General features: G+C 55.2%; 2 protein-coding genes and 3 long non-coding RNA genes across 11 annotated transcripts; 2 read left to right on the top strand and 3 right to left on the bottom strand.

The window, feature by feature from the left end:
* The first annotated feature begins 55944 nt into the window (after positions 1-55944).
* Positions 55945-73961, top strand: LOC125088016 (T-complex protein 1 subunit zeta-like). Its single transcript, XM_047708917.1, has 2 exons — positions 55945-55955; positions 72029-73961. Exon 2 carries the CDS (start codon positions 72054-72056, stop codon positions 73647-73649), a length of 1596 nt encoding a protein of 531 aa, XP_047564873.1. The 5' UTR covers positions 55945-55955; positions 72029-72053; the 3' UTR covers positions 73650-73961.
* A 7369-nt stretch (positions 73962-81330) lies between these two features.
* On the bottom strand, positions 81331-101660 carry LOC125087388 (uncharacterized). Its single transcript, XR_007123424.1, has 3 exons — positions 101481-101660; positions 88317-88326; positions 81331-81344 (listed from the first exon to the last, which is right to left on the bottom strand). It is a non-coding gene; the product is annotated as an uncharacterized LOC125087388 (long non-coding RNA).
* Positions 88748-92354, bottom strand: LOC125087387 (uncharacterized). The gene is made up of 4 exons (XR_007123423.1): positions 92244-92354; positions 90406-91659; positions 89103-89725; positions 88748-88986 (listed from the first exon to the last, which is right to left on the bottom strand). It is a non-coding gene; the product is annotated as an uncharacterized LOC125087387 (long non-coding RNA).
* LOC125087386 (uncharacterized) lies at positions 95464-100448 on the bottom strand. Its single transcript, XR_007123422.1, has 4 exons — positions 99802-100448; positions 98808-98973; positions 95658-96847; positions 95464-95496 (listed from the first exon to the last, which is right to left on the bottom strand). It is a non-coding gene; the product is annotated as an uncharacterized LOC125087386 (long non-coding RNA).
* Positions 100459-134221, top strand: NLRP1 (NLR family pyrin domain containing 1). Of its 7 annotated transcripts, none has more exons than XM_047707627.1 (16): positions 100459-100585; positions 100872-101197; positions 101743-101895; positions 104557-104760; positions 114066-115692; positions 118665-118835; positions 122060-122230; positions 123408-123497; positions 124525-124613; positions 125160-125322; positions 126581-126804; positions 129988-130250; positions 130661-130786; positions 131826-131964; positions 133082-133126; positions 133562-134221. In XM_047707627.1, exons 2-16 carry the CDS (start codon positions 100915-100917, stop codon positions 133888-133890), a joined length of 4077 nt encoding a protein of 1358 aa, XP_047563583.1. In that variant the 5' UTR covers positions 100459-100585; positions 100872-100914; the 3' UTR covers positions 133891-134221. The 7 variants fall into 7 exon arrangements, 6 of the variants coding, with proteins under 6 accessions (XP_047563583.1, XP_047563588.1, XP_047563584.1 ...); XM_047707628.1 differs by having other exon boundaries at positions 100476-100562; positions 100874-101197; XR_007123420.1 differs by lacking the exon at positions 133562-134221 and adding an exon at positions 131210-131237 and having other exon boundaries at positions 100510-100774.
* Positions 134222-140631: the final 6410 nt, after the last annotated feature.

The raw sequence follows: 140631 nt of genomic DNA, 5'->3' as shown, positions 1-140631 counted from the left end.
GTGAGATGTCTAGAGAGAATGGGGAACAGAGGGTGGGTCCTGGGCTGAGTCCTTCAGCGGTGTAAAACATTGCCCCACGCCTCCCCTACACTGGCCCTAAGGCCACGTGTCCCCGGCCATAAGGGACACTGCTGAGGGCACCTGGCATAGGGAAAGGATTAGACACCACCCAGGCCTGTCCTCATGCCCCTGGCAGCCGAGTGGGGCACAAGACAGAGGTACAGGGAGGGGCCGGGGTCTAGGGCAGGCCGGCCACTGTACTGGAGGCACCGGAATGGGACAGAGATGGGACCTGGGGCTGCAGGCTTCCCCGGAGTGACGTGATGAGAGGAGAGGCCGGGTTCCTCCACGAGCTCCAGGTCACACTCAGAGCTCACGGCCACTTGCCGGAGCATCTGGGAAGGAGACACAGTAACAGGTGTCACCACCTGCCTGCAACCTTACCTTTCTGACAACTGCGTCATGCCCCTGCTGGGGACAGGCAGGAATCCAGTTCCTGGAAGGGAACACAGGGGAGCAGGGCTGGGAGGGGATGGACACTGAACCTGCCTGTGGGACCCACACAGCCCCGCTGTGCCAGGAAGTCTTGCCCGAGAGCCACTGGGCAGTGGTCAGGCAGCCTCCAGCTCGAATGAACCCGCAGCCTCCGTTCAGTGCACTAGTTCGGAGGCTCATCAATATTGCTTCCCCGGTTGGCTCTACATGTTCCGTCCTGCCTTTCTTCTCAAGAATATCCAAAGCCCCTTCCCGGTCCCCCATATTCTCTCAAGACTCGGGACGTGGACGGTGTCCATACCCAGCCATGGGTGTCCCCCGGTCTGTGGGCTGTAGCTCCACGATAAGCCAGGACGCCCGGCAGATTTGAGCTTCCCGGGACCCACTCACGGTTACCCTGTACCTGAGCCAATGGTCGAGGCCACACAGGGGAGTGCATAGTGCTGGGCAGGGGGACTGAGCCCCAAACCCAGCCCTCAAAGTGGGGAAAGATGTCCCCCCCACCACTGGACGGAGACCAGCAGAGGCCGAGTGAGGTGTTGCAGAGGAAGAATGGGGAGGAGGGGGGACCAAATGGCCAGCTCTGCCCAACAGAGGGATCCCAGCTCAGGGTCCTGTCGGAGCAGCGGGGCCCGAGTGGAGCTGAGGACTCCCCATCCTGGCGTGGTTTTGATGGAGCCCGTGAGCTCGCCTGCACCGTGTGGGACTGCCGCAGCCGTGGCCTCTGACACAGCCATCGGCTTGCCCAGGATGCCAGCAGGAGATGGAACTCCCAGGCCGGCCCATGCCACCTCTCTGAACAAGCCCAGACGAGCCACCAGCTCACCCTCACAGCCAGGAGGGCTGACCACTGCTGACGTCAAGGGCACACAGGCCTATGCTCCCCCAAAAGGAAGGGGACGTCACCACTCAGGCCGTCCCAGCGACGCTATAGGAAAAGGTTGGTGGAATGAATTACGGAGATGAAAGGAATGCCCAGCCCCACGCTCTGTGCTTTAATCACCAGCCTCTAATCCTGGGACATAAAATTACAAGCTCATTGATAACGATCAGTGATTTACCGGCGAAAGCCCAGCCCTAATTAAGAGCAGGAGAAGCTGACATTGCTTTTCGACTTCCCACCAAGGTCCAGCCAGGAAATTTCCTGGTTCTGCAGTGCAGATCACGGGAGCGGCACGCAGGGGGCCGACTGGCTGGTGCACACAGACGCGGCCGCATTAATATGCAGAGAAAGTTGCTTCCGAGTTCTCACGACTTGCTGGTAATTGGGGCATCCACGGCCGCTGGGGGAAGGGCTGAACTGGTACAGGAACATGGAGCTGCGCTGTCGGCCCATGTAGGGGACGGAGGCTTCCAGCACATTCTGGCTGAGCCCAGGATCGATTCTGGGGTCTCTGACCCCGGAGCCTCGCGGGGAGCTGAGCCGCGGGTAGGGGGAGGGCTGAGCCCAGCTGAGAGCTTGGGACACTTCGCGACAGGACAGAGGCCAGGACCCAGGCTCAGAGCTCCGAGCCTTGGCCTCACCCATGGTCACCTCCGGCCACTGGCCAGCATCCGGCTTCCCAGGACCGACAGGCTCTGAAGCCACCCCCGTGTCTCACCCGTGAGGTCTCGTGTCTCAGAGTGTCAACAGAGCCCTGGGCAGGGGGTGTGGGCACAGCTTTCATTTCCTCCCCAAACCCAACCCTAAACGAACAAACGTCTCACGTGCAAAGCAGCAGACCCTGGCCTGAGGCAGCTGAGCGCCTGGACGTCACACGGTGGGGCTGTAACCGGACTGCATGCCACGCAAGGACCCTGTGAGGGCGACGGGTGCGCAGGTACGTGCGCGCCGCCCTCCCCCACAGCAGGTCTCACACATTAACACCGACGGCGGCACATCCATGATAATACTCGCGCCTGTCCGTTCCTGGTGAACAAAGAAGCAGAAACGCAGTTGCGAGAGGCAGAACCAAACCACGTGAGGGGACTGCGCTGGGGAAGGTTCTCAGACAAGAGCCTTGGACCCTCTCCCCGGGGGCGGCCCAGTCTGGGGCCTTAGTGGAGTTGGAGCTCAGGGGGCGGCCAGGCTGTGCTGGGGGTTAGCCGCCAGTGGGATGCCAGCGGGGGGAGTCTGTGTCCTCAGAGGGGGACCGAGCTGTCCCCTGCCTGGGGTGAAGGACTGAGGCCTCCCCATCCCTCCCACCGTCATCGCACCTGTCTGCCTCCCCATGTGCCCCCAAAAGAGCCTCCTGTGTGCGTCTCATTTCTTGTAGCCTCTGCTTCCCTCTGACTCCAGACACAAGAGGACTTTGTGCCTGACCTCGCAGGCCTTGCCTTTCCACACGCCAGACGCTCCCCTCATCCAAGGACAGCCGCTCCGTGGGGTGAGGGCCCCATGTTTAGACCTTTATGGCCTCACCTAACGCTGCTCCTGTCTGCGATCTCTACCTCCACCGACAGTCACGCTGGCGCTGAGGGCCTCCGCGTGGATTTGAGGGGGAGCCCACATGTGCACACAGCTCTCTCCCACTTGGCACCTGATGTAACGGACGCTCAGAGAGATTCTGGAACTTACTCAAGGGCACTGACAATTGCATGTGAAGCTTTTTAAACATTTTTCTATTATCTCTAAATCCTCGTGTTTGCCGCAGACTTGCCAGAGCCCTGGCCCTTCCCCGCACTCCGCTCCCGCACTGGCCATTCGGAGGGAGGATGGGAGTGTCCTACTCCTGGCACCAGAGGGCTCAGCACCCTGCCCAGGACACACGGCAGCTTCCTCGCTCCTCGGACGCTGACTTGAAATCATGCTCCTCACAGCGTCCCCGAGCCACCGCTGCCCACCACGCTTGCCTGCTGTGGGGACCCTCCACTGGGCTTCCCTCCCCTCCCAGCCTCTCCTCCCACCACAGCCGGCCACCCCCTGCCTGAGATCCCCTCCCAGCAAACCCCCTGCCCTCCAGACATTACCCAGCATCTGCTTCTGGAGAAACACAATCTACGGCAACATTTCTGCACAAAATTAGGAAATCATGAAAAACACAAGAATTCGTCAATAATGTCCAGCAAATATTTTGAGGGGCGGACTCCACGCCAGGTGCTCTGTTGGGCTTCGGAAATGAATGACGAGCAAGAAAGACCAAACATAAAAAGTCTCCTGTATGTTACGACGGGAAACAGCTCTCGTTGCGTTTCCCAAACCACAGCAGCCCCGCTCTCGGGAACTCCATGTGGTCCCTGCGTGTGTGGCACAGAGTTCAAATCCAAATTTCTTTTCCTCGTGAGGCGATTCTTCCATGTGTCTAGTCTTTAAAAACATGAGTTTTAATGGCCATGAAGTATTTCTTCATTTCCTGATCTGTCGCCCAATGACTTCCAGTGTCCCGTGATCTCAGGCTACACCGTGACAGACGAAGCAGGACCCAGGCGGCAGCAACGCTGTCCATTAGCATTTTAGAGAAATACGACGCCAGGACTCTGCGGCGGGGCGGGACCATCAGCCAGGTGGAGTGTTCTGGGTTGCAGACGCCGAGCCCAATCCAGGTGCTGGGGAAGCAGGTGAAGCAGGGGAGGGTTGAGGACGGGATGGAGCCCCCCAGGGGCTTCCCCGCGTCCCTACAGCCCCTAGCACCCAAGTCAGGGTTCCGCGTTCTTTCTCTGTCCCCACTCAGTCTCAGCTTTGCCACTGCACTGTCAGTCCCTTGGGGAGAAGCCGGTCTTATCCTCTAGCGTCCCCGTGAGGTCGAGGACAGGTGTAGACGTGTATTACTGGAGTGACGTCCCCTTCGTCCTTCCACAGGAATAACTCTGGGGACAAGGTTATGCCTCTTAAACTGGACTTTAGGTTACAGAAATGGCCTAAAGTCCACCGATTTGGGTACTGACGTGAGTAAAAGTCACCAAGGGAAGCTGGTGCGTGGGGTGGGCTGAGAGGGTCACGGAGTGGGAAGGGCTTGATCACTCTTTGGACCCGAGATCCGTCAATCCTCTCTGCTCTGCCAATAGGCCGTGGTCCGAAACTGCCCAGGCCGCGGCAGGCGTTTGGAGAGAGATGCTCCTGGGGTCGCCACCGGGAGATCTGGCCCCCAGGTGGTGGCCCCAGGGTGGTGGGTCAGGCAGGGGCAGGCTTTCCAGAGCCTGCCTTGAGGGGGTCCCGGGGAGGCATGGAGCCAGCCGTGAGCTAGCAAACCCAGAAGAGAGGAGATTCTCCCCGACGGAGCCCGGGAGCTGAAGGGGTTTGCCCCGACGGGGAAGCGGCGGTCCTGTGGGAGTGGGGGGATGTCCAGAGCCCACCCGGGCACCACTCTGTTCCTGGCGAGGACACAGTGTGCCAGGCACCTCCGTGCAAACGATCTCAGTCTGCTCACAACCATCCTGTGCAGCAAGCAGCGTGCTGGCTCCCGTCGCGCAGGTGTGCAAGCAGAGGTCAGGGAAGCTCAGTCAAGCAGCAAGATACCCAGGTGCCGCTGAGCCCAGAGTCCTCCAGGTCTGTCCCCAGGGGGAAGCACCATAGCAAGACCACCCCCACATTCTCCACCGCCCGCCCCAAGACGCCAACAGTGTTGATGTGGACGAACCCGGGTCAGCACGTGTGCCATAGACGCCTGTAAGCTGGGGTGCAAATCCCCTGGAAACTCTCAGCCCATCTGTCCAGCGAAGCCAGCTCCAAGCCCCAGGGCAGGCGGCCCCGGCAGGCAGAGCACGAGCCCAAACCCGCGTGAAGGGCGGACGGGCGGACGTGCCCCGGATGCCAGAGCCCCAGACCCACATGGCGGGCAGGAGGGTGGGGGGAGCCTGCGACGGGCCGGCCCCTCCCCCACACACTCTGCCCCCAGGACACCGGTCCTCAGAGACATACTCATCAGCGCCTTGAAGGATGCAAACACCGACAGTCTCAGAGCCCCGCTCTCCCTGGGCGACACTGAGCTAATATTTGTTTTAATAAATGGCTGAGCTGTTCGTCTTCTCATGCTGGGGATTTGTTCTCCTCTCAGGAGCTCCCTGGGATTCTAAGTTGGGGAGGCCGCCTTCTGGAGGGCAGCGTCTCCTCCGAGGCCCGTCGCACACAAGCATGTGCCCCATGACAAGGAAGTGGAAGCCGGAGGATGTGGGGGCGATGTTAGCTGGGGCCCCACTGTGCCCCAGGTTTCGTACATACCAGCTCCTTCGTGGGAGCCCTGAGAGGAAAGGGGTTGATTTTTTATTTCGTCCCATTTTACAGGGAAGAAAACTCCAACTCAGAGAAGTTAGGTGACTTTTCCGAGGCAACACAGCAGCTGAGGGACGTTAGTGGGATTTGAATATCTTCGTGCCCCTGATCGAAGTGCCTGCACAGGCAGGTCAGTGCCCCACCAGCAGTGCAGCCCAGCCAGTGGGGCAGAACGCTGTGCACCTCCCTGAAGGGACGGGGCGGGGAACCAGTTAGCAGAGAGCTCCACAGACCCGCAGCCCATCAGGAGTCTTTGTGTTGCAAGTCAAGAAAACCAACAATCCAGCCCAAACAATCTAAGGTTTATTCCCTCGTGACTTGGGAAGTCGAGACCAGGTTGGATTCTGTGGCTCAGCAACGTCCTCTCTGCCTGCTTCAGCATCAGCTTCCCTCATGAAGACAAAATGGCTGCAAATGCTCCAGATTTCCCTACTACATCCCGCCCTCTGGAGGGAGAGGGGTTCGCTCTCAGTCCATCTTACAGGCCAGTGACGACCTTCTTTCTCATAACCCCCTGAAAACTTCTCACACCTCGGTGGCCCTGTTTGGGTCCCATGTCTATCCTCGAGCTAATCCCTTTGGCCTGGGGAGGGCCTTGCTCTGAGCGACCTCAGGCTGGGCTAACCACAGGACACTGCAGCAAAGGGGGTGAGACTACGAGCTCGACTGGTTAAAAAAAAAATCAGGATCAACTCTTGGAACAGGATTGGGGTCAATGCCCTGAAAATGACACGCTCGACTGAAGTGGTCATTTTACCCATGGCGGGTGGGGGACCACCAGCTTCTTTCTGTTCGGAGTCAGACAAAGCATCAGGAGGCTGGAAAATATGGCTCTTACATGAAGTCTGCTGAGAGGGTCTGCTCAGTTGGCCAGGAGAGCGGCCTGTAGTGAGAGGCACGGTGAGGGTAGAAACGTGGAGATTTGCAGCCGGCAAATGGGGAGTTCACTTCCCCAGTGTGACAGAAGCAAGATCCCTTTAATGTCAGCTTGTGGAAGGGTTCAGCAGAAAGAGACAACAAGGGGCCAGATGCAGGGCTGTTTCTTCACGGAAGGGCAGTGAACCTTCCTATGAATGAATGATTCTTATAAACCTACCAGCTCTGTGAGAGCAGGGAATGAGGGTCTTATCTCTGAGTCCCTGAAGCCCAGCATAAGGCTGGCTGGACACTCATAAAATACATTGAGTTAGCAGAATCAATCAGTCAGAACTTCTGGATATGTATATCAAAACTTATATTCTTTTTTTTAAGATTTTATTTATTTATTTGACAGAGAGAAATCACAGCAAGAGAGAACACAAGCAGGGGGAGTGGGAGAGGGAGAAGCAGAGTCCCACCTGAGCAGGGAGCCCAATGTGGGGCTCGATCCCAGGACCCTGGAATCACGACCTGAGCCGAAGGCTGATGCTTAACGACCGAGCCACCCAGGTGCCCGTCAAAACTTATATTCTGATGAGAGCAAATACACTCTCTTCTCGGGCACACTTGAAACACCCACAAAAACGGACCATTTATTGAGTCATAGAGAAAGCATCAGCAAGTACTTAAAGCAAAAAATATTACTAACAACACTCTCTGATCACCATGGAATAAAATTAGGAATTAGAACACAATCAAGAAACAGACTTTTTCATCTAAAATTTTAAAACTCTCTTACAAGTTATAGATTCCTACATAAAAAGTTACCCCAAAAGTTACATGGCAGGTGCAAACAACAGGTGTTTAATACCTTACCACACATGTGTTCTCTACCTCTGCCTGCAGAGGGCCTAGAAGTGACACCACCATGTCAATAATGACATCCAGAAACCAGATTATGGCTTCTAAATACCATTCCCCATTCAATGGAGCCATAGCTCCTTCCTTACTTCTTTCCATTCTTTCTCTCCATTCTTTCTTCCTTCCTTCCTTTCTTTCTATTTTTTTTAGCCATCAGAGCTTTTATTTTTTAATTTTTTAAGATGCACAAGGTGAGGGCTCCTGGGTAGCTCAATCAGTTAAGTGTCCAACTCTCGCTTTTGGCTCAGGTCATGATCTCAGGGCCCTGGGATCAAGCCCTGCACTGGGCTCCTTGATCAGCTCAAAGTCTGCTTGTCCCTCTGCCTCTGCTCCCCCCCCCCACCCTGCACCCCTCACCTCACTTGCACTCTCTCTCAAATAAATAAAAACTTTACAAAAATAAGATGCAGTATGTGTTGACAGAACACACATATTCTTTGGGAGATATTTCCCCAAACCAAGGTAATTAACATGTCTCTCACCTCACATAGTTACTTTTTTGGTGAGACAGTAATTAAGACCTGCTCTCTTTTCAAATGTCAAGTATACAGAGCATCGTTATGAACTGCAGGCACCATGCTATGCACTGGAGCCGGGAACTCACCCATCTTACAACTGGAAATCCGTGCTCCCCGATCCACATCTCCCCGTCTCCCCACCCCCAGCCCCTGGCAACCACTGCCTTGCCCTCTTGCTCTGTAAGTGATTAAACAGGATTTGTCTTCTGTGTCTGGCTTCGTTCACTTCCCATAATGCTCTCCAGGGCTGGGCTGGAAAAGTACAAGATGGCCCTGGGACAGCTTGTGGTACTAGAAAATAAGGAAATGCACAACACTGATAGAGCATACCTAGGACGTAAGGGCTGATTGAAGAGGTTCCCTAGGGGCCAAATCTAAGACCATTTGAATAAGATAAATAATGACCGTAATGGACTGTGGTCTGTAGGACAAAATGCATGTCCATGAGCCAATACTCATACAAATAAAACACAAAGGAAGGAAAGAAAAGAAAGAATGATGTAATTCCAACCAATAAAAAGAGAGGAATGATGGAAATAGAAAAATCACCATTTGGCAAACACCACAGTAATAATTTTTCACTCAACAATGATCAACAGATGCCAAAATAGGATGAGAAGCAGGGATTTGCATAGTCTCAAAGTATCCTGGTTTTTATCATTGTTCCGTGGATGTGTACCATGTTCCCATTTGGGAAATCAGGCTGAAAGGTGCATGGAAATATTGTGTGCTTTTTTTTGTCGTTGGCAGTGTTTTATAAGTCAGGAATTGTTCCAAATGAAAAGTTTTCTAAAATTTAAAAAGAAACCTCCCCAAAAGAGATCAGAAATGGGGAATGTTCAAACTTAGGTTGTTTGCTACTCAGGGTTACAAATGAACGCTCCCAAAACTTGACTGAAATGCTCTAACCATGGGTTGCTGCCCCAATGGCCCCCCGGGGAAACCAGGTTTGGTCTGACCAGCAGGCATGGGCATGAGATGGACAGTCAGGGGCAGGAAAAATGTAGGATTTTGAAGAATTCCTGAAGATCTGAGGGCATGGCATTGGGTTCCCACCAACCCTGGGATGGAGACCGGGTTCCCCATTTTTATCAGTAAAGGACAGAGTGGCCCCAGGGGCCTGTAAAGTTGGCAGATCAGGTGGTGATGCTCTGTAACACAGGGAATCATCGGCGATGGCAGACGGGGAAAAGCCTGGCCCGGCTGTCTCTGTCGCCATGACCAGGAGCTGAGCAGGGCTGACCCAGGCAGGACTGCCCACTGCTGGAGAAGACCCTCACCCAGCTGTTGCGAGGTCCCTATGAGGAGTCACCGCTGGAAAACAGAGCGGGAGGCGGGAGCCTAGTAGGGGACAGGTCCTCAACCAAGAGGGAGAAGCCACATGTCCCAAGATTCAGAACGGGGGGAGTCCTGCAGGGCGGGCATGCAGAGAAGAGCACAAACCAGGAAGAAAGCAGCGCTGAAGAAAATCCTCCCCAGGCGGTCACTTCAGGCTCAAGAGAGAGGGGAGACACACCCATGCATGGACACATGTGCATACACACATGTGAGCACGCTACATGGGTGAACGCAGATCTGCGTGTGAGCACATGCACACACATGAGCACACATGTGTGCGTGTGACACGCACATGTGCGTGCACATGCATACACACATGTGGGGAGCGCACGTGGGTGCATCACGCACGAGCACATACATGTACACGTGCGCACGTGGACATACGAGCGCACGTGCAGGCACACACGTGTGAGGTCATGCACATGAGAGCGTGTGCACGCACACACACAGACACGCACCTGGAAAGTGCTGTGTGTGTGTCTCCTTCCCCGTCTCTCCCCGTCTCCTCCTCCCAGGTGTTCTTCTGACGCGTCTGCCGATGAGATATTTCAGGAACTGTAAAGCCGAGACTCTCCCTGACATCAGCCCCGGAACAGCCGTGGCCTCGCTCCAGACGGTCCACGAGGAGGGGGGCAGCCGAGGAGAATTAGTAAACCCACGAATGCCCGTCTCAGAGCCGATGCCCTCAGGCACGCAGGAAGCTCTCCAGCCCAGACTCCGGCTGCGAGGGCTGCGGGTGCCACCTGGGGCAGTGGATCTGGAAGGCAAGGGATCAGGGAGGACCCAGGAAAGGCAGCTGGCTTGGCTGAGGGTTCCTGTAGGATGAAGCTGAAGTCCAGAACCAAGGGACCAAGACCCTGACTCCTCACCCTGCCAGATGTCCCGGAGACCCCAGTCGTCAGCTTCCCCCAGATGACTAAGAACCAGGGACAGGAGCCATGACCTCCTGAGGGCCTTGCAGCAAGAAAGCCCATGAAAGAGAGGCAGGCGCACACAGAGACAGGAGAGACACAGACTGATAGAGACATACAGTGACAGAGAGACAGAGACAGAGAGGAGAGACACAGAGATAGAAAGAGACAATGAGGGGAGATATAGAGAGAGACAGAGAGGAGAGACACAGAGACAGACAGACACAGAGACATGGAGGAGAGACAAAGATAAAGAAGACACAGAGAGAAACAGAAAGGAGAGACACAGAAAGAGACAGCAGAGACAGAGGAGAGACAAAGAGACAGAGAGACAGAGAGAGGACGCAGGCAGAGTGAGAGTGACAGCTAGAGACTAAGGGGAGGCAGGGAGGGGCAGGGACAGATGACAAGAGAGAGAGGGGGCCGGAAGGGAAGGGGGCACAATGGGGACTTGGCCTCGTAGGGGGGAAAGCCAGGAGGAGGTGGACGCAGAGACAGGGACAAAGGCTGTGGGTGTGAAACGCAGGGGCGAGGAGGGGAGACAGACACTCTCTGCTGGGGGGTGAGCATGGCCTGACGGGCTGCAGCTTCTGTGGGTCCCGAGAGTCCTTGGAGCAGGAAGACAGAAGGTCGGAGACGTGGAGACACGGATGAGGGGAGGAGAGGCCGGGAAGGCGCCAGGAGAGCAGGAGGTGAGTGGAGATGGGGAGGGACTGGGCCCTGACTGAGCAGGGAGCCACGGCGGGGGTGGGGGGGGGCGGCACTTGGCTGCAGGGTCCCTGGGACCGAAGCTCCGGTCTGCAGGGAGCGCTTCTCAGCCTCCACAAAGGACAGGCGGTGCCTCCGGGGGACGTGGGGTCCCCCAGCCGGATCTGGGGGGTTCACGACCTGAGCTGCCCTCCCAGGGGCGGCAGACCAGGCGCCGCCTTCACTCCTGACTCCTGTCTTCAGCCCTCTCTTCCCCACACAGCTCTGTCTAGCACTTATTATTTTTAAGTGAAAATGTACTAAAATTAATTTTATTTTGAGAACTCTCTGAGAATGTCACAGCCCCTCTTGGGAACATCAGAGGTCCCCTAGGGGAGCCACAGAAGGAAACGGGAACCCGTCTGAGGCACCCGTGTGCCATCTGCCAGCTTCCGAGCCGCTGCTGCTGCTGGTGAGGGGCAGAGCCCCCGGGGGCAGGAAGGCACCCTGAGACAGGACAACATGTTGCCAGAGATGAGAGCCAGCCTGTGGCTACAGTGGCTTTGCCTGTGGCCAGGGCCCTGCAGCCCCCACGGTCAGGCAGAGCTGGTCCTCAAGGTCAAGCATGGTCACAAGGATCCCTAAAGGACATCTGGGGGGTTCAGTCAGTGAAGCCTCTGCCTTCAGCTGGGGTCCTGATCCTGGGGTCCTGGGGTCGAGTCCTGCATCGGACTCCCTGCTCAAAGGGGAATCTGCTTCTCCCTCTGCCTGCCACTCCCCCTGCTCATGCTCTCTCTCTCTCTCCCTTCTCTCTTTCAAATAAATAAATAAAAATCCTTTAAAAAATTTAAAAAATCCCGAGAGAAGTCCCATCCAGTCCAACCCCCACCGCCTCTCTGTCCATCAAGGCAGGTGCCCAGGCTTTGCCTCCAGGTCAGTTCACACGGCCACCGGGGAATGCCCCCCCACCAAGCCCCCACCCCACCTCTGCCACAGACCTCCCAGAACTTCCTTAGTCTTATGCCGTCAAATATACCCAACCCAGGCCCTGTCAGCCACAGAATTCAAGGAGGACCTAGTCCCTGTCTCTGCCCTAGGACCCTCCGCATGGTCCAGGCTGAACACAGGTTCAAGGGCAGACTGGCTGACACAGATCCACCGCAGGACGGACGGCCCCTCAGGCTCCCCATTCCATCCCCACAGCAACACCAGAGTCGGACGCCCGTCTCCCTTCCAGATCAGAAAGCAGAATCTCAAACCCAACCGTCTGTGACCCCCAGGACCCAAAGCATCCCTGACAAGAGGAGAAAGTCACAAGGGGGGCTGGTCATGAGTTCTCCTGAGGAGAAGCCTTTGTTTGGAAACACAGCTCCCTGTGTGCTCGGTTTTGAAAAGGAGGCCTGTGTGCACGCCCTGGCGAGTCTGCCGGGATGAAAACGCAGTGGGACAGCCCACGGTGGCCGCTCCCAGAGCACGAGGGCCCACAGGATGGAGCAGAGAGAGCGGGGGAAGGCGATGAAGCCTGGGGCCCAGCGGTTCGGGAATACCCGTGGAAATCGCTTCTATCCAGTGATAACCCGGGACCTCGTGCCCGGGGGTTCCCGCCACCCCATATCCCGTTATGCACTGTGCTGTCCTGAGAAAGAAACTTCCCTGGCCCCGAGCCTTTCGTGGGCTGCGGCTCCCACACAGCCCTGACCCTCTGGCACTCCGGGGGAGTGGAGAAATCGGGGACGTGAGGTGATCCCTGAGAGCCCAGAGAGCGGAGCAAAGGGATGGAACATTCAAGAACTCAACAAGGCAGGGCTGGAACCTACACCCAGAGGTCCTCAGCATACGGGGAGAGATGCTGAGTCTCCCAGGGCACGTGGGACGACCTTCTGGTCTCAGGATGGTAGCTCAGGCAGCAGACCACCCCCTACCCCAAAACCAGGGCAAGGATGGACAGGTTATGGAAGTAGCTGTGCGAGTGAGGGCACGGGGAGACTTTGGGAACGCGGCTCCTCTCTTGGTTTCCCTAGGAACCTAAAACTGCTCTTTCAAAAATTTTAATAGTAATAAATCACAAAATGAACCCAAGCACACTGTCCAGAGGCGCACTTGGAGACCGAGCAGGGGTTTCTGAGATCGGAGCTCTCCGAGGGCACAGACGGCTTTCTCCAAGAAGGAAAGATGCACACGGGATCTTCATCTCTGATTTGCAGAGGGAGCCAGACACTGGTATGTACGGGGCAGACAGAGAGACCACAGCGCAGGGGTGGGGGGCGGCGGGGGGAGGCAGTCTCCATCAGCACAGTGCATGTGAGGGCTTGGGTACCGATGGCAGAGCCCGGGGAAGGTCGGCGGGCCTCGGAAGACCAGCCACTGAGGCGCCTGCTAGGGGCACGACCGCTGCAGCCATCCACAGGGCTCGCTGTGCCCAGTCCTCTCCTCGCGCTCTCCGTGTGCACTGCACACGGACATCCCAGCGGTGAAAATAAGTACACGTCGAATCTCAGTCCACATGCCAAGGAACAAAACGGACCCAAGCTGACTCAAATCTTAAAGGACAAAGCAGGACTGAGAAGCAGCCACGGCTTCTAGAACCATCCTTCACTGCCCTTGGCAGAGGTGGACCCCATGCTGAACGTCCTTCAGGAGGATGAAGTGGTGGCCTGGGGTGACATGCGCCCTCCCTTCCCCGATGTCCTGCCATCTCCTCCCACCCCACGCAGAGCTCCCCAAATGAGCTCTTGGCATGACCTGGCATCTCCAGGTAGCCTGAGATGCAGAGTGAAATTGGGGAGCCAGGGGACCCCAGTTTCGACTCCTTGGAGGTCAAGATCTGTATCGAGGACAGAACGCACAATGTGGTTTGCTGAAGTGCTTGCTTGGGGACCGTGCCCAGCCTCTGCCTGAGCGAGGTCCCGACTCCTGCACTGGGGGTGGCATCACCGGCCACAAGGGAGGGGGGAAGGTAGCACCTCTGCTGACTTTGCTCAGTGGCCTCGAGCTCCCAGGCTGCCCCAGCAACACAAAGAAACCCGAGCGTTTTCTGCAGGCTCCCTAAACCACCGGCTTCCATCAATGCAAACGATGTTTCTAGCAGGAACTGATGGACACCTAAGGGGCTCTTTGAACAGAAAGTGTTTGCTCAGTCGAGGATTACTACAAGTATTGCTGCCGCCATGTGGGAGTCGGTAGCGTGTTTGGACATGGCCAAGGAGACCCCGTATCCCAAAAGATGGCATCTAGCACCCCCCCTCCCCAGTGCCGTGCCCAAGACCAATTGGATTGGAAACAAACAAGAGGAATGGAGTCTGGGCAGCTAGATGCGGTCCAGCTGTGTGTAGACACAGCAGGTGTGGTGGACGGGGAGAACAGGCGAGGCGTGAGTTGGGCATTTCAAGGAGCGTACGGCCAACGGACGTGAGACAGAAGTTACGGGGACAGGAGGGGCTCTGGTTGAGAGCGCACCCTCCGTGGGCATGAGTGGGTGTGAACAGGTGAGGGCCAGTGAGCGTGAAAGGGCTGAGTGGGCAGACACAGCAAACCCCACAGCGCCCCAGGGACTCCCCCACCTCCCAGCCACACCTTGCAAGCTTGGCAGGACCTGTGTGACTTGTGCTCCTTCTGTGCCAAACCTCGGAAAAGCCAGCGTCTGGCCCTCTCTCTGTCCCAGCACTCCCGTGGTCAGCACCCTTTGGGACGGAGCAACGCCCTCACTTCTGGTCCCTGAGTGACCACGTGAGCCCCAGCCCACCCCACGCCTGCCCTGCTAAGCGGGGCTGGACATGCAGCATGAATGAGAAATAAGTCTTCGCTTTGTCAAACCACTGAGACTTCTGAGTTAATTTTCCAGCAACTGTCCCAGCGAATACAGTGGCATGGATGTGAGCGGTGAAGGAGAGCAGGTAGTGGTTCGTTAATTTATTCCATTTATCCAACGGATTTTTACGAGGTGAGTCCTGGAGATATATCCGTGAACGAGGCAATTGAAACGCTGGTCCTGGGGAGCTTATAGTCCCGTGGGGGGAGAGACAAACAAGAAACCAAATTAACTGAATAAATAGTATTTGGAAGGTGATGAGTCCTAGCTGCGATGCAAGCTAACGACATAGGGTTAGGGTTCGGCACAACAGGAAGTGGGCCAACGGCGCACCTGACCCCTGTATGGGCTCGGGCACTGAGCTCTCTCCTGGCCCAGCCAGGACAGCCTCTCTGCCTGAGACCCTGAGGGACAGTGAAGGTGGCATCAGCGACCGTCAGCAAAGCATGCAACCCTGGCTTGTGAGAACGAGTCAGTTTCATGGAGTAACAAGGAGATGCCTGCCCCCCCCCCCCGGTCGATCATGAGCTGAGCAGGGATGGGGCACTATGGCCCCATATGCCTGACGCACCCCTGCCCGGCAAGCAATGGAAGTGCACTGACCTTGAACCCTTCCTTCCTCTGGACTCTCTTCTCCCTCCTGGGTTTGGGTCTCAGCATCTGGGGACCTTAGCCCCTGGGAGAAGGCAGTGACATGACTCAGTTGTCCCTTCCCTCTTCTGAAACCTGAGACTGGGGGATTCCGTTCCTCCCTCCTACACACCTCCCAACCTGGTAACCAGCTGTCGCATCCCCTCCCTGTGCCCACTCCCCTCCTGGAAACTTCCATGGTAAACAGAGAGAGTATCACCCTGCATTGCCTGGCTCAGTAGCAAAAGAGGAGGGTGGGAGCCGGAGCGGGCTTTCAGGACACACCACGCGTAGCCTGGGAGGAAGCTGCACTCAGGCAGTCTCCCAACGGTACAGAAATTAAGTACAATTCATTAAAACACAATATTTAGGTGTTGTTAGGAGCAGCTTTGAATAATTGAAGATGCATTTAATTCATAGTATTGCTCAGCTGTGAATACTGAGAGTGATACAATAGCGGTTTTTAAAGTGGAATAAATATTGATTAATACATTTTCAATATGGAAGTGTTATGCGACCAGGCACGTGGCTTAATTCCCTGTGCACAGAGCCTGGCTCATGCTCTTGGACTTTCAGTGACCGGGTCCATTTGAAGCTCCTCCGAGCTCCCTGGGGTTTTATACTCAGTCCAGCCATCGGTTTCCACCAGCCAACCCCAGACTCTGATCCCTCCCTTCCTTTCAAGGCAGATCCCAGAAGTTCCTAGAATCCATACTATTTCCACAGAATTTTCAAAATACCAGCTTCATAGCAATAGGATGGATAATCATATTGAACACAAAGGATGTATTAGAGTTTTAAAAATAAATATTCATGTTTTCCCGGGATGCTAACAGCTCTGTAAAATGACCACTCTGCCTTGGGATGCAGGATGATGGGTTGGTCCCAGGTCCAAGTCAACTGATCAGTAGCTCTGGGCTGTGCTCAATGAAGGGCAATTTTCTGGCAACCTAAGAAATCCCCATGTTGATAGGTGATACGGGTAAACGGACCTAAAGGAAAAGAAAAACAAGCCAGTGACCACGTGTGGCATAGTAATTAGGTGAAGAGGGATGAACAAGGTAAAATTTGCAAGAAGTCTCATGGAAAGAGTCCCGGGCTCAGAGTCAGGTGAGCCGTGAACTCGGCAGTAACCTTGAATGTGAGCTCGCACTTTGGCACTTTCACATACGTTAAATTAGTTGACATTTCTTTACCTCCTATCTCTGCTCTCCCTCCACAGCATTGCACACTGCAGTATAATTACATGGCGATGCATCGTAACACAAATTGAACCCTAAATTATACAATGTAACACAAATAGACATAACGACACATCATGATCTGTGTGCACCGATAGAATTTACAAAACATGTGTCTGTAAATTCCCTTTCATGATCACAGCACTCTTCAATGCCCAGCATCGTGTTCCAAGACTGCAAGCCTCCTTTGCGAAGGCACCCCTGTTCTTAGACTGGTGACTATACCTTCAGGACTATGGATGTACAGATGCAGATGGGGATATGGATACAGATAGAGACAGAGATGCACCTGGGGCTGTACATACCCGTAGATACAAATACAGTATACACAGTATCAAACTGCACAGATGCTCTATCCATGTCAAAGAAGAGTGGATCATTAGAGGTAAACAGAAGTTTCCAGCAGGCGCCCTAGGCAAGGTCTCTAAAGAGTAGCTTTAGCTCTTCCAGAAAATGCACATCCTCCCTCCCCTCCCATCCTTCTTCCTGCCTGGGAAGCAGTTTGGCAGCTGGATCTTGGACCATGAGAACAGCGTGTGGAAGGAAACCTCTCACTCAGGATGCTAAGACGGAAGCCTGGGACAGGTCGTGTTCCAGTGTCCATGCTGCTGCCATGCCAACCCCGACACAGCTCATATTTTTATGAAAAGTAGTTCATTCAGCTTTATTGGCTAAATCACATAATGGGTTTTCTGTTACATGCAGCTAATCTAATCGTAAGTGATGCAGGTTTTTGATGCCAGAAATGAGGTGCTCAAATAAAAGAACCCAAAGTATGCGAAGGTCTGAAGGTAGGAGGTGAAGAGGGTCTGTTATAAACTCAGATTCTGCAGGTTGGACAGCTGGTGACCCTGGTTATGAGAAGGAAAAATACTAGGTCAGCCTTTCACCTTCCAAAAGGAGGCCTCTTGTGATGTGAGACGAGAGTATGAAAGGAAACGAAGCAGAAAATTCCAGAAAGTTCGAATCAGCCAATTCTTTCTCATGGCTTTTATCAAAGCCCAACAAGATGGACATGAATTCAGCCCACAAGCAGGAATAAAGAGATATGTCTCGTTGCTAAGGAAAACTGCCAGTGGCAGACAAAGTCAACGGAGAATCCCATCATTTAGAGCTCTGCAAGGTGGAGAGAGCTGGCTGCTTTTTCTGTCTCCAACTGAAGCAGTTAGAAGCTATAATTGAATAATTGCAGGCTTCAAAAGAGAAGACTAATGACTCACCAACACAGCCGGTGGGCCTGCCAGCACAGGTGAGATGGAGAACATTGCCTCCCTCATCCCACCCCCGTCCATTCTTTCGAATGGCTTCTTCGAGAATCCTCCGGCTCTCAGTAGGGATGGTGGGGTACATCCTAGTAAATAGGCTTGCAAGCCAATCTTGATCAAGATCTCCAACCAAGGATGCGCTCCCATGACATCAACAAGAAACAGACCTTGAGGCTGCAAGCCTTGTTGGAAATTATAGCATTGGTAGATAGAGAAAGAAAGGAAGGGGAGGAAATATTTATATTTTAAAATAAAATATAATCATGGCCAGCTGTCAAGAGCTTATGACTCAAATTTCTAAAGCAATTTCTGCAGAAAATGGGCTCTAAAAGTCATCCAGCCTCCATGAACAAACCCTCCAGTATCCACCTCAGATGCCGCCGTAAAGACAGTGGACAAACGATGCTCCTGGCAGGGTCGTGAGACGATGCCCAGGTGCCCAGTTAAATACGCATTTCAGACAAACAACAGATGATGTTCTAGTATCTAGTGCAAGACTGGGGATATGCTTGTACTTAAAAATTACTATCAGAAATGCATATTTAACTAAATGCTCTGTATTTTTATTTGCGAAGTCTGGCAACCCTGTCCCAGAAAACAGAACGGAGGCACTGCCAGACTGGGTAAACAAATATTTTACCTTGCTCCCCAAATAAGGCATCTTCACCCTTCCCGCCCCTCCCTGCTGGAGGAATCATGTAGCCTGAATTTTGTAAGCACGTGTCATCGGGTTAGGCATCCAGGCAGGTTCTTGAAAGGGTTAAGACAGCACAAGCATCCTGAGTCCCAGGTGAACCTGAGAATCAGGTCGGTGCACCGGGGAGCAATGTGGTCCGGGGAGCTGCGCTCGTCCCAGACTCACGCACCCCTGCCCTCATCTATGTGAGGCACAAACAAGCAGGGGTTCTCTTGTTTTAGTCATTCGTGTGGGTTTTCTGTTGTGAGCAGCTAACGTGAGCTGACGGTCCCGTCCCTCCCCATTCATTTCAGACGCCGTTTTTATCGGAGACTAAATTCCCGTGTGTCGTCTCTCTCTGGGCTCTCTGTTCTGCTTCATTGGTTGATTTCTCTTTTTTTTCCCCAATGCCAACACCACGCTGTTTTGTTACTAATGCCCAATACTGTGTTTTGATATCTTATAGGAGGAGATAATGAACATCACAGACACCTTTTACAAATCTGTCTTGACCATGCTTGTCCATCAGCTCCTTCCTATGAATGTTAGAATTTGCTTAGAAAGTTCCACAATGGATATTGTTGGAAATTGCATTGGGATTATAGATAATTTCGAGGAAATTGGCTTCTTTACAACTGAGCGCTCCTGTCTGTGGAGACGGTATCAGCTCTCGGATGATTTAGGTTTTCTTTGGTGAAAACACAATCACCTTCAGTAAGGTCTTCCGTGTTTTTTAGGGTTTTCTCGTCTTTCCGGGTTTTTTGTTATTTTTTTCCTGAGATTTTCATTACATTCTCTAATGTATTATGGAAAACATATACGAAATCTATTCACTTTTTTTGCTGATCTCGTATTCCAACACCCTCCAAACTCTCTTACTCACTTTTTCCAGGCTGCTGGGTGTTTCTCATTAACGTATAGGTAAATAATCCTACGGTCTTGTCTCTTCCTCTCTGGCTTCTGTGCCTTGTACCTCTTTCCTTTGTCTCATTTCTGGAGAATGCAGATTGCTTGGACTCCATGACCTAGCAAGCTTTGTGAGGCGTCTACATCCGGGCCCCACCCCCAGGGACCGTGGGGCAAGTGCGCAGGGGGAACCAGGGGCGACGAGCACCTTGGGACTCCCACATGATCCTGAGGGCCAGGGGATGCGGCCCAGGGACAGCACTGAGCAGTGGCACCCTTGTCGCCTTCCTACCCCAGAAATATCGAGGGTCGTGTTTTGTAGGTCCCTCGTAAACACCCCTTATCAAATAAAGCAAGTCTTCTTCTACATCTACTTTGAGGAGCTTTCTTTTTTAAAAATAGGAATTGGGGTGGGGCGGAGTTTAAAAAGATAAAAATAAATAGGAATAGAAAGTGGAGTTTTATTTTGTATTTGTGATTTTTTTCTAACATCTTGGGCTAAAACATGAATTTGATTTCAAACCCTTTCATTCCTTTAAAAGTTTTTACAGCGACAAATTTCCCTCAGAATACCAGGCTGTCTGACTGCAGACGTTAGCTCTACGCATTTTTTTTTATTGATATCTAAAGAGATGTCTTCTTTAACCCGAGAGTACTGCAAAGTGTGCATGTGATTTTCTAAAACTTTCAAGTGAGACTCTGATTTCCTTTTATTGTAAATATCCCTTTCTGCTGCATTTTGCAAGTACGTTTCCCGACCCAACTTGGGTTCATTTTTAATCTGAAACATAATTACAAGTAATATGATTAAAAACAGAACTCTCCTCTCTGTTGGGCACAAAACTAACAGAATCAGAGTTTTTTTATTTTTCTATTCAAATTCCCTATTTTCACAATTATTTTTTATCTTTTTGTTGTTCCAGGTTATGGGTCAAGTATGGGGTTTTGCCAATCTTTCCTTGCATTTCTGTTTGGGTTTTCTACATGATGGCAACTTTGTATACTTCTTGTGTTTCCACTTGGGTTTGATTTAATATCAAATCTCTGGTGCCGGCACCCGAGGGCCCATAATTGTGGTCATTCTCAGACAGATGGTTCCTTTTGTTTATAAACGATATCGCAATTTGCCCTTTATAAGGCTTTCCACATTAAACTCTGTTCTGCTTGATATTAATATCACTATGCCAGCTTTATTTGCTAACATTTGCTTTTATCCTTCATCTCTTTATTTCCAATATTCCCTTGTCATTTTGTCTTAAGGATTTCTCATGTAAGCAACTTCTATCTGGATCTGAGGTTTCTTACTCATTCTGCGAGTCTCTTTTTATAAATCAATTGAACACATGGTTGTGGTTTACTTGGATGCAAACTCCTGTCAAACATTTCATGTTTTCCACACTTTCTCGATGTTCTTATGTTTCCCTTTCTAGAGTTAGTTGAATTGATAAAATCTGCTTTGTTTCAATTTTCTTCTAAGTTTGGAATTCACATATTTATGCATTCTCCCACTGGTTATTCTTAGCTTTTCATCACACTTACCTACACTTACGTTTTTGTATATAATAATAATAATTAATTACTTACCCCAAATTCACTGAGTTGCACGCATTAAGTCAGTACAGCTTTTCACATGCCAATCAAACCTCAATTTGTGGTTTTTAACAAACTTACAGTCTTCTAACAGTATCCTTAGCATTATGTGAAAGAAGAAAAAATAGGGAAAATTATACTTAACATTGGTCTTGGCAATGATTTCCTTTTTTTTAAGATTTAATTTATTTATTTGACAGACAGAGATCACAAGTAGGCAGAGAGGCACGCAGAGAGAGAGCGGGGAGAAGCAGGCTCCCTGCTGAGCAGAGAGCCCAATTTGGGGCTCGATCCCAGGACCCTGGGATCATGACCTGAGCTGAAGGCAGAGGCTTGACCCACTGAGCCCCCAGGCACCCCTTGGCAATGATTTCTTGAATAAAACACCAAAGCAAAGGCAACAAAAGCTAAAATAAACAAGCAGAATACAGTAAACTCAACACTTACGTGAAGAAAGCCATCCACACGCTGAAGAAGCAGCCTACCAGATGGGAGAAAACGTTTGCAAACCACATACCCAATAAGGAGTTAATACCCAAAATATATAAAGGTCCCATACAACTCAATAACACAAAAAAGCAAGTAATCCTATAGAAGTGGGCAAAAGATCTCAGCATTTTCCCATAGCAGACATACTCACGAGTATACAGAAATGGGTTCAACATCCCTCGTCACTGGGGAAATAATGAAATCAAAGCCACAGTGAGATGTCACCCCACACCTGTCGGGAAGGCTATCACCAAGAAGATAAGCAAGAATGAGTGTCGTTGAGTGTGTGGAAACTGGATCCTTGCACGCCCCTTGCGGGAAAGCCGCCTGGTGTAGCCACTGTGGAAAACAATATGGCGGTTCCTCCAAAATTTCAGAATAGAGCTCCCTATGACCTAAAAATCCCCTTCCTGGGCAGAGACCCAAAGGAAATGAGTACCATATCTCAGGGAGATGTCTGCACCTCCATGTTCAAGGCAGCATTACTGACAGCAGTCGAGGTACAGAAATGACCTGCACGTTCTTTGACAGATGAGTGGATAAACAAAGGATGACACACTCACACACACACGCACACACACACGAATATTATTCAGACATATAAGAAAAATGAGACCTAGCCTTTGTGACAAGATGGATGGAACTGGAGAACATTAGGCTAAGTGAATAAGCCAGAGAAAGATCCTGCATAGTATCAATTATCTAGGGAATTAAAAAAAAAAAAAAAAGCTGATTTCATCAGAACAGAGAGTTGAGTGGTGGTTGCAGAGACTGGGGGTTGGGGAAATGGGGAGACGGTGGACAAGGAATACAAAGGTTCGGTTATAAGAAGAGCGAATACAGAGTATCCAGCGTTCGGAATGGACATAGTGTCGTGTGCTTGGAAGTTACTAAGAGTGCATCTCCAGCGTTCCCAATGCCCACACGCCGGGCTGAACGTGTGGCCTCCTCTTGCTCTTGGTGACACCCCACACTGTCTGTGTTTATCAAACCGTCACTGCTTTGTGCCGCTCTCAGTCCATCAATATCCAATCCTGTGCCGGGACCAGCCCTCGTGGGTCCTAGGATGATTGCAAGACACCCTTCCACGGCAGCCATCAGGAAACTTGGAGAAATTAGAACTTATGGCTTATGAAGGACCCGGAAATCACACAGCACAGCAAGACCAGGGGTGGAGAGAGCATGGATGGCCGGGGGCTTTCACTGGGGTCCAGGGTGGGAGCCTAAGGTTTTGTGGGCTCACTCTATTGGTGACTTTGAAACCTAAGAGCAGCAATTCAAAGTGTGGGCAGAGAAAACACAAGTGGTCACTTACCAAAATCATTCAGGGTCTCCGAAATTAAAGAGCCCGGTGGGAAGGGGCTCTTGATCTGGTCGCAGGGCAGACACCCATTTTTATATTTTCAGAGAGAGAGCGAGCAGGGGTGGAACAGAAGGAGAGGGAGAAAATCCCAAGCAGAGTCCCCTTGATCTCACGACCACGAGATCATGACCTGAGCCGAAATCAAGGGTCGGGCACTCCACCGACTGAGCCCCCCAGGGGCTCCTGGCATGTGTTTATTGACAGAGCCAGCTTGGAAGCCAACACCTGGACAATCAAGACGTAAGTCAGGTGCTCACCTTACAAAAAAGAAAAAATAAAAAGACCTTCAGACTTTACCCTACTATCACTTTGTACACTTTAAATACAAACAATTATATTTGCCAATTATTCCGTAATAAAGTTGGGGGGATTAGCATTTTCGTGAGGGTTGAGTGTGCTGTGGCTACTACATGCACCCCTCCTCCCTGCCCACCTGTGGAGCTCTTCCGTCGTCCCGACCTGAATCTCGGTGCCTGTGAAATACCAACTCCCACATCCTCCTGGCCCCCAGCCCCCGACAGCTGCCATTGGCTCTCTGTCTCTGTGAATTTGGCCACACTGAGGACTTCATCCAAGAGGAATCACACGGTACCTGTCCTTTGGTGACGGTGGGGGGCATGTCACTCGGCATTGTGTCCTCGAGGCTCTCCCACACTAGCAGGTGTTAGAATTCCCTTCTTCCCGGGGCACATGTATGGATTTACCCCATCGTGTGTCCGTTCATCTGTCATGTGACACTCGGGCTGCTTCCAGCTTCCAGCTATCGTGGGCAGAGCTGCTGTGAACGAGGGCATCAGTGCTGACTGACCGCAGGGCTGCAGAATCTTCTCACCTCTTACTAACAATAGCCATGAACATCAGTGTTCAGAGTCCCGCTCTGCTTGCTTTTCCAACCTTTGTTTTCAGACGAAAGATCATCTGTTGTGTTTGGTGTCGCGGGTGGTGCTGGTTCCCTCAAACGTTGCTGGTTTCTGGTTTCTGGTTGTGTGCTCATCTCTGTTTGTGAACTTCCCCATGCACCAGGCAGGAGACGGTGTGTCAGCCTTCAAGAGCCCACACGGAGGAAGGAGCTGGCTGGTTCCCCAGCCTCCCTCGTGATGATGGGGAGATTGGGTCAGGGGAGGACGCTAACTGATATGGACATGGGGGCTGTCCGGATTTTCTGGGGTGCTGTGCACCACCCTAGCCCCTCCCCTGCCTCTCTGACTTTGAAACAAGACACAGGAGTACCACTGTCACCGGATAAAAGAACTGCATCCCCTTCGACCTCCCGTCAGGCGCCCGGAGGTGCTCCCTCCCTGGCTCACGGTCCCAAGGCTTGCCACACTGAGGACCCACCCCATCCTCCGTAGGGTCTCTCCTTCGGGAGTGTTGTGACTGCACAGCTGCCCTGCTCGGTCTCCTGAGAAGGGACTTCTCATAATTACTGCTGTCTCCTTCCTTGCCAGCATGGTTACGGGACCTTCTTAAAATAATTACTTCAGTCACTTCTCAGAATTGAGGGCAGGAGGAGGCGGCTGCCGGTATGCACTGTCTACCACCTTGAACTAGATATTTAGTTACTTTTTAAAGTGTCTTACTCTCAAATTGCCAGCACGATCAGCAGAGGCTCTTACTTGGGGAAAGAGGACAAAGGACAACTAGTTCTATTAAACAGATAGGAACTTTCAGTGGCTAAATATTTTTGACGAAAGCTTTGCAATTTTCTTCTTGTACTCTCCCTAAGGGATAGGTTTTCTTGAACCCAGAGAGTCTGTCAATAGCGGTTGGCCCAAAAATGTGAAATTCCTTTGAGTAATTTGGACTTATCTTAATCCTGCCCCCAAAGAAGCTAGCTCTGGTTTTCCTAAACCTATGCAGAAAGAAGGACGAATTCTTCTAGAATAGGAATTCCTGGTAGGTTTAGGAAACACACATTTGTGGGGATAATCCTAGATAATCCCACCTGCGAGAGAGGCTGAGGCCCTGGAGGGGAGTAGCGTAGGGGAGGAAAAACTTTTCCTCTACCCTCTTAGGTTAAATGCTCGGGGGCCTGCTAATTAAAACGACAAGAGGCAGATAAGCGAGAGGAAGAGTTACACAGCATTTATTTACCCATACGTTGCTCATATACACAGAAGTGCTCAACGATGGGTAATTCAAACAGGTGTTTAGAATTTGGGGTTCATATGCTTAACCTAGTGGGAGAAGGGAATAGAGAGAAGAGACTCTATGAGAAGTACAAATGGGTCTCTTTAGGGAAGACAAATGAGTTTTTTAGGAGAACAAAGGAGAGGCGAGAAAGCTTATGATAATGTTTGTCATACACCTGTGATTTTGAGCAGTTGGGTTATGGTGTGCCTTCATGTGCTTGAGATATGTTGAGTCTCTTGAATGTGGGTTCATAGTCTTAATAAAATTTGGAAATTTTTCAGCCATTCCTCCTTCTAGTGTTTTCTCCACCCGCCCCTCTCCTGGGGCTTTGATGATACATTATAAAGAACTTTGAGGTGGCTGCATAGCCCACAGTGGGGGGCTCTGCTCATTTTTAAAGTTTTCGTCTCTTTGCATGCCTCATTTTGCATACTTCCCACCACTCTGTCTTGGAGTTCTCAAATCTCTTCCTCCATGACACGTGGTCTACGTTACTGCCACTCAGGGGCTTTTACATCTGTGGCCACAGCGTCAACTCTGGAAGCTACGTGTCGGTCGTCTCCTTCCATCATCCCCCACATCCCTACCTGCTTTCCCGAGATGCGGAACGCTGTTACAGTGATTTGTTCAATGCCCCCATTGGATGATTCTAAGACCTGTTTCCATTCTGGGTCAATTTTGACCGTCGATGTCTGTCCTCATTATGGATCGTGTTTTCCTGATTCTCCATGTGGGGGATACCTTCGTATTAGCTACGAGATTTTGTAAATTCCCCCTTGTTGGGTGCTGGATATTTTGTGGTTCCCTGACATGTCCTTGAGCTATATTCTGGGGTGCAGCTAAGTTACTTGGAAGCAGTTCGGTCCTTCTGGAGTGTGCCTTCCAGGCTTGTCAGGCAGGGCCAGAGCAGTGTTCATCTCCCCCCTGCCCAAGGCAGAGCCTCCTGTGACCCAACTCGGTGCCTTGTGGACCTGAGCTCCCAGCCTGGCTGGTGGGAACAGGCACTATCCTCAGCCCCATGAAAGCATGGGGTGTTGTCACGTCTGATCTTTTGCACAGAGTGTCCCCAGCAGGCGCAGGGGTTCTCACTCAACAGTTGAGCTGGGTCCTCTGAGCTCTGTCTGTGTGGCAGATACCTCTCCAGTGTGTGGCAGATACGTCCCCAGATACCTCTCTACCTCTCTCCATGTCCAGCTCCTCAGCTCCAGATCCCTGCTGGGCTCTGCCTCAGTTTCCCTCTCTGTGCCACAACCTGGAGATCCGTGTTTCCAGCAGATGGATGGAATAAGGATAGCTAGGAGGTAGAGGCAGGGGTACGAGATGAGCTCCATGACACAGGATATGAAGCTAGGGAGGCAGTCAGAGGCCTGATAGCAAGGTGGGTACGAAGCTTGGCTTTAATCTAGAGGCCACGAGGAGCCAGCAAACAATCGTGAGTAGCAGTAGGCATCCTCCGATTTACCCAAATAGCAGTAGCATTAGGCAACATCCTTTTCTACATGCTTCCCACTTGCTTCGTGACTCCACACGACAACCCTGCACTTGGCTTATACGGAAAATGAGCCACAGGGAGATTAACGGGGCACAGGCCGTGCACACAGATGGTTGGAGCCTGGGGCCCACACCACCACTCGATACCGAGGCAGTGACAGCTCCAGGGAAGGGACAAGCCTGGAGCCAAGGCAGTGGTGCAGGGGTGCAGTGGTGTAGCGGTGCAGGGGTGCAGTGGTGGGGAAGGACAGTCACCATGCTGGAATTTGTAGGAGTGAGAGAAGGAGAGTTGGTGCCATTCACTCACTGAGACGGGGAAGGTGGGGACATGGGTAGGAGAAGGGGCCGGCTTTGTCCAGCGTGCTGGGCTGCATTCCCAGGGTCACGTGGACGGAGGCATCCAGGAGACCAGGGGACGAGCTAGAGATCGGGAAGCGTCCAGCCTGATTAGAGAATCATCTGTGTCCAGGAATGAGTAGCTACCACGGGACAGCCTGGACCACAGGAAGAGGTAGACAGTATGGCCAGCTCCATCTAAGGACCCAGGTGGGGATGGGGACACAGAACCAGGATTAGAGCCTCAGTCTCAGAACAAGCCATCCCTTCTGCCTTATCCCAATTACAGAAACATCCAAGAACAGCCCACAGTGTCCCCCTCGGGACAGCCCTTCACCGCTGAGCTGCATGTCAGCACGCCAGGAGGGAGACAGCATGGTGAGAGGTGGAGGCAGACGCAGACCCAGACAGACCTGGCTGCACCCACGCCCCCACATCCGTTACCTGCTGTGGGTGACCTCACAGAGGATGTTTAATGTCTCTTGCCTTCGTTTCCTTAAAATACTGCAGATAATAATGCCTACCTCCTAGAGTGAGGCTCCATGAAAAACGCATGGAAAGCACCAAGGAGATACTCAAAACATGATAGATCAGTCATTTCTTCTCCGGTCCCAAGGGAGAAGTGGCTTCTGTCTTCAGGGCACTCAGAATCATTCCGTCTCAGCATCTCGGGAGTCTAGACCTGGGCCAGCTCTTCCTGTGTCCCAACGGGCAGCAGAAAGGCTATGGACCATGTGGGTAGAGGTTGTCCTCAGTGGTGCGCTTGATGGGAGATGTTTCCATCAAACATCTCAGCGCATCCCAGTCCAGACACTGACGCGTGCTGGCTACGAGCTCTCAGGCAGGTCACCCAGCCAGCCTGGGACCAAGTTCCCCCATATGTAAATGGGAGTGATCACCCTACCTCACAGCCCTGTCCTGAGGATTGAATGAGATCCCAGATGCAAAACGTCCATGACAGGGTCTGGCACGAAACACGAGCTCCATGAATGTTAGTTCCTGGCACCTCCCGCTTTCTTTCAAAGTCAGGAGAATTCCTTCCCCATCTGGAAGCCCAAAGCCCTGCCCGTCTCCTCCTAATGAAATGCTCTCATTCTGCCTGTGACCTTTATTTCTGAGGAAATTCTGCCTTCCTTTTAGACAGGGAGCTGCCTTCAGGACAGACGCTATGTCTGAGCCTCCCGTCTTCCCCAACTGCCCAGCTCACGGGGGCACACAGTAGCAGAGCAGTGACATCAGAAGCCGTGAGTGAGGGAAATTAATCTGCAGATGGAATTATTACATTGTGTACCCAATCTTGCAAAACAATGAGGCACAACTTGTAAGAGTTTCAAACACTTTTTTCAGAAATTTAATTGGCAGTTAATTCTCCTGCAAAACACAATAACCTCTGTAAACTGAAGGCAGCAAGACAGAGCTCTGGGAACCTCGACAGGCTCTGCCTGAAACTGAAGAGGCTGTTTCTATGTCAGAAGCCTGAGGACGCAAGCTGCCACAATTGTCACCATCTCTGGTCATGAGCAGGCTTCGTTTACCCTGATTCTTCTTCTCTGTATGTCCCCATGAGAGGGCATGGCTCTCCCACCTGTGATTGCAGATGTGGGGGTAACCTGAGCTGAACCACTACCAATCTTTCTCTCACTGTGTTGCCTTGTGATCAGAGCTCAGTCCGTGACTGTAACTGGGACTCAGTTTGTGACCACGATCTGGGTTCAGTCTGTGATCATGATCGGGACTCAGTGTATGTCCATGATCCCGGCTCAGTCTGTGACCACGATCAGGGCACAGTCTGTGACCATGACCCAGGCTCAGTCTGTGATCACAATCAGGGCTCAGTCTGTGACCACGATCAGGGCTCAGTCTGTGACCATGAGCAGGGCTCAGTCTGCGACCATGATCCAGGCTCAGTCTGTGACCACAATCAGGGCTCACTTTGTGATAATGATCAGGGCTCAGTGTGTGTCCATGATCCAGGCTCAGCCTTCAACCGCAGCCACACCCCTACAGCTGCAGCTGAAACTAGAGATGGACCAGTGGGACAGCCATGACACAAAGACCTTAGGTGCCCACCACTCCACTCTATCAATAATTATTGAATTGAGTTAGATATATGCTGGTTGATTCCCCAGAGTCCCAAGATGAGGTGGGATGTGGGGATGACGGGGAGGAGTGAGAAAGAAGAAGTCGTCAGCCCTGATGGGGAAGGCCCAGAATTCAGGTACAGCAGAGTTAAATCTTCGCCCTGACCCATTTAAGCAACATCTTGGCCAGGAAGCTGGATTGATCACCTTCAGCCACAGGGTAACCCACTTAGAGCCCACAGAGCCCAGAGCGTGTGCCCGTAGGCCAGCGGCAATCACCGTCACCTGCTTGGGACCGCAGCTGAAGGGGTCAGCACTTGCCAGCCACTCCGATGGCTAATGGCGAGGACAGTGGCTATCTCACAGTGACTGGAGCTCCAGGACTCCAGCTTGGGACGTGCTGCCATGCCAGCAATGAGCTCATCCCATGAGCGTGAGCCGCTGTGGGGCTCTGGGTTGGTATATGTCCGTGGTTGCTTTTGTGGGCATTCATGACTTCCCTGCGTGCGTCCGTCCCTTGCTCAACCTCCCCTCCCTGCCACTGCCCGTGTCCCATCAGAAGGATGCCTTTGAAATGAGGGAGGAGACCTAACAAAACTAGATACAAAATGAATCAGATCTGACATGAGAGCGAGTGTGGAACGCAACCCGTCCACACGCAAGGCGCCTTCTGGAGAGGAGTGCCTAGTGCGCCGCTAGCGGTATTCATGAAGGACTCAGGCCAGGAGCAGCAACGCTGGAGAGTACTTTCAGAGTGAGGACCAGAGAGACAGAAAACACTTGTAAGGAGGGCGGGTCTGATACCTCCATGCACCGAGATTCTTGGAGGCTGATTTTCCTTGTTCTGACCCAATTATAAGAAGCTCCTAACAACGGTTCAGAGTGCTGGGTGGCCACGGTTGAGAGCAGAAGCTCTTTGCTTCTCAGTTCGTTCCATCATTTAATCATCCTGTGCTGTCCTCTGGAGCCTCGATGCTGTGCCTGGCCCTGTACTGGGCTTGAAGCAAGTCGGGCAAGACAACCATCTCTGCTGTTAGCCAACATTTGTTGAAAATTCACCACGTATGGCACCTTGCGCCAATGCCCCCAGAAGCATCGCCTTATTTAAGTTTGTATGACCTACAAGGTAGCTACTATTCATGTCCTCGATGTACAGATGAGGAAACCGAGTCATGAAGTAACGTGCTCAGAGTTAAGCCCGCAGGAAGTTCACGGCCCAAACAAGCCATTCAGATCGTCCGTCCCCGACATCTAAACCACAGGGAGAGTGACCATGAGATTCAAACACAAACTGAGGTTCACTTATCCCCTGGGCAGCGTCTACGCAGGATAACCCTGTTCTTCCACCAGCAGGTCCTTCTCTATGCCAAGCCTTCAGCATCTGCCACTTTGTGCCAGTAAATCCCCTGAGGCTTAAGTCGTGCGGAGCTGGCTTCTAGCCGTCAGAGGAGGGAGTCTGCAGGCACAGGTGGTAAGCAGTGAGGACAGGGTTCCCATGTGAAAGGGGGTGACATATGTCCTCTCCTAGAGCCTTGCCACTTCCCCATGGAGCCATGGGGTCAATGTTCCCTCCCCGCTGGACCTGGACGGACATCTGTGCATGAGAGGACAGACACCTTATGACCTCCGCGCCTAGATCACCAGTGTGCCACGTGGTCTGTCTTGCCTCTCTCTGGATGCTTCCTGTGGGGACACAGCCGCCATGCCGCATGCGATGTTGAACCACTTGGGGAAACCCAACAGAGGCACTCTGCATGCAGCTCAGGGGAGAGCCACTGTTATCCTCACTGTGCGTGACAGCACATCTGGGAGTTCCCAGCCCAACGCCATCGATGGCAGCTCTGCTCCCCCAACATTCAAGTCTGCCCAACGGGGGCCCCCGATCACAGAGCAGAGACTCACCACCCCCGCTGGGTCCTGTCCACATTCCCAACCTGCAGCATCTGGGGACCTAACGAGATGCCAGCTCAGTCCTACGGTGTTAGCGGCTGGAACTGATGCATGTTTGAGACCCAACTTCTAGGAACATGTCCCATCACATCAAGGCAGGGCTGCTCACTGCTCTGGGGACCCCAGCACTTTCCAGATGAGTCTGAAGGCACCCTGAGCCTAGGATCTAAAAAACCAGGCCCACGTGCTCCCCAGACAAGGGATCTGCAAGAAGGTTCAGACGTCCAGAGGAGAATACCTCCTGAGCACCGGAGGGGAATTGCAAGTTCCTCTGAAGGGTGAATCCTGCTTGTTATTCAGGGACGGATGCTTGGTATCTACGGAACATCAAACACACCAGCACGGCAGGCCATGGGCTGGGGAGGGACGGGGCAGGGGAGGCAAACAGGGTATGCAAAACCACAGCATCGGGAAGCTGCCCAGAGGGAAACAAAATGTCCTGAGCGGACAGAGAAGCTCATTAAAGTCGTTGTTAGAAGCTGAGGTCTGTTCCTGTCACGGCCGTGACCAGCGTCTCTCCAGAAAACTGAGCGGTGCTCATGCTGGGGACAAGGACAGTCTAGACGCTGTGTCTGCCGTGCATGTGTGTGCCTGTGGCCGTCCTTGTCTTGTGTGGTGACTCAGAGGACAGTCTCCTGAGCCCAAATCCTGCATGGCCTCCGGCAGGTTCCACACTCTCCCTATGCCTCTGCTCACCTGTAAGAGAAAGCACGGCGGGAGCAGCAGCCATCTTGCAGAGCTGCTGTGGGTTTAAGGCCCTATTAGCTCCGTCCCCAACCCCTCGGGAATTTCAGCTTCACCGTGAATTTACCATTGTAACCGAGAGGTTTTCCTGCCTGTGCGGGCCGTCTGCAGGCACCCATGTGGGCGCATTTCTGAACCTGAATGACTGTCACCTCCTTCCCCCACCTTCATGCCGTGGACACGCGGCAATTCCTCTCCGTTCACGGCCCCGAGCCCTTCCTGGATACAGAGAGCCAGGAACCACAGCAAGGCCACGGACGAGGCAGGAGAAGCAGTCAGGGATTAGCAACCTTGGAATCTCGGGGACTTCACAAAACACAGGAGGGTTTTCTGTTTCTGTGATAGCTGAGGCAAGCTAGCAGCTGTCCTCAGGGACTATCCTCCACGTGGGGACTCAGGGACACATGCTCCATCCTGGGGACGGGAGGGTCGTGCCGTCCGCAGACGGCTCACATCGCCTCTGCTCACACTCCTTCAGTCACAACCCGGGGGCCGTAAACAGAATCGCTGGTCTCGCCACAGAGAATCAACCCTGACTTTGTAGAGAAACGTTACTGTGGGGACAGAAGGAACGTGTAGAGCCTCTCCCCCCGCCCCACACTGCTGTTACTCACTGAGGACTGTTCTCAGCTGGTCCCCCGGCTCTGTCTTAACCAACCCTCCCTCCGCAAAGCCCCCAGCCCCGCCATCCCCACCAGCCCAGCTCCCCGACTGCCCCGCTCTGTAGAAACTGTTCAGTCTTCCCTGCATTTCTGGGGCAGAAACCAAGACATTGCACAGAAACAAGAAAAATCAGGGAATGACACACGTTGACAAAGAATCACAGGTAACGTGTTTCTCATCTTCACATGTCAGCTTTAACGTGCAGCCAGTCGGCGCGAGGTGGTGACTCGGAGAGCCAGACTCCCCGTGAGCCGTGAGCCGCTTGCTGGGATCCCTGAAGCCCCAAGGATTGTCCAGAACCTTCCTGTTATGCAGACGCCGGGGAGAGGCAGGTGTTATCATCCGGGTCATTGGCTTTTCTCCTCGGGACAATACCCGGCGAGGTCTGGCGGGGCCAGGGGGTAGGGGATCGGTGGCGGCAGCAGGTGAAGCCCCAGCGTCCGTCCCCAGCCCGAGCGGCGGGAGGAGTTCAGGGAGGATGGGGGCGAAAGAGGGATTCTCTCCCAATCGTCCAGGCATGAGCAGGTGCGATTCTCACTCCATTTTCCTGAATGAAGGGGAAAAAAAGTCAAACAGCAATGGTCTGGTGACAGGTGGCGAGCAGGATCCGTCGGGAAAATCTCTCCTGGAGTTGAAAGGAGAGACGGCCAAGATGCCTTGGCAGAGGGGCCCCGGCTCCCACCTGCCCGGACGCCAGTATTTGCTCACCTGTGAAGCTTCATCCAAGAGGTCAAGTCCAAATCGTGGTCTCACAACACCCGTCTGAGCCAGCGTGAGCGCCTCTCAGAAACCACAACGACGGGGGTGAAATGGGGTCTGAGCTCCGTCACCTTTCAGGCCCGCACGGGAGCAGGGGACAGGGACAAGGACGCAGGTCCCCATCGTGGCCCCTGCAGAGCCGGGAGGTGAGGGACGCCCCGGGCCGAGGAGGCTCACGGGAGGCCAGGTCTACTGTGCAGACACGAACCCACGTCACAAAGGCTACCAGGGGATGGACAGCCACCAACGGCCCTCCCGTGGAAGACACGGGGAAACGTCCCACGAACCCAAATGGAGCAACCTTCTCCCAAAGCACTGGCCGGCGCTCTTCCCACGTACGAGGTCACAAAAGATAAAGACAGACTCGGAACCGCCCCAGGCTGAAAGCAGACGAAATCAGTCAGGTCTACACGCAGGTGGGGTCCTGGGCCAGAAAGGAGGTCTCGGAGGAGAACCTGCCAAGGGTCCAACAAGGCCCATTGGTGAGTCAGAAACTAACACCAAATCAGTGTGAAATCTCTGGTCTCGGGGATCGTCCTCTGGTCATGTAGGGGTCGGCATCAGGGGAAGCTGGGGAAGGGCGTAGGGAATGCCCCATACTGTCCTTACAGCTCCTCTGGAAGTCTGAAGTTATTTCCCAGAAAAGCAAGAGTCAGACCACAACCTTCATGCACTGTTTTCCCCCCTGCCAGCAGCTCCCAGTCGCTGTGAGAATTACATCCAACACTATTTGTAAAGGGCCGGGTGAGGGGCTCAGCTCAGAGAGAGTGGTCGGTAATGCCGTCTGTGGCACCAGCACAGTCCTTCCGTGTGGCTCCTACACGGGGGAAGGGGGCAGCTTTCTCACTGAAAAGCTCCTTTTCCACAAGTGGGTTCAAGAGACTGTTATCAGGAATATGGATTTTACCAAAGGATTTCACTCCTATGTGGAACTGCAGAAACAAAACAAATGAGCAAAGGAAAAAGATTTTTAAAAAGAACAGAGAAAGATAAACCAAGAAACAGACTCTTCACTACAGAGAACACAGTGGCGGGGACCAGAGGGGAAGGGGTAGGGTAGGGGTGGGGGGGGGGAATAAGGGATGGGGATTAAGGAGAGCACCTGTCGTGAGGGAAAAAATAAATAAAATGAAATGGGAAGAAAAGAAAAATCAAAAGTTTAAAAAAAAGAATACAGATTTTTGCTTATTACTCTTGTGTTATGATCTATTTTATAACTTCCAAAGTGGCTCCTTTCTTCATGAAATGAATTTCTATTTTCAAAGGAAAACTTGCAATCACCACCAAAAACGAAAAGCCAGGGTCACTAACCATGAAGTAAGTGAAGCGGTAAAAATGGACACAGTGGAAGCGAGGTGCTCCCACCCCAGTGGCCCCAAGCTAGAGCCTCTTCCCTTCGTGTCCATGAGAGAAGTCACGATGGGTGGACGTGCATCAGCGTCCAACCAGGACTTTCCCCAGGATGTAACCAGAAGAGGAAAAGAGGTTTGAAAAGTGAATCATTTTCTCACAAAGTGATTCAATGTTACATCTGTGCATCCTTTAAAATCATCTCTGGGATCCCCTAAAAATCACGTACCACTTTGGGACAATGTTGCTTTTTGGAAACCCCATGGTGAGGTCTGAAGACCGTGGGGAATATGGACATCAGAAGCTTGCAGCAAGAAGGGCTGTTTCCACAGCGTCATTCCATTCATTCGGGATTTTTCTAAGGGGACGTATGTTAGTATCCATCAGCTTGTGCTGCGTAACAAGCAATCCCAAAACTCAGGGACTCAGAGCAGCAAGCATTTACTGTCAGGCTCACAGATGTGCCGACGGTGGGGCCGACTGTGGACACCCTGGGGCAGCTCTGACCCACACACCTCTCACTTCCAGGGCCAGCCGTGTACTCGGGGGCCCATTCCTCCCATGGTTGTGGCAGAAACACCAGCGGGGAGCTCCACCAAGGAAGTGGAGTTCAGATTGGGTCATACATCCTCACACCCTGTTAGCCTGAGCAAGTCATGGCCAGTTCTCCCATGGATGGGGCCATGGGGTATGCTCCTGGGAGGGGGGAATATTTGCTAAGTGAATATTCCTGAAAACCCCAGAGTCATCTGTATGTGAGCTACATATGTATTGATAGTTACTATGTTGCCTTTGCATATATTCGACTTAAGGAAAATCTCTAAGGAAGAGCAGTACAGGAAAAATTAATAACAAATTAACAACATTGCACCCTGGCAGCAGATCGAGGAGGCTGGGGTCAGGAGGGGAGAGAAACTCCTCCCACCCCCTGCTGCAAAGTCTAAATTCCCTACTATGTGCATTTGCCATTTCACAGGAGAATCGACCACCGCTTTGAGATCCATGGGGCCACAGGACATTTGCACACCTAGTATCTTATTTGGCTTTCACACTAGAGGTGGAGGGAAGCAGAAAAGGGATATGAGCCCACTCTGTGGATGAGAGGGAAACAGGTCCAGCCCATCAAGAGACTTGGCCCAGGCCAGAGGCTAAGAGAGGGCCAAGCCAGGGTTTGACACCAGACCCATCCCACATCTTCGACCCAAACGTCGACCTCATCGAGCAACCTGCTTCAGTCAGGGCCCACCAGCGCCATCCAGGAAGGGTCTTCCCCTTGGTCCCAACACACAACATGTAGGAGAGACTGTGCAGACAACCCCTGGGGGAGCCAATTGTCCAGCCTGGCTGTCTGACAGATGGGCAAAGAGAGGCCCAGAATTGCAAAGCAGGTGCCTCTGTTCCCCTGGATCTCAGATGGGACCCTCACGCTCACCTGGCAGGGTGCTTGGGAGATCAGAAGGGACCGTGTATATACAGAGTGTGCAGCTGAGAGAGCGTGAGACATGGTTCTGGGGACTCACTTGCCTGCAGGAGAGCTAGGAGACTAGCCCGGGCACGTGCACATGAGCTGCACTGCAGTGGTCCAGTTCTCCAGTTCTCGGAATGAACGCCCACTGCTCCCAGGAGGAGCCACGGGGCTTTGAGCCCCCGGGGCAGGCGGGGCCCAGGCCATTCTGCGGGAACGGGGCAGGGTGGGGAGCACACATGTTCATCCTTGCAGCAAACCCGTCCGAGAACAGGGTCCACGGCAGATGTCACCCCCGAGCTGGGACGGGGCCCCTGGGGGTCCCCCTGCAGCTTGGCACAGAAGCCCCTCCCTCACCGAAGCTCAGGCATGGGAGATGCCGCGCTCAGAGACTTCCCCTCCCCATGCCCCGCAGGCCCCTCATCATGAGTCCCCTCCCCACGCTGTCCCCAGATGACAGGCCCCCTCTACCGCCGTGACCCCATCCCCGTCCTCATCCCTCAGAAGGCAAGACGCCGGCCGATGGGGCGGGGGAGCCAGTGGAGGTGCCAGATGGCAGCGAGCAAGAAGACGTGAGCCCCCCGGGGTCCCCCTCCAGCCATTTCTCACTTTGCATCAGATGGAGATTTCTTGCACGGTGAACGACTCCTGTCGCCAGCGAGCTCTCGGAACAAATGGGTGCTAATTATTCTGTGGAAGGAAGACACGTGGAGAATTTAAACAGGGGGTCCCATTCAGCAGATGGTGGGAAATCTGAGGGCTCAGAAAAGCAGGGCCTGCCCTCCCCCCGCTCAGCCCGGAGGATCTCACAGGCCCAGGATCTGTAGACAGCCCTCCGCACAGCCCCTGGGCCCCCGGGCACCCCTCCCTCCAGCTCTGCAGCTGAGCTGGGTTTACAGAGCCTCCTTTGTGCGGCACGGAGGCGGGCAACCCCTCGAAACCCACAGGGAACCCCCAATATGCCCCCTCCCGGTCCACCCCAGCAAGGGGGGGGGGCATGAAAGGTGGGTACATCTGGTTTCCCAGGACAGGCTGGATGGTGCCTGGAGGCAGAGGTGTACCCTGGGCCTCCCACCTCCTTCACTGCATCCTGACCAAAGGGTTGCCCCCTCCTGCAAAGCCAGGCCCCAGCCCAGGAGGTGAGGGCCGGGCGCTACCCCACAGCAGGCCAGACGGCTAGACAGCTTCAGGCCTCAGCCTAGGCTGGAGCCAGGGCCCCTCCCTGCAGGGCTCATCCCTCCTTCTCCTGACCGCCTCCTACTGGATCCCTGTGACTCGGGCACCCGCTCCTCCTGAAGGCCTCCCCAAGACCCCAGCTGACCTAGGAAACCGAGGACAGAACAGTTCAGTAAAGCGTCCAAAGTCACACAGCAGAGCTGGCATTCGGGCCATGAGGTCTGGCTACAGAGTCGGCGCCCAAGGGAACAGCCCAGTCCTTTCTGACTGTCCCGACGCAGAGGAAGGCCACGCACTCATCCCCCTCCTTGGAGGTCCTTGCTCCACAGGGCCCGTCCCGGCGCAGGAGAGGATGCCCAAGGGAGGAAGTTGCCTTTCCAGAAAAGGACTGAAGCTGTGTGTTTCCTGGAGAGCTCGGTTCAGTCGTCTCTGAGGACAAGATACGCACCAGCCACAGCCACCGTGTGCCTCCACTAAGACAGCGCCCCGGCCCTTTCTAGGGACACGAGCACCCTGCTGCCCCCCATGCTGTACTGACTAGTGCAGAGAAAGACAGTGCACGTGTGAAGGCAGAAGGCCTGAGTTCTGGTGCCAACGGACGTCTGATTCTCACGGGAGCTGTGTGAGCCCGGGGGCTCCCCGAACCTCTCTGAGTCTGCGATTTCTGCGGGCATGGCAGTAGGCCACACTCTGCTGCGGGCTAGCAAGGAGAGAGTGGAGGGTGGCGTCATCACTGCACCCAAGGAGGGACACGCTGACAGGAGGGCTGGGACCGCATGGGAGTCAGGAGAGATGGGCTCCCCTCGGGCAGGTGGGGTAGCCGGAGCAAAGGCTAGCCGTTGCCGTTGCAGAGGGAGGGAGGGGGTGTGGAGGGACACACAGCCCTGTGAGCACTCTAGAGTGGCCAAGACACCCCACCCCTGACCCTCTGACGCCCACAGGGACCCCTCGGCCATGCTGCCTGCCCGCCCAGAGCGACAAGACCATCTTCCTTCCCAGGACACACACCAGTCGCCATGGTGACTGGGTCCTCAGGTCGGGGGCAGGGGGATGGTCAAGCAACGGCCACCATCCTGTTTCTCTAGTGTTGTCTGTCTGCTGTGCTGGACTTCTCCCGGGGCCCGTGCGGGCTGCACACACACATCCCATCCCAGTACCAAAGCCACGTCCGCAGGCCTCCCGGAGATCCATGGCCTGAGGGAACCGATACCTGGGACAGAGGGGAGAGGCCACCACTCACCTCCGGCCACCGCAGACTCCAAATCTCAACCCCGGCCTGCCCATGACCTCGGCTCCTGTGCACCCCTGTAAAAAATAACAGGAGGCCAGTATGGACAGCGGGAAGGTGCTTAAAACCACTCCAAATCCCCCTCCTAGAGGAAGCCGCTATGGAAGTTGTCCCCTTCTTGCTCTTTCCAAGATGACGTGAACATTCTGAACAGAGAAAGACACTAACGTGGGAAGAGAAGCTGGCCGGATCCATTCAGACAGGCATGCCACCCTTTCCACCTGACGTGCAACCCGTGTTTCCCACGTCGCCGCTTTTAAACGATTTATAAAAGACTCACCAAGCAGATGCACCGTCGGCTGGCATTGTGTCTTCAAGGGCGGGGTATGAAGACTGACTCTAATTTCAGACAGTCATGAGCGTCTCTGTCTCCATCTCTGGTCGTTTTCTTGACCATCCTTCTAGAAACGCAATTCCTAAGACAAAGGGGATAAATATTTTAAAGGCCTCAGGTGTGTTCGAGAATTCTTGTCTTAACACAACCTGCGTATCACACACAGTCAGAAAACAGTAAATACACAGACACACATACACGTGTACACACACACACACACACACACACACACACAGAGGAAATTGCAAGGATCAGGGTTGCAATTCTAATTAATCGAAAAGCTCTGATTTTAAGTGCAGTTTGAATTAAAAGGATGTTCTTTGCCCAGCCCTGACCTGGACGACACAGGGACCCCGCGTCTAAAGCCTGGGTCCGCCCCACGGTCTCCACCAGTGGTGAGGTGGGGAGCCTTATGCCTCGCTCGCCCTCGCTCCCGCAGCCCTGGCTGCCCCCTGACAAATGGCTCCACCACGCCCCGGTTCCCGGAAGCCTCTTCCTAGCCATGGGAGGGGCCATTTGTCATTGTGCCTCGGAGCTCAGCTCAGCCAGATCCTCACTCCACTCCCCCGACCGAGGACTTGGCTCTGAGGGCCAGCTCACCTCTCCCGCCCCACGGGGCCCTGGGCAGAGAAGCTGCGAGTCGAGGCTCCATGACCCTGGGCCCATTACTGAGTCTCTCTGGGCCTGGGTCCTCGTCTCAAAAGGAGGAAGTGGGACTCTACCAACTCTGCTTCCACTCCCTTCTCTCTCTCTGTCTCTGGGCCCCAAATGAGACGATGGCCATCTCCGGCCTGCTCGGCCACAGCCCGACTGGCCACCCCAGAGCCGTGAACAAACACGGCTGAAACGTTCTGGTGGTCGTGCAGAGGCGGGTGGTGCGTTGCGGGGCCGAGCGGAGGCAGGGGATGCGGGGAGAAGCCGGGGAAGCTCTGGGCCGTTCTCCGCGTCCCTGCTGCGATGAAGCCGGGCTGGGGGGTCGGCGGGGGGCCGGGGGGTCAGCAGGTGGAACAGTGCAGATTGAAGTGAAAGGGCTGACAGCAGAGGAGGCTCCCAGCCCCACAGTGACCCCAGCAGGGGCTCCCCGCGCCCTCCGAGAGACGGTCTCCGGGTCTCCGTTGGCTGGCGCTGAGAACAAAGCTGGGGCTGCTGTCTTTTCCATGGAAACCTGTGTTCCCAGATTTTCCTTTCCTGCTGAATATTTCCCAAGGATAACAAGTAGGAGGAGGGTTCACAGGGTGGGAGTGGGGGGTCTGCGGATTCAAGAAATCGAAACAGCTGGTTTCAAAGGCTCCCGCCAGGAGAAAAGGGGCTTTTGTCCTATGTTTCCCCCTGCGCTCCGGGTTTAAATGAAAGCACCTACAGACAGATCAGCAGCGTCTGGGCGAACAGGTGCTTTCAAGCGGGATGCACCGGTGCGGCCCCGCCGTCCTGCCTCCGGATGACAAACATGGTCCTTTCTATCTCACGGCTTTCTGAACCCAACCGGGGACTTGGTTTTGTTCCAGCAAACTGCGACTTGCCAGATCCCCGGGTGCCCAAGCGGTTCCTGGAAGTGAGGGACACACAAGACCACGTGTTCCTGCGGCTCCGGGGCTGCCTCCTGTGGCAGGGGGTAGGGAGACGCAGGCCCTGAGGTGATCCCCCGCCAGGGAGGGGGGGATCCCGCAGGAGCCGGCGGCGGAGGGCTGGTGGGTGGGCAACCGCCCCTGCGCAGAAATGAACGGGGCCCACGCTGAGACCCCAGAGGCGGCGGTACTTTGGTGGGATGCCAGCCGGGCTGCCACCTCGGGAGTGTAGCCTGAGCAGCGACACCCCCAGCCCCTGCAGCTGCCAGACGGACCCCACCCCTCACACCCACTGGGCATGCATCCTGACCCCCTCCGCCAGGAGTCCCCACCCCACCTCTGCATACACTGCACCCCTGGGAACATTCTGCCAGGCTCGTGTCTGCCAAGAGTGGGGCGGAGGGAGGAGAGGGGGCTGGTCCACCCAGCAGGTGCTAAGTCAGGTCAGAGCTCTGGGCCCATCCCCCGGGGACCCTCCTCCCTCCTCCTCTCACACCCTGCCCTCCCGGCTGTGTCCACGCCCTTCCCTGTCCCCAGGAGTAACCGCACTCCCTGCCAAAATAACCCGATCTCGGTGCCCCCATCCACCTCAGCTGGGGTCTGCGAATTCTGCAGCCTGGGAGCCTGAAGGCTGGTGGCGTTTTCACAGCACAAGGCAATGAGTTCAGCTGTAAAGCAGGGGTGCCAGACCCCCCACTTGTTTCCCAGGACTGCAGAGGGCTGGGGAGAAAGTAGCAAAGAAAAATGCCTTGAGAACTGTGAAGTCCGGTCCAGCCGTGGACGGGCTTACGTGGTTCCGTGACAGCAGGGTTTCTCTCTGGGGAACCCACGCCAGTGCCCCCCGTCCCTGAGCTCTCCTCTGTCACAACTCCGCTGGCGGGCTAGAAGTCATCATCTGACCCACTGACCTGGCCTCTTCCATCCACGTCTGCACTTGGATTCCCATTCGGAATGGGAATGGGGTTTCAGGGAGAAGGTCTGCAGGTGAGGTCACTGGGTGTCTTGACGAGCCTCCATGATCCGCCCCTTAGGGGTGTGGGCCCGAGCAGAGCCAGCGGATGCCCCACCTGGACCGATATCAGGAAGGGACAGCAGAGACAGGCGTGTCTGTAGGGTGACTCTGGATGTCCAGCGAGGGCAACGCACAAATGTTCCCCGAGAGACGCAGGGACGCTTTCAGGACAGACTCAAGCTGGAATTCAGGCAGGGCTGGGTTTGCCCAGGACCCGGTTCCAAAGCCCATCCTCGTCACCCTATCTGAGTCACGGCCATCCCCAAACGCATCTCCGTCCAGCCCTGGGTGGAGACCCCCTGTCCTCCTCTCTTCCAAGCCAAGCCCTCAGGGAAAGTGTCTCCTGGTGATCTGCAGGCCCACACTGCTCCCCCTCCCCCTGCTCCCTGAGGCGGGGGCAGCCTCTGCTGTGGGCCCATGAACCCCTCAGGGGGAAGCCTTGCCCGGGACTCAGCCAAGTGTGCTCTCAGGGGAGGAGATCCGTCTGTTGCAGAAACAGCTCATGGACCCCGCAAACAGAGGTCCGGGGGACAGCCAGCTCAGGGGCTCACACCCATGCTGCCCTCTCCTTACAGCGGCACCCCTGAGTCCTCCCCAGAGGATGGTAAAAGGGGAAATGAGCCTGTGTAATGGGGTCCCATGGCAGCACACTTACCAGCTGCTGCGATCAGACCGCCTGAGTCCCCACCCAACTGTCCCGCTCCCCCTTACATGAACCCAACTCTGAGCCTCCACCTCGTCTATAATATGAGGCTCCTAATAGTCCTGGGGTTACGGGGAGGGTCACATTGAGTCAGTTAAAGGAACAGGCCTACAGCTTGGCCCAGCCCCTGGGAGGCCTGCACCAGCCTGTCTGCTTGACCAGTGTCCTGGAGATGGGGGTTCCCAGACCTCAGCACGCTGTGCTTGCCCACTGCCTGACGGCGCCACACCCCTCCACACCCATCGTGGTCCCCGTGCCCCCAGCAGCCACCACGCCCCCCACACACCCTGTGGCCCCTCTGCCCCCATGACACCCTGCAGCCCCGTGCCCCCTTGTCCCCCATGCCTCCCACACCCCCCATGGACCCTCTGCTCCACCCCCAGCGGTCCCCACAGCCCCCACTTGCCTCGGTGGCCTTCCACAGCCCCCGTGACCCCCTCCAGTCCCCTTATACCACCTCCCGCACCCCTCCGCAGTCCCTCTGCTCCCTGTGACCCCCCCACAGCACCCCATGGTCCCCCGCGGCCCCCACACCCCCATGACAACCTCACAGCCCCCGGCAGCTCCCCACACCCCCCACAGCCCCCCTTCAGTGGCCCGCACAACCCAGCTCCCTGCTTCCGGGGAGCCCCTGACCCCTGAAGACAAGGAGCTGGCCACTGTCATGCGCCTCTGAGAGCAGGAGGGGGCGTGTCCTGCGGTGCAGCAGAGCCCGAGTGGAGACCACACACACACACACACGCACACACACGCACGCACACACATGTCTGTTCAGAAACAGGAACAGGCTCCACGGCTGAGGCCATGGGGGCCGACAGAGCGATGCGCCGGCGTGGGGAAGAAGAGAAGACAGCGAACCAGGAGCAGGCGCCCGAGAGGCGTCTGCACGTGGCCGGGAGCTGATATACAAATTCCGCGGGAGGCTCCGTGCTCTGGAGTCTTCACCAGGGACACGCATCTCCATTTTTCCACTTCATAGTCTTGGCGGGAAATAATGGCCTTTATCCAAGCCGCCACTTACCGCCCCGGACCCTGGGGAGGGCTCCCTGGGACGGGACCAGGGGCGGAAAGGGGCCGGGCAGCAGAGCTGGGCTGCTCCCGGCCCTAAGAACCCTAGCTCCAGCCCCTGGGGGGCCCTGAGTGAGCAGAGCAGTGTCCCTCCCGCCGGCAAAGCAGGCGAAACCCAAGCGAACCATTCGATTCGGAGGGTTTCTTAATCGTTTCTTCCCATTGCTCTTTTGGTCTGAGGGATGGGAAACGAGCGGTTTTCCGAAAGCTGTCCCCAGCACTCGGCTTCCCCCGGGGGATCCAGAAGTCAGACTGAGGTCAAGATAGACCCACTCCACACCCACTGGAGGGAGCAGACACCTCCCAAACTCAGTTTCCTTGTCTGTACAGTGGGGAGAAGACGGACATCTGCCCAAAAGGTGACCGTTCAGTGACGTGAGGAGGGCAAGGCGAGCACGCTGTGGCCCTTTCCAACCTGGCTGTCTCGCACCCGCAGTGGAGACCAGGCATCTCGGGGTCAAGGCAGCCCATGTCCCGTGGGGCCCGCCTGTCCCCTAAGGGACTCAAGTCAGTGGCCTCCCGAGGCCCAGGCTCCAGGACCTGCTTACCCCACCTGCCGGAGGGACAGACACACAGCACATCCTGTCAGTGTCAGAAAGGCCCTGCTCCTACCAAAACCGAAAACGAGTCAGCGGCAGTTAAGAGCCCGTCTCAGTACCCGAGGCCGCCTACCCCAGCTCTCTTCCCCTCTGTCCCTTCTGGTCCCTACAAGGGTCACAGTGTCGTGATCATCAGATCAGACGGTGACCCCGTGGGCTTGTTCCTCTGTAAGCAGAGACTCCCACTGAGGAGGAGGCCCCGGGGAGCTGCCCCTGGGGGGAGGCTGGTTCCTTTCCCAACCGGGGCCTCCGTCCATCTGCCTGGCTATTAGGACAGAAGACCCAGGCCAAGGAGGTTGGAAACGAACCCTGGTCACCACGGGGAATCGCCAGCCGGCGGGTCGTCCTGTCCTTGCAGACTTGAACAACGCTGCCCAAGCACCTAATTGGGGTTATCCCAGCCAACCTCACTTGCACGAATAGCGTCAAATCCCGGGGACTTTTAACCTCAAAAATCACAGCCAGCATGTGCTGGGCTGTTCAGTGGGCCTGGTGCGTATCTGATCGTTTACATCTCCAGTTCCCTCGAGGTGGGAATTATGACTGTCCCCATCTCACAGAGAAAGGAGACAGACTCAGGGAGACTGTGATGCGTCTAGAACCCACGGCTAGAGAGGGGCCTGCTGCAACCTGGTCACAGGAAGCCTCACCCCTCCCTTCAGCCCTCAGAGCCACCCAGAGTCACATCCAGCCTGGGCAGGGCCACTCACCCATCCCCGTCCCTCAGCACTCACCTCTGCCCTCCACGCCGCCACATGGAGCCCCCGCGGTCCTGGAAATCTCAGAAGCAAGGTCCCTTCTTCCAGGAAGTCTGCCCTGATTCGCTTCCTGACTCGGCAGCCCCTCTATGTTCCCAGAGGCTGACACCTCTCTCTCACCACCCTTCCTCCTTGATTGCCAATGTTAGTGTGATCTTCACTCATCCTGGGCTGTACCGCATATCCTAAGCTCGGAATACACCTTAACCAGTGAAATACACCCTCCAACTCACAAAGCCCCCAGGCCTAGGTGTCATCCCCCCCCCCCTTTTCCGGAGGCTCCGCTTCCCAGGACTGCTCAGCTTTGGCTGGGCTTCGGGTCTGACTCCAGGGCCCACAAGGGCCCAGCAGCCTCCCCTGCAGATACCTGCCACCCACTTCTGGCCGACACATCCACACCCCACTGGACACTCACTGCATACGCTTTGGGAAACCCGCACCCTCTCAGCAGCCCTCCCCGCTGCAGGCTACCAGGCTCAGGCCACCCCTCGTCCCAGCGCTCCTGGGTCTCCAGGGGACCACTCTGCCCTGCTCTGGGTGTGAGTGTCTCTCTTGGGACCCCACAGCGGGCCTGCCTTCCCAGGGTCAGACCAGGACCTGGAAACCCTGAAACCCCAAACTCTACGACTGGGGGCCAGATCACGCCCCTCGCCCACACAGCCAGGCCACCTTTCCCACTGCCTCTTGCTGCCTTTACTGAGTCTCATTCACGAGTATTAACGGGCCATTCACAAGTATTAACGGGCCATTCCCCGCACACAGGACACGAACCTGTCGCCACTCCCCGAGTCTTCATGACACCCCGGGGAGCGTTACAGCCTCCGTCCCATTTTACCGACGGCCCCACATAGGGCGGATGGTCAAGGCTGGGGTTTGAACTGATGGTGCTGACCTCCCCTCCCACCAGGACCACCACAGCCCCGGTCGATCCTTCCTTCCCCCTCCATGAAGCCTCTGCCACTGACCCTGCCCGAGTCCCTGCAGCCCCTGTGCTCAGCACCGGCCTTGTGGTCTCTGGCCCCAATCCAGCTGGCCGTGGGTGCTTGGGGAATATACGTCACCGGGGCCCTCCAGGGGCATGAGCGACGGGGGCTGACTCTTCCCTGCTGGGAGGCCTCCCCCTGCTGAGACAAAGATGGTGCATTACTCACGGATATAAATCGACAGTTGCGAAGGCTTAATCCTTCCACACTTACTGCAAACCCATCCACACGCGGACATAAATAAGTGTTTTTTCGGAGGAGGAGAAAGAAGGCTTTTCATAGCATCATAAAAACAACGCTTTATTTCTCATCTCGCAGAGCCTGTCTGGGCTTAGCGGTGCTTGGGGGCCCCAGGAAGACTCGGAGCTAACACTCTCCTGACAAACTGCCCCCTCCACGGCTGCCCGAGGCCCAGAAAATGAGGAGAGATTTCTTTCCGTGCCCGTCTGCCTGTGTCCGGCAGTCATCCATCTCCCCCAGAATGGGCCCGTGTGGGCAGCGGGGCTCGGCGGCCATAGGAAATGGCAGGGAGATTTGGCAAAAGAGAGAATATGAAGGCGTGGGGGGCTGTGAACGACGGCGGGGGAGACCCCAGTGCATTTTCACAGCCGTTAGGACCTGCAGGGCCCCTGTGCTCAGCACAGGGCTGGTTTGGGGTCGTCAGTGCCTGCCAGGCTCCCGTGGGCATCCTCGATGCGTTCACACTGACGCTCATTCCAAGGGGCATGGAAAAGCTTCCTGATATTTCTGTTCTGTCCTCGTGGCCCACAAGGGATGACTGCCCAGGTCCCGGTATCCTTGGCAGGGTACCTGCCTGCTTGATCCTGGCCAGCACGTGGGAGCAGAAATGAAGGTCACTTCTGGGCAGGGGCACCCAGGGGCCTCTGTCGGAGGCTCCTGAGCTCTAGCACGTCAGGGACGGCGGCCTCTGTCAGCCTGGGTTAGGAGCAAAGTGTCAGGAGCGGTGTCACCAGTGATGGACTGCAATGGGAGCAGGAGCACGGCTCGCCGCGGAAGCCACCAGAGTCCCGGTGTGCAGCATGGCCTCGTCCCTCCCAAGGCCACAGGGCATCACAGACGCACCCACCCCGGGGACCCCGTCTCCCTCTGGGTCCTACTCCTACTGGTGAAGGATGTCTGGGAGAGTTTCTGAGCTGGAGGCTTACTTGGGGGCTGACCACCACACCCGACCCCTGTGCGTCTTCACAACGTGGAAGGCATGCCCGCCATCCCTCCCCTCACCTGCATCCCAGCTCCCCTCACCTCTGCATGCCTGAGTCTCCAGAACGCCAGCAGCCCAGCGTCCTGGCCCATGATGTCAACCAGAAAAAGAAACACCAGCCTATTCTCCGGCACCAGCCCCGTGGCACACTCCAGCGTGACAGCGTCCCAGCAGAGAGCCTGTCACCGGGCCCAGCCGGAGACGCGATGCTCGCCCAGAATCGGAGTTTGAGGAATCTTCATTGGCTGGGGGGATGGGGGGCTGCGGGCCTGCATCCGTGACATTCTGCCAGCAAGGGTGACGAGCTGCAAAGGCAGGCCTGGTCGCCCCCACGACTTCTAACAGGAGCCCCTTCCCAGCCCCCGAGCCGGGAGGCAGATGGCATGTCTCGCCACAGACCTCCTCCCTAGTGTGCTGGCCCGACCCCTGCTCCTTGACCTGCTGCTCAAGAAAAGAGCACGTCTCCCGCTGACCCAGATTCAGTGCCTTTCATGGTGCGCGGGGAGCTCAACTCTGCCCGCGGCGACGCGACGGAAGGCCTGCCAAACGCCCGCTCACAGCAGGTGCGGCCGCAGAAACAGGTCAGCGCCGGGGCCAGGCCTCTTTGCGGAAGGAGCCGGGGCCAGGGAGGTGGGTGGGAGGCCTGTTTCGAGGTAGCTTGCTTTGCTCAAGCTTGACGGAGGAGCGACCTACAAACCGCAGCCCTCACCTTTCTCGGAACATTTGCTGATTATTCGTTTCCTTACTGGGGTGTGCTGCCACTGCCAACACCTGGTTTGGGAGCATTTCCCTTCCTCCAAGCAGTCCCTCCGGTTTCCCCAGACCCCCTTCCAGGCCAGGCAACCGCCGACCTGCTTTCCATCTCTGAGCATGGCCTGTTCCACACATTTCCTGCACACGGGAGCACGCGGCGTGGGGGGGCTCTCCAGCAGGCCTCCCTCGCTGAGAAATGGCATAAGGTTCACACAAGCCTAGGCGTGTCTCCACACTCTCCCTGCTCTTGTGGTCCGACGGCACCCTGTGCACGGAAGGGCCGCGTTTTACTGACCGGCTCACCCGCTGGAGGACAGGCGGTCGTTTCCACTGTTTGGCCCTGGCGAACAAGGGCACGATGGACGTTTGTGGACGTGTTTCTTCATTTGTCTTGAACGAATGATCAGGGTCAAGTGTGGCTCTGAGAGACGGAAAGGTGGCTGGAGGGGGAAACTGAGGCAGAGAACTGGCACGCACAAAGCATGGGGGCCTTGAGTCCTCAGACAGCATGGCGGAGAAGGGGCGGAGTTAGCCCAAGTTCCAGGTCACACCAAAGTTTAATCCCTGCTCAGTCACTTACGGCTTGTTTGACGGTGGGCGCGTTGCCGACTTCTCCATTCAGTGTTCTCATCCGTAGAGTGTTTGCGGCGATACCTTCCTCACCGGCTGTTGTCAGGAACGAGAGACCGTTCCTGTTGAAGCAAAACTTCTGTGTGCGCCGTGGGGCAGAGCAGGCCACACATGCGTCCCGTCGCACCCAGATCCCCCAAGGTCCAAGAGCACCGGCTGATGTTTGTCCGGGAGCCGTGGATGCCCCAAGGCCCTGCCAGATGGGGCACGGCAGGGACGCCCTTCCTCGAGGCAAAGCCATGCAGGCCAGATGTCACCTGTTTCTCTGTGGTTCTCTCCTGTGGCCAAGTCAGAGCCTCTGTGTCTTCCCTCCGTCCTCAGCCAACATGACGGCACGGCCCACGTGGAGACCACGTCTCCAGTTGGCACCCGGCTGATAGGTCCCACGGGAGGGTGGAGAGCCGGGCTTGAGAGAATGGATGGTCTGTTCCTCTGGACATACAGTGTGGTCAGGTCTGCGCACAGAGGATGATGGTTAGGAGCAGTGACCGTGACCTTGACCCAAGTGCAGACGACCTCAGGCTGCATTTTCCCATCAGTTACTGGGGCTTCCATGAAAGGTCCACGGTGGTTTTGCTAACCCTGGTGCCCTTGGCACCCAGCAGAGGCATATGGGCACTCGGATAACCATGCATGGGGGAATGAGCCCCCCACTTGCACCATCCTGAAGCCCATCTCCCTGTCCTGAAATCGACTATCGATCTCCCAGCCCCGGAAGGTAGAGATCACCGGTGATGCTGGGAATACGTCCGGGGGGCAAAGGCCCCCATCACAGCACTTGCCGCAGGGACGAGGCAGCAGCTCTGTCTGCGAATGGGCTTCGGGGCGAGACCCAGGGATGCTGCAAGTGACCCAGGGAGAGCCACTGGCCCTGCACCTGGTTCTCGCCACATAGGCTTAGTCCACGGACTAAACGACCCCACGGGTGTGAGACGCTTCGCACAATGCCTGGTACAACACCACTGTTCCGCTGATGCTGGTTACAACCATCGGAGTCGTTAATACTCATCAAGAAAAGGTGCTCAGGACAGGTTCGCATCCCACTGGGGGACATGGAGCACCAGCCTGTGTCCGAGCTTTTGTTGGAACATTTTCTTCCTTCCCTTTATGCAAAAAGACAGACTCTGTTCCGACTCTGTTCGACTGGCGCCCCAGGGAAGGGCTCCGTGGGCGACAGGAGGTGACAATGACTTCATTTTCATTCGCCTTCCCTGGTCTCTTTCCTCCACTCTTACTCCTCCTGATTCATGACCCTAGGCTCTGCTGCACACCTGCCCCCATCCTGCCCACCCGCCGGCCAGCACCCCGGCTCCCCCTATCCCCACCCCCAGAGCGGGCATCACCTGGGTCGCCCTCTGCCGCCCCAGGCCCGGCCTTGCCAAACCACTTCCTGCCCCGCTTTGCTTGACCTTCCCACGCCCCCCAAGAACCACAACCACCCCCCCCACAACGGACCGCCCGCTAACGGCGTCTGAAACCCCAGCCTGCATCAGCTCCGCAGGCTGCAAGGCCCATTTCCAGCCCGGAACTGTCCCTGATTGCTCTGGGCACCCAGCGGAGCGTCAGACAGCGCTTTAATCATTATTACGGGAGCTGCACTGCGACTCTTGGGAGAAGCACTCGAGTGGATGGAAGGGAACTGACATAATTAGTCTGACACGGTTCGATAGGGAGCCACGGCTCCGGCGGTAATGAGCTCCTATGATATGTTAATGTTAGTGTAAGAAATTACGCCCGTGCAACGAATTGGCTGGGGGGGTGGGAGGACACGCCGGGGATCTTCCCAGGCAAAAGGCGAGTGGGGAGGACACTGAGAAGGCTCATCACACCCCCTTGTCTTTGTCCCCAGGTCGCAGGTGGTCCCTGGGGCTGAGGGTCTCTGATGGACGCCATGGGAAGCCACGGGGCCCTGGAGGCCACGCCACTGCTGCAGATATGCATGACTGCCTGGATATTTGTTCAACTAGGAAAATGAAAAGCTCAAGGAAATTACTCTGAGCACTAAAAATCGATGAAGAGATCGTGTAATAACTGTCCCTTTCAGCTACGCGACGTGGCGCCCTTTGCCATGATTTTCATGGTCCTCGTGAGAAGCTGAAAAGAAAAGTCAGGACTCTGCCACTTAGCACATGAGGACCCTGGTCAGGGAGCAACATCCGTTTGTCTTGGCGTCCTCGTCAACAGAGTGGTCGTGCCCACCTTCCGAGCTCGAGCAATGGCCCTGAGCTCCTGGAATGGAATAAAATACAGTTAATACTGTGGCAAATATTCCCCATTGCCTTTGCACGATGCTGATGGAGGCCAGCTCTGCTGGGGGTCAGCCTTCACCAGAAACTGCCAACAAACGTCCGGTCTCAGAAGAGGGAAGGTGGGCAGCGTTGTCCCCAAACCAGCAAATGTCAACATTGCTAAACCATGACTGACCACTTCCCAAACCCAAGTAGTGAACTAACCCCCATCCGTCCTGCACATTGGGAGTCTCAGCTAAATTTGATGCGACACCAGCTGGAAGGGCATCATCAAAAAAGACAAAGTTAACAGGTGTTGGTGAGGACGTGGAAAAGGAACTCTCATGCACTGTTGGTGGGGCTGTGCACTGCCACAGCCAATGCAGAAGACAGTATGGCGGCTTCCCGAAAAGTTTAAGATAGAAATACCATAGAATCCAGCAACCCCACTTCCGGGTGCATATCCAAGGAAATAAAAGCAGGATCATCACTCACAAAAGCCACCACACAGACACAGCCTATGTTTCCAGACGGACAAAGGGTTAAAGAACACGTGGTGTGCACGTAGTCCATGGAACAGTATTTGGCTTTTAAAAAAATAAAATAAAAGGAAATCCTGCCATTTTGTGACATCATGGATGGACCTGGCATGATCGCTTAGATGTGGAATCGAAAGCAGAGTTCAGTTCCTGGGAGCAGAGGTGGACGGTGGCCGCAGGGGCGGGGCCAGGGGAAATGGGGACGCCGGTGTACGTCCCCTGTGTGAGCGGGTCATTACACACTGCAGCTTGGTTGTATGGAACATTTCACTGTCTCTGTGTATACTCCAAAGCCTCTTACAGGCCGTAAATACATACAGTCCTTATGCGTCCTGAATGCCTCCGCAGAGCCAGGAGGGGGTTAAAATAATTGCAAATAAATGAGTAACGCCGGTGTGGCAGCTGCTGTGTGGACGTTGGCCTCACGTCGGGCGTCTTCCCATCTGAGTTCTCGGAACGTAAGGAGGAAACGAGCCAAAACCCCACAGAAGGCGGGATCTCCTCGGGATTCCTCTGCGTCTCCTGGGCCCCCCGGGCTTCCTCTCAAGGTGGGAACAATCCTTGGACCTTCCACACGTACCTACAGATCCCACACCCGCCGATCTCACACACATCGCCTCGTGCTCCCCGAACGACACGGCGGGGCAGACTTCTCCTTGTTCTCGGGTCCCAGAGGAGAAGACCGGGCTCCTTGGGTCGAGCGCCCCCCAGGGTCATGCGGCGGGAGCAGGCAAGGTAGGGTGTGAATCGCAAGCCCCAGAACCAGACAGCTCTGTCACTGGCGGCTGCCCCTGCAACAGTGCCCAGCCCCCTTGGTGCCTCGGTGGAAGGCATCTTGGGGGACTGTCGAAGTGGGGCCCCTTCTCTGCACCTGGGAAAGGGTGTCCCTTGCCACCGGGGGAGTGGGAGAATCAGGGGAACCCGCCTTACAGTTGGCACTCCTGGTCTGCTACCCCACAGAGGGACCGGCGCCTGGTCCATGGTCTGGGGACACGAACACTTCTGCATCGTCTTCCCAGACCAAACCCACTGGGACGCTGGGGGAGGCGGAGGTAGCCGTGTCTGCAGAATTCCAGCCCACACCTGCTAGGCCATATTCTGACTAGTGGGGCTCAGGGTGGGGTCCCTCTTAGAGACGCCTGTTCCCAGGGCCCCCAGACCCACTGGGTCAGAACATCCAGGCACGGAGTCCAGCAAACACATCCCACAAGCCTCCGGTGATCCTGGTGCCTGAAGACACTCGAGAGCCACTGATCTAGGCGTCCTGTCCTCCTACATCACAGGGAGGAGAAGGGGCATGGTCTCCTTGGGGGCTCTCCTTCTTCCCAGTTCTCTCTCGCTGACCCTTCTGTGTCCCACCTGCAGCCCCCGCCTTTAAGCCCGACACCCCCTCCCCACAGCGTGCCTGCACCCTCCCTCCAAGACTGCCCACGTCTCTCCAAGCAGCGCTGGGCTGTGCCCTGAGTTCCACCTGTGCCCTCCGTCTCAGCCTGACACCTCCGGGAGGGCAGCTGGTTCAGGGGGAGGCAGGCAAGGGCTCTGAGCGCATGTCTCCTCTGACACCAAACCACCCTGGACCTTGGTCACAGGAACCCCAACTTCCCTTCCCTCTTTCCAGGCTCAGCAAGACAATAAGGCCAGACAGGTTGCTGTGGGAGACACAATGCCCCCAACTCACTGGGGGTCCCTGCAGGTGCTTCCCTCTCTGGGCCTCGGCCCCACCCCTGCAAAATGGGAGGTTTCCCTGCACGTGCACCAGATCCCTTCCAGCCGGGACATGCTGGGCTCCAGCCCTGAGGCGCTGAGGACCTGGACAGCGGATGCCAGAGTGGCCCTCACCCGTCCCCTTCCCTGCACGCAGGGCTCAGAGTGGGGGCGGGGGGACAGCTCCAGGGACACCAGCACCCACTTGTCCCTGTGTGTTTCCAGCCTGGCCCTGGTCATGCTGCTGATAGAATTTCAGGTGCTTAGTCATACTTTTTTGAGTAAATATCATGGTAAAAAGACATGACATTTCCGGGGCCAGTCTTCAGCATTAATAAAAGATTCCAAGAACAGGGTGACCTTTTCACAAAGGATTTGTAAATGCCAAAAACTACATAAAAGCTCTCTTTTGGAGGCGGACAGGGTTGTCACAGCTCAGCTCTTACTCCACGACACGGAGGCTGGCTCCTGTCCCGTGTGCCGGCCGGCGGAGCCTTGGGCCCAGGGAAGGAGGAGGAGGAAGAGGAGAGAGGGGAAGCAGCAGAGCAGGGCTGGGGCAGGGCCAGCCCTAGAGTGCAGCGGGGGACAGGCGGCCAGGGGACCTCCCAGCCACTCAACAGTTTCGCTGAGGACAGAGCTTCCCAAAAGGCTGCCTCACTGGTCTCTGTGTCACATCCATTTGGGGCCAAGGAAGGGGCAGCTCCTGGGGCACCAGCCAACAGCACGGGAAGCCGAGGGTGTCTGGGTGGCTGGCCAGCCCCACAGGAGCCTGGGCCGGCCTCCCCGGGGTGTACATCACAGCCCAAAGTCCCCCTGCCCACTGGCCTCCCCACCCACATGTCACAGACCCTCAGGAGACAGACAGGCAGACACGGGCTAAGAATGTGGGCTCTGGGCTCGCCCATTCCCGGGCTGACTCTCTCCAAACCTCCCTTTCTTGTCGGGGAACGGGACCTCCCTCCTAAGGGTCGAGCAATGACATGGTGACTGACGTTGCTAGGCACTAAACACGGGACTGCTGGGAGGATCGCCCCCTCCATGGTGCCCCCGGTCTTGGGTCCCCCTCATGTGCACTGGGGTCCGCGTGTGGGGCGGGCACGTCTCTGAGTCCTTCCAGAAGAGGATTCTGCCCCTCAGGCCAGGCAGCAGCATGGGGGCCTTCCCGCTCCATGGCCCAGGGCCTCACCCTCTGCCCTCGCAGCCTCGGCATTGACTTGGCCCCAGACACGCGCTGCCCGCGGCCACCCCTGCTCAGACAGAAACGTGAGGCAGGCTGCTCCTCTGCTGGGTTCATTGTGCAGCGGGACTTGATAGATCCTAATTTCCTTTTAAAAAAGACGCATTATTGCAGAGGACATAATAATACACATCAGTGACACGAAGCAATTGTGCAGTTAGTGAGGGTAGAGTGAGTGTCACCGCGTGACCCGCACGCTTCACTAGCGAAAGGGGAATCTGGGACATCTGAAAATTGCTTTTCGATTCAACATCATGTTTGCAGACCATTGTGGATGGGTCAGGTCTTGGGCTGAGCAGGGGGTCAGCCCCACATAGAGAAGCCTGGTCCCTGCCCCTTGAGAGCCCCGACGTAACAGAAGACAAGTCCTTAGAACAGGACTTCGGGTCAGTGGACGTAGAACGGAAGCCCAGAGAAGTTTGCCCCGGGTCACACAGCTGCACCAGGCAGAAGGCAGGCTAGGGCTCAGATCTTTGCCCCCTCTCCATGGCTGGTTAGTCAGCCCCGGGACGCGAGCTCAGCCTGACCCCCCCCCCATCTTTCCGGTGGGAAGTCCCCGTCGTGGACAAAGCTGAGTGGAGATACAGAGAACGGACAGGGGGTCACCGGGGGCAGGGGAGGGGGTCCAAAGGTACAAACCTCCAGCTTTGGAATAAACAAGTCGTGGGACATAGTGTACAGCTCACAGTACTAGACTGTGTATTTGAAAAGTCCTAAGAAAGTAAATCTTAGAAGGTCTCGTCATAAAAAAAAATGTTTGCAAGCTATGCCAAGGCCTGGGCTCGGTTGGCTAACCCTGCTCGGGGATCACGACAGGGGATGCACAAGTATTGAATCACTGTGTCGCACACCGGAAACTGACACATGTTGGGTCAGTTAGACCCCAGAAGGGAGGGAGGGAGGACACTGGCCAAGCTCTGGCATCCTGGGTTCTGCCCAACGTCATCACGCGGATCCAGCTCGTTTGCACTGTTGGTGAACGGGAACGTCGCTTGGATCAGTGAGGCAGCTGGCACCGCCATATGGACAGGACGGGAAGTGGGGACCGGGCGTTGGGACAGCCGGAGGGTCCCCACAACCTGCCCCTCGACGCACCCCTGTCCAGAGAGCGTCCGTTAAAGACAATCTTGGATAAACCTGGAGGAGGGTCTCTACTGACCAGTCTGGGGTCCCAGCTGTTGGCTTTGTCCTTGTTACCGTTCGTTCTTTGTTTATGCAGCACATACACTTGGAGCACCTGCTGCATCCTAGGCCTGCACCTGCAGTGGGGCGGTCTCAGGAGCAGAACAGCACGGCCCCGACTTGATGGGATTTACAGCCTGGTGCAGAAGACGGACGTCCTGGGAAGTAGCCCTAAGCCCCTGGGGGTGCTAAAAGGCACGGTTGCCCAGGAGCGCAGGGCTGGGAGCCCCTCCTGGGCGTGGACTAGGGAAGGAGAGGCTCCCACACTGACAAGGAAAGGTGAGGTGCCCGGGGGAAGGAGCAGGACGGGAGCAGCTTGTAGCCAAAGGGAGTAACTCGTACGAAAGTCCAAGTTTCAGAGAGAACAGGGATCCTGCTAATAGACCAGTATGGCTAGAGCACAGACTGGGGGGTGACGTGGCCGCGCTTCGGGCCGGAGGAGAGAACACGGGACAAAGGGTGAAATGTGTGGAACCCAGACTTCATCCTCGAATCACAGAAGAGCTCCTGAAGGGCTCTGAGCAGTCACTGTGTCAGCTGAGAAGTCTCTGGCTGGAAACTGGGTCTGCAGAGCAGAGCCTGGGAGCAGAGACGGCAGGTGGAAGGCCCAGCTCACAGTCCAGGTGGGAGAAGGAGGAGGCTGGGACTGGAGTCGTGGTGCTCGGGATAGAGCACTCAGGGACGTCAGCAACAGAAAACAGACAGACCGCGGTGACAGGGGAGCTGCTGGGGCTGGAGAGGGGTCCCGGCCAGCAGCAGATCCCCCGAGAACACGACCAAAGGGCAGTCTGTACCCCCTGTCAGGGTTCTGAAGTGGTATCATGTCTGTGTGAGTCAGTCTGCGGAGGGAGAACCTGGAGGACATTCAAGCCGGGTCACCGAGGGGCCCGTGATGTGCTTGGGAAGAAGCAGGAGGGGCCCGGAATGCGGAGCTCCCTCTTAGCCCTCGATCGGGGTCCCGTCGCCCCTTGCGTGGGACTGGGTCCAGCCAGGAGGGAGGCCCTGGAGGACACTGGAGGTCCACGGGCATCCCCTGCGGGTTCTGACAGGCAGACAAGGAAGGCAGAATCACGGCGGCTCCCAAAGCGAGCAGCCCCAGGCCCCCGACCGACAGGTCTGTGTGAGCAGCAGCCCCAGGTGGCTGCCAAGAAAGCAATTGTGTTCTCTGAATGCATTAGTAGGAGTTTAGTGTCAGATCAATGTGACTATCAGGTCCGCTGCACTCAGCACTTGTCAAGCTGCATCTGGGGTCCAGACGCCTCGAGGAACCCGCTGCTCAAATGCTTACCGGGGGTGGGGCCGGCGGCAGGTGGGGATCCAAAAACCCCGCACCTCCCCTTCGGGGTGACCATGGCCCTACCTTGGTGGCCCAGGGTCTGCCTCCCCTGGGAAAGCTCCAGAATCACCGGGGAGTTTCTGAAACAGGTGAGGACGCTTTCCATGTGCCCAGGTGGCCTTATTTTCGGGTAAGTCCGAACCTCACATCTATCTGTGATGCTGCTCCAGAAACCCCTGCGAACAAGTCAGAGGGTCTAGGGACTCGGCTGCCTCCGACCCAACCCCCGTGACCTTGGGATGGTTAATCCCATGCGTCCCCTCGAGAGCCTGCAGGGTGCTGACGGCCTCTGGGAGGGCGCTTCCGCTGCTGCTGGCCCCCTCCCACCCACAGGGGCCTGAACAGAACAAAAGATGGAAGAAAGAGGCGCTGACCCGGCTCTCGCCCCACCCATGAGCTGGGCTATCTTCTCGGGCTCCCTCCGCACTTGCGTGAGCCAACCCCTCATCACACACGACTCTGTAGTGAAATGACCACATGCGTGTCCGTGTGCATGTACAGGCACGTCACACTGCCCTGCCCCTCCGGAGACCCTGGACCGGCGGGACTTACTCTGCTATACAGATGGGGACACCGAGGCTCAGCCCACACGGCTCAGCCCCAGCCACCTCCGTGGAATGGCCGTTCCTCTGTTCCTCCCCAGACACACCGGTACCCAGCCCCCCAATGTCAGCTCCTAATGCCTGCTGCTCAGGACCCCAGCAGCCTGAGACACTTGTCACCTGTCCCCCAGGGACCTGGCCTGGCTGGATCCCAGCCCTACACGGAGGCCCCTTCCCACCGCCAGATTCCCTCCCGCCTTCCCGACTCTGTATCAGCTCCCCGTTGTGGCTGTAACAAAGTAGCACACACACTGTGGCTTGAAACCACACGTACAGTATCTCACAACCCTGCAAGTCGGAAGTCACGCGAACCGTGAGGCCATAAAGTCAGATGTGGGCAGAGCTGCACTCACTCCTTCAGAACCTTCTGGAGAGATCTGCTTCCTGGGCTCCTCTGCTTGGGCTCACTGCCGCTCGGCCCTGCTTCCTGCTGCCCACCTCCGCTGCGACCCAGCGACTCTGGGGTTCCTCTGGGCCCAGATGGACAATCCAGAGTCATCTCATCCTGAAATCCTTGACTTAGTCTTGTTGGCCATGTCACGTCACATATTCGGGGCTCCAGGATGAGCCCGCGGGCATCGGGGGCCGTTCTCCACCCTCCCCAGGATGCTCCCCAACCGCGCACGCTCGTTGCACGTCTACCGTGTGGCTGACAGGCAGAATGACCTGCAGCAGAAATCCAGATCGAAGTTCCAGAAGGAGACATACGGCACAAAACAGGTATGTCCAAACCTGAGTGTGCCCATGTGTGCTCACACGTCTGCACGCAGGCGCGCGCGCATGTGTGTGTGTGTGTTTGCGTGTGTTGCTGTGCGAGGGCGAGATGGCGGCCCCCAGGTGGGTGTCCTGCTCACAGCCTCACGTGAGCTGCTGCCCGGACCCCAGATTGGGAGTTCTGAGCTCGAGTGTCGGGTCAGCAGCTTTCCTCAACCCCAGACACTTGCCGGATTGGATTACTGTGGGCAGAGTCCGTTAAACACATGCAGGTCCCAGCCGTGATTTACTGGAAGAAAACAGGAGAGTTTTCCCTTCTGGGAAGGTATCGCTCTCAGCGTGCGAACTGCGGGGGCTTCTCAGGCGACCCCTCTCAGCCGGGGGCGTGTTGCTCGGAATCCCAGGGTCGGAGTCTCCGTGCTGACCGCAGCTGAGCCCAGGGCGGAGGCTGGAACGGCCGGACCATCCTGGCACCAGCCTCCAGCCCAGCCTGCTGCGGGGTCTGATGGACCCATGGCAGGGGTGAGGTGGGGCAATCTTGCAGGATGGCCACCCAGAGTGACAGGGCTGCTGGGGGAGGGAAGAGCATAGACACGGTGTCCTACATCCCTACAAGGGATGGGGACATAACTATCTGTTTCCAGACTGAGCCACCTTCAGTGTTATCAGGTCCTGCCCCCCAAGCATCCATTACGCAGCCCACTCCCGGCCCTGAAAGCAAGCAACCTTGCCTTTTGGATCCAGTGCAAGTGTGTGTCACCACTCCCTCTCCTGGGAGGTGGATCCTCTCCAGGGGGTCCTCTCCGTCACGGCTGCCCCTGTCCCCAGGCCTGGTGCACGAGACGTCACCACGCACAAGCGCGGACTGGTGTGCCCCCTGTTCCCTAACCCCCAGCTGACTCCAAGGGCCAGCAACCTCCTTAAAGGAAAAATCACCAACTCGCCCTGAATGGCTGCAAATCCTGACCCTGGGCCAGGACTTCAGAGCCTCGGAACTCTTGTACAGAAGCAAGTGTAACCCTACACGCTGACAAAGTTCTTCCATGTCCCAACCCTGTTACATCCCCACAACGACTCTGACAGGCAGACAGAACAGTAATTACCCTCCATGCCCCACAGAGAGACAGTCTCAGGGGGGCCAGGACACTTACACAAGGTCACCCCCCTGGCAAGGACCAGGAGGGAGATGAAAGCCCGGGTCTCCCCGTGTCCAGGAACATGAACCTGCTTTCTCCTTCCTGCCTCTGCTGCCCATTCAGAGGGTCGAGGTGAGGCTATGGGGTCCCCACCGCATTTCGGGGACTGCTTGAAGCCCGGGGTCAGGTCAGGTGCAGATCTGTGGCATGTTCTCTTAAAAAGGAATCACACTCAGTTCCCTGGGCAACATTAGCCCCTTGTCCTTCCTCATTATAAGGTCAAAACATCCAACATGATGAAAAAATTTGACACAGAGCAAAGGCTGCTTCCCATCTTCCCTGGACAGAAGCAGGGGGAGAGCGCCGCGCTCAGCACCACACCTCCGAGGAGAGTCTGGGTTCTGCCGCGTAAGTCCTGTGGCCTTGGGGAATCTCCCTGAACTCTGTGATTCATCCTCCAAACGGGCTCTCGCCCTAGCCTGAGCTCCCTGCTTCAGACCCGGGGTTTGAGCCTCTCACCCTCCCCACTCAGCCCTCCTAGGAAAGAGGAGACCACCCCCCCCAGAGTCCTCCCCTGGCCTTCCTGACCCGCCCTCCTTCAGCCCCCCAGCCCCAGCTCAAACCCAGTTATCAGGAGCCAAGACCAGGAGCACAGTTCAATGGAAGAATCAGCCCGAACAATTGTCTGGCCAAATTGACTTGTCAGTCACCTGCCCAGACAAGGCCCAGGAGGATCCCCTGATCTCCTCACAGGAAAGAGTGATTTGTAAGCTTTGAGGCCGGGAGGAAAAACACCCAGAAAGGCCCATCACGGCAAGAAAGGCTCAGGCTGGGTTTCCATAGCAATGCCAGGAGGAACGGGCGGGGCGGGGGGTTGCATGCTGCTGGCATGACTCAGACCCGCTCCATGCAGGACATCTGTCCCCCTCCCCACCTCTAGACATCAGGGAACCCTCCAGGGCCAATCCCTCTCCAGACCCTGAGTCTGTGAAGACATCCCCCTCTCCAGGATCTGTGATAGTTCGGGAGAGAAACCCTCAAATCTGGTTCATACAACACATTGGAAATGTGTATGATCACCTCATCTAGTCACTACCCTTCTTAAAGCCTCATCGTTAAAAACAGTCCTTCCACGTGTTGTTGTTGTAAGCGTAAATAATGGAACACGGTGCTTGACAGACGGGAACTTACCCTCCGTTGACACAGCCCTCCACAGTGTGCAGAGAGCTCCTGGGATCTGCCCTGACACCCCCATCTGGATGGTGGGGAGGTGGGCTTGGGGCCTCATGCTCTTCCTGGGGGCGGGAACTCCCCCAGTGCCTTGGGGCTCTCCATCAAGCAGATTTTTCACACTGTTGTTCAGACGTTTGGGGAAGCAAATTAATTCTGAAGGGGCAAACGTGAAACATTTGATTCAGGAGAAAAGAAGAAACATTGAACGAGTCCAGTGTGTTTGGTGGAGGAAGGATGTGGGGCCAGGGACAGATCCCGGCGCACAGGCTCTACCGGGCTGCACCCAGCGTGAGCAAAAGCGTGTGGGGGAGGCAGGCGTCGAAAGTAAAGTAGTAGCTGCGTCGTTCACCTGGTTTCCCTCTAGGTCGGACGCTGCCGAGCATTTACACTGGAAAATCCCATGAACTCTTCCAGGCGGTCTTATGCAACAGGTGCTTCCTCCAGTAGGATGCTTTAGGTTGCAAGTAATAATTTTTGTTTAAAAAAAAAAAAAAAGCTTTAAACACTAAGGGAACCTCCAGCCAAGAAGGTGCTGTAAGCTCACGCTCTGGGCTCTCCCTCTGATCCCAACACATGGCACCCATAGATAAAACATAAATAGCAAGAACAGAAAGGCCATTGCTACTTTCAAGAGCAAGATAAAGATCTCTCTGGACTAGAAGTGGTAGAAAAACAGAGAAAAGGCTGGCTGGGTGGCAGGTGTGCTGGGAACTCATCCTGCAGGATATCAGAGACTACAAATGCCACACATGAGGTAGAGGTTCTGATGTAGACTCACTGAGCCTGGTGCGGGGTTCTCTGGTGAAAAACAAACTGTAACGTGCCTCCACCCAGGTTGGGGTTCATCTGAAGCCCCAAGATTAGAAAGATGGGAGAACGAAGGAGCAGCCTTCCCACCAGGACCTGGGAAAACCAGCCCAGCTCTTGGATCTCCATCTTCCCCCACCTCCTCAAAGAATGGCCCCCTTAACTCCAGGGTGAGCCCAGGTCCCTGGTTGGGGCCTCAGTGGAGAAGAACGCAAGGGTGGAATGTGACGCAGGGGACAGAAGGGATCCCCACTCGACATAATCCCGAAAGCTGAAATGTGGGAGGAAGTCCAGTGCTAAGAGAAGCAGCCAACGCTGCCAGCACTCGGGAGGCTAATTCACTCCAGACCTACGCAGAGCAGCAGAGCAGCCAGAACACAACTGCTCTGAGTATTTGGAACCCACAGAGGGAAAGGGAGAAATAACAGGAACAGGAACAGCACGGGATTGTGAAACAAAAGCAAACAGAAAGGAAACAAGGTCAGGGGTATCTTTAAAAGAACAGGAGCCTGCTCGAAGTGCTGGACACAGGGTGGGTGGGCACTCACGTTAATGTTTTCGGTAGAAGGGATAAATACGAGAGGACAAAGTCAAAGACAGGATGAGCGCGTTGGATGGTGATGCTCTCACGCTGTCACAATGACTCAGAACACAGCTCCGAGAAATAAGAAAGAAAACTAGGAAAAAGCTGTCAAAAAAAAAAAAAAAAGACTGGCTCAAACACGTGTCTAACCTGATGCCCAGGAGAAAATAGAGAGGACTGTGAGGTAGCAATTTTCAAAGAGATAAGGGCGGCAGATCGTCCAGAATGGAGAAAAATATGGGTCTTCTCGTTAGACATCTGCAGAAGGCTGAATAAAGTGCACTTGTAAACCACAACTGAAAATGTGCCATGGGGGAACTAAAGAAAACGGGGCGCCTGGATGGCTTGGTCGCTTGAGCATTTGACTCAGTTTTGGCTCACTCGGGTCATGGTCTTGGGTCGTGAGACAGGGCTCTGTGCTCAGGGCGGTGTCTGCTTGAGATTCTCTCTCTCCCCTTCTCCCCCTGCTCTCGCTGTCTCTCTCTCTCTCAAATAAATAAATAAAGTCTTTTTTAAAAGGAATACATAGAATGTGACGTATAAAAACTACCAGTCATGGGAAGAAAAAAAGAAAGGCAGACAAATTAGCGACAAAAAGAAAACTACAAAACGACGGCAGACTTCTTAACACCACAGTGGAGGATGGAAGCCAATGGAGTCCTATCTCTGAAGGGCTGAGCAAAAGTAATGGTCTAGAAGGACATCCCCAAGCGTTCAAGATTGTGAGTGAAATCAAGACATTTTCCAACACAAGAAAAGTAAGTGTTTACCACCCAGGGAACATAACAACAAAAAGTACTACTAAAAAGCAGAAAAATGAAAGTCAAGAAAAACACAAACTAAGATGGTAGACATAATACTCCAGTAATCACCGAAAAGTGAATGTTGGTAGGTCAGACTCACCTGTTAAAGAACAGACTAACAGGCAATCGGGTTGGGTTTTTTTTAAAATTTGTACGCAAGTTGCTTACAAGTGACAGGGAAAATTTGAAATAAAGGGACCCAAAAAAGATACCTACCTGTAAACATCAAAAGAAAGCAAGTGGCGGGGGGGCTGGGTGGCTCAGTCGGTTGAGCATCCGACTCTTGGTTTCAGCTCAGGGTCATGATCTCAGGGTCATGAAATCAAGCCCCCAAGTCAGGCTCTGCCCTCATTGCAGAGTCTGTTTCAGCTTCTCTCTCCCTCCCTCTCCCCCTTGCTCACTCCCTCTCCCTCTAATAAATAAATACAAATCTTTAAAAAAAAAAAAAACTTCTTTCAAAAAAGAAAACAAACGTAGCAAAATGCTAACATGAGGCAAAATTTGAGGGATAGAGCAGTTGGAGAAATAAAGAGGAAAAACATAGTGATAAAGAACACAGGAGTGCCTGGGTGGCTCAGTGGGTTAAAGCCTCTGCCTTCGGCTCAGGTCATGGTCCCAGGGTCCTGGGATCAAGCCCCACATTGGGCTCTCTGCTCAGCAGGGAGCCTGCTTCACTCTCTCTGCCTGCCTCTCTGCCTGCTTGTGATCTCTGTCTCTCTCTGTGTGTCAAATAAATAAATAAAATCTTTAAAAAAAAAAAAAAAAGAACATCTCCACACCCTATCTTGAAATTTATAAAGTAAAACCTGAAAGAGTGACCAGGACCTACTGATCAATACCCAGTCACAGAAGAAGAGTTTCATGCACCCCCACCCAGAAACAAGCAGATCACGTGGACATAGGCAGTTTGAGCCACATTTCAAGGGAGTGATCTAGTAGGTATGTCTGGAAACATGCTCCCAAGAAACATGGAGTACTAATTCTTTCTGGGCACACCGAGCACATGGTAAAAGTTGACTGTGCACCAGGTCACAAAGATAATATTGACCAACTGGAAAGTATCTGTGTCCCACAGACCTACGTTCTCCAATTAAGGGGATCCTGTGAGCATTTAACAGTGAAAGTAGTTTGGAAAAGAAAAAAAAAAAAAAAGCTCCAGAAATAATAACATGGATCAAAAAGGAAATTCATGATGGAAATGCATGAAATACTTAGAAGCAAACTACAAAGAATCTGCTCCACGTCAGATCTGTGGGATGTGACAGAAGTCGTACCTAGAGGAAATCTGCACCAGCAATGCGCTTATTGAAAAACAGGAAAGATTAAAAGTGGATGAGTGTCGTGCCTCCCTGAAGGATCCAGGAGAAGAACATCAGGGTAGAAAAAAAGGAAGTAAGGAAAATATCCACAGAAATTAATGGAATGGCCAACATATTACAGAAGATTAAACCAAAACACGACTCTGGGATAAAAGTAATGAAACAGACAAGCCTCGAACCAGGAGAAAAGATACAATAAGGCTTGAAATCAACCCCCACCAAAAAAAAAAAAAAAAAAAAAAACAGCAAAGAAAAACGAAAAATACCTATAAATAACTTTAACACAATAAAGACATGGACAATTTTCTATAAAAGCACAAATTACAAGATCTGGGAAAGAAATAGAAAACTTGAGTAAACCAATTGTGTTCTACAAAGGTAACAGGGAGTCAGGAATCTTCCCCTTCCCCAAAACAGCAAAAGCCTGGCTACAGAAGCAAGCTTCTGATAGGTAATCCCTATTATTTTTCATAAGCTGTTTCACACGGTGTAGGATGGAGGAGAGGGGGTTGACCTACTCATTTTTTTTAACATTTTATCTATTTGTCAGGAGAGAGCACAAGCAGGGGGAGCAGCAGGCAGAGGGAGAAGCAGGCTCCCCTCCGCACAGAGAACCCATGCAGGACTCGATGCCTGGACCCTGGGTTCATGACCTGAGCTGAAACCAAGAGTCAGATGCTCAACCCACTGAGCCACTCAGGCCCCAGCACAGATTTACTTCAAATCCTAAATAAAATAGCAACAGATCCATTCCAGCTGTATATAAAAATACAACATGACCCAGTACCACTTATCCCAAGAATGCCAAGGTAGCTCCCTCCATGTTAAGAAATCTGTCTGTGTAATCAACATATTAGCAGATTAAGGGGAAAATGATCCTATCAAAAGATGAACAAAAAATGGGGCGCCTGGGTGGCTCAGTGGGTTAAGCCGCTGCCTTCGGCTCAGGTCATGATCTCAGAGTCCTGGGATCGAGCCCCGCATCGGGCTCTCTGCTCGGCAGGGAGCCTGCTTCCTCCTCTCTCTCTCTGCCTGCCTCTCTGCCTACTTGTGATCTCTCTGTCAAATAAATAAATAAAATCTTTAAAAAAAAAAAAAAAAGATGAACAAAATGCATTGTAACATTCAGCACTCCTTTGTGATCCAGAAAAAAGGAAGAAAACTCAATAAAATATAAATAGAATGCAATTTCCACAACCTAATAAGGCATACACACCAGAAACTTCCAGTAACTGCTACGCTTAAGGAAACTTTCGCTTCCTTCCCAGTTGAGTTACGGGGAAAGAACAAGGCGGACTGGTGTGGACAGCGATCTTCATAATTGTCCTGGGAGCTCAGTGATGTGAGAGAGAGCGTGGGGGTGGGAGGGATGAGAGAAAGTTCTGGAAACTAAGCTGTAAGTGAACATTTGTCATTTATTTCAAATGATACTCGTATCTGCATAGAAAAATACAACATAGATGCTCTTGAGGGAGGGAGGGAGGGAGGGAGAGAAGGAGTGACATGCAGTCTGGTCCTCTCTGGATCGGGCAGAATCAAGAGAATGTCACGATTTGTGACATGGCTCACGTCGCGGTTCCCTGGGACTCAGCCAGAGAGGGAGGGAAGGCCAAAGGGTCTGCTCACCGGACCTTACTGCCATGCCCCCAGAGTCCGGAAGAGCCGTTCTGTCCTCCTGATCCTGCTTGATTTAAAATGTTGATCGTTTTTTGTCATGGATATTTTGCATTAACTTAGGTTTTCAGATCTCGCACTCAAAGATCGTTTGTCTTGCGGCTGCGTTTTGGGGGGCTCCCTGAAAGTTTGCCCGTGTCGGACTCTCCTGACGCTTCCCCCCACCAGCCCAACCACCACCACCCCCAAAAAGGGGGTATCGAGCCTCATGGCTGAGAGGCTCCGGGTCCAGTAAGAGATCCTCTGCTTCCGAGCCTCCCACACATGTGTCACTGCCGTCCTTCAGGCAGACATGACGAGACAAAGCTGACAGCCTTCCTGTCTGAGTCTGAGGCAGTGGGAAGCCCCGTTGTGCCCTCCAGCATTTCCACACCAAATGCCAGGGGGCTGGTGTCTTTCACCTGCCGGGGCCAGTCCTATCTGCCATGGAGCCGAGCAGGCTTCCAGCTGTCTGATGCTGAAACCCGGCCCTCGCTGGAGTGGGGGGTCACAGCCCACGGGGCAACCAAACTCCCACCACCCGAAAAACAGCCACACTCACCCAGACCCACAGAGCCCTTGAGCCTGCCACCCCCTCCCCAGTCCTAGCCCAGGGAGCCGGTGTTGTAGGAGCCCCCCTTACGCTAAGCAGCGAGGACACCGTCTCAGAGGTCTGAGGCCAGCCACCTCCCACAGTGAGACCCAGGGAGCCTCTCACTGAACCTCCCTGGCATCCGCTGCCTTGTCTGCAGAGACGGGGTCAGACCCCTGCTCCTCGGCGCCATGAAAGGATGCGTTGGGGGTAATGGCTCTGTGGACCTGGCCCTGACCTTGACAAACACATCGTCCAAATGGTACTAGATAAGGACAGGTGATGTGGGCAGGAAATGAAATGGGCAGGGTTTCCTGGAGGGGCTCAAGAGCTGGACCTGGGGATGAGAGGGTCTCAGCCAGCAGACAGGGTGGGCGTCCTGGGTGAGATGGGCAGGAGAGCGGGGTGCGGCAGAGGGTATAGGTTGGCAGAGGGCGCAGAACAGTGGTCCCATGGGTGGCGGAGGGCCAGCAAGGGGCTTACTGTGCCTACCCAGAGCTAGAAGCACCCTGGGGAGTCACACATTTCCGGGGGAGCACGATGGGGTGAGCAGCCCTGGTGGCCACTGGAGGGGCCATCTGGATGTCCGCTTTCCAGCCATGCATCTTTTCCCTCCAAAGTGTGAGCTCCCCGAAGCAGGTGCTGGGGAGACCCACATCCTGGTCCCAGGGCCGCAGCAAACAGAGTCGGAGTTCCAGAAGGCGTGAAGCTCCCCTCTCTCCACCCCTCTCTCCCCAGAAGGATGAATCCACACCAAATGCGGGAAAGTTCACTCTCTCAGGGAGGAGGCAGGGTATGGTTGACTGGATATCAGGGTGCCAACTGGACGGACATCTCTTGGGACAGGATTTTCAGGGGGTCGAAAAGCTTCTTCCCTCCTGTTGGCCAGCCAGCCTCGGACAGCAAACCGTATCTCACAGCAGAGGGTTAAATTGTATGTCAACCCAGAGATCTGGTCCAGCAGCCTCCAGAGCTCCTCTGTGAGCGTGTCTGGACCAGATGAACACTTCAGCCGTGGACCGAGTTGGCAGGTGCCACCCCTGCCCGCAGCTGGGCCAGAATACCAGCAAAGGCTACTCCTCCCCCAGTAAGAAGGACCCCCCTCCCATCCCCGATTGCATTCGCGCTGGGGCTCCCTCTGAAACACGGCTCTTCCTGCATCTCAGGCCTTCAGACTTGGCCAGAAACTAACCCCTCAGCCTTCCTGGGTCTCCAGCTCACCGACTCAGCCCGCAGGTCCTGGGATCTGTCAGCCCCATAACCACACCAGCCATCCCTGATAACATATAGGCTGTGCATCCTGCTGTACGCACTCAGGCCGGGGCCGGCACCCAGACCAGGAAGGGCAGCAGGAGGACAGCCAGGAAATCCTCTCTCCTCTGCTACCAAGACCTGCTCCCCCTGCTGCTGGCTTCTCCTTGCATTGTAGCAACAAGAGTTACGGTTTGGGTTGGAGCATGAAGGGAGAAAACAGACAGCATGACCGCCCTCCTGGCCACGGGACTGAGGCTATCCAGGCCTCAGTAGCACAGAAGAAAGAAGTCGTCTGTGGGGGCAACTGACTGACTTGAATCCTGCCAGCTCCTTAAAACCGAGTTCTTTGCCTCTGTGGTTGGTGGCATTTTCCTAAATAACGCAACCGTATCTCTCACCCCACATGGTCCGTGTGCAGTGTGACGTGAAGTCGGCCATCCTCCTGGACTCTGGAATGTCCGAGGGCATGCGAAGGGACCCCTGGCTGCTAGGAAGGATGGAGCTTCTGCCTGGTTCCTACTGTTTGGGGAACATGTGATGAGGAGCCTCAAACCCACCCACACAGAGTGACCACATGGAGAAAAGCTGAGTCCCCGGCCAGCGGCCAGCGGCAACCACCAGACGTGTGATGTGAGGGCGTGAGCCTCTGCGTGGCCTTGGGCATTAGAAGGACAGAATGACATTCCCGGGTCCTCCTATCATACTGTCCTCTCACAGCCTCCAGCCTTGCTGGTCAGGCACCTGGAGAAGAGGAGGCATGAGGCGGAGAGGAGAGGATGCTATCTGTGAGGGAGAATGCTCTTTGCCTTCCTTAAGGGCCCCAAGGTCTCCCCATCCTTGTGGGACACAGGAGTCCCTGCCTGCCCCCAAAGAGATGGTCAGCTTGGTCAGACAAAGGTACTGGGATGGTCAGGAAGGTCTTTGTGTTCTAACCACAGTCCTCCATCGGCCAAGCCGAGCAGGACGGGAAGGGCTGGTGGCCTGTCCCCAAGGGCTCATGTGCAGGTGTGTGCCCAGAGCAGGGTCCAGGGGCCATGCACAGAGCTCCTCAGGGAAAGGAAACCGTCGCTGGAACCCCCAGGCAAGGACCAGAACAAGGACTGCAGCAGGCTGGAAGCCAGATCGTGCAGCATCACGGGCCTGTGGGCAGGTATGGGTTGCGAGCAGCCCATCTGTCTACACCTCTGGCAGCCCTACTCCATCCGGCAGGCTCGCATGGTCATGTCAGCGGCCGCGGTGAGGGCCCGTGGTCCACCAGCACCTGATGTGTGACAGTGCGGTCCCAAGAAGCACCAGGGGAGTGTCCAGTCCACACTGGACAGGGCACGACCGTGCTGGTGGGCTACCCCAACCCTTCCTGGCCCCTTCAGCCTCTGCAGGGCTCCACCCCAGGAACCACCTCACCGCTGCCCCCTGGCTTGGCTGGCTCGCTTGCGAGCAGCAAACCCAGCTGGCCAAGGTCATGCCTGCAGGAAGCCACTCAGCTCAGCCCCCAGCTCCCACACCGGAGCAGACGCTGGCCCATCAGACTTCGCTCACGGCCAGGCAGATTAAGAGCTGGCCCTTGGCAGCCCCAAATCGGACGCCCTCCCACTTGGCAAAGCAGGCAGGGTCCACGGAAGCCTTGGCAGGTACCAGGAAACAACCTGAGCGTGAGCCCATTGGGAAGACGCAGGGAGTCTGCTCACAAACCCGAATATCACTGTACGTCTGTGAGTCCTCCAACATCCCGCAGACAGACGGGACCCAGCTGGCCCATCGGGGGCCCACACTGGCTCATTCCACCAAAGCGGACGCTACACGGCTTCTCCCCAAGCCCCTTCGCCAATTCAGCTCAGACGCTTTGTAGTACCTACCATGTAGTCAGCCCACAGTGTCCAAGAAAAGACTATTTAGATGCCCTTTAATATGGGTCATTCTGTCTGTTCCTGCAGAAGCCCGGCTCCCAGAATAGCCCAGCCCAAGGTCTGCACCGAGGGTAAAGGTGGGTTGTCGCAGGCACCCAGCCACAGGCTGACGCAGCCCGAGCCGGAGCCCGCCGGGTCCAGGGGCAGCTGTGACAGGCAGGGAAGGCCACACCCCAGCCTCATGCCGCGTCTCGGAGTCAGGGAAGCTGGGGGCTGTGTCCGCTGAGCTCACCAGGAGCTCCGGCCCTCGGAATCCCCTTTCCTGCATGTTTCCAGCTTCGGGGTGGCCCCAGGAGAAACAGGCACGAGATGCGGGCGGCAGGATAAAGCACCAGCCATTACTCTCGGGAGGTCAGCGCAGGAACTCCACTCAAAACGTTGCAGCCGCCTCTTCGCCCGCGGGTGACGGGGTGGGGGGACACCCGACTGGCTTCCTACTGCGTCTCTTCCTTTGATTCGTCCGAGTCCCAGGCCAGGTGTGTGTTCAACTCTGCAGTAAAAGCGCTGGCTTCTCCCGCAGGCCCTCTGGTCAGTCCAGTCTGAGCGGACCTTCTCCTTTATGTAACAAGCAACATAAAGTAAGACAACAAGTGAGACAAAGGGAAATGTGATGAGTTGAAAAGTAACTCTGAAAACCGAAAGAATGTTTCCTTTATTCACAATGTAGCAGGTGCTTCGAAGGCTACAGGGAGCCACAAGTTTCTAAGTTTAACTTTATGAGTGCTTTTCTCCTAGAGCAGCCTAGGAGATCAGCCGTGTAATAAACCAAAGCCTGGTTTAAGCATTTGCCGGTTTCTGTGATGCAAATACTCCCACCAGGGGGCTAGTGTCACACTCCACCCAGGCAAAGTCACTGGACTTGGGAAGACGCCCATGGAGGAGCTTCCTTCGTGCACACACGGCGTATAAGACGTGAATAGAGTGCACACACATAATAAATAGACATAAATAGCCCCCAAAGCTTAAGTAATAACAAGACGTAGCAAAATCATTAGGAAGCAATGAGTTTTGAGCGTGTATCCCCTTTGTTACTCATGCAATTTGCGTAACATAAGTTTGTATCATTCAACTTTTCATAACGGCCGTGTTTCGCACCTGCATCACAAAATTCCTGCAAACGTCGGGATGAGCCCTCACACATCGGCACGAGCCAGCTATGGCGCGACAAGAATCTTACAGGAGGTCTGACACAGCTCCCACAACGGCACAAGGTCTGCTTCCTCTAACAGCCCCCCTTATCCTCCAAAACTCAGCCTGTTTCCACGTCTGTGGTTGAGCCCTGACTAACACAGAGATTAGGGGAGTTCATGAGGCTGAAGAGGGAGATGCTGGCGAACAGCACAGCAGGGTCCAGGAGCGGACCTTCTCCCAACACGGGAGGGACACACCCACCTTCCCAAGGGCTCCCGGATCGGACACACTCGCATGTCCCCGGGAATATGCACACCCTTCCCCCAGGCACGGGATGGGAGAATGCAGAACGGAGGCTGGACTGTGATTCCCAGCCCGGCAAAGAAGCGTTAGGGACGGAATGACCCAAGACAGGCTCTGAGGGGCTGTCCCAGCAGCAGAGCCACCCAGACCTCAGGCCATTGGGCCCCAGTGGACCACCGGGGTCTTGCAGCGAGTGTGGGAACACAGCCGTGGATCCTGGCAGCAACTAATCAAGACGGAAGGGCTGTCCTGTGTTAGCAACCCTTTGCTCGTTCATTTGTGCACACACTCTGCTTTCTGTGCCGAGCCTTGGGCGGGACTCTGAGGGCGCAGAGGTAAAAACAGATGCTTTTCCTGAACATGGTATGGTGCCCTGAACGGACTCTGGGACAGAAAAGGGCACCGTTAGGAAAACTGGTGAAGTCTGAGTTGTCTCTAGTTTAGTTCATGGTGCTGCGCCAATGCTACTTTCCTGGTTCTGACTAAAAGCACCCAGTTATGTGACAAATGAACACCAGGGAAAGTGGGGGGAGGGGATGCAGAGACTCTCCCTGTTACCTCTGCAACTTCTATGTTAAAAAAAAAGATTACCTTAAAATGAGAGGGATTTTTTTTTAAGATTTACTTATTTATGAGAGAGAGAGCAAGCAAGGGGAGGGGCAAAGGGGGAGAGGGAGAGAGAGAGAGAATCTCAAATAGGCCCCACACCCAGCACAGAGCCCAATCCAGGGATCGATCACACAACACTGAGATCACTCACGACCTGAGCCGAAACCAAAAGTCGGACACTTGACAGACTAAGCCACCCAGGCGCCCAGAAAATGAGTTTTATTTTTTTTAATATGAGAAAGTGGGGGGAGAAGAAGAAAGAAAACCCAGATGCATCCTTTCCACCAAGGCCAGGGCCAACCAGATGAGGGGCAGGCTGGAGCAAGGCACGGCTCGTCCTCTAGGAAGGAGCCTGAGGACTGAGCTATTTACCAGAATCTGGAGCAGAAACCACGTCCAGAGCCTGAAGACACTAGGGCCCCAGGCACAGAATGCTGTGACAGCAGGAGGCTTGAAGGCTAGGCTCATTCTTGGTGTCTCGGACGTGTAAGGCGTGCCCGGTTGGGAAGAATCCAAACTCTCCTGGGCAGTGAGATGTACATGTTGTCGCTTCTTCTCTATACAGGTGCATCCTTCTGGGAAAACTTGCCCGGCCCCACAGAAAACTACAAGGTGTCACCCATTGCCCCTCGGGGGAGAGCCACTGGACATTTTTCTGGCCATACGACAGGCTGCTCCTGCCCATCAATCAAGCAGCAGGAAATGAGGCTAAAAACCACCCCCAAGGGAAAGGAAGCTGCAGAGAGGCGGCCCACGCTAACGAGATGAAGAGTTGGTCTTGGCCCCATGCTTGGCTACAGCTGGCAGAACCCCATGTCCAGCCCAGCGTGTGACATGTGGCCAAAGGCACACGTGTGGACCAGGCACCTGTTGGCTCAGGAGTCCCCACGTGGAGCGCACAGAGCCAAGGGCCACACGAGGGAAGAGAACCCCCATCCCCGAGAACAGCGCGATCAGCCAGCCCAGGGACTCGAGCCAGTGAGTGCAGCATCTCAGACACAGGTGGGAGAACACGCTAGACCAGTCTTCAACAGCCGTCTGTGCTGACACCCAGCCCGCCTGCTGTCACATGGGCTGTGTTTCCCAGTTCCACCCGCACAAGCCCACAGAAATCGGACCAACCATTTTCGATGGAGAACAGCCTAAGGTTTTTGTAACCATCCAAAAGCTCCAAGAGATTTGCTGAGCTTTTTAAAAATACAGCAAGAGCTTCCTCTTCCTGTGCTGATTAGCGATGGCGGCCGTGAAGACCCTGAACCCCAAGGCCGAGGTGGCTCGAGCCCAGGCGGCGCTGGTGGTGAACATCAGCGCGGCCCGGGGCCTGCAGGATGTGCTGAGGACCAACTTGGGGCCCAAAGGCACCATGAAGATGCTCGTTTCGGGAGCTGGAGACATCAAGCTCTCTAAAGATGGCAATGTGCTGCTTCATGAAATGCAAATTCAGCACCCAACAGCCTCCTTAATAGCCAAAGTAGCGACAGCCCAGGATGACATAACTGGTGATGGTACCACTTCCAATGTCCTAATCATTGGCAAGCTACTGAAGCAGGCGGATCTCTACATTTCTGAAGGTCTTCATCCCAGAATAATAACAGAAGGATTTGAAGCTGCAAAGGAAAAAGCACTTCAGTTTTTGGAACAAGTCAAAGTAAGCAAAGAAATGGACAGGGAAACACTTATAGATGTGGCCAAAACATCTCTGCGTACTAAAGTGCATGCTGAACTTGCTGATGTCTTAACAGAGGCTGTGGTGGACGCCATTTTGGCCATTAAAAAACAGGATGAACCTATCGACCTCTTCATGGTTGAAATCATGGAGATGAAACATAAATCTGAAACTGATACAAGCTTAATCAGAGGTCTTATTTTGGACCATGGGGCACGGCATCCTGATATGAAAAAAAGAGTAGAAGATGCATACATCCTCACATGCAATGTGTCATTAGAATATGAAAAAACAGAGGTGAATTCTGGCTTTTTTTACAAGAGTGCGGAAGAGAGAGAGAAGCTTGTAAAGGCTGAAAGAAAATTCATTGAAGATAGAGTTAAAAATATAATAGAATTGAAAAAGAAAGTTTGTGGTGATTCAGATAAAGGATTCGTTGTTATTAATCAAAAGGGAATTGACCCCTTTTCCTTAGATGCTCTTGCAAAAGAAGGTATAGTAGCTCTGCGTAGAGCTAAAAGGAGAAATATGGAAAGGCTGACTCTTGCTTGTGGTGGAGTGGCTCTAAATTCCTTTGATGACCTAAGTCCTGATTGTTTGGGACATGCAGGACTTGTCTATGAATATACATTGGGAGAAGAGAAGTTCACTTTTATTGAGAAATGTAACAATCCTCGCTCTGTCACATTATTGATCAAAGGACCAAATAAGCACACACTCACACAAATCAAAGATGCAATAAGAGATGGCTTGAGGGCTGTTAAAAATGCTCTTGATGATGGCTGTGTAGTTCCAGGAGCAGGTGCAGTGGAAGTGGCAATGGCAGAAGCCTTGATTAAGTACAAGCCCAGTGTAAAGGGCAGGGCCCAGCTGGGAGTTCAAGCATTTGCTGATGCATTGCTCATTATTCCCAAGGTACTTGCTCAGAATTCTGGTTTTGACCTTCAGGAAACACTAGTTAAAGTTCAAGCAGAACATTCAAAATCAGGTCAATTTGTCGGTGTGGACCTGAACACAAGTGAGCCAATGGTAGCAGCCGAAGTAGGCATATGGGATAACTATTGTGTAAAGAAACAGCTGCTTCACTCCTGCACTGTGATTGCCACCAACATTCTCCTGGTTGATGAGATCATGCGAGCTGGAATGTCTTCTCTAAAAGGTTGAATTTGAAGCTTCCTTCATGTCATCCGAATCATGAAGACTATAGAGTGATCCTAAGAATATAGCAACAGAATTTTTGTCCAAGCTTCAAACAATTTTCAAGAGCATTTTCTTTTCCCATATGAAAAAAAACACTGACACTTAAATTCTGAAGTTCTGAAATTAGAGTATTTTTTTTAATTGCACTGCAGTGTACACCCATCAAGCAGGCCGTTTTTACCCAATGAGAAGGATGTTTGCTTTAGCTTCAGTGATACAAAAGTCCCATGTTAGTTAAGTATATGTTATCTACCTTGTTATTAAATGTAACTTGAAGAACAAAAAAAAAAAAAAATACAGCAAGCATCAGGGCTGGGGCAGGGGGGTGGAGGTCAACCACATTTTTATTTGCAAATATGAAGTATAATGAAATTCATATCCGCAGTTACAAAGCTGGACAGAGCACTGGTAGAAACTCAATTCAATTCATTTCCAAGTTTTCCCTGGTGCACTTTGCCTGGCTCCAGCTTATTCTGGGATATCCTAGAAAGACTTGCTCGGAGCTTTGAACCCAGACTTTAAAAGCATATTTGCCATCTTCAAAGCAGAGATGAGGGCATTTAGTTGGTGGCTGTGGCTTGGAGCTGGAAGACAAGACTGCAAGTAGGTAGAAGAAGAGAAACAGCTCGGGCTGCTTGCAGAATCCTTGGGGCTGGGTCCTCGCAGCCAACGAGAGACCCTTCCTGGACTCTCAGAAGCATCCTTTTCAGGGACAATTGTGCTCTCTCTGCACAGATAAGGAATCAGACGCCTGGTCTCCTTACTCTCTGTTACCCAGAAGTGTCAGTGAAAGTCACAAACTTTGAAGGTAATTGATGTGAAAGAACACAGAGCAGATGGTGCCCTCCCTGAGGAAGGAACTCCAAATCCTCTTCCCCTACACGCCCTCTGGTGTGTCCAAGGTCAGCCTCCCCGACATCTCAGAGTGGATCTGCCAACTCAAGCCCTGATGTCTGCCATGGGGACCCCTGCCATTAGTCCATGGGGACCACTGGGCCGTGGGGATGCCAGCCACTGCTTATCCTGCAAGAACAGGCTGGGGTGGGAGGAGGGGAGGGACGCCAGGAAAGAGACAGGAATCTTGGCATCAAACTGACCTGGGTTTACTTCTCAGCTCTCGCCCTGGCTAGCTGAGGGGGCTTGGGCAGCCTACGTGGCTTCTTGGGGCCTCAGTGTCTTCATCCCTGAAATGGGACAGAAACAGCAAGTACCTTGTGAGGATGTTAATGCATATAAAGTGCTTAACACAGGGTCCAGGTTTAGAAAACACTCACCAAGGGGGCACCTGGTTGGCTCAGTTGGCTAAGCGACTGCCTTCAGTTAAGATCATGATTCTGGAGTCCCGGGATCTCGTCCCGTATCGGGTTCCCAGCTCCATGGGGAATCTGCTTCTCCCTCTGACCTTCTCTGCTCTGATGCTCTCTCTCTCTCTCTCTCTCAAATAAATAAATAAAATCTTTAAAAAAAGAAAAAGAAAAAGAAAACCCTCACAAAAAAAAAAAAAAAAGATGAGCTGTTGGAAAGTGCACAGCATTTAGTTTTTAAATTCTCTCATTCCATTTTCTGTTCAAGCCTCACAACGTCTTTATGAGGAAGCTGAACAGATACGCTGGCCCCCAGCCTCAGACGGGGACCCCCATCAATCTTTCACCCGGGAACACACAGAATTAGTGACTAAAATCTGTGCGCGGCTGCTTTAAGTTCTGTGAGCACGGCTCTCCTGCTCAGATCCCCTCTTCCCCTCCCTATAGCCCAGAGCCTTCCCCCACCCCCACCCATCAGCAGCTGAAAGGGATCAGAAGAGATGAAATCCCCAGGTCCTCATCATTTAATTCACTTTAGGTGATATTAAAGAAAGCTTCTTGGAGGGATAAAATGGCACAGCCCTCTGCCACCATTCTCCTTGGGAAGGGTTTCCATGGAGAGAGCGCCTGTGTTTCCAGAAGGCCAGCCCCTGGCTCCCTCACCGGGAAGCTGCTCTGCACCACTAGAGCAGGAGAAATAAATCCGCTTCCAATCTGCTTCGCCGCAGTCCAGAGACCAAAAAGAACCTGCTGCTCCAGCCCCCCCGTGGAGGCTGTATGGGCATGTACTAGACAGGATTGAGTGTGTTTGGCAGGGGAGGCAGCAGAAAGGCAGCTGCTGTTGGCACTGAGGGGGTCTCGTGTGCTCCAGGGAAGCTGGTCCCATGAAGGGGAGTTCCTCTACCTGCACCAGCAGATGGAGAGTCCCTGCTGATTGGTGTTCAAAGAAAACCACTGCCATCCATCTCTGTTCCCTAATGAGGGATGGAGGTCTGGACGACTGTCTTCGTCAGCACCATGGAGAGCGGCCTGCACCCAGGCCTGTAGGAGCCCAACTGGGTTCTGGGCCTGGGGTTGGGTCAGGGAGGCTGGGTAGGGGGAGAGAGATAAGGGTGGGGACCAAGAGGGAGGGGGTAAGGGGAGGAGGAGGGGAGAGGAGGGAGAGAGGGAGGAGGAGGAAGGTGGGGAGGGAGGGGGAAGTGGGGCCTGAGAGGGGGACAGGGGCCAAGAGGGAGAAGGAGAGAGAGGGAGGGGGGAGGAGAGAGGGGCCAGAGAGAACAAGGGATAGAAACAGAATGAACAACAGAGAAACAGAGACAAAGATCTGGAGGCAGCAGAAGACAGAGGAGGGACGAAGACAGACAAACAGGCAGAGTCACCAAAGCAGACCAAGAGACATACATGGGGAAGGAGAGAGACAGAGGTAGGGACTCTGCTCCCCAGATCGTCACACACAGACATTCTTCACGGCATTCAGATGTGCCCGTATCACTACTCTCCTCTCTGAGGGCGTGTGCACAGCCATTCCACATCCCCTCGCCAGAATGAATCTGTTTATTGCATTCTCTCTCCCGTGAGAATGTAACCCAATCGGGGATAGAGATGTGTTCACACTTGTGCATCTAACTCCTGGAGGGAGACATCCAACCAGTATGATGTGCATGAACGTTGAAGGGATAAATTCTTCTTTCTGGAACCAGTGGTCAGTTGCTGCTCCAGCTCCAAGAGCCTGAAGCTAGAAGTTAAGCAAACAGTAACTGTGGCTCTGTCTGGGACCCCTGGGGATTAAAGGTCTTCCACAGACTGTATTTTATCATACAAGAGCACTGGGAGGGTCATTGAAGTCACGTGACAGAGAGGTCACAGCCTCTCCATCAAGCCATCACCCCCAGCAGGTACCACGGGCTGCTGCCCAGGTCTGCCTTCAGGCTCATTCTACCAGGCTCCCTGGCAGCTGACGGCTCTCAGCTGAGCTGCTTTCTTCAACTGCCCTTACCCAAAGAGAGCAGGCTTGTCCAAGGTCAACCCCTTCCTCTAGGGACAACTGCATCCAGTGACCGGTCAGGATGAGGTCCCTTACTTCATATCAGGATGGTATTAGTGGACATCCCCACTCCAGGGCACCCTGTGGGGGTTAGGTGTGGCTGACCATGGCTTACCTCCTGCGTCCACCCAACTAGGCTACTGATGAAAAGGACACGTCCTTATGGACTTGTGCATTCACAAATACATCGTAGAGTCATGTCCCAGGTAACCCGCCCCAGGGCACCATAATTACCCCCATGTCCCATCCCCTCTCCTGGCAGCAACGACAGGAGAGAGCTCTGCTTCAGACTGACCAAACGATGCCTCCATTTGGTGTCCTCCATCCAAAGGGACCAGTCCCCTCCCTCGAGGCCACACAAAACAAGCCAGTTCCCTCTGCCCACAGACAGCATCATCAGGGAGCTAGAGGAAAGGGAGCCTTTCACACCATATATGTGTATCAAGCCACACAATGGACACTTAAAATATCTTGCAAGTTTATTTATCAATCATATCTCAGTAAAGCCTAAGGAAAGAGAAGGGAGGGGCACCTGCATGGCTCAGATGGTTGAGCATCCGATTCTTGATTTCAGTTCAGGTCATGATCTCAAAGTCATGGTATCAACCCCTGTATCAGGCTCCGCACTCAGCAGGGGGTCTGCTTGGGGTTCTCTGTCTCCCTCTGACCCCTCCCTCTGTTAAAAAAAAAAAAAAGGTGGGGGCGAGAGCGAGAGAGTGAGAGAGAGAGAAGAGAGATGAAACTGGCCATCATGTCTCCCGAATGCCTCCAGCCACCCCCTCTAAGCCAACCGACCCTCGGCCTTCAATCATCCTGACACAGGGTACCCACATCGTGCTGCCCGGTCTCACAGGTTCCATAGCCCCATGGGCTGCCAGTTGCAGAAAGAGAAACTATGCCCCGAGTTGGGGTAACAGCCTCCCCCCAGCACAGCCACACAGCAGAGCAGACCCCTCATGTCCACACCCACGTGGAATGTCTCCACGTGAGTAACTTCTCCCGAGCTCCGAGCTCTCTCCTTTGGAAAATGGCAGACGTGGGCAGATCACCTCCCAGGCTGCGTGTACTCACTGCTCGTGACTCTTTCCATCAGAGACTTGTGTCTTTTGTTCTAAATGACAGTTTTTGGCCAGAGGAATCTGGCTGTCACATCTCCCTACCGTGGCAGCCAAGATTCTCACCAGCAGCAAGGACAAGCCTTTTTTTTTTTCCTGTCTCTGACTTTGGTCGGTTGCAAATCCAACAGATATTGCACCAGTGGGGGGATAAGAACACATTATGAAATAAGCTGTTGTCTTTGAGAGGGAAAAAAAAACCTCATCTTAATGGGCAAAACACATGTTACTATGACTACAGTTTTCCAAAGATTATGAGCAAGCCAAATGTCTCCCATTATTCATACAGAAAAGACAATGTTTTGCCATCAGCCAATGATGTGCCCACATGGAGACGCACCGCCTTCCGTCCGGGTGTGCGGAAGCGAGTGGCAGGTGCATGTCCTCCCCACCCCACCCCCAGCGGCGCCGTTGGGAGTGGCACGGAGGGCACGGAGCACTAGAGGGGACGGGGCATCCAGAATGCCACAGAAAACTTCTTCCTCTGAAGCCCAAGCTTCCTCAGCCCCGTGCAGTCTACCTCGGGGATCAGCGCTACACATCGGCACCACGTCCGTGCCATCGTCAGCGGCAAGCATCCTGCTTCGGCTAAGACAGGCTGGGAGAGGTGTCCGTCTCCGAGCGGATTTCCACCCTGCAGCCGGAGGGCTTCGGGGGAGCCTGACTGTGGAGGGCTGCGGGGGAAGGAGGGGCCCCTAACCGTGGAGAGCTGCTTCTAGAGGAAAACAGGGGGGTCTAGCCAGAGAGGAGGCGTCCAGGAGCCTGCATGGGCTGTGCTGGGTGGACACGGTGTCTGAGCCCTCCTTCCAGAGACCACGGGACAGACCAACCAATGGCCTCCTCAGTCTCTATGCCTCCTGCCTGGTGCACAGCCCAGAGTCCAGAGAGAGCGAGCATGGAGTCAACCCTGCGCTCAGGGGCTCACAGACTGGTCAGAACAAGAGAAGTATGGCCACACAGTCTGGAAACATCATGGAATGAGCCCTGGAGGGAGGTGGCTAATTGCAAAGTAGGAGCCCCCAGGCCAGAGGCAACACGGCTTGTTGGAGATCCCAAACCAGGAGACGTAGCATAAACTCTCAAACTTGTTATGGCAAATCAGGTCCAGACGCCCTGAGTCCACAACAGTGCAAAGGGGCATCAATGATCTAGAGACAGACCACAGCTGCCCGGCACAAGGACCCAGGGTCTCAAGCTCACACACGCCCCAGCTCTGCCCTCGTTCCCTGGGCATGGGTCTGGAGCCTTCTTCACCAGGAAGGAGCTGCTGTTTTAGCCCCCCAAGGGCGAGCAGGAGCTCTCCAGGCTGGGAGGTTAAGCTGTGTGGGAAGAAAAATCCCAGCCAGACAAGGACAGGGCCTGCAGATGCACGCGGGCATGGGATAGGCCTGGCGCTGGAGTGTGGCTCCCCAGGAGCCGTCCTGGTCCCGCCCGAGTGAGGGGTCGGAGGAGGAAGAGGTGGGTCACTCCGGGAACTTGCAACAAGGGGCCTCGTGTCTGAAGGAAGCCCGAGAAACGAGGCTGCCCAGGAAGGGGCAGGCCTGGCGAGCAGACCCGGACCCGAGGGCGGCCTGGCGCTCCAGCGGCCATGGCTGCAGGACAAAGCCCCCCAGGGCTCCGTGGGTCAGAAGCTCGGAGGGAGCCCAGCAAGGACCATCTGTCGGGGTCTCAGCTGCAGGTCTCACTGTGGCGGGAGCTGGACCTTTATTCACGTGCCCGGTGCCTGACACTGGCTCAGCCGGACCTCGGCCGAGCTGTTGGCCAGGACACTCCATTGTGGTCTCTCCATGCTCTCCACGTGGGCTCATGTGGGCTCCCTCGCAGCCCCACAGCCGGCCTCCGAGAGCATCTCTGGAGAGCAGGACCAAAGCACGTGGCACGGTGACACTCGTGTCCCGGGAACCACCCAGCATCGCCCAGCCACACTCCATTAGTCAAGACCGTCCCCAAGGTCTGCTGGGCTGCTGGGGACGAGGACGTGGGGTCCACGCGGGAGGTGGGATGTGAGGCATGGCAGATAAGCCTACACACATCCTAGGGGAATGCCCTCTGCCACCTTCCACTCTTCGGAAACCTCAGCATGACAGACCGCATCCCCCTGGCTTGTGCGTTCACCCCGAGAGCGTGGGGTATGCCGCTCAGGACCGGGTAGAGCATCAGCCCGTGGCCCTGGAGGCCGACAGGCAGCCACGGGAGAGTTTACAGCAACAGCGCTAAGTCTGAGCTGTGTTTTGGGAAGAAATCTGGGAGTGGAGTGTAAGTGGGGATACCAGGGGAAGGGGGAGCAGTCCTCTGAGGGTGGAATAGAAACCCGTAACCCAGCTCTAAGGGGATCCGAGGGCCACAGACCCCCTCGGAGAGTGGGGTCTGCAGCTGAAAATGCGAGGCAGAGCCTTACACCTGACCCCTCGCCAACACCAGCATCCACCAGCTTATTCTCTTGGCCCTGGACTGGCCATCACCCCACGGGCAAGGGCAGGGGCTCTTGGAGGAATGGTGGGGACAGAGGAACCCACATGCCATGGTCCCCAAGCTGCGTGCACCCCGTGGGAGGGCGCAGGGGGAGCAGAGCTCTGTGTCATCAATGAAAACAGGTTTTCAAAAGGCAACGTCTTCTGCCTCTATTGGGCTCCAGTTCCTTCTTGAGGAAGCGTATCTGCTCTCCTCTGCCCGTTTGTCAAAAGCCTTTAAAAACGCCAACGGGCAGACCCGCCTAGCTCCGCGATGCCTTGTCTTTTCGTCTTGGACTCAGTTTGGTTCTCACGGCACTCGCTTTCGACCTGGGAGGGAAACACGGTCTCCTGGACGACACCCCCCGGGGTTTCGCTGCCCCGTGTTCCTCGGAAATGCAGTCTGGAAGCCCACCTTACCGCCAGGTGACATCTGTGTGCACAGAGGTCGGACCCTCGACCGGGAGTCTGGCACTGTTATGGGCTGCATGTTCGTGTCCCCCACACCCCAAATGTGTATGTGGAGTTCCCGGCCCCCCGAGGTGATGGTACAGGAGGTGCGGCCATTACGGGGTGCTTAGGTCACAAGGCAGAGGGTCACGATGAGACGGGCGCCCACGCAAGCCAGTCGGCGATCGAGAAGCAATCCCATGCTCTCCTGGACGAGAGGTCGTGAGAAGCTGGCCCTCGGGAGCCCAGGAGAGGGTCCTCACCAGACCCCGCCCAGCCGGCCCCCAGAGCTCGGACTTCTGGCTTCCAGACCGTGAGAAATAAATCAGTGCCATTTGGAAGCTACGGGGACGGGCTTCTCAGAGCTCACCGGGGCCGTTTGGGCGCTGAGGATGCCCCATCCCAACGCCTCCTGGCAGCTTATTCATGTGCTCACTTATTTCCTTCCTCTCAGGTCAATGAAGTCTACACGTAAACAGGCTATTCTGGGTACTCAGGGTGGGCCTGACTCGATCAGGTGAAGGCTGAGGCGCAGGACGGAGGCTTCCCTGAGGAGGAAGGAGTTCCACCTGAGCACGGACGCCACGGATCGGGCAGAGCTGCTGCCGTCCCTCCCGACTGCCCAGCCTGCCCTGCCAGCTCCGAGACCGTAGAACACACGTATCCACACTCATCCCCGCCTTCTGTCTGATGGATCCTGACAGATGCAGGCAAGGAGGGGGCCCGGCAGCCCCAGGGGTCCCAGGAGCAGTGGACTCCCCAGTTCCTGGCCATCAGGACACCTGCAAGGAGGACATGCATGGCCCAGGGCGCTGCTCAGCCCAGAGTTCCCTCATCTCCCTAGAATGGCTTGCTTCAGGGTCCAAGAGATACCAAGAGCCTTTGCACGACGACAGAGCTGGGCCCTTCTCTAGAAGACCGTGGGGCCTCCCTGACCCCCAGGGACCCCTCGCCCACCCGCTGGGAGGCTGAATTCCAGCCCGGCCTGTCCTGGGGGTCATAGTCCTCTGGCGACGCTGCTTGTGGACCTCTCCATGCACGGCCGGGCCCCAGAGTCATCGGAGGGCCTTGCTGGGAGAACGAGGTCACCGGACACGGCAAAGCCTCGCTTTCCCACAGCTGCCCGGCGATGACTGCCTGCATGCCGCTCACAGGCCAGCCTCAGAGACAGAGCGTAAAGCCGGGTGGGCAATGCCCTGTGGGCTGGAAGATGCCGGAGGGGAGGAGCAGCGGCCGAGGGAATCAGAGACGGGGACGCGTGCCCCAGAATGCTTGGAGATGGCTCCTCGGGCCACGCTGGGTCTCGAGGACAAGCAGGAAGGCCCCAGGGACAACAGCAACTCACTTTCTGTCCTTTTGAGAACTCACCCTGTGCCTCCCGTTTTCCTAAGTGCCTCCATCTGCACGCAGCCCCAAAACGGGAGCCCCCTCATTGTCACCTCCGTCCTGCAGACACTGGAAGGTACGGAGAAGGTAAACCCCTGCCCCCAATCCATGCAGCCAGCCAGGGGCGGGACCGCAGTGTAGACAGGGGCAGCCCCAAGACTGCGTGGGCAGGAGAGGGGCGTCCCAGCACCAGGCAAAACCTCCTTCCCCACGGCTGGATTCAGAGAACGTGGCTGAGGTGTCTGTGTCCGTGAAGCCGGGAGACGGAAGGTATAATAAACTCTGGTTTGAGTAAAAATAAAATATTTAAACTTCAAATAACGCCATGAGCGTTAACAGAGCTCCTCTTCTGTTTTTCAGTATTTAAGTGAACCCTTGGGGGAAAAAAGAAAAAGAAAAACCCATCAAACCACGCACGTAAGAATGCATCAGGCCCGCAGAGCCCGTCTGCGAAAAATGCTAACACTTTGCTCATTGTGAATATGTTTTGCATTCGTTTTGATTTTTTTAAACATGATTTATCTCGGTTCCTGAGTTTGAGGCACCCCTCAAACTTTGCGAAGCCAGGAAGGTGCCTCATCTGTGTGCCACGGCCCCAGGCAGCCCTCTGCAGGGCTGGGGTGTGGGGGTGCAGGGCAGAGTCAAGGAAAGACATTGGAAAGCAATCTCGTGTCAACGTGTGTCAGGGCTGCCAGCCTGGAGACAAGGGCATCCTCAGGAAGCCTGATGAGCTGGTCAGGCGGGAAGGGACAGGGCCCGCTGAGGCCGGAGTCACAGGGCTCCCAGGATCGAGCGGCAGGTCAGAGCTGCCCGGGGAGCCCAGCCTGGATCCAGGGGCCGGCGCGGGTGGACGCTGGGAGTTCATGGGGTTGGAGGGGCGGGACTCATGAAGGCTGTGGAGCCAAACTTTACAGGAAACAGGGGATCCTCATCCTTCAAAGCGAAGTGCTTGAAACCACCTTCCCCAGTCTCAGCAGGGTGGGGCCCAGCGAGAGGACTCCAACAGCCCCCCCCCCCCCACCGGGAAATCAAACACAGAGTCCTACAGCTAGTATCCGAGACAGGGTAACAGCAGACCCTGTGCTTCCAGTTCCCGTCTCTGACGTCCAGGGACCCACGCTTGGTTCCCAAGGACCCCCCCCCGGGAAGCCATGGTTCCCCTCTTGTCTGTGCAGAAAAGCCCGCGATCTCACACTGACACCCCAACAAATAATTTCTTCCAAAGCAACACCCCAGGCATCACCCAGCCTCACACTCCATTGTCCTCGCCTGTCCCAGAGGGACGGGCTCCGCTAAGCATTTGCCTTCAGAGCCGGACCCAGGACATCCCAGGCTGCGGGAGGAACAGCGTCTGAGTCAGAAAAACCCTCGAGGTCCTCTCGAAGGAGCGAGGCACCAACGGCAGGAAGGCAAGAATGAATGCTCACGGCATCCGTGCACGGGTGAACGGACAAGCGGGCGGGGACACATTCCCCAGGAGGGTGGTGGCCCAGTCACAAGGGAGTACTAACCCCCCCACACACACACACACACATGCACACACACAGACACACACAGCGTGATGCCGGAGGCATCGGAGGCCTTATTACGGATTTCTCTCTTGGCTCACCTGACTATCCCCAATCTCGTGAGACTCCCATGAGCCTTAAATTAAGAGGGAGCTGCTGCGCCATTGTGATGAGCCCGTCTAAATTCAGATCCCATGCTCTGCTGGAAATCAGAGGGCACGGTCGGGGGCTAGTAATAGAATTTTACAAGATTCGGTAGATAACGTGTGTGTGGAACCCCCGAGACTCTACGTACCTGGCTTTTCTGGGTAGAATCACGACTACATAGCCGTATACATCAGGCACAGCATGGGGCGAGCAATGCTAGGAGAAGGGACCCACTGGGCTGGGGCTTGTCCCGCCCTCTTCCTCCTCCTCCTCCTTTTCCCTCTGCCCTGAATTTCCTTCCTGTCCCTGCTCCGCAGGAAGATGGCAGGGACGCCTCCCCCAGCTCAGGCATCATCCCCAGACTGACAGCTCCACGGGCGAGGGCTGCCGGTGCCCATGACCGTGGCCGGCACCTGCCCTCCGGATCCTGCCTGCACGTCCCCAGCACTCAACAGGGTTTTTTGGAAAAATTCACAGGTGAACAAATGAGCCACGGAGAGTGACCACCAGACCAGCTGAGCTCACTCTTCGAGGGATAATCTCCACGCAGGGAAGTGGAAGTCTACCAAAGGGACCTGTCTCGGTCCCGCCCAGGACCGCGTCTCAAAGGGGAAAGCAGTCCGTGAAAAGTTTGTGTACCGAGCACGGACGGCCTGGACGTCCACCGCCCAGAAAGAAGTCTCCAGTGTGAACCGTGAGAAGGGAGGAAAGATCGATCTGCTGCTTCTCATCAGGTAGAAACGGAAAACAAGCTTTGTTTTCCTCCAGCCCCAGCAACAAAAGAGCAAATGAATGGTTCCTGTCCGGGACCCAGTGCTCCCTCCCTACGCCCCACGGGGCCCAGCTCGGGAAGGTGCCCTCTGCACAGACAAGGAGGCCCCGAGGGAAGGCAGGCACACCTCCTCACCTGTCCATCCGCGTGAGCACACGCGTGTGTAAGCACCTGAGCATCTACGCCCGCGCCGCTCACTCACACGGGCCCCCACCCCCTGCAGACGCCCGGCGTGAGGAGCTTGTGGAATCCGGCCACAGGGCTGTGCTGGTGTGTGGCTGGCTGATGAAGGACCAGACGGATGGGAAGTCTGCCGAGCTCCGAGGTCTGCAGCCTTGTCTGGCTCCCCCGGGGGCTCCCCTCCCTCGAGGCCGCTTAAACGCCTGCGGACACACACACACTTAGGAAACCCTCTCTACCCACCTGGGGATATCTACTGCGCTGGCTTCGTACTTCTGCCGCAACAAATGCCCACAAACTTCGTGGCTCAGAAAGACACAAACGTATCAGGTCACGGTGCTGGGGGTGGGAAGTCCAAAATGGGTTGAAATGGGCTAAAATCCAAGTGGGGGCAGGGCAGCGTTGCCCGCTCCCAGCCGCTGGAGGCTGAGGGATCCTAGCGGGTCCCCGCGGCTCTGACGCCCTCCCTGCCTCCTGCACTCCCGAGGACCCATGCTGCCACCCAGCCCTCCCATGCAAAGCGGGACCATCTCGCATCTCAGGTTCCAAAGAGGCACAATCTCACCAGGCACGCTTACATGCTCCTGGGTTCCGGGGATCAGGACCCCGCGTCTCCGAGAGACTACAGATCTGTGTCTCACACACACGTATCCACAGCAAGAGCCGGAGACTTTCCTGATCAAGACTGCGGGCTTTCCCATTGGGCGTCCCACCAACTTCCAACCCTGGCTCTGCCTCCTGGGGCTGCATGACCTGGGGCTCCTTTCAAGCCCTGTCTCAGCCATGGTTTTGTCATCTGGAAAATGCGACAACCTTCTGCATTAAAAGCGTGTCTTTTTACTCCAATGCCCGACATCTGGGGCCTCCCACGACCAGCCCGTTCCCAGGGCCAAGTAAGCACTTGCCTGCGACAGAGGTTTCCATGTGCAAACAGACCACCCCCCAGGGCCCGTGCACCCCGCCACCTGCTCTGTGAGGCTCCCACACCCAGGGCCAAGCCTCCCCTGCCCCTGGACCCCAGAGGCGGTGGAAAGTATTTGAACTTGCCAATCCCAGACCTGCCTCACCTTTCCTCACCATGGAGAGCCCAGCAAAGGATCTTGTCCACATCTCCCCCAGTGCTTCCCCAGGTGGCCCTGCATGGCAGGGCACGGCCCCTCCTCTTCAGAACCGTGAGCAACAGACTATCTTTTCAATAGTAATCATCTCCTCGTCTGTTGGTTGGCCTGACCTGAACAATAACAGAGCTACATTTTTTTAAAGATTTTATTTACTTATTTGACACAGAGAGATCACAAGCAGGCAGAGAGGCAGGCAGAGAGAGAGGGAGAAGCAGGCTCCCCACTGAGCAGAGAGCCTGATGCGGGGCTCGATCCCAGGACCCTGAGATCATGACCTGAGCTGAAGGCAGAGGCTTAACCCACTGAGCCACCCAGGAGCCCCACAAAGCTACATTTTATGGGAGAATTATATTATGAGACTGTCGCAAGGTTTCAGTGGGATGGTACAGGCCAAGTGATTGGTCGAACGCCCAACCAACAGTCAGCTATCGCTGGGAAGCCACCCACAAAATCTTGGGGAGCCTTGAACTTGGTCTTCTCCCTGAGGCTGTGTCATAACGGCCACACCTTCCGTTAGTGAGGAAGCCTTCAGTTTTCCAACCTGGCAACTTCTGGGTTTGAAACTCTGCCTGCCAACTGGCCAACCCCTCCCGGAGTTTATGTCTTTCACATGCACTTAGCCTCCGCCAGCCCGCTCTTTCAACGCCTCGTCTCAAAATCTCTTCCCCCAACGGGACAGGTGCTCTGAGTGCACTTTTGTACCGTGTGTCTCCCCACTGCAGAACATGAGTTCTGAAAGCCGTTGAACACCGCTGAACACTGGCCTTGCCACGCCCACCCAGGCTCAAGGCCGATGCACATGCCTCGGGTTTCTGCTGGGGGAGCTCTTGGCCTCAGTGCACCAGAGAGCTTCTGCTGTGGAACAAACACAAGACCTCAGGGCCGTACAGTGACAGGTATGTGGTCTCCCTCACTCCCATCTGGGCTGGAGACGGAGCAGCAAGGAAGCACTGGCCGGACCATAGTGCCATCTGCCACAGGGAGTCGTGAGTTCTCAGTGTCCATAGCAACCACGCCAGCTCCCACCACACAACGGTTAAACTGTGCACGGGCCACGCCTCCATCAGCCCTTCACAGTGAGGCCTTAGAAAATCCCTTAACCTCTCCAGGAGTCCTTGTCTGAAGAGTCCACCTCTGCCGGGACCAGAAAGCCACATGCCGGAGCAGCGGTTGCCCCACCGGGGCCTGCAGCTGACCCTTGAGGGCCCCCCCACTGCCAGGCCTGCACTAGAGCTCAGAATCACTCCCCGCGGTGCTGCGTGTAGAAGGCTGCACAGCCGAGTGGGCAGAAGCCCGGACGCCCCTGGATCTGAGCCCCAGCTGCAGCCCCTTCTGGCCACATCACATGGGGCAAGCCACAGGCCACTAAACCACATGTGCCTCGGTTTCCCCATCTGCAAAATGGGAACACCAGTAGTAAGCATTTCGGAATGGCTGTGAGAATGCCATGTTTTACAAAGTGTGTGACTCAGAGCCATGTCCAGCCCGTAGTAGGACCCTATAAATATTAGCTGTTGCCTATGATTACTGTATTCCCTTAAAACAAGGGGAAGGGCACCAATTTGGAGAGGTGTACTCCATGCAGCCCTGCCCCTGCCCTGCGGCGAGGATGCCATGGCATCGGGCACAGCGGATAAACCCAGGAGGCGGCAAGGGACCCCGAGGACGTGTGTTCAGTCTGCTCTGGGAAACCCCAGCACATGATCGTCAAGAAGGACCCAGAGGTCTTGGGAACCCGTTTCCAGCAGGGAGAAGCTGCTGGGCCCAAAGTTTCCGAGGCTTTTCCGTCCGTGTGTGTGTGTGTGTGTGTCTGTGTGTGTGTGCGACTCATTCAGAGCAGTGGTGATGGATGAGGGGCGCGTGCAGCAGCGGAGGAAGGTGGCACATTCCTGCTTCGGGTGAAGGGAGGGCTCCGCACCATTGTCTGCGGCGGCTGCGGGTGGGAACGCGCTTGCTTGCAAGTCAGCGGTAATTAACTCAGCCCGGGATGAGAAATGCGGTGTGTATGAAAACGTCGCACCACCCGTGTAATAATAAATCATTAGCAGATGCTGCGGGGATGCGGGTCGTTATTGATGACTTTGGGGAGACAAAGGTGTGTGCGGGAAATGTCGGATTCCGGGCAGCTCAGCTCCTGCCCGCCTGGCTGGCCACGCCCGGGGGCCTCGGCACTGGCGCGAGAAGCAGGGAAGCACCGGGCACCTGCAGACCCGACCTGGTTCGTCCACATTAGCAGCCGCTGTGCTCCTAGGATGGGGAGGTGGACGCCTCCCCCGGGGCCCCTCCTGCAGAGACGCTGCTCTAGGACTCCCCCCATGGCCAAGTCCTGAGGGCACACCGGCTTGGGCGCGGCCCCTCCCACCGCAGCATCCTCCCCCTGCCAGGTGCTGGAGGGCAGAACATCACAGGTGGGAAGCATCTTCATCTGGGCCCCAGGCTGAGGGGAGCTGATGGCACAAATCCCTGCATGTCACAAGCCCTTACTCCATCCCCCTTCTCCTTCCCTGTGGTCCTGCCTCCACCAAATCCCGGGCGCCTTCAGGCCAGAGAAACCAGAGCTCACACCCACGCTTACTTACTGTGTGACTGTGGGCAAGTTGCTGGGCCTCTCTGAGCCTGTGTAACCACCTACAATTCTAAGGATTAAGTGAGACAATGCAACACGCCTGGTCTAGAACCCGGCACTGTTTAAGGGTCACTCAGATGTGAAGTTTCCCTCATTCGCTGTCCTCAGCGCAAACCCCTTTCTCCGGTCCAATATGGGCTCCGTTAGCCCTTCTGCTCTCCCAACAGAGCCTTTCCTCCAATCTGCCCTCATCAGCCCCTGTTGTAATGAAATCAAAGTGTCCCACATCCGGCACCTTCTCGGGAAGTGCCATCTCTTGTACGGCCGCGTGGAAACGGCCAGTTCCCTGCCTCCCATCTCCTCGCTGTGCTCACCGGTCGCACTGACGGCTGCAAATTTGTTTGCTGCTTCCCTTCGGCGTGGGAAGGCTCCGCTGACTTTCCTTCCCCTGCTGCCCGTGCGACTCATTCTGACCCCTGGGACCACAGCGCAGGCGAGAGGGGAAGACATTTGGAAGTGTTGTGTGTGCTGGCGCCCATCTTCTCTTTCTGCTCTTGGGACCTGGGACAGCCCGGCAGCCAGCCCCGCCCAGCCCGTGGGAAGGGAGGGTCCCCTGTCACCCCAGTCACCGCAGCAAAGACATCAGAAACCACTCATCCCCAGTGGCCCGGCAGCTGACCAGGGCCCTCCTGCTGAGCACAGCCTGCACAGTGGACCCACAAAACCCACGGGAACTAAACAACAATGATGTTTTCTGGCTTTGCCACAACAGCAACACAGTCTCCGTGTAGCACTTGGGAGTGTGGGAGGGCTCTGAGGAGTCTGACTCCACCAGCCCCGTCCCAAGGTCCTCGCCCGTGGCTGAGTGACGGGCAGGCGTGAGCCCCCTGTACTTACGAATCATTTTCCAGGAGCCGTCTCTTCCTCTGGGGTGTCCAACGGGCAGACATGAAGCCAGAAACTGCTGCTTCTTTTTTGCCTTAGTAAGCGAAGCGGTCTGAAAGCCAGACAAAGACGAAGCAAGAGGAGAACATGGAAAATCGGGTGCTGGCGCTGCTGCAGAGCGCCAACCCTCCACGCCACCGGACCTCACGCTCTGTGAGCTGGTCTTTACTGTTCAAGCTTTCTGAGCCTGGTTGTGCTGACCCTACAGCCAAAAGGTACCCTCCCTGGTGCATCTCCTCCTCCAGGGCGAGGAATGGACGTCCCCCTAACGACTGTGCATCCCACCCAAGCTTCTGCGCTCCGAGAGCACTCCTCCCGTCCCACCCAACAGCCAGTCGAAGACCCTGGTCAAGGGGTAAGTGCCTCCCTCCCAAGCCAGTGCATCTCTTCCCTGAGAATGCTTTGAGTCACATGACATGGAGTCAGTCTCTTTGGTGTTTAAAGCGATCAGAAGTGAGACTCCACAGTGTCCCACCACTTAAAGAAAGTTGCCCATCGCGGAAACGGCAGACGGAGCGGATATGCCCAAGAGGCAAAGCAGGGGGACAGGGCCGGAGAATGTCCTTGGTTCCCTGCGCTCTTGGGACCAAGTCTCTACACTGCAGTCTTCCAGCCCCAGCTCCCAGACACAGCCTCCCGGTCCCGCCCTGCGCAGTCCAGGACCTTGCCTGCTGACCCTCATCTCGTTGCAGACCCCCGAGCTTTGCCAGAACTGAACACCCCGTCACTCACCATGGGCGCTCACAGAGAGCTCCGGTCGATCGGCACCTTGTCCCCCCTGGCTCCCACTGCTCCCGCACTCCCTATCTGGCGGGAGCCACACCGGAAGCAAATAAGTCAGCTCAGTACAGGGAGTCCTGCCCTCCAAACCAGGGTGTCGTAAGAGCCCGCGGAGAAGCACCCCCCAGACAACGTGCTGCAGAGTGGCCGACACCCGAGTTCAGGCTTGAAGAGTTAACGAGAACCTGGAGACAAAGTGTGACCCGTGCAGAGTCACACGAGTGTCACTCGTAGCTCATCGAATGCCTGTCGAGCCCCTGCCATGTTCCGGGTATCCTTATGAGCCCAGAGAATGGGGGACACAGTCCTGCACAATCATGCCCCTTTCCAGACAAGGCTGTGAGCTCCGCCTCTGCTGGGGGGATGAGAACCACCTTAACACCTTAGCGACCCATGAATCGTCCCTGTCCCTTGTCCCAGCCACAGGGACACACTGATCCACCGGCCGGTATGTCGGTAACATTTCAAATTCATCCACTCTCGCCCTCACGTTGCTCATCTCGGGAGATCCGCCAACCTTCCGAGATCCTTCCAGATAGGAACGATCGCACAGTGCATTTGCCATCCCACTCAGGCGGGCGTTACCTGCGGCAGGAGAGAGGGCTGCCCCCTGGAGTCTTCATCTGAGTCCAGGAGGGCCTGCCCTGGCCTTAAACCGCTCCCTCACCCACCGCAGCGGAACCCGGACTACATGCCTGACGTTGGCTCTGGCAGCATATGCAGACAGGACGAACTCTGCCCTTGATGAGTTCTGTACCCAGCCAGACCCACAGAGGTGGCGACCAATCCCGCCTGGGAGGGAGGGGAACGTTTCTGAAAGAAGGGGCCATTCAGGCTGGCTCGTAGTGGACAAGTAGGAGTTTTCAGGGTGGATCTGTGGAAGGGAGCCCCGAACACAGCAGCCTGGGTAGAGCATGAGAGTCCGGGAACATGGGAGCACAGGGGTGCGGCTGCTGCTTGGGGCCCACGGGGGCTGAAAAGGTGGGCAGGGGCCACCAATAACCAAATATGTGGTTATCGGGACCCCAAAACATGTGGAGAAGCCGCCCAGTTTTATCTTCCAGCCGAGTGTGCCTCAGGCTCCAGGTAGCGTCCGTTTTGGGTAAATAACTCAAAGCCCCATCTTCAGGACCCCGCACACGACTTCTCACTCCAGGAGCACTGATTTATGGACATGGCATTCGAACACAAAAGGCTCTGATTCTCCTTTTTAAAGAAATAAATAAGGAGGAAGCCAGCAGGAGCACAGGGGATACGCACGCGACAGGAGCCCCACGGGCGATCGGGGATGAACGCACAGGATGCCCACGCGGCCCAACCCGAGAGAAGCCCCCGGCTGCCTGCTCCCTGAGCCCCATCCTGAGCTGCAGAGGGGGACAGAAGGGCCCCTTGGCCTCCTGGATAGGAGCCCTGCCCCCGCCACGCGGGAAGCTAGCCTGGCGCACCCACAGGACCCGAGCCCACGCAGCTGGGTTTCCCCTCCCATGAGGCCTCGCTGGTTTCTTCAAATCCAGACTCTTCATGAGTGCGGACCCCCTTCTGTGGCAGCAGCGGGGTCCCCAGGGTCAGAGAAGCCTCCAGTCTTCAGCCTCAGTTTCTCGCCTCTAACATGGGGTCAGTAACGAGCAGGTGTCGTGGGACAAGAGAAGGCTCTGCAAGGCTCCTGGACGCACTTGTCTTTGGCTCGGATCGTGCACGAGGGGGCTGGGCACCTCTTGCCCTCTTTGTCTGGGGCCGTCGGTCTCTTTCACGTTCTTTGTGCCTATCAGTGGTGTAACGCGGGGACTTACTTTTGTAGAGACGCCGTCGTCATACACAACGTTAGCTGGACGTTTCTTTCCTCTGCACTGAGAAGGTCAGTAACTCGAGTGTCAGGGGAGGTGGGGCGAGCAGGCTTTCCGGTTACGCTGTCAGTAAGAATATAACCGGCCCCATATTTTGGCAAAAATGCGTAAATATATAAACAGATTTCAGATATATATTTACACACACCCTGAAATCCAGCGATCAGACCTTCAGAGCAAAAAAGCACAATGTTGCAACGTGTCTTTTGGAAATAATGTAAACGTCTGTCCCTATCGGAAGGCATCAATTATCGTGCTTCCCTACAAATAAAGTTTTACACAACCATTTTCTCAAAACTGCCATATGGGCAGACTTGGAAAGATGTCTCCAACATACTGTAAATTGAAAAGGGAAGTTGGCCACAATATGTGTAGTGTTAATACCCGTTTTTTATTTTAGAAGCCACACGTAATAAAACCCAGCTAATGATTTGCTGAGTACGTATCCCTTGCTGGGCACGTGCCTAAGTATTTCCTCCACAGCAAGCTCACAAGGCGAGCACCATCGTCCCATGTGTCAGAAGAGGAAACTGAGGCACAGAGTTTGGCGACCATCCAGGGCTGTAAGGTTAGAGGGCCAGAGCCTGGATGGAGCGCGGACGCCGGTCCCCGAGCCGCCGTCCGCAGCCACAGCTCCACGTCTCCCAAGCAAGAAGAAGGTCTCGCTCCAGGAGGAGGAGGAGGAGGGGCCTTTCTCCACCCACGTCGCCCACGTTCATGTTGTTTGGGTTTGTTACAATGAGCATGTAATTGAAAAATAAAAATTTTGTAGAAGCACTCAGCCAAGTGGAATCCTTCCCTGGGACGGGAGCCAGGAGGGGTGGAGGGGACCGCAGACGCTGTCCTCAGACTGGGCTGTGCTCAAAGCCGACCACGTGGGTCCCCCGACACCCACCTTCCTCATCCACAAGGGGCCATGCCAGGGGAGGGACCACCGTCAGCAGGAGACAGTCTGAGTCCCACCCCGCTGGGTGGCTCTGACAAGACACTGGACCTCTCTGTGCCCCCATTTCCCTCCAAAGGAGCTTTGACGACGTCTTCACTGCGGGCTCACTGAGGGGCCAGGGTCGGAGGCCACAGCTCTGTCCCATGCTCCCCCATGCACCAGGGGACCTGGCATCCCACGGTCTCTTGGCTGACCTCGTCGGGGAAGGTTTACCCATCCCGTGGGGTCCACATCCAGCTCTCGGGTCCAAACTCGATTCCGAGCGGGGGCTTTCACAATGCTGTTAGGGAATCGGAAGCCCAGTGACTTCCCCGGACTCCACGCCCTATCTTGTGGCCAGGAACAAGAGGAGCCGGACGAGGTCTGTCTGTTCCCAGTGCGCCCGGTGCCCTGGTCTCCGCGACTGCTGTTCTGAGTCTCGCCCGTGCTTGGAAGAAGCGGTTTGCCTCAAGGTTCCCTCCCAGTGTGTCTGGGGACCTCCAGGACAGCGGAATGCAAACCTGGGGGTGTGGAAAGGGCAGAGACTGTGGGGTCGGACTTCAGAAACCCAGACAAGGGGGCGCCTGGGTGGCTCAGTTGGTGAAGCCTCTGCCTTTGGCTCAGGTCATGATCTCAGGGTCCTGGGATCGAGCCCCGCATCGGGCTCCCTGCTCGGCCGGGAGCCTGCTTCTCCTTCTGCCGCTACCCCTGCTCACGCTCTAAATTAAAAGAGAAAAGAAAACCCAGACCGGAGGTCACCTCCGTGAGCCGTAGGCGGAAGGGCTAGGAAGCATTTGGGCCCCTTTGCCGTCTCTGCCTTGACCTTAGCACAGCACGAGTGTTAGTTCCCCAGATAAGGATACCCAGCTAATGCCTCAGATTCCACAGCCACACCCTCCGCCCCGCCCTGCAGGAGGCCCTCCTAGCACCGAGGGTTCCATCGTTGAGACTCTGCCTGAGGCTCGGAGCTGCCCCGGGCTCTGTGAGCTCCAACCGTCCAGTGTGCCTTCGCCACGCCTCCAGCTTCAACGACACCCTTCAGAGGGAGCCGCAGGGGCACCGGATGGCACTAGGAGTTCCAGGAAAGCAGCCAGACTAGTTCAGTTAAAAAGGAACTTAGCTGTATAGAGACGCCACCCTCACATGCGTTCCCAGACGACCCGCACGCCCCCAGCTCCGCAGCAGCGTCCCTCTGCACCCCGATGGCCCACAGAGTCCCCGAGCCACAGCCACCATCGCTGTGGGGGACGGAGCCCTCGGCCCAGCGCAAACACACCGCTCAGAGCCAGCCTGGACCTCCTCCCCCTTCTGCGCCCAACACAGCTTCCCGGGGCCCCCATTGCCCAATCAGGGGGAGCCCCAGGGAGCTCCCAGCATCCTGGTCAGGAGCACGGCCTGTCCATCCGCCCAGTTCCTCAGCCGGATTGTGCGGATTGTCGGAGGAACCATCGCCAGGGCCGGCCTCCCCCTGAGCCCCGCTGTCCCGCCTCCCCTTAGCAGACAGGGCCGTCCTCCCAGGCTGTCTGTCTGACTCTGCCACTTTCCTCTCTCAGCACCCCACCGCCCTCAGGAGGACGGTCCCCCCAGAGTGGAGCAGATCCAGCCTCTCAGGATGTCTCCACCAGCCCCAGACCTCTGCAGCCCATCCTATTGCCCCTCAGGACAACCCGCCTGCTCCAGCTCCCACCGCAGGCCCTGCCGTCCCCCTCCCTCCAGGCCTTCGGTGCCCCCATCCCCCACTGCTCCCTCTTCTCCCAACAAGTAGTCCCCAGGCCTCTTTCCCTCACTCTCCTTTGGCTGTTTCCCTCTAGTCTCCTGCCAGACAGAGACCAGCGGCCAAGGGCCAGGGGACACAGCTTATGGGAGAAGGGTGAGTGACACTGGCCAGTTCAGGGACCAAGGGACACACCTACCCTCACTCTGCTCCACTCTCCTTAGAGTTTCAGAGCCTCTGGTGTGACCTTTCTCTGCCTCCGTCCTTCTAGCATCTGCCCCCGCTGAAGCAGTCTCTGTGTCTGTCCAATTAACTCTGCAACCCTGTAAGTATTTCCTATGCACCAGCACACGCCAGCACTCTGCAGGACAGGAGACGAGGGGAATAGGGAGACAAATAAGAAACAGGGCACCTAGGTGGCTCAGTGGGTTAAAGCCTCTGCCTTCAGTTCAGGTCATGATCCCAGGGTCCTGGGATCGAGCCCCACGTCAGGCTTTCTGCTCAGCAGGGAGCCTGCTTCCCCCCCACTGCCTGTCTCTCTGCCTACTTGTGATCTCTCTCTGTGTGTCAAATAAATAAATGGAAACCTTAAAAAAAAAAAAAAGCAATAGGAGCTTGGCAGATCGGAGAAGGCTTCCTGGAGAAGGTGGCATCTGAACTTTCTCCAGGACCCACCTGCCAAACTGCCCTCTCCGGTCTGAGGTTTGCTCCCCGGACATACCTTTTGCTCCGGATCCAAGCCTCCTCCCTCACTGTCTTCACCTGGTATCCCACGACGGTCCCAGACAGTGGAAGCGAGACGGAGGTGGGCCCTCCCCTCCTGCTCCTCAGGGAGCCTTCACTGAGCCACCCTGGGGGCTGAGAACCACATCTGCATTTCCCACATCCTCTGCACAGTCATGCACAACTGGAAATGATGCCTCTTGGACAGGCTGCCTCCTCCGTGCCTGGAACCGTGTGGGCCACCGTGAGCCCTCAGGGGCCGGCGAAGCACGTCCCCCAACTCCCAGTTCTTGCCTCGAGCCCCCACGAACGCCCGGCTGGCTCCTCCGGGCCATCTCTACCCACAGTGACTGCAGGCACAGGAGGTGAGGGGGAATTCAAAACTTCACAGAGGCAGACGAGCTCTGCACATTTAACCCATTTGGTTCCAGGTTGCCCTGACCCAGCAGGGCCCTCCAGGGGGTCACCAGGGGCACAGTCATGCTGTCAAGGGAGGACGTAATTCAGCAAACACGTGTTAGCAGCAGGTTCTGCGGCAAAGGCCCGGGAAGAAAGCAAGAAGGCAAACGTCCACTTGTGGCTGAAGGCAGCTGCGTGTGGGTGGGGAACCGAGGCAGCTCCGGGAGGCTGGCTCCTTGCCCTACCATTCATTCATCCCTTTGTTCAATGGACAGGTAGTGAGCTTCTGGCCCTTGCCACCACCTTTCTGCAGCAGGGGCTGGGCCAGGGTTCTGAGCAGGAGAGACGGAAACCCTGCCCTGAGCGCAGTGACAGCCCGGGAAGCAGAGAGGCAAGACGGGAGGACAGGGGTGGGTCCTCCTTGCGGGCTGTGCCCAGCAGCCGTGCCAGGAAGACTGGGTCAGAGGGCCTTGGCCTGAAGGCTCGGGGCCATGCGTCCTTGAGAGGGCGGACCCGGCTCACGTGCAGGATCCACGGGGCGGGGGGCCCTGTCCTGCGCTCTGACCCCAAGGGGCCGGCGTGGGGGCCCAGGAGACACTTGAAAGTGGACAGCTCCTTCCTCCGCGCTCTGGGACCGAGACAGGAATCAGGAGAGGACAGACCTGGTCCTCGCAGCGCAGTCATCCCCGGGGCCAGCTCTGGGCTCCCAGAAGGGCCTCCTCATGGTCGCAGAGCCCTCCCAGGCCGCTGGGAGAAGCCCGCGGTCTTATTCTCCTGATCTGTCACCACCTGTTGGCCGAAGAAGAAGACGTCGGCAGGAAGAGAGCCTGAGCGATGGAGTCTCATGACCAGTTGGCACAGGGATTTGTGCTGCTGTAAGGAGGCTTAGCGGGGCTGCCGCGAGGGGCCTCATTAATTCTCCAGGCTGAGCCCCAGACGGCAGAGGATTTGGCCTGTTCTCGCAGGCTGCTTACCTCCCGGAACTACAGCCGCACTCGACACCTCGGACTGGGCAGAAGTCCAACCCCAGAGCTAATCCCAGATCCCGCTGCTGCTAGAGTGCCCCTGCTCTGATGGACAGCGGCAGGGCCGGAGACACTCACAGGTCACCGCCTCACCTCTGTATGCTCCAGCTCAAAGCTCCACTTGTAGGGGGCGGAGGAGGGGAGGGGCATTGACCTAGTGTAAGGGACTCAGGTGTGCCTCAGGAAGGCTCGGGCCTCCCCCAGCGTGAGGGCCCGAGCAAGCAGCCAGTGCCCCCCAGCTCAGGAAGCCACCTTGCAGAAGCAGAAACCTGATGGTGCAGACACAGAAAGCAGGTCGGGGTCTCAGGGAGGGAGGAGGGCAGCTCTACAAGGGATGAGGAATCAAGCCTTCTGCTATTCGGGGCAATCATCCCAAGAGGATGGGAGCACCTGTGCAAAGGCCCTGGGGTCAGAGCATTCTTCACGTGTTCAAGGAACAGGAAACCAGCGGGGACAGAGATAGGAGAGGAAGAGAGGCATCAGGCGTCAGATCATACAGGGCACTGGTGGGACTTCAGCTTTTACACCGAGAGAAATGGGGAGTATTGCAAGGTTTGAGCGGAGATATGACCTGGCCTGGTTGATGTTTTACGGGGTAATTCTGCCTGCCAGACAGACAGGAGGATAATAAATCTGTTGGAGACAGGCATGGCTCATCACCTGAGGACACACGTGTGGCATCCCGGAGGTGGTGGGAGACACAGCAGGGGATACACGGGGCTTCAGAGGCTCTGGTCTCAGCTGCACAATGAGAATGAGAACCGCCCCCCCCCCAGCTGAGAAAAATATGGGAAGATAAAGCGAGCGGCTCAGCAAACCTCTGCCTGAAGCAGGTCCCTTTAGATAGATGCCCCCACCCGGCCCTCACACCCCCAGGACCCCTGCCAGAAACACCAGCTCTACCATTTCCCATCCTCACGGCCCGTCTCATTCTGGGAGGACTGGTAGGCACACGCGCACCCACGTGAAGACGTCAAGTGAAATTAAAACTCCGTGACGTCGCCACGTGAAGCAGGCACAGTTACAGTGAGGGCAGGGGCGGGACGTAAGAGCAAACTAGACGTCAGGGGTACGTGCGGCATTTCTAAGACACGGGCAGAATGTGTGACTTGAAAACGTGCCCGGGGACAAACCTAAGACGCACAACGTCACACCACCAGGTGCTCCAAAGGGAAGCCCAAGGGCATTCCCAAGAAACACACGTTTCTGGACCAAAATTTCAAATGTGTGTTCTCCTCAATCCAGAAGCTTCTCTTCTTGGAGGAGCTCAGAGGTGTGCTGGAGGACACCCGTACACGCAACGGCATTCGTTCAATCCCAGCAGGATGCGGAGGAAAACTAGCTGAACCCTCACCCCAGCGGACCGAGCACATAAATCACAATGCGGCTCACGGCCCGGGATCCCCTGCTGGGTCCGCAGGATGGACCACGCGCCACATGGGGGATTCAGGAAGGAACGGACGCCTGGCCTGCTCTGGGGGCTGGGGGGCATGGGGGAAGCCTGCTCTCTTCCTGGGGGTCTGGGGCCATACTGCGCCGCCTCAGACACAGGGAGGGGCTGGGGAATCCTGGGCCTGGGGGTGATGGGACTAGTTGGAAGGACACCAGGCATGTTAATTTTTAATAGGAACTAGCATTATTTAATAGAATAAAATAAATGAAATAAAATATGGTTAATGTGCTCCTAAAGGCACCAGAACCATTCAGACCCAGAGGGAGCTCACCTTCGGGTCTTCCGGCCCCAGGGGAAGGACCTGGTTTCCAGGCACAGAAAGGCCGCCAGTGCCATCCAGTGGCCATGGTGAGTGCTGTTCAGAGGGATGAGGAAGCCTGAAGTTAGGCATGGACAGAGCTGCTCCACGGCCAGTACCGTTGGAGGCACAGGTGCTCCTGGTGAGCAAAGTGGTCTCAGTGCCCCGTGTTCAGGGAGCTAACATCCTATTGGCAGGTGAGGGTAACACGAAACCAACAAGTACACCTCTGAGGCCAGACGGTGCAGACACAGAAAACAGGTTGGGGGTCTCAGGGAGTGAAGAGGGCAGCTCTACAGGGGGTGAGGAATCAAGCCTTCTGCTCTCCGGGGCAATCATCCCAAGAGGATGGGGGCACCTGTGCAAAGGCCCTGAGGTCAGAGCATTCTTCGTGTGTTCAAGGAACAGAAAGGAGACCAGCGGGGACAGAGGTAGGAGAGAAAGTCAGAGAGGTGTCAGGTGTCAGATCATACGGGGCACTGGTGGGACTTTGGCTTTTACTCCAAGAGAAATGGGGAGTATTGCAAGGTTTTGAGCAGAGATGTGACCTGGACTGGTTGATGTTTTAAGAGGGTAATTCTGCCTGCCAGACAGACAGGAGACAGATAGCCAAGGGACAACATCAAAGCTTGGAGGGCGGTTAGGAGGCTACTGCAATAGTCTGGGTACAAGATGAGGGTGACTACTCCAGGGCAGGACCTGTGGGCACAGTGAGGAATCAGGTTCTGGACATGGGGTTTGAGGGAAAGAGATGTGTTGTATTAAAGGTAAATATCTGGATTCTGTCCCCAGTTCCCGGCACACAGCTCCTAGCAAATAATCACAAATAAACCTGAAAAGGGGCCGGGGGGGCGGGGTATGGCTGAATTTGTCGTCAAATCTGGCAGAGGGGCAGGTGACAGCCGGGGGGGGCAGTCTTGTGGGGCTGAGCCTTAAACCCTCAGAGCCTGAGCTAACCCCAGCTTACCTCCCACCGTCCAGGGCCCTGGGGTCCCTCGTGGAGGGCTCTGATCCCCCAACAGGAGCAAACCGAGGCTGGGAGGAAGGAAGTGCCAGAGGTGGCGGTGTGCAGAAGGGCGGTCGCTGTGTCAAACCACGGGGTCTCCAGAAACCGCCAGGCAACAGGGATCAGCTGCTCACGCCTCCGCTCCATGGAGAGACCCTAATTTCTGCCAACTGACAAACGAGGAAGAAAGCCTGTGCCTGTCTCCCCCGAGGCCCGGCTCTGTGGCCATGGGGCAGGGACCGTTTTGCTTTCTGGCAGCAGTGTCTCCTGGCTGAGCGCCAGCAAGCAGCCCGTCCTGGCTGAAACGCCCACCTGAGTGCCCTCGTGGCTAGCAGGACGGGCCATGGGGCTCAGGCAGGCTGGCCACCCCGGAGAGGCTGGGGATAGGCTCCCTGGCCCGGCCGGAGTGGTTTGGGAAGGAGTTCCCCTGGTGACTCACGGGCCCCCACCCATCCCAAGAGTCCACATCCTGGCTGCCAGCCAGAATGGCACTGGGTGCCACGTGGTTCTTGGCCCCGCCTCACCCCAGGGCGGCCTGTCTGGGCCCAGAACCGCCCTGAGGAGGTGGCCCCTCCCCTGTCCCAGGCACACCCAGCCTGGTTTCCTCTGCAGGGGTTCGTGGCTTCCGTTCTCACTCTGGCTCTTCTCCGTGGACCGTGCCCCACGGCTGAGTGGGGCCTGCAGGGGGGCCTGGGAGCGCTTGGCTCTGAGCTCAGTCAGGAGAGGACCACCAGGAGCAGAGAGGGTGAGCGTCTCTGGCACATCCGTCCACTCTGCTGGCCGGCCGCACCCCACTCCAGCGCCCTGACCGAGCACAGAGCTCCTTCTTCCTGGGGCCTTTCCTCGCTCTCCCACCACCCCCACCCCCTCGCTCTCCACAGAGGCTCTGGGGTTCACACAACGGGGTTCTGAGTGCTGCGTAGGAGTCTGCCAGGTGCAGAGGAATGGTCGCAGTGGGGGACAGGGGAGGGACAAAGAGGAAGGGATGCCACTGTCCTCCCTCTGCCTGACGCCCCCCTGCACCCCCCCAGCCCCGCCCCCGTGGACAACCCTAAGGGCGTCCGCAGGGCAGAGATGGCCAGCGGAGTCGAGTGGCGGCTGGCCCGGTACCTGGATGTGTTGGAAAAGGAGGAGCTGAAGGAGTTCCAGCTTCGGCTGCCTGAGAAGCCCCTCGGCGGGCCCCCACTCCACCTCACCCCGGCTTGTGGGCAGCAGCCAGGAGGCCTGGAGGTGGCCTCACAGCTGGTGGCTCAGTACGGGGAGCAGCAGGCCTGGGACCTGGCCCTCCACACCTGGGAGCAGATGGGCCTGAGCCAGCTCTGCGCCCAGGCCCGGGGAGAGGCGGCCTTGATGCCAGGTGAGCGAAAAATCCCCCTCTGTCCACGGGCCTGGCCCCTGACCCCCGGGGGGCCCCCACCCTGGAGCCCCCTCCAGGCCTTCCTCTGGGCAGCGACTCTGGACCCTTCTCCTGGCCAAGTGCATTTCTAGGCCCGCATGGGTTCCCCAGGGCGCCTGGGAGGAGGGGCTGACGTCTGGAGACGGGGGAGGGAGGCCCACACAGGGGCTTGGTGCCGGCTCCCAGGTGCGCTCCTAGGTGCATACGCTCCGCTGCGCTGGCGGTGTAGACCCCGGAGCTGCACAGGTGTTAACCCCGCAAGCCCCATCCCGCCTCTACCTGTTCGGACTGTGAGAGCGATCATGGAGTCATCCGCGGGAAACATTTAGCACAGAGCCTGACACCTCGTGAGTGCCCCAGAAATCCGGTCTCCATGGCTCACGGGGTCCCTGGCCTCTCCGGGCCTCTCCCGGTGGAGACAGCAGAGCAGCTCCATGCCCAGAGCCTCGGTCCCCAAGTCCTGGCCCGCCCGGCGACAAGCCCCCACCTCTGTCTGCTGCCCGCAGCTGAGTATTCCTGGTTGCCCTGCTCCCCGAGCGCACCCAGCATGCAGTCACCCAGCGGGCCCACCTCCACCAAGGTGCTGTCATTTGTCCAGGACCCACCGACTGGGAGTTGGAGACAGCTGCGGGGCAAATTCAGACGCAGCCTTCAGAACCGTAAGCCTGGCCCGGGATCTCCGGCTGGTTCCTCCCAGATGAGCCTGAGGCTGCACGGGGCTCTGGGTGGGGCAAAGGGGAAGGCAGCAGGGTGGGGGAGCCAGGCTGGGGTGGTGGAGGCAGGCAGCCTGGAAGTGATCTTCTGGAAGGTTCCAGCGCTGAGGTGACAGCCCGTTCCAAGTGAGAGATGGGGACAGGAGACCCAGGTGGGGCGACCGGCGCATTACCGGGCCCGAGCTTCATGGGCAACACGGCCCTTCCCCGGGCAGAGCTTAGCAGGTTGTCTTGGAACTGAAGATCCTCGGGGCCACGGTGGTCTAGAAGGTTCCACGGTGGACCCTACTCTCCAGATGAGCCCCAGAGGAGGCCAGGCTCATTCCTCAGCTCCCGTAGTCCCCTCTCCTGACGTCTTGTATTTCGACTTCCACCATCCTGAGTCACCCAAGCCAAAGATCTTTTTTTTCTTTTAAAAATTTTTTTATTTTAGGAAGGGGACAGGGGGGTAGGAGCAGAAGGGAAGAATCTCGAGCAGGCTCTGCACTGAGCGAGGAGCCCAGCACCAGGCTCAAGCAGACAACCCTGAGATCACGACCTGAGCCAGGATCAAAGTCATGCTCTGATTCTCCCGACAGCCCCATCCGGGAACTCTTGCCCAGGCTTCAGATCATAACCACATCTGGGCTCTGAGAGGCCCCTCTACCCAGTGTGGAAGTGCTGGTCCACGCTCACGCAGTGCTTGCAGACAGACCCAGAGCTGGAACCTGGAACCAGCTGCCGCTCTGTGGAAGGCCCCGTTGCTGATCTTGCAGTGCCTCTGCTCTCCCTCCCCCTGGTGCCCAGCATCCCTCTCCTCTCCTGAGCTCGAGCTCCAATGCCCTCCTTTCCCCTGACACCTGCTTTCTTTTTTTTTTTTTCCTGCTTTCTGTGTGACCGAAGCAAGTCACTTCATCCCCACCGTGTTTCCGCTTCCCCCTCTAAGCCTTCACACTCCTCAGTGCAGCTCTACTGACAAATGGTGTTGTGGGGGTTAGACCAGTCCCATGTCCCCCCACAAAGGCCTTCTGGTGCCTCCACCAGCATCCGTCTCCCCGCCCCACCCCATGCAGCACCTGGTTCCACTGTTTCTCCCCTGATGACCAGCCGCCCTGTCCCAACTTGCTGGCCCTGTGTTTAGATGCTGCTTGCTAACTACTTGTCCTAGAACTGAGGCTCCTGACCCCACCAAGTGGCTTCTCAGCGTCTCTCTACCTAATGCCGGAAGGAAGTTCCAGGCCAGCTACTAAGAGGATAAAGCCGTGTCTCTATCTTTATGATTCTTTTTGGCAATAGTTTTATTGAGACAGAACTCACCCATTTAGAGCGTCCAACTCAGTGGTTGCCGCCATCGATGTTAGAAGATTTTCATCACCCTCTAAAAGAACACCTTACCCACATCCTCTAAACAAACAAACAAACAAACAAACACCCTACCCACTCCCGAGAGAAACGAAAACACCTTCACACAAAAACATGTCTGTGAATTTTCATTGTACCATTACTCAACAAAGGCAAAAACCATCAACAACCCAAATGTGTATCCTCTAATGGACCAGTAAAATACAGTTTCCACGTACACAGAAGTTACGTTCCCATGAAAAAAGGAAGTACTAGTATTTTTTTTTTTAAAGATTTTTTATTTATTTATTTGACAGAGAGAGATCACAAGTAGACGGAGAGGAAGGCAGAGAGAGAGAGAGAGGGAAGCAGGCTTCTTGCTGAGCAGAGAGCCCGATGTGGGACTCGATCCCAGGACCCTGAGATCATGACCTGAGCCGAAGGCAGCGGCTTAACCCACTGAGCCACCCAGGCGCCCCGGAAGTACTAGTATTAACCACACCACGGATAATGCTCATATAATAATGCTTGATAGTAATAATGCTTGATAAGTCAAAGAAGCCAGTAAAAATGACCATACAGCACGGAATTCAATTTATACGGGATGTCTGGGATGGGCAAATCTAGAGATGTAGAAAGTAGGTTCGTGGTTGACTATGGTTGGAGGAAGGTAGAGACAGTAGACGATCTTGAAAGGGTAAGGTGGGTTCTTTTTAATCTTTGTGGTTTTTTTTTTTAAAGATTTTATTTATTTATTTGACAGACAGAGATCACAAGCAGGCAGAGAGGCAGGCGGAGAGAGAGGAGGAAGGAGGCTTCCTGCTGAGCAGAGAGCCCGATGCAGGGCTCGATCCCAGGACCCTGAGATCATGACCTGAGCCGAAGGCAGAGGCTTTAACCTACTGAGCCACCCAGGCGCCCCTCTTTATGGTTTTAAATCTGAGATTAGCAACACCCATCCCAAAGGACTGTAGCGAGAGCTCAGAACAGAGGGTCTTGACATAAAGGAATGCTCAGGGGGCACCTGGGTGGCTCAGTGGGTTAAGCCTCTGCCTTTGGCTCAGGTCATGATCTCAGGGTCCTGGGATCGAGCCCCGCATCGGGCTCTCTGCTCATCGGGGAGCCTGCTTCCTCCTCTCTCTCTTCCTGCCTCTCTGCCTACTTGTGATCTCTCTCTGTCAAATAAATAAATAAAATCTTTTAAAAAATAAAAAATTTAAAAATAATAAAATTAACAAAAAGGGGATGCTCAGTATTTGGCAATTTCCTTCCTGTCTTTCCCCACAGAAGGCCTTATCTTGCCCTTTTACCAACCGCTTTCAAGCTCCCCAGACCAAAAGTCGCCACTCCAGGAGTCACCAAGTGCTCCCACATCCACGGCAGTCCTGGAGGACTGGGTGCCCCCATCATGGTCCAGCCACAAGCCCAGAAAGCAGGAGGCTCCCAGAGCTGAGTGGCCCCTGATTGAAACATCTGGAGAGCACAGCAGAGGTGAGGCCCCTGCAGAGCTCCTGGAGAGGACAGGTGGGGCTGAGGCACGGGTCGGGCCAGACAGGCAGACTGAGCACAAATGATCTCAAGTGCATCCGAAACCCCTCTCCAGAAAACCCCGCTGGCTGGCGTCCCTCCATCGGGCTAAGCCACCGTTTCTAGGCGGCCCTTGGAAATTACAATGCAGGTGCTTTACCCAGTGCAGGAAACACATCAGGCTCTGTGCCCAGTGTGGGGCACAGCTGCTCAAATGTCACAGCCCCTCCCTCCATGGGGTCAAGATCCTTGTCGCCCATCGTGGAGATGAGAAACACAGGACTCAGAGAGGGAAGACTGCAGGTTCCTGGGGGCAGGGGTGGATTTCAGCCTCTGTGGTCTCCCTGATGCCAGAATCCACACCTTTAAGCCCCACATCACGCTCTCTCTGCCAGGTGGGCAACAGGGACAGTCAGGCTCACAGGCTCCTCATGCCACCCAGGGTCTTAGCCGTTACCAAGACATACCCTTAGAACTGACCCTAATGCTCAGAGATGCCCTCTTGAAATCTGAGAGATGTTAAGGGGAAAGGATTCTTTCTGCGTCCAGGTAGGAGTGAACTTGTGGAATTCAGGGTCCTGAAATGTGTGTGGCCCAGGCTGAGAATGTATTGACTGACTTGATAAGGTACGCTGCCTTTTATTCAGAAGGGGAGGAAGAAAGGAGGGAGGGAGGGAAGGAGAGAAAGAAGGAATGTAGGAAGGAAGGAAGGAGGGAGGGAGGGGAGAAAGAAAGAAAGAAAGAAAGAAGGAAGGATTAGAGAACATTTAACAGAAACATACCAGTGCAATAACCTTAAAATGAAGCAAGCATGAAAGCCATGAGGACGAATTACTTGCAAATAATTAATTATTGATTTTGAGCATCCTAGCAACCAGGGCGAAAAGGGAAATGTAATAGGGTTACACAATGCTGCTTACTCAGTAGAAAAGATCAAATCAAAAGAAACACATTTTTTTCCTGATTCTAAATTCTTCATTTTCTCCAGCTTTATTAGAGTATATCTGGCAAATAGAGTCGGATTTAAAGTGTACAAAGTGACAGTTTGATAAATCTATGCATTGTGATGTGATCACCATGAGTGATCAAGTTAATGAACACATGCATCACCTCCCATACCTGTGTGTGTGTGTGTGTGTGTGTGTGTGTGTGTGTGTGTGTGAAGAATCCTTGAGATCTAGTCGCTCCATGAATTTCCAGTATGAACCACACTAGTCTTAACTATAGTCGCCATGCTGTACATTAGACCCTCAGAACTTAGTCATCTTATAACTACAACTTGTACCCATCAACAAATGTCTCCCCATTTCCCACATCCTCAGCCCCTAGCCACCAACATTCTGCTCTCTGCTTCTATGTGCTTGAATTTTGGGTTTTTGTTTTTTGTTTTTTGTTTTACATTGCACATCTGAGTGGTACTCTATATCTGTCTTTCTCTCTCTGGCTTATGTCACTTAGCATGATACCCTCCAAGTTCATCCATGTTGTCACAGATGGCAGAATTTCCCTTTTTTATGGCTGAATTATATTCCACTGTATATATGTGCCACATTTTCTTTATCCACTCATCAGCCAGAGGACACCTAGGCTGTTTCCATGTCTTGGCTGCTGTGAATAATGCTGCAGCAGACATGGGGAGGCAGGTGTCTCTTCAAGATACCGATCTTTGTTTCCTTTGGATAAATACCCAGATGTGGCATTCCTGGATCATATGTCAATCCTATTTTTAATTTTTTGAGGAAGCTCTATACTGTTTTCCACAGTGGCAGCACCAACTTACATTCCCACTGACAGTGTGCAGGAGTCCCTCTTGTCCACATGCTCGCCAACCTGTTACAGCCTGTCTGGCTGACGATAGTTTCCAGACAGATGTCAGGTGCTACTGGATGTGCATTTCCCTAATGATTAGTGGTGTTCATTTGCACATCCTCTTTAGAAAAAAAATGTCTATTCAGGTCCTTTGCTCATTGTTTGTGTTTGTTTTGTTTTGCTGTTGAGTTGTATGAGTTCTTTATATATGTTTTATATTAACCCCTTACCTGATGTGCGCTTTACAAATGTGTCCCCCCTTTCCACAGGTTGCCTTTTCATTTTATCAATCATTTTGTTTGCTGCACAGAAGCATTCTAGTTTGATGTAGTCCCACTTTCGTATTTTTGCTTTTATTTCTTTTGGTGTCATATTTTGCTTTTGTTTCTTCCTTTGTTTGCTTTTGTTTCATATTTTTGCTTTTGTTTCTTTTGGTGTCATATCAAAAAAATGATTGTCGAGATCAACGTCAAGGACCTTTCCCCTCAAATTTTCTTCTAAGAGTTTTATGCCTTCACATCTTACATTTAAGTTTTTAATCCATTCAGTGTTAATATCTGTGGGTGTTGTAAGGTGGGAGTTCAGTTTCATTCTCTTGCATACAGACATTTCCCAACATCATTCATTGAAGACACAATCTTCTCCTCATTGAGTATCTCAGCTCCCTTGTCAAGTATCACTGACCATATATGCACGGGTTTATTTCTGGGCTTTCAGCTCTGTTGTATTGATCCCTGTGTCTGTTTTTATGCCAGTACCATACTGTTTTGATTACGACAGCTTTGTAATAATGTTTGGGAAATCAGGAAGTGTGATGCCTCCAGCTTTGTTCCTTTTTCTCAAAATTGCTTTGGCTGTGAGGTTTTTGTGATTTCATAAGAATTTTAAGATTGCATTTTTTTCATGTGCATGAAAAATGCCACTGGAATTTTGATAGGGTTTGAACTGAATCTGTAGATTGCTTTGGGTCATAAGAACATTTTTACAATACTAATTCCTATAACCCAGGAACATAGAATATCTTTCCATTCATTTGTGTCTTGCTCAATTTATCAATATGTTATAGTTTTCTATGCACAGGCTTTTCACCTCCATGGTTAAATTTATCCCTGAGTATTTTATTGTTTTTGATGCAAGACAAATGTCTGCTTCAGATAGTTCATTGTTAGTGTATCAAAATGCAATTGATGTTTCTATGTTGATATTGTATCCTGCAAGTTTACTGAATTCTTTTATCAATTCTAGAACATTTTGGTGGAGTCTTTTAGGGTTTCTATCTGTAAGATCATGCCACCTGTATACAGAAACATTTTACTTCTTAATGATTTGGATCGCTTTTATTTTTCTGCTTGCCTAATTGCTCTGACTGGGACTTCCAGTAACATGTTAAAGAGAAGTGGTGAGGGGGCACCTGGGTGGCTCTGTCAGTCAAGCATCTGACTTTTAATTTCAGCTCAGGTCAAGATCTCAGGGTTGTGAGATTGAGCCCCATGTCAGGCTTTGTGCTCAGCAAGGAGTCTGCTTGAGATTCTCTCTCTGCCTCTCCCTCCCCAAAATAAATAAGTCCAGAAAGAAAGAAAGAAAGGAAGAAAGAAAGAAAGCGAGGAAGGGAGGAAAGGAGAAAGAAAGAAAGAAGTGGTGAAATTGGGCATCCTTGTCTTGTTCTTGATCTCAGAGGAAAAGGTTTAGCCTTTTGTCCTTGAGTGTGATGAGCTTCTCATATATGGCCTCTGTCATGCTGAGTATGTTCCTTCTATACCCAATTTGTTGAAAGCTTTTATCATGAAACAAAAAGTTGAATTTTGATAACTGCTTTTTCTGTATCTACTGAGATGATCATATAATTTTATACTTGGTTTTATTAATGTGGTATATCGCATTTATTGATTTGCCTGTGTTGATCCATCTTTGCATCCCAGACATAAATCCCACTTGGTCATGGTATATGACCCTTGTGCTGTTGAATTTGATATGCTGGCATTTTGTTGAGAATTTTTGTGTGTATGTTCATCAGGGATATTGGACTATAATTTTCCCTTTTTGTAGCGTTCTTGCCTGACCTTGTTATCAGGGCAAAACTGGCCTCATAAGGTGACGTGAGAAGTGGCTACCTACTCTTCCTTTGGAAGAGTATGAGAAGAATTGGCTTTAATTCTTTAAATATTTAAATATTTTTTAAATATTTAAATAATTTATCAAGGGAGACATCTGGTTCTGGGTGCTCTTTGTTGGGAAATTCTTAATTACTGATTCAATCCCCTTTCTAGTTAAAAGTCTAGTCATAAGTTGCATGTCTCTAGGGATTTATCCATTTCTTCTAGGTTGCCCAGTTTGTTGTCATCTGATTACTCAAAGCAGCCTTGTGACTCGTTGTCTCCTCAATTTCATTAGCAATTGATTTTATTTATTTGAGTCTTCTCTCTCTCTCTCTTATTTTTTTCCTTAGTCAAGCTAAATGTTTGTCAATTTTGTTTGTCTTTTTTTAAAAAATCAGCTTTTAGTTTGGTTTGACTTTTGCTTTTCTAGCCTCTCGTTTATTTCTGCTCTGGTCTTTGTTATTCCCTTCCTTCTGCTAATTTTGGACTTAGTTTGCTTTCCTTTCTCTAGTTCCTTACAGTGTAAAGTTGGGCTGTTTGTTTGAGACCTTTCATTCTTCTTTATGTAGGGGTGTGTCACTATAAACTTCCCTCTTAGAATAACTTCTGCTGCAGATTTTCTGATCTCTTATTCTGCCCCCAGGGATATGTTTTAGTATGCTGTGTTTCGACTTTCATTTGTCTCAAGATTTTTTTTTTTAATTTTAACTTGTTCTTTTAAACCATTGATTGTTTGAGAGGGTTGCTTAATTTCCACTTATTTATAAATTTTCCCAGTTCCTCATGTTAGCAAGTTCTAGTTTCATATCATTGTGGTTAGAAAAAATACTTCACATGGTTTCAGTTTCTGAGACCTGTTGAGGCTTATTATATGATCTGTCCTAGAGAACATTCTCTGTGCTTTTGAGAACATGAATCCTGATACTATTGGATGGAAGGGTCTGCATGTCTAACACAAATGTTCTTTTTGGTCTAACATGTGGTTCAAGTCCAGCATTTCCTTACTGATGTTCTGTCTGGATCACCTCTCTGTTGTTGGAAGTGGGGTATTGGAAGTCCCCTGCTATTATTGTGTGGCTGTCTATTTCTGCCTACTGATCTGTTAATATTTTCTTGGCAAATTTAGGTGTTATAACATCCTGATGAATTCACCCCTTCGTTACTATTTAATTACCTTCTTTTTCTCTTATTAAGTGTTTTGACTTAAAGTCTGATCTGTCTAGAGGAAGTGTAGCTACTTCTCTCTTTTGATTTCCATTTGCTTGGAATATCATTTTCCATCCCTTCACTTTAGCTTAAGTGTGTCCTGAAAGCTGAAATGAGACTCTTTTAGACAGCATGTCGTTGGGTCTTGGTGTTGGTTTTTTTTTTTTTTTCTTTTTTTTTTTTTAATCCTTTCAGACATTCTGTCTTTTGATGGGAGAATTTAATCCATTTACATTTAAAGTAATTTCTATAGCTAAGGACTTAGTATTGCCATCTTGTTTATTGTTTTCTGCCTGCTTTGCTCTTCCTTTATTCTTTTCTTATTCTCTTGCTGTTTTCCTTTGTGATTTGATGGTTTCTTATAGAGGCATGTTTTGATTCCTTTCTCTTTATCCTTTGTGTGTCTACTATAGGTTTTTGCTTTGTGGCTACCGTGAGGCTTACATAGAACATCTGATAGCTATAGCACTCTACTTTAAGGTGATAACAACATAATTTTGATCACATACAAAAATGCTACCCTTTTACTTCCATACACACACACACATTTTTATGTTTTTGATGTCACAATTTGCATCTTTTTATATTGTGTACCCATTAACAAATTATTGTAACTCATTATTTTTAATACTTTTCTAGACTTTGTACTAGCATTCAGCGTTTTACACACCACCATCACAGTTGTTTTTTTTTTTTTTTAAGATTTTGTTTATTTATTTGACAGAGATCACAAGTAGACAGACAGAGGCAGGCGGGGGCGGGGGGGAAGCAGGCTCCCTGCAGAGCAGAGAGCCCAATGCAGGGCTCTATCCCAGGACCCTGAGATCATAACCTGAGCTGAAGGCAGAGGTTTTAACCCACTGAGCCACCCAGGTGCTCCACCACCATCACAGTATTAAGAGCATTCTGAATTTCACTCCACACTTATCTTTCCCAGTGAGTTACACTTCCATGTATTTTCATGTTACTAATTAGCATCCCTTCATTTCAGCTTGAAGAACCCCCTTTAGCATTTCTTACAAATCAGGCCTCATGGTGATGAGCTTTTGTTTATCTAGGAAAGTATTTCACTATCATTTCTGAAGAACTGTTTTGCTAGGTCAAGTACTTTTGGTTGGCAAAAGGTGTTTATTCGGCACTTTGAATAAATATATCCACCCACTCGGTCCTGGCCTGCAAAGTGTCACTTCTGGGAAATCTGCTAACAGCCTTTTGGGAGTTCCCTGGCATATGATGAGACTTTTTTTTCTTTTTCCTTGCTCCTTTCAAAATTTTCTGTCTTTAGGTTGTTTGTTTCTTTGTTTGTTTACAGTTTTGTTGTGGTTTATATAAGTGAAATCCTCTTTGGGTTTAATCCATATGGAGAGCCATGAGTTTTATGTACCTGGATGTCCATATCTTTTCCCCAGCTGTGGGAAATCTTTAGCCATTATTTCTTTAATAAGCTTTCCGTCCCTTCCTCTTTCTCTTCTCTTTCTGGGCCTCCCATAATGCAAATAATACTTTGTTTGATGGTGTCCATAATTCACATTGGCTTTCTTCACTCTTTTGCATGCATTTTTCTTTTTTCTCCTCTGACTGGATGGTCACAAATGACCTGCCTCAGAGTTTATAGGTTCTTTCTTCTGTTTGAGCCCCTGTGTTGTTGATGCTCTCCATTGCATGTTTGTTCCTTTTAGTCACTATTCTTCAGCTCCCAAATTTCTACTTGTTTCTTTTTTATGATTTCTGTCTCCCTGTTGAACTTCTTGCTTTGTTTGTGTATTGTTTTCCCGGTTTCATTGAGTTGTCTACCTGTGTTTTCATGTAGCCTTCTGAGCTTCCTTGAAAGAACTAGTTTGAATTCTTTAGCACTTCACAGATTTCCATTTTGGTGGGGAGGGTTGATTGCTGGAAACGTGTGGTGTTCCTCTGGGGTGTCCTGTTTCCTTATCATCTCATGTTTCTTGCAGCTTTGTGTTCACATCTGTGCATTGGATGGAATATTCACATCTTCCAGATTTTATAGACTGGTTTTGGTCTGGAAAGGTCTTCATCTGTGGGTGGATGTGAGGGCACAGGCTGGGTGGGGGTCAGCAGCCAAGGCTGCTGGGGACCTTCTGCTCTCTTATTCTGCCCTTGGGGATATCATGGCCAAGGGGATCCCTTTTGGCACTGGTTCCAGCTTGCAGGCACCCTCATGGTTGTGTACTGGTATCTGATCCAGAGGTGTCCAGAGTAACCACAGAATTGGGGTCTAAAGTGTGGATATGCACAGAGCATCCAGAGCTCTAGGGTCCAGGGCATGTACACAGTTGGGGAGGCTGGCAACCTTGACCCCAGAGCAATGCAACAACACTTTCAGAAAGGGGGCACAGTATCATCTCTGCACTGAGGAATCCATGGTGGGGATGGCTGTTGGTTTCCTCAGTGGCAGAAGCTGCTGGTGTCCACTCTGTAGCAGGCCACTGGAGTCCACACCAACAGCCATGATGGGGTCCTCTTCTGTGAAACCTGCTGGGAGTCCACAGTAGGGCCACTGATGTCTTCAGCAGCAAAGACTGCTAGTTCCTCCCTAGTGCAGACCTCTGGGCACCATAGTGGCCCCTGTTGCATGGCTGATGCTTGCAGCCTTCACCCTTCTCCATTGTCCCTAGGCTTCCCCAGATGTCTATGGGAGGCTGATCTCCCCAGCAATCCTTTTTCTGTGGGTTGTTGTTGTTTTTTGTTTGTTTGTTTGTTTGTTTGTTTTGGCACTGTGTTGCTGTAGGTTCTTCATTAAAGTCCTGAGTTCTCCTGAAGCTATTTGCATTCATGAAAAGCTATCTAATCGTGGGGGGGAGAGGGCAAATACCAGTATCTCCTACTCCCCATCTTGCTAATGTCAATTCCCCCCAATTCTGAATTCTAAGGGACTTCCTCAGTGGGGAAACTTGAATAAAATAATATCCCAACAACAGTTTCATAGCAAGTGCAAAATCTGCATGGTACACAGTTTGATATATAGAGAGTAAAAGTAGGCAGATTTCCTGTGTACAGGAGAAGACAGTGAATATTTCAGGCTTTGTGGGCCACAGGGCCCATATGGCAAATACTGTACTCTCCATTGTAGCCTGAAAGCAGACATCCGCAATACCCAAACCAGGAGGCCTGGCAGGGAGACAGTGAAGCTATATTTATGGACACTACATTCTGAATTTTTTATAACTTTCACATACTGTGAAATATTCTTCTTTTTATTTTTTTCAACTGTTTAAAAAATGCACTGACCATTCTCAGGTTATAGGTTTTACAACAGGTGGCCCACTGGATTGGACTAGTGTCTGCTAACCGCCATTCGAAAGCATATTGTTGGAGGTACTGGCGGCAGGGGGAGGATTTTTAGAGTATAACCAAAAATACAGGATTTAGGTCTGTGGGAGCATTAACAGATCCAAGAGAATGAGGATGTTCTGGAGAACATGGTGCCAAGAAGAACTAATGCCTCCCTTGGCACCTCAGGCCGACACACACAACGTAAGACAATGTAACCTGCCCAGTGAGAAACTGAGATCTGATGTTTCTGGAATCTGTGGGAGACAGTGTAGAATGCACCCGGAATTGTATCTCCTGGGGGCAGGGGACCACCATCTGCCATTGGTCGAGGGCTCCTCCTGGACACAACCCTTAGACAGACAACCACAGGTGCAGGCAGAAGGACATCCTTGGCCTGTGCTTCCATGGTGGGTGCTGAGGTCAACGTTATCTCCTTCACTCCTCTGTGACCTCCTACAAGGAGATGTCATGATCCCCAGTTTACAGGCGAGAAAACTGAGGCCCAGTGGGGCAAATGGCTCAGGCCACGGACTTAATGAGAGCAGTTGCGTTGTATGCTTCCTTCCCTCTTTACCCTCAGCCTCCAGAGTGGCACCTGGCACAGACCAAGCCCTTGGTGACTATCTGCAGCATGAAGTCACCAGGGAGCATGACTTGCTCAAGTCAAGGCAAGTTGGGATTTTTCTGCCCGAAGCCCACGCTCCTTCCACAGCAGTGGCAAGAACCTGCCAGCGTTGGCAGCCAGCATGGCACGTGGCTTGGAGGGGCTGCCTAAAATGGCTGTCGAGTGAATGAGCGAATGAATGAACAGAGGACCAGATGTATACTCTGCCTTCATGTCCCGTCTTTCCCTCCCTTGCGTAGGAATCGGAGAAAGACGCCAGCACCAGGAGAGAAAGAGGCCCTGCCCCACAAAGTCATGGAGAAACGAGGATTTACAAGAAGAATTCGTAGAGCTGCTGCTTCTCCATCAATCTCACCGCAGACTCCAGGAGTCCCAGAGCAAGGGGAGCTGGCATCACAGCAGGGTGGAGAAGCAAGGTCAGTTGATCAAGGTCAAAGACTTATTTGGCCTGGGCCTGGGTGCTCAGGAAGAAGGTCAAACAGTTGTACTGCACGGAGTTGCTGGAGTCGGGAAGTCGGTGGTGGCCAGGCAGGTGAGGAGGGCCTGGGAGGAAGGCAGGCTCTACAGGAACCGTTTCCAACACGTCTTCTACTTCAGCTGCAGACAGCTGGCCCAGTCCAAGACGATGAGTCTCAAGGAGCTCATCACAAAGGACTGGGCTGCCCCCACGGCTCCCAGTGAGCAGATCCTGTCTCAGCCCGGACAGCTGCTGCTCATCCTCGATGGTTTGGATGAGCTAAAATGGGTCTTGGGGAAGGAGAAGTCAGAGGTATGTCCATACTGGGACCAACCACAGCTGGTAAAGACACTTCTGGGTGGGTTGCTGAGGAAAACCATCCTCCCTGGGGTATCTCTGCTGATCACAGCACGGACCACGGCTCTGCATCTGTTCATTCTCTCTGTCGAGCAGCCACAGTGGGTGAAGGTCCTGGGGTTCTCCGAGTCCGGCCGGAAGGAATATTTCTACAAATATTTCAAGAGTGAAAGCAAAGCATACAGAGCCTTTTGCGCGGTTGAGTTAAACCAACCACTGTTGACGATGTGTCTCGTGCCCTTGGTGTCCTGGCTGGTCTGCACTTGCATGAAGAAGAAGTTGGAGCAGGGAGAGTCACTCTGGCTTCCCTCCCAGACCACCACTGCCCTCTGTCTGCACTACCTTGCCCAGGCTCTGCCGGCCCAGCCCCTTGGGACTCAGCTGAGGGGCCTCTGCTCTCTGGCTGCCAAGGGCATCAGGCAGGGAGAGAGCTTGCTCATTTGGGAGGATCTCAGGAAGCATGAGCTAGAGGAGGCCACTGTCTCTGCCCTCTTAGAGATGGGCATTCTTCGGAAGCATCCCTCCTCCCCAGACTACGACTTTGCTCACCAGTACCTCCAAGAGTTCTTTGCAGCCGTGTCCTGCGTGCTGGAGAGTGAGGACAAGGAGTGCCATCCCCCCGACAGTATCCGAGGGCTGGAAGACCTGCTAAAGGCGTATGGGGGCCTTGCCCCATTTGGGGTGCCAACCACATGTTTCATCCTGGGACTTCTGAGCGAGCAGGTGCAGCGGGAGATGGAGGCCATCTTCCAGGGCAAGGTGCCTGTGGAGAGGAAACGGAGACTGTTGTGCTGGGCCGAGGAGGCAGTCAGGAACCAGCTCCCCATTCTGCAGCAGGGCTCCCTGCCGATGCTGCACTGTTTGTACGAGACTCAGGACAAGGACTTCCTGACACGCGTGATGGCCCCCTTCCACGGGGCGAGCGTGCGCATCCACACCTGCCTGGAGCTCCTGGTGTTCATGTTCTGCATTAAATTCTGCGCTGTGAAGGAGCTTCGACTGAAAGAGCATGGACAGCATGGACACACGGGGAGCTCCCTCCATGTGGCTCTGTGAGTACCCCACACCCCTCCCGCCAGCCCCTCCGCGGGTCCCATCTCCCTAAGCCTGGCGCCAGGGGCTAGAGGAATGAGGTCACCAGTGACTTCAAACTGCCAAATCTGACCCCGGTTCCCTGTCCCCTTAGGATCCTGTGCAGCGTCCTGCCTGCCTCTGGGGGGGCCCTCTGTGGTTTCCCCGTCCTGTGTCTGTGACGCCTGCCACCTTCTCTTGGGCACATTTCTGCCCCCATGCTAGCCTGACTTGTCTCTCTCTCTCTCTCTTTCTCACTCTCTTTTGGAGAAATACTCCCTCAGCTGCATCAGGCAACCCCCCCGATGACTGTTGACAATGCCACTGGTGCTGAAACATCCTGCCTGTCACCTAAGAATGTGTGTGCCTGCAGGAGAGTCTCTGGTTTTCCCCGAAAAACTGGCTTCCTTGTTTGTGCCCTTGAGGCGCTACTGCTCAGCCTGAAACCCACCATGTTTGAGCTGAGGGAGAGCTTGTTCTAATCACCCTCCAATCCGGCAGCACCGTGAACGTCCCTAACAGGGTCCCCCCAGCAAGGTTGCCCTACGGATCACTTAGCACAGGGATGATTCATTCCATAATCACTTAAGAACTGATTTTTTTGCTAGGCTCTATGCTATGAGATCACAGACTAATAAAACACAGTTCTGCCCTCAAGGAACTCAAAGTCTGAGGGAGAAGATGGATGCCTGTCCCGTAATTAGACTAGAGAGCGATGCCCACGGGGACGGCTCGGCAGGAGCCTGAGGAAGGGAGGGAGCCCACAAGTAGAGCAGATAAAGAAAGGGTTTCAGAGGAAGAAATGTTGGACTCGGGGCTTTTATTCTCTGATCATTTTACGTTTTCTTCTTTTCACGATAAAGTTCGCGCTGACTGCAGAAGGCTGGGGTGCGTTGGTAGACAGGCCGATGAAATCAGCAGGAGCCAGACTTCTGTCACTCAGAGATGATGTAAGAACCAGGGTCTGCCCCGCAGTCTTTCCTCTACACACCTTTCTCCGGCAGAGCTGAGCCATGTGCTGTCCATTCTACTTGAGAGTCTCTATCTTTATTTTTTTTTAATATTTTATTTATTTATTTGACAGAGAGAGAGAGAGATCACAAGTAGGCAGAGAGGCAGGCAGAGAGAGGGGGGAAGCAGGCTCCCTGCTGAGCAGAGAGCCCCATGCGGGGCTCGATCCCAGGACCCCAAGATCATGACCCGAGCCAAAGGCAGAGGCTTAACCCACTGAGCCACCCAGGCGCCCCTCTATCTTTATTTTTTAAATAATCTCTACCCCCGACATGGGGACTCAAAGTCACCACCCCAAGATCAAGAGTCACAGCCTCCTCCGAATGAGTCGGTTGGCACCCAGGTCGTGGTCTTCGTACCGAGGCCACCCGCCCCGCGCAGCACAGGAGCCCAGCACAGCCTCTGTGAATGCCTGAATGACCACGCAATGTTGCACAGGGGAAGGCGCCACGATGGGCTGGACCATCTGCGTATTCCCGGGCATAGGCAGCTTCTCCCTATGCGTGGTTGTAGATGGGAGGTCTGGAAGGAACGGCAGCGGTTGCTGATGAAGAGAGTCCCCTGGGAAGTCGGAGGCTCTGGCTGCCATGTGCAGCAGATTTGAAGGGGACTGAGCCCCAGGAAGGCAAGACAGAGGGAGCAGCAGGGGCCACTCTGAACAAACATGGCAGCTGGGGAGAAATGGAAGACTGGTGGGGGGTTGGGGAAAGGGAACAGAGGACCGACCCAGCGACCCAATGTGGTCGGAATGGGCAGCTTCCAGGCATTCGGCTGGTAATGAAGCAGTGCACGCTTTGAATGATAACTGTCTGTTCCTTACGAGAGCCCCTCTGATGACAGACGCCAAATGTTGGCTGAAAGAGAAAGTTCCGAATTTATGGTTCAAATTCCACAAAATGAAATAAGCATAAAAGGAATTTAAATAATTAAGATTTCAGATGATGGTTTGGGGGGAGGTATGTCTGTAGCATCGAGCCTCCTGGCCTGTTAAAGCTGTGAAGCTACTCTCACAAAACCCTCTGCAGGAGGGTCTCCCGCTGCCTTCCTTTTGCAGCCGGGGACACTGAGTGAGGCTGGGGGACCTGGCATCGGGGCCCCTGCTCCTCGCCTCTGTGTGGCTCTGCAGACCCGGGGGGAAGACTGAGTGGGGGGCACATTGAGACACATTAGTCAAGGGGCTACCAGGTGTGAAGGCGGAGATGCCTGTCTGGAACCCGCCACCACAGAGTTTGAGCTGCTGAAGCCTCGGACATAGGTGAGATTGCTGAAGCGTGTGTGAGGACGGAAACATTAAATGAGGGAAATTACGTGAGGCAGAGTCAACTCTAACACCCTCTGATGAAGGCCATCGTCCATCCTGAGACGCTCTCCTTTGGCGCTTGCTCCCGGGGACCCTTTCCATCCTGGAAGGGGAGGAGGTCCCAACCCGGACAGCAGTACACACAGTCACCTATACAATTCCCCTCCAGTGTCATCCTCAAACCACCTCTCCCGGCTCCTGCTCCCTCCTCCCCTCCCTCCTTTCCTTTCTGGGCTCCGGGATTCTAGAAGTCAGCACCAAAAGAACTCAGGTGTGTCTGCATTGAAGGGAGGAAAGCCCCGCCAACTCGTCCTCTGTATCAGGACCTCTGCTGGGCACTGCAGATAAAAAAAAAAAAAGATGAGAAACCCCTGCCCTGGAGGAACTCCAGACTAGGACAGACACAGACTCACAAAATGAACACTTGAGATGATGTGGCAAGGATTGCAGAGCTAGGAAGCACACAGGACGGGCATGCTGCCCAGGGGCGTGGGGGACAGAGGAGCCATCAGGGAAGCTGCTCGGTCGGTCCTGGGCTTGGCACTCCGAGGGACAGAGCCGCAACAGGGCTTTGCAGGGCTGTGCACCCCAGACCCTGCCCACACAGCTCATGCCACTCCTGTCCCTCTCCCCCTCCCTCAGGCTCAGCGGGGTCCTGGTCACAGATGTCTGCTGGGAGGTTCTATTTTTCACTCTCCAGACCACTGGAAACCTGAAGGAGCTGGACCTAAGTGGAAACTGCCTGAGCAACACTACAGTATGGAGTCTCTGCGAGGCCCTGAGGTTCCCTTGCTGCCATCTGGAAACCCTGCGGTGAGTCTGAGCTGGGTCCTGCTCGGAAACAGGGATGGGCAGGAGATTTGAGAAGGAATCTGAGGGCTCTACTGTTCAACATCCTGCCAGAGGTTCTCTCCAGGACAGTTAGGCAAGAAAATGAACAAATGCTTCCAGGGTAGGAAGGAAGAGGTGAAACAATCTCTCTTTGGAGACAGCATAATCTTACATATGGAAAATCATAAAGAATCCATAGAAATAGCCGTCAGAACTAATGAACGCGTTCACCGAGATTTTAAGATATAAGGTCAACATGTAAAAATCGGTCCGACTTCTGCACACTAGCAATGAGCAACCCAAAAACAAAATTAAGGAAACAAGTCCACTTACAATAGCATCAAAAAGAATGAAATACTTAGGAGCAAATTTAGCAAAAGAAAAGCAAGGTTTACATACCGAAAACTACAAAACATGATTAAAACAAATTAAATGAGGGCGCCTGGGTGGCTCAGTGGGTTAAGCCGCTGCCTTCAGCTCAGGTCATGATCCCAGGGTCCTGGGATCGAGTCCCGCATCGGGCTCTCTGCTCAGCAGGGAGCCTGCTTCCCTTCCTCTCTCTCTGCCTGCCTCTCTGCCTACTTGTGATCTGTCTGTCAAATAAATGAATAAAATCTTTAAAAAAAAAAAACAAATTAAATGATAACTTAAGTAATGGAAAGGCATCCCATGTTCATGGATCAGAAAATTAATATCGTTATGATGGCGACACTCCCCAAACTACTGCACAGATTCAGTTCAATCCCTATCAAAATCAAAGCTGTGTTTCTTGAAGACGTGGTCAAGCTGATCCTAAAATTCATTTGCAAGGACAAGACTGCATGTCAGGTGTTGGGAAATCCCCACAGTGTTTACTGCTCAGGAAGAGAAAAGCCAACAAAGCAGACTGAAAAAGAGCGGCCAGGGAAGTGGGAAGAACGCCAGGAGAGTGTGCTCCATGGAGCCCAAGGGAGTGGAGGGTTCCAAGGACGGTGTAGCCAGCAGGGGCCACTGCTGCTGGGAAGCCAAGTAAAGCAAGGGCTAAAAACTGTCCACCACTGGATTAGCGTTGGGGCAGTTGGGTGGTCTTAGCAGGAATAGCCTCTGTCATGTCAGGGCCAACATCCAGACTGGAATGGAGGAAGCAGAGGGAGACAGGTAGAAAATGAGGCCACAATACTAAGACTTGGGTGGGAAAAAAGAGAAACGAGTTAAAGCAGAGGGAAACAGGAGCCAACTAAAGGGGTGTGTGTGTGTGTGTGTGTGTGTGTGTGTGTGTGTGTGTTTGACCAGTTGCTTGCATTTAAGAAGAAGGAAAAGACCTAAATTTGAAATTTGATATGAAAGAAACACAAGGAGAAAGCAGCTGAGAGGGGAAGAAGAGAGAATGACTGACCTTGGAGAGGAGGAACGGCCTCCTCCACTGTATCAGGAAGGCAGGCAGGGACAGGACCCAGGGACGTAAGCACAGAGGCACACAGTAGGACTGTGGGGTGCTGTGGGGTTTCCATCGCATGCCTCCGTTCTCCTCTGTGAGGTAGGAGTCGAGTTGTCTGCTGAGAACGTGAGGGTTGGCTGTGGAGGTTGGGGAAAGATAATATTCTGAAATGGTCTTTGTACAGTGGGGGGTTTCCACCTGCCAGGCATCACCAAGGCTCCTAGTCGTGGTTCCCAACAGCCACACCTGCCCTGTGACTCAGGTGGGGGTGGGGGTTTGTTCGGGAGCAGAAAGATGGCAGAGTTTGGGGTTAGCCAGAAGGATGTGACGGAAGGTCACCTTTAGGACGTTGGCGATGACGGATCATGGAATCTAAGCTAGATTCCAAGGGAAGTGAAGAAAAGCCAGAGGCTGGGGGGCTGGAGAGAAAGGGGACCAACAGAGTAAGAAGGCAAATGTAGCCTTGTGTTGTGATTTCCTGGGTCCCCTCCCAAAACCGTTCCAAGGAGAGTTGCCTGGGTCTCGCAGAAAGGCTTCTGCAAGGGACTCAGAAACCCAACCTCACGCCCTGCGGGGGGAAGACATCCAACTTCCATGGACCCCTCACGTGGGCGTAGAACTTCATAATTTCTGTGTCCTCTGGGGTCTTCAGGAAAGAATCCATGAACATAGCATAGCAGAGACAACCATTTCTGGTTCCCAGACAATAAGAATTGAGGCCCAGAGACGTCAACAGTCTTGCCCCAGTTTCCACAGCCGGAAACAGGAGAGCTGAGACGGGAACCCGGTGAGAACACAGCCAGCACCAGCAGGACTCCTCTGTCAGGAAAGCCTGAATCTGGCTCTTGCCGGCTCCCTGGGGTCATGTCACAGAAAGAAGGCGTGTTCCCCCAAGAGCACCAAGGCTAGGTCAGGCCGACGTGACTCGTTCCCCTCACTGGGAACACTGGGAGAGCTCAGGACTTTATTGACTCTGGAGCCAAGACCATCTAGGATGCTCCAGCAAAGTCCCGGGGGACAACCGGAGACTGGCACGGCCCCAAAAGAGGTTGCATGGGCCAGGGTCAAGGGTCCTGGCGCATTCTGCGTGGTGGGGCATGTTGAATGGAGCCCATCACTTGGGCAAGAAGGAGCTGGTGATCTGAAAGACGGGGGGCCAGGAAGAGCAGAGGCCGGAGGGCAGGAGGGATGAGCCTCGTGTCGCCTCGGGGACGGAAGGGAGGGAGCGGGGCTGCGCGGGAGCCGAGCACCGGGGGGCGAAGCACATTGGCGGGTGTCACATGTCTCCCACAAGTTGACCCGCTGCGGCCTCACGCTGAGGGCTGCATAGGCCTTGCCTGGGTGCTGGGCGCCCATCGGACCTTGACCGAGCTGGGGCTGAGCTTCAACCCGCTCCTGGACCAGGGGGCCGAGCACCTCTGCGACGGGCTGAAACAGCGGGGCTGCTGGCTATGTGGGCTGCGGTGACTGTCCTCACTAGCCGTCTGTGCGGGTGGACGGGGGAGGGGGCGGGAGTTGCCCCAGGTCCGTCGGGCAGACGGGCACTGGGGGGCACAGAGCAGGAAGGCCCTTGCTCCCCCGGGGCTCCCGTGTCGACACGGTTGGTGCCCCCGTGCAAGGGGCCCCGGGGCAGATCCGTCAGTGGGGTGAGCGTGCCCAGCGGGCGGGAGAAGGGGAGGCCCCAGACCCTCCTAAGGGCCATGGGCACCAGAAAGGGAAACCAGCCCACAGTCTCCCCAGGACAGGGGCTCGGGATGCTGATGGCGGCCGGGGCGCGTCTCCCCCGCAGGCTGGTCGGCTGCGGCCTCACGTCCAGCTGCTGCAGGGCCCTGGCCTCCGTGCTCAGCACCAGCCCCAGCCTGACGGAGCTGGACCTGCAGCAGAACGAGCTGGAGGACGCCGGCGTGCGGTTGCTCTGCGAAGGCCTCAGGCATCCGACCTGCCAGCTCAGGCTCCTGTGGTAAGGCCTGCGGGGCCGGGGAGGGGGAGGCGTGTAGGGTGGCGAGGTGGTAGAGGCCACGCCAGTGGACGGGGGAAGGAGAAGGACCCGTAAATGTAGGTCAGCAGGGGCTCCTTGCTGGCTCCGACACCAACTCGGGCCGCGGGGCGCAGGGAGGTCTTCCTCGGAGACTCTGGGGTCCTTGTCTGTGTAATGGGTCTGCCTTGTGAGCTGCAAGGAGTCCGAGGCGGGTCAGAGGGTGGACGGTCTGAGCGGAGAATTAGACGGGGCGGCGTGATCATCAGGAAGGAGGTGGGCGACCGTGAGGGGACCCGCAGGGCTCTCGTGGGCCCAGCCCCGGGGCAAGCTCTGCGGTCACAGGAGGGAGCAAGCAGACGGGGGCCCTGCCCTCCTGATGCCACACTCCAGCGGGAACAAGGGAACGCTAGTCATGTGCTAAGGCACAAATGGGGATGTTTGAGCTCCACGGGGGCTGTGAAGGGAGAGCGAAGGTCTTCTGAATCTGTAGGGTCGGGGAGGTTGGAGTGGACTGGGGGGCCCAGAGGCCGAGACCCCAGGAGAAGCAGGAGCCGGCCAGGCCCAGGCAGGGGGAACGGCCCCCCGGGCAGGACAGGCACAGAGCAGAGCTGGTGACCCTCCCTCACGCACTGAGTCCTGTCCCCAATGGGCTCTCTCTGCCTTCTTCCTCCAGAGCCTGAAAACAAGCCCATGGCTCTTTCTGGCGACACCCCTCCCTGGAGGCCCCCAGCTGGGCCTTGGGGCACTCAGCACGGTGTGAGGGGCTCACTCAGAGACCCTCGTGCCCTGGCCCCTGGCAGTTCCAGTCAGCCCTTGGAGGGGGTCTACAGAGCCTGGGCTCTCAGACAGAGGGAGTGGGGGACTAGACATTGGGGAGCCAGACACCAGGGACTGGATGGGGTACACAGGGACCTCCCAAAGCTGACACAGACACCTGACGACCCAGGGGCTGGCTCCTACCCCCCAGGGGATAATGGCTCCAACGGCAGCGATGAGTGGGGCACGCGGCTCCCCGGACAGGGCGCAGGGCATCTCGCCTGCCACCTTGTCTGTGGCTCACACATGCGGAGACGACCCACCCGTGTCAGAGGTGAGCACCCAGACACCCCGACAGGGTGACCAACAGCCCGGGAGAACCAGGCTTCCTGTGTGCTCGCAGGCTGGACCAGACCCAGCTGAGTGAGGAGGTGACCTGGATGCTCCGAGCCCTGGAGGACGAGAAGCCGCGGCTGCTCATCCGCAGCAGACGGTATGGGCAGCGGGGGCGGGGGAGACCCAGAGCCCACGGGGCTGGCCCAGGCCCGAGCTGAGTGCTTGGGGCTGCGTGAGAGATGGGGCAGAGGCAGACAGAGCCCTATTTGTTTATGCAAATAGAACCAGTCGCTGTGGGGCTCAAAGCCATCCTGGGGAGGACCAGGGAGGTGACGATGGGGGGCATGGGTGGGGCCAGGAACAAGGAGGGGGAAGCAAAGACAAAGAGTGAGAAGCTTGTGACCAGACCAATGCAGGCTGGGGGGCTGGAGGGCTGGGGGACTGGGGGGCGAGCCCAGGGCAGAGTCCAGTCTTCCCCACAGGGAATGTGCTGCAGCCCCCCTGCTCCCCCCGTTTGGGGCACGTTGGCCCTGACTGTGGCCAGTGCCCGCGCTGGCGGCTGCTGTGCTCACCCGCAGTCCAGAGGGAAAGGGCGCGAGGCTGGGCGTCCGCTCCCTGCAGACCCGCCACGGCTTCTGCACGCCGCAGGGAACGGGGGCTTTGTGCGGGTTACCCCCCAGCCCAAGTCAGCGTCCCTAGGAGGACTGGAAGTGCATTCCGGGGCTGGTTTGACCCTGTCCTGGAGAGCGGGGCTGAGCCCTAAACAACGGGAACTGTTTGCTGGGCCCAGAAGGGAGCGGATTCCAGGCAGAGGAAAGGCTCAGAGCTTGGCTCCTTCAAGGAACAGAGCACGGCCAGGTGCAGGGAGCCGTGCCCGGTTCCGAGTGCCATCTGGTCTGACCAGCGCCTGGGGACGCGTTAGAAATGCAAATTCTGTTTTGGGGTGAATGACAAGTGACCTGTCAGCCCTCAGAGGGGCCATTGGGGGGTCAGGAGGACACCCCAGTTCCAGCTCTGCCTTGCAGGGCTGAGCAGATGGGGTCATTCCCAAGGAAGGGGCTACCGGAGAAGCCTGGACTCCGGCCACATGTTCAAACTGGGACAAGCAGAATGTAAGTGAGGACGTCATGGCGACGGCCCAGCTTCCTCTGAGATCCTGGGAGAATGAAGGCCTCTTTGTCTAGGAAGCCGAGTGAGACGATGCCTAACGAGGGCCCACGAGAGGGAGAAACGAGCGGCACGTCCTCACTCCAGCAGGACAGACGAGAGTCAGGTAGTAGAGGGGTCCAGGCTGGCAGCATCATGGAGGGGTGGCTCCAGCCCCTGCCGCTGGCGTGGGACAGGGCGGGCTTCCCCCAGGAGAGCCTACCCCATGGAAAGTGTCCAGTCCTAGAGTCTGGCAGGACTTCTACCTCCCTCTGTCCCAGCCTGGGGGGACTGGGGCCTGAAAGTCACCTCTCTGTCCCCACCGTCCATCTTTTGATCCACGTTCGGCTCACAGTTGCCCCCTGTAGCATGCGGGGAAGAGGAACACTGCTGGATGGGTGGGTGGGGCTGGGCTGGGTCTGGGCTGGGGCAGGGGCTGGGCTGGGCTGGGGCTGGGGCTGGGCTGGGCTGGGCTGAGGCAGCAGGGCTGGCCCTCTGCAGGCTGCAGGCAGGCAGGCAGGAGCCACAAGAGCAGGGACAGAGGCTTCAGCCCCTCCCCGCCGCAGGCCAAGCAATCCAGCCTTGGGAGGGGCCCCACCACGGTCTCTCCGTGAGGGGCCGGGGCGGCCAGACAGGAGAACCTAAAGCTGACCACTGTCCTGCCTGTTTCCAGAGGGACTCTCCCCTCAAGTCGCCCAGGAGGGACTCGCCAGTCTGCCTTCTCCTGCCCTTCCAGAGAACCTGCACAGGGGGCCTCTGGGGACTGAGGATGACTTCTGGGGTCCCCTGGGGCCTGTGGCCATTGAGGTGGTTGACAAAGACAGAAGCCTGCACCGGTGAGTGTGGGGGAGGCCTGCTGTCTGGGTCTGGCCTCCCAGGTCACTGTCCTCACACCTTTCCCCCCGCCACACCCATGGCACTGGGGTCCCCTCCCCTTCCAAGCCCGCAGGCATAGACAAGGCTGAGATCCTCAGTCCGTGCTTTTATCATGGAAAAGGAGGTTCCATTGTGAAAATTCTCAACCGTGAGCCGAAATGGGGTCCAAGGTACTTGCGTTACCCGTCACCCAGGTCCGACAGCCGTCTCGCCAAATTTATTCCGTTTTCCCATCTTCTGTTGTTAGAGCCTTTCAAGGATTTAATTTATTTATTTGTTTCTTTGAGAGCAAGCGCGAGTGGAGGGTGGGTGGGAGCCGAGGGAGAAGCAGGCCCCCCGCTGAGCAGGGAGCCCAGGACCCTGAGGCCATGACCCAAGCCAAAGGCAGGCGCTTTGCGGACGGAGCCCCCAGGCGCCCCTGGTGGAGTGTTTCATAAATCCACGCTATCAGGCGACTCTACCACTAAATATTTAGTGATGCATTTCAAAGAAAAGGTGAAGAAAGACCTTTTCTTCTGTTACCATGACAACCATCAGCAGGTGTCGTGTTTACAGCGAGTCCTAACGGTTCTGCGCGGAGCCAGGCCATGTCCAGGGGGCCCGCATGTCCCAGTGGACTAATGCCCACCACGGGCAGCCGTGGCGTCTGCCGTCATGATCTTGAGCTCCTCTACGACACAGCGCCACACGCAGCCTCTCAGGGAAGAGATGGCTCCCCGACCCTCGCCCCTGCGGACCCCGCCTGCCCGCGGCCCCGCTGCTAGCCGCATGGGGAGCTTTGGGAACGTGGCCGGAGGCCCCTGCAGAGTTGTTTTCACTCCCAGGCGTGGGTCGTTCGTGTCACGGTGTAGCCCGGCACGAATCATCGGCAGAGAGCCTTTACAAACAAGAATGCTCTCCTATTTCGTCACCAACATCAGGATGGAAATGTCACTGCCGCCAGGCATGCGCTCCTCTCTCCGCGTGCCCCGGGTCCCTGAGCACTCACGCCTCTGGGATGGGCGCGTCTGTCATCCCCGTCCACAGAGGACACGGTTCATGGAAGCTCAGAGATGGACCCAGGGTCATCAGAGGGCAAAAGCGCTGGGACTCCCAGCCCAGGCCTTGGGACTGCGACGTCTGGGTCCATGCCACTCCCCTGGACCCTCAGTGCCCCGCACGGGGTCTGGTGAAATGGAATAGGGTCATTCTGTGTCCCCCTCTCCCTGTTCCCCCCAGAGTTCACTTGCCCATGGCTGGCTCCTACCGCTGGCCCAGCACAGGTCTCCGTTTCGTGGTGAGAGAGCCCGCGAACATCGACATTGAATTCTGTGCCTCAGACAAGTTCCTGCATGAGACGGCCTGGGAACAGAGCTGGATGGTGGCCGGGCCTCTGTTTGACATCAAGGTCAAGCCAGGGGCCGTGGCGACTATGTACCTCCCCCACTTCATGGACCTCCGAGGTGAGTGGGGCGGGGCATGGGGGGACCTGGGGGGCGACGTCCTGGGGGAGGAGCGCGTGGCTTCCTCAGAGGGACAGAGGGGGCACGCCGTGATCCGGCACCTCTGTTTTTGAAGCATTTGGTCTTCCAGCCTCATATTTCTTCTTGCCCGAACGACTTGAAAGTTTCCCTACATAGGAAGCATTCTCCTTGATACTCAGAGCTCCGTACCCAGGTCGAGTCCCTCACAGTCCCAGCAGGAAACGGGCCGCATGCTCGGTGGCGGTTTTTGAAGAGACCGGGCTATGTACAAAGTGAGGGCAAAGGAGCGAATGGGGCTTTTGGGGTTCCCAGGGACGAGCGCCCAAGGGGGAGCGTGACTATCCCCTCAGGCAGGGGAGACCCCGTGTTGCCAGACGCCCTCTGGGAGCCAAAGCCCGGAACAGGGGCTTCCCGGAAGGCTACGGAGTCCTGAAGGGTAACAACGTACCTTCCCCGACCTCTCTCCCCTCCGAGGGCCTCCCCCCGAGTAAAGTCCCAACGACCACGAGCACCCTGCCAGGAACATTCCAGGCAGTGAACGAGGTGCTGCGGGTGAGAGCCAGTGGAAATGGCAGGTCCCCGAATCAGCCCCACAAACACGTCTGACACAGAAATCAACAGACACTGCACATAAAATCACGACGTTACACACATCTTGAAGGAGTCCTTAAAATACACATGAGACGCACGGCCTCCTTACCAAGTTCCGAAACAGACTAACTTCCAGAAAATACTTAAAAATGTGAGAAGAGTGAGGATTCAATGGTGTGGAAGAGACTGTCAGAAGGTCTAACACATGTCTAGTGAGAACCCAGAAGGACAGTACGGACAGGACGGAGAAGGAGCAGCGCTCGAAGAAGAGAGACGTCCGAGAAATGTCAACCATTGCCGAAAGATGGAACTTCGTTCTCAGGATGAAAAAAATCCAAAGAATCGAAAGCAGGAGAGAGAGAGAGAGAGAGAGAGAGAGAGAGAGAAATCTGGACCCATCGTAGTGAGACTATAGAAAAGGGAAGCCTAAGGGAAGCCTAAGGGAAGGTCATGGTGGAGGCCGGAAGGACAGACACACGCCCAGCAGGGTGGGGCTCCGAGGCTGACCACTGCTTTCTGAACGCGGCTCTGGACGTGTCTCCACGATTCCCTCACGACAAATGTCCATAGAGAAATTACAAACCCAGAAAAGTCATTTTCCAAGAGAAAAGCACAATGGTAGAAATGTTTAACGCAAACGAAAACCGAGAGAGGTTTCCACAAACAAATCCTGGTGGGAGGAAATCCTAAAGGACGATGTACCTTGGGCACAGTGTGAAGGGATGGGGCGCAGCAGGGACCCACCACGGACATGGAAAGACATGTGTGGGTAAATCCAACAAAACGTGGCCAGTTCTGGGGAGGCTATTTGTCAAGACCACACAGGCTCGGTGTGAACCACTGACGTTGTGGGAAGACAGCATGGGAGCCAGGAGCAAGGGGGGGGGACTCAGGGTTCCCAGGGGCGCCTGGATGGACAGCAGGGTCACTGGGGAAGATTCCAGAGTGAAGCAGGGGCAGGGCAGGTGCAAGAAGGCCCTGGGGTGCCAAGACCCGTCCACATGGGGAAACTGGGAGGGGGGTGCAGGCACCCATGACAACCCTCCTGCCCCTTCCACAGAGGGGGACCCTGGCCCGGGGGCTTCCAGGTGCCCTGTCAGGGACAGAGGGGACAGCAGGCTCTGCCCAGCAGTGAGAGACCGTGGCCTCTGCTCTTGTGGGCCCCATGCTGCTGCTGGTGCACAGGGAGGCCACGTAACTGGTCAGCCCCTCATAGCCGGTGGTGCTTTGCCGGGACTCAGACCCCAGCAGCCCCTGTCCCTGACCGCCCTGCGGGACAGCGCTCCACACCCCGCCTTCCCATGTCCCTCCTCGACCAGGACAGTCGCTTTACTCCTCCTCCTCGGCTGTGCACCTGAGCCTGGAAGGTGCCGATGACACGCTCCATGGGGAGGGCAGAGCCGCCAGACAGGCCACAGAACAACTATGGGGTCCTGGACTGTGGGGGCGGCAGTGGCCAAGGCTGGACAAGGAGGCCGATGGCACTCGGGACGCTCTCTGTTTTGTCCTATTTGCCATCTGTGCCCCCTTGTGCTGAGCCGAGATCTCCAGGACTGCAGTGCCCGGGTCTTTCCTGTCATGGGGCAGAGGTTACTGGACATCTTTGGAGATGAGTCCCTGAACCCCGTACATCTGAAGCCCCTGCTCTTGATGGCGGCTCTGAACGTCTCCGGGGAGGCCCGCCAGAGGCAGCTCCTCACTTCCGGGACCCCCCCACCGCTCCCCTTCTCTCTGCAACCCACTGGCACAAAGACACCACCCGTCAGCGGGAAAGGATGGTTCCAGGGTCACTGATAGGTTTAACGACAGACTGGGCAGTGAGTCTTTAAAAAAAAAAAGAAGGAAAAGACAATGAGCAGAGAGTGCTGAGAAGCCAAGACACCTGAGTGCCAGCAAGAAAGATAGGGAGGGACCTCGGCCCACAGCACGAGACCCTCCCGCCAGCGCAGCGGCCCCCGGGCTCTCCACCGCAGCCGGCTGCCAGAAGAGTCCCGGCCTCATCCCGTGCGCTCCACTGCCTCCAGATCCAGGCCTCTCAGGAGCACCCCAGGGGACCAGTCTGGGGCCAACGAGGGTGTCTCAGCTGCAGGGAGCAGTAGCTTCTGGCGAGGGAGGCCCTGCTCCATCCCGCCGAGACCCTCAGGATGGTGGAAGAGGAGGTCCTTCCCAAAACAGAGAGGGCACGTGTGACAAATGCACATGCCACACTAGTGGCTCTGTTTCCCCGCCGTTCCCTCCTGCTGCTTGTGCCCCTGCTGGCCTCCCCTGCCAGCCTTCACCGTCAAGGTCCACGCCAGTGCGGCTACTGAAGGCCAGCAACCCCTGCCCCCACCTCCTCCGGCGCCGGGACCAGGGGCTGGGGCTGGTGTGGGCCCGGCTCAGAGAGTTCCTGCCATGCTCCTGCCCTGGAGACAGGATGGCCCACAGCCTCCAAAGGCCCCAGGTCAAGGTGGAGCCCCCCCTGCTCCCCCAGACAGGCCACTCAGCCCCCATCCCCGAAACCCACTGTCCCAGCCCAGCCCGACCCCATAAGGACACTAAATCTTGTGTCTTGATGCTGTGCTTTGGCAGGGGGCTGCGTGGACACCTCCCTGTTCCAGGTGGCCCACTTTAAAGAGCCGGGGATGCTGCTGGAGAAGCCCACCAGGGTGGAGCTGTACCACGTGGTCCTGGAGGACCCCAGCTTCTCGCCCATAGGAGTGTTTCTGCGGACCATCCATGCTGCCCTGCGTTTCCTTCCCGTCACCTCCATGGTGCTGCTCTACCACCACACGCGCCTGGACGAGACGGTCTTCCACCTCTACCTGATCCCCAGCGACTGCTGTGTTCGGAAGGTGGCCCTGGGAGCCAGGAAGGCGGGGCCAGGGCAGGCTGTGGGCAGACATGGGGTGCAGCCAGAGATCCCCCCCACCAACGGCTGAGCGGGAACAGGGTGGGCCCTGGGCTACCTTCCATGAGTCAGCTTAGGGACCCTCTTGCCAGGCATCGCTGCCCAAACCACCTCCATCCCCTCCCCCCACTTCCTTTCCAGCGGTGCCCCAAGTCCCACCTGGCCTGGCAGAGGCCCCGTGCAGGGCTGGGGGGCAGCAGGCCGTGGGGGACAGAGCGGCCCCCACCGCCCACACAGACACGCAGCAGCACCGCCTCCGTAGGCTCAGAAGCATTCCGCGGATGGAATTCCGTGGACCGACCCCTGAGCTCCGCGGCAGCCGCTCCCCTGACCACCGCTCTGTGCGCCCCGCAGGCCATCGATGACGAAGAGAAGGCGTTCCAGTTCGTGCAGATCCGCAAGCCGCCTCCACTGGCCTCGCTCTACCTGGGCTCCCGCTACGCTGTGTCCAGCTCGGAGATGCTAGAAGCAATCCCCAAGGTGAGCGGGCCAGCGGTCGTGCAGGGAACCGCCGGGACGGGGGTGGGGTGGGGTGGGGCAGGGGCGGGCAGCTCGGGCAGGCCGACGAGGGGCAGGGCTTTCAAGAGCCCCGCGAAGGACGCCTGTTGCAGGAAGGGGCTTGATCAGGATGGGCGAGGCTTACCAAGAGCAAGTCCGAAGGTTTGCGCCTTAGGGACTGTTTTGGCGAGCACGGAAGACAGTGGACACGCGCTCCAGAGTCGAGGGCCAAGCCGTGAGCCTCGGCGAACCCCGCATCTCCGGGCGGGCCACGAGCGGCAGGCACGAAGCTGTAACTGGGAAAGCAAGTGGCGCGTTCTGCGAGGGGGCATGTTTGGTGTTTCGTGGTCGCACGGTGACCTGTCCGAAGGGGCCATTAAGTGAGATCGTGCTTGTCCCCCACAGGACTGGGCAGCGGGGACGGTAGCCTCAGGTCAGTGCGTGAGAACCCCGAGCCCCGCTGCAGGGGGCTGGCCGCCTCTTGCTCCCCTCTGCCCGCGTCTGGGCAGGAGACGGACGACGTCAGATCCCCGGATGTGCGTCCACGGAGTCCGGTCTTCACGGCCGCCCAGACTCTGCGGCTCCTGGCTTGCGTTTGCCGCGGAGCCAGCAGGACTCAGCTCATGGTGGGGAGAGGAGGGATTAGGAAAGATGCCCCGATCCGCCCTGTACTGGGTGTGGGGGCAGCCAGCGGAGCCAACGGAGGGGTCTGATAGTGGGTCACATTTAGGACCTGTTAAGACAGGCCAGCAGCCAGAGAGGCGCGGGTTCGGGGTCACTATAGGGGCGGCGGAGGGAGAGGCCTGGTTTAGGCTGTGCGACCGCGTATGCACAGGCGCGTCGTGACTCGTCCACGTGGTGCCCGAGGTGCTCCCTGCCCCGCCCCCCACCCCGGACTCGGGATTTGCGGGGAAAGTAGGAAAAGAGCAGTAGCTGAAGGTGGCGGTGAGTTAACAGCGCAGACAGCGGCGGAGCCCCCCGCCCCAGGACGCGCTCACTGGCCCGCTGCCTCTCCCCGCAGGAGCTGGAGCTCTGCTACCGCAGCCCCGGACAACCCCAGCTCTACTCTGAGTTCTACGTTGGAGACTTGGGGTCGGGTCTCAGGCTGCAGCTGAAAGAGGAAAGTGGCGCTGTGGTGTGGGAAGCCTTGGTGAAACCAGGTAAAGTCAAGGGCGGGGAGCTCAGAGGCAGGAAGCAGTCGGTGCCAGCATTCGGCCTGCGTGTATGAGCAGAATTCAAACTCTGGTTATCCCGCCTGCCCACCGCAGGCTCTCAACCACAGGCCACGGGGTGCCACGCTGCCCTCGAACTAGTGGATTTGGGTCACAGGGCCTTTGGCAAAGTTTCTCGTGAACAAGAACAGAAGAGTTACAGGGTGCAAAGGATCAGGCCAACCGGGGCGCGTCTGACAGGCTAATCTGGGTCTTCCATGAGCCGGGTCTCCCCACCGCCCGCTCTTCAGCATGTTAATAGCTACAGATTCTCCCAGTGTCCTCTTCCCTCTCGGTCTTTAAATTCTTTGCCATCCCGGTCACCTCCCTCTGTCGGTCCTCCTGCTGGTGATGAGTCTGGATGGGCCCCAGGACTTCCATGGGTGGGTGTCCATGTGTCCTTCCTGCTGAAACTCACCCGCTACTTCCAAGTGCTAAGAGTTTCTCGGTCGTGCTTCTTTTTTTTTTTTTTTAAAGATTTTATTTATTTGACAGAGAGAGAGATCACAAGCAGGCAGAGAGGCAGGCAGAGAGAGAGGAGGAAGCAGGCTCCCTGCTGAGCAGAGAGCCCGATGCGGGGCTCGATCCCAGGACCCTGAGATCATGACCTGAGCTGAAGGCAGCGGCTTAACCCACTGAGCCACCCAGGCGCCCCTCGGTGTTGCTTCTTAATTCCTGATTCTGACACTGAAATCCAGGACGGACAGATTCGGTCTGTGCACCCCAGGCCAAACAAGGACAAGGAGGTGGAGTCCCGCTCAAGGCAGGGACATTTGAAATAGTTCATGTGATGTAGCGAGGGATCTGGGATCCATTCAGCCCGAGATTGGACTAAACCATGTTTTCTGGGATTCTGGTGTGTGTGTGTCTCTCTCACTATGAGGATGGCCTCAGTTTCCCCACATGCACAAGGAAGGGACTCAGTTGGACGATTGTAAGGACCCCTGCAGCCCTCGCTCCAGAGTATGACCAGAACTTGTCCGTAGCTGCTGGTCAGAATCAAAGAATGTCAGATCGTGGGCGGGGGTTTCGAGGACCCTCACAGACCGTCTCTGTCTCCCTGCAGGGGACCTCCAGCTCGCGTCTTCTCTGGTCCCCCCAGCCCCCGCAGGTCAGTAACAGCTGCTGGAGACCCAGCACCAGGGCAGTCCGGGGCGTACTGTCGGTCCTGGAGGGGAGGGGAGGGAGAGGAGGGGATTCGACCGCTGCATCCCCGACAGGGACCAGGCCTTGGAGGGTGGCATGGGCCCTGGGACCCTCCTCGTCCTCTTATTCCTGCCCGGGAGGGGCCCTGGAAGCTCCTCCACAGAAGGAGAAGGGGGTCTCTCCCCGCTGGATGGCCTCAGAGGGGGCAACATCATGGCCCCACACCACCCCCAGCTCCAGCCGAATAATGCTGGACCTTCAGGTGCCCTTCTGGTGGTCAAATGCCTTTGCAGGGGGAGAAGGAGCCAGGGGTGCAGAGGGAGTGAGTGAAGAGGGTGGGTGGTGTGGAGGGGGTCAGAGGTAGGAGCCTCCATGGGAACTCTTCTGTGTCCGTGGCCAGCCTCGCCCGCGCCCCCCAGCGCCCCAGCCTCGCTGCACTTTCTGGACCGGCATCGGGAGCAGCTGGTGGCTCGAGTGACAACTGTGGACCCCGTGCTTGACAAGCTGCTGGGGCAGGTGCTGAGTGAGGAACAGTACGATCGGGTACGCACCAAGGCCACGGCCGCCAACCAGATGCGGGAGCTGTTCAGGTTCAGCAGGTCCTGGGACCTGGCCTGCAAGGATCAGGTCTACCAAGCTCTGAAGGAGACCCACCCTTACCTCATCATGGAGCTCTGGGAGACATGGGGTGGTGACAGAGAGCGGGGCACCTCCCCCCTGGCCCAGTAGTTCTCCGACCCAGCCCTGCCGTGACGCTGGCTTCGCAGAGGGCTCGCTGGGCCTCAGCCTCTTCCTCTGGACACGAGTGCCCGTCCGATGGATTGCCCTCTTGCTCCAGGGTCACAGAGCTCCCATGATGCCTCTGGGCATCTGCTAGAAGCATAACCCTGGAGCCTGGTGTGGTGGCCACTGCAGCCCAGGCCTAGAGCCCTTCCCAGATTCCAGGAGGATCAGGGAGACAGAGGGCCGGCTCCTCCAGCTAGAGACAGATGGTGGGAGTAGACACCTTGGGGGGTTTGATGACTTGGAAATAAGGGCAATAAAAGAGATTTATTTTTCACTTGTTCTTGCTGAGCTGGGTTCTTCTGTTAGGCCAAAGTGCGCTTTGTCATTTCTGGAATCCAGAGGGGCCGCTAGAACTGGGAGGGGTGAAGAAGGACGCCCCCACGGGGAAAACGAAGCGGATCCTAGCTTCGACATCCCCTATACGCAGAGACTCCCTGCCCTTTCCCCTGTCCTAGGCCCCCTGCCCCGTGCTCCCGCAGCACTCAGGGCACTCGACGCACGGCGTTGTCCCTCCGGCTTCATCGCTGGCCTCCCCCTCACATGGGAAGCTCTCAGAGGGCAGGAGCTGTGACTGATCTGCTTGTCAGTTTATCCCCAGAGCCTAGCACAGAGCCTGGCACACAGTGGGCCTGAAGTCAGGCTGTATTAATAGGCAGATGGTAAAGGGATCCTCCCCAGATACATCCCTTAGCTCCCTTCCTGGCCACCGTACCATCCACGGGAAACCAGGGCCGCCTTCATAACAATCCCCAAGTCGGTAGGCCACCCCCCTGTCCCAGTGAGCCAGCAACCTTAGAACAGAACCCGTCTGTATTAAGATGTTTACGCCAATTCTAGATTTAAGACATTACGCCGTTCTCAACTCAGGAGAGATAGTTCTGCCCAAGATTCAGAAGCACAAGCTGATTGTACCCCTCCCCCCGCGGTCACCCTCCTCTCCCGGAGTCCCTTCTCCCTGCCATCCACTTGGGCCCACACCCCCTTGGTGTAGGAAAGATGTTAGGGTCCGAAGCCACGACAGCCAAGAAAGGATTTTTGAGACATGTTTGGTGCGAAAAGGTGGTTTTATCAGAGCACAGGGACAGGGCCTGTGGGCAGAAAGCTGCCCTGAGGACATGAGGAGTGGCCCACTGTATGCTTTCAAGTTGGGAGGTGGTTACGGGAGAGCCAGCCTCCCAGGTATTTTGGAAACAGAGCTTTAGGACGCTGAGGGGACCTGCTGTTGTTGGGAGAAGGTCATTTATTATTGACCAATCGAACACGAGTCCTGAGACCCACGGACGTGTATCAGTGGGGCACAGCTGGGGGGATGACTGCCAGCATGCATCTCAGAAGTCTCCAAAGGAATTTTTGTATGTTGAAGTAGATCCTGGGGGTCGGGCTAAGATGGCCTTTTGCCCTTAGCCAAGCGTCAACATCAAAGCAGCTGAGTCCCTAGGGCAGGGTCACTCTGCCTGATTCAAGGACCCGCCAACGAGCCGGAGGAAGTAGGGAAATTTAACGATTGTTCCTCTGCCTCTGTTTCCCACATCAGTACGTATGCTCATAATTGCTGTGGGTTTGTGGGTATAGACAAATTTATACCCAAAGTGTGTACCGTTGATTGTAAGTAGAGTGTACTTCAGGAACCGAGGCAGTGGAATGCGGTACAGGGGCCGTCCCACCCCTGAACGCTGCCAGTGATGAGACACTCCCTGCCTCGGGCCGGCTCATCTCACTTTGAACGTCGTGGGCCACGTAGGTGAGCTCTGTCCTCTTTTTGTGGGGGTGACGGTTTTGAACCCCAGGCACAATGATAGCTTTGAGCTGGCTCAGCGGAGCCCACGGAGCCCACAGAGTGGTGACTAACACGCGTTCTCAGCCGTCATGCTGGGCATCAGTAGACAGAACTTCTGTTGGTCTACGAGAGAGAGAAGTAGCTCGACCGCGCTGGAGGGCTTTGTCCTCTGTTGGGAGGATCACACGGCCAAAGTGCCCGGGGCTCGGTAGCCCAGCTGCGTCTCCTACCTCGCTTCTCCGGCCACCATGCTCTCCCTTGATTCTAGCTGCGTACTCTCCCAGCTCTTATGGCTTAAAAGGTGACAATGTATTTTGCTCAAGACACTAAAAATCAAGAGGAGCTCAGATCTTAGCTGGAGATAAGTAGGAGCTGTAGCCTTTGATGATATAGCCTTAGAAGTCACACATTACTGTGTTCTAATGATTGGAGCAAACACACACACACACACACACACACACACACACACACACACGCCCCAGTTCCAGGGGAGACAACTGGACCCCACCTCTCTATTAGCGACATTTGAAGACGACCAGACCCACACGGGTAGGGTAGACTTTGATTAGCCATCTTTGGAAAATACAATGCATCCCACCCTTGGAGCACTTTAATACCCTTTGCCCTAGAGGTGTCTGACTCACAATCAGGCTTGCATCATCCCAACCTAGAAGAGAGGGTCAGCTCCTTACCTGGCTCTCTGCCCAGCATCCTTGGTTCTCAGAAGACATGTGTGATCATTTGTCACTACAGATCATAGACGTTGGAAACATTGCTGATTCCTTGGATTTGGGGCCAGGTCTGCAAAAGGTAAGATGACGAGGCGGGGACCCATGCCAGGGGGATGTCTGGGAACCAGGGAACCAGGCCCCCGCTGAGCACAAGCAGGTTCACCCACTCACATCAACACTCCCACTTACAAGAAGCCATCCTGGTCCCAAGGGCGGAGCCGTCTAGGAGGCTGCCCGCGTTTCATGTCTGCCGTCCACCCACCCTGGTCCGGCCTTTCTGGCTTGCTTTCAAATGGGGCACCCATGGGGGATCAGGTGGAGGAGGAAGGTAGCCTCCTCCTTAGGAGAGACGTGAGGGGAGGGCAAGTTGAAGGTGCCGGGAGCAAGAAGGTTGGGGTGCCAAGAGTCGTCCTCAGCAATGGTGGAAAACTGGGGGTCTCCAGCATCGCTGTGTTCCGGTGAATCCATCCAAGATGACTTTTGTCTCTCCTTAAAGTAAGCTGCTTAGAGAGGCCCGTGTGAACCACGTCAAAGAATTCATTCGTGGGTCTGGGATTTAAGGCTCCCATTGGCCAAGGTGCTGCTGGGGTAGTAAGGCCTGGGCTGGGCTCAGTGGCTTTTCTGAATCATTGCCTCAGGGCCCTTCTAGAAGGCAGGCAGTACCCGCCCGGACGATGAGAGCAGTACACACTTGAGCTTGAAGCCATGCCCTTCCTGTAATCCAGGCCCTAATCTTGGAACAGGTGGAGAAAGGGAGTCCCCCCAAGCCCATGATCCCGCGCTGTGGTGGGCTGTCTGATTGTCAGGGGTGGGTGGGCCCCAGCATGGTGGGGAACTGGGAGAGAGAGCAGGGGAGGGGGAGGAAAGCCGGATGGGAGCATGACTCAAGGGTCCTTGAGTCATGAGTCCTCGCTGTCCCCGGTTTCCTAGCAACTGCTGCTGAGCCTGTGGTTGCTAGGCAACGTGGGGCCATCCAGACAGCTGGGGGAGGTCCTCCGTGGGCGTGGGCAATGATGAGAACATGAGCTACAGGCCACTGTGGACCCTGAGAGTGGCCTCTGGTTCTCACCTATTAATTGCTTCGGCTGCTCAAAAAAATAACATAACAATGGTACACGGAGCCTGGAAAAAAGAGAAAGCGATCACCCCATGATCTCGCCATCCAGACAGGGTGAAAAGGATCCTCTTTACCTTCCCAGTTGTGGCATCTCTCTACAGGAATACATTTTCGTGGCGTTGACATCCTAGCACCTGTGGTTTTAAGTCCTGCCTGTCCCACGTTGACTGGGATCATCACGAGGACCCTCCAAGAGTCTCAGTCCTTCCGTGTGAAGACGGCGTGGGGTTCCATCTGGTGGGTACGTTCACTGAAACCCCCATCCTCCCGATCTAACCCTGAGTTGGCTTCCACCAATGTTTGGCCATCAATCTGGCAAGAGACATCCTTCTACAAGGAGCTTTTCTTTAATCTTGGATCCTTGGCTCTACATCAGTAGTAAGAGGTGAGGGGCTGCTGTGAAAGGACGTGAGTGTCCATGTGATGTTCTAGGTCCTGCTCAGTGGCTCCCCTCTGAGGCAATACCCTCAGTGCTCACACGGGGTCCTGGATTCCCCCAGACAGGTTCTTGGCCACCTGCTCCCCTGTCCCCCGGAGCCCCAGGCCGCATACAGCAAACACAGCACAAGCAGAGACCAGAATGGTCCTTGTGCTCTGCAGGATTCCCCGGGTCTGTGCTCAGAACCGTGAGACCACCACGCGCAGGAGCTCAAGGAAGCCTGCTGGAGAACTCAGTCACCGGATCTGCCAGACGAATGACCAGATCCAGTAGAGATCAGTCGAATCAGCTCTACCCGGGAGAACCTGACCCTCAGAACTGCAAACAAAACCCATGCTTTTCATTTTGTTTTGTCTTGTTTTGCCCAGCTGGTATCTAAGAAGCAAAAACTCAGCGAGGTTGGTTTTTTTAGACCATAGCCTTACTGAAGGATGACTCTCCTGTCACCAGAGTCACCCACGTTACATGGACACAGCGATGAATTTTAGAAAAATTCAAGAGCTGTGCAACCACCACCAGCGCTGGGGTTGAGGACATGCCTGTCCCTCCGGAAAGCTGCCCCGAGCCCCTCCGAGGTTCCTCGCCTCCTGCCCCGCTCTCCTGCCCGGGCGATCTCCCATCTGCTTTCCGTCTCTGTAAATGAGTGTGTTTGTCCTGGGTATTTCCTGCAAGCGGGACCATACAGTCTGGGTCTTGCGCACCTGGCTTTTCTGCACTTACTGAAATGTTTCTGAATTTCCTCCAGGAAGCAGCTCTATTGTGAAGTGACCCCCGGGGCACGGCTAAGCCACCTCGGATCACCCGCTTATCACCTGAAGAGCATCCACATTGCTCCCGGGTCGCCGCTATTACCGGCAGCGCCGCTGTGGACCTTCCCGGACAGTCCCTGCTTTCGCGTGAACACCCGTCTTCCTGTCACGTGGGCAGTCGCTGGCAGTGGAATTCCTGACACTAGCACGTGTGTGTTTAGATTTTTATGAAACCGCCGAACTGCTTTTCCAAAGCCACCCCACCTTTCTCACATTCCCGCAGGAGCGTGGGAGGGTCATATCCTCTCCACCTGCCTGCCTTCTAGAAGCTCCGGCAGGGGGCAGGGAGGGGGTTGAGATGTGAGTCTGCTGTTGCCAACCGCCATTCATCCTTCCCCTTCCTTACTCATTCCACAAATACTGTCTGGGCCCTGCGGCTCCGTGGTGGGCTCTGGCCCAGCCAGGGATCTGTGGGAACACCGCAGGGTGGAGAGATGGAGAGGTCCCTGGGACATGTCCCCTGCGCTCCGGGCCTGCTTTCCCCTCGGCCTTTCCCTTACAGGAGGCCATGAGCTCCGTGATGACAGTCTGAGCCTGACAGCATACGCCCCCATTCCCCCGGACCCCAAAAGCCCTCGCGGCTGTTCCCCCCCGCATTCCACAGGGGTACCCTGCTGGCCTTGGAACCCGCGTCTGAAGCCTGTGGCAGCGCCAGTGGAAGGCAGGGAAGAGCCTGGGGGATGCCCGGAGGGGCCTGAGTAGAAAGTACCCGCATGTACTCAAACCGGAGCCGCCCAGAGGACTGGGTTTGGGGCGCGGCCTCCAGGATCACCGCAGAGACAGATGCACCCGCAGGGAAGGGCCGGGAAGGAGGAAGAAGGAAGGAAAGGCTCCATCCATCTCTGGGCCCTGGGATAGCAGAGGGAGCCTTTGTTTTGTTCCCGTTTTTGCCTATGGGCCTTTCTAACTTTCAGGTTTGCGACACGGATTATGTATTTATTTGTTTTTTTCATGTATTGCACTTTAGATTAAAAAAAAAAAAAAAACAGAAACAGACCCGTAAAAAAAATTTCTTTTAAAAAGACAAATACAGGGGCGCCTGGGTGGCTCAGTGGGTTAAGCCGCTGCCTTCGGCTCAGGTCATGATCTCAGGGTCCTGGGATCGAGTCCCACATCGGGCTCTCTGCTCAGCAGGGAGCCTGCTTCCCTCTCTCTCTCTCTGCCTGCCTCTCTGTCTACCTGTGATCTCTGTCTGTCAAATAAATAAATAAAATCTTTAAAAAAAAAATAAAAAAATAAAAAGACAAATACAAATAATTACTATTTAAAAATGGTAACTATGGAAATTTAAAAAGACAAATATAATTTTTTTTATTTTTAATAAATAAATAAATAAAATTTTTTTTAAAAGACGAATACAACCCCAGGGAAGCTCTGCGCGCAGCTGGGGTCCTGGCCGGGCCCAGCCTCGCGCCCCGAGGTCCCCGCCCACGGCTCGTATCCCTTGCTCTGCGCCCCGCGCCCCGCGCCGCGTTGCCATGGGAACAGGCCGGCGCCGCGGCGCGGGGAGGAGCCGGGGGAGGTGCAAGGCCGAGCGGTCCCCGCCCCTCCGCGGGCAGAGCCTCCGCGCTTCCCGGCAGCTGCCCACCGCGCTCCGTCCGGCGACCCCCGAGCTCCTCGCCCATGGCGGCCCCGCACTTCCCGCGCCAGCCCTGGGCCCCCGCGCCCACCCTCTCGGACCCCGCCGACGACGCTGGCGGCCTGTTCGACGAACCGCCCCCGGAAGAGCCCCCCGAGGCCCGCGCGCCCCGGGCGGTGGCGGCGGCGGGCAGGAGGGCCGGTCGGCGCGCGGGCGGCAGGGTGCAGGGGGC

Source organism: Lutra lutra, chromosome 16, assembly GCF_902655055.1.
Source record: "Lutra lutra chromosome 16, mLutLut1.2, whole genome shotgun sequence".
In the NCBI taxonomy this organism is placed as follows: Eukaryota; Metazoa; Chordata; class Mammalia; order Carnivora; family Mustelidae; genus Lutra; species Lutra lutra.
This window is presented reverse-complemented; position numbering and strand designations above follow the sequence as displayed.

Excerpts from the sequence above, each read along its gene's own strand:
- LOC125088016 (XM_047708917.1), top strand. The coding sequence starts at position 72,054 with ATGGCGGCCGTGAAGACCCTGAACCCCAAGGCCGAGGTGGCTCGAGCC.
- NLRP1 (XM_047707627.1), top strand. The coding sequence starts at position 100,915 with ATGGCCAGCGGAGTCGAGTGGCGGCTGGCCCGGTACCTGGATGTGTTG. Across the intron at positions 118,836-122,059 it reads TGCCATCTGGAAACCCTGCG|GCTGGTCGGCTGCGGCCTCA; the intron begins GTGAGTCTGAGC and ends TCTCCCCCGCAG. Across the intron at positions 130,251-130,660 it reads GCGACTGCTGTGTTCGGAAG|GCCATCGATGACGAAGAGAA; the intron begins GTGGCCCTGGGA and ends TGCGCCCCGCAG.